Source organism: Ciconia boyciana, chromosome 3 (assembly GCF_034638445.1).
Source record: "Ciconia boyciana chromosome 3, ASM3463844v1, whole genome shotgun sequence".
NCBI classification, from domain to species: Eukaryota; Metazoa; Chordata; class Aves; order Ciconiiformes; family Ciconiidae; genus Ciconia; species Ciconia boyciana.
The window spans coordinates 111,489,115-111,633,293 of record NC_132936.1 but is presented as its reverse complement, the minus strand read 5'-3'; the positions used below and the strand labels follow the sequence as shown (position 1 = coordinate 111,633,293).

Genomic DNA, 144,179 nt, shown 5'->3' with positions numbered 1-144,179 from the left:
TGAAAAAACTTCAGACAAAATTATCCTGAGTAACAATTTTTTTTTTAAAAAACAAAATTGAATATTTCACTTTGTAGCCAAAGCTGCAGGTCTAGGTTATTTCATTCTTTTCTAGCTGGACCAGTTCCCTTCATCAGCTTCCCAGGCTGTTTTCAAGAGGATGGATACGCTTATTCGGCCTGTCTCCTGGAAAATGATAGCTGTTGTGAACACCTTGTAGTGCCCAGCAGATCTTCTCTCCAAGTGTTTCAGCTCTAGCCAGGGCTCATTTAGGAAAGGGCTCCTTGTCCTAATCCCAGTACCAACTGGCTCATAACAGGAGAAGACATTTCAGCAGACAGGGTAGTTAAATACAGGCCAAAAAGGAGTTGCACAAATAGCACAGCAGTGATTCAGGTAGTCAGACACTGTCTCTTCACAGAGCAATAGCCCCTTTGGAGGGGGCAGGATGCTTCAGCCAATGCTGACAGATACTGGTGGAGGAATGAAGATTAAGCCCAGTCATAAACCCATTGCTCTTAAAAGCTCACCCAAACTCAGTGCCGAGACCCTATAGGAGCCTACCCAATTTCTGAGCCCCTAGAACAACCACCCAGGAGAAATATTTATTACAGTGAAAATAAACTCCCATGGACTCTCTCGTTACTACTTCATCAGTGTGATTAAAACTAGAAGCAGTCTCCCCATTTGAGGGCTGTATAAATCCTCAAGCTTTTAATTAAATGTTTTAGGTGTTAGGAAAACCACAGTTATTGCTGGAGATGGTTAAAGCCCTGACTTGTAATATTAGCTCAGGTCACCATCTTTTCAGGCCTATAAGTACAGGCAAAAAGGATAGACTGCTTAAATTTGATAAAAACTAAAAATAAGTTAATTTAGCCTAAACCTTCAGGTTCTGAGGCAGCTTCCTGCCTGACCGGTTATCACACCTCTGCCTCAAGCCAAACCAAATCTACATTTAATAAGGAAAGACATGTTAAATTATACAGGTTCAGTCCACTATAAGATAGACATTCAATATAAGGCTGAACATAGCTGATAAAAATCAAGCAGAAGTAGCATTAGCACATCCTTTTCATGAAACATCAGTATGCACAAGCTATGGTAGTCCGTGATTTACAGTGTAGCTGAACATTACCTGTATTTGACAAACATGCGTTCAAGTCCATCAGCTCAAATGAATTTCAATGCCTTGAGAGGAACAACTCCATTTATTGTTCTTTTAATCTTTGAATATACATGTTCTTGTAAAGTCGGCTACACCAACAATATGCTGTTTCCTCATGATTGTATAGCAATAATTATTGCTATGGAGTAGAAGCATTTCTGAAAGATGTTTTGATGTTATAAGGTGCCGATTATAATTATGTGTTCCCAGCAGTTTAGCTAGAAAATGGGTACTTCACCCTGCCTTCGTCTTCCTTTGCCCCCTGCTCCCAGCCCCAATTCTCTAAACATGCACAGACACACTCGAATAAGCAGGAAACAAATCTTATTATGCTAGCAGGAGGTCTAGGGGGTTCTGATTTCTAGAGCTCTAAGAAGCTATTTAGGAACTGAAGTGATATGTGAAGAGAATTGCAAGTTGGAGTAGTAGTAGAAACTCCCAAAGGCATTCAAAGTCCCTTTTACAAGATAGGCTCTTTGAGCAAGGGCGGCATACTGCTTCCCTTTTTGACGTTTGCTCGTTTGTTTTCCTGTAAGGTATGCTGCACGTTTCGGTGCAGTCGAGTGCAACCTGAGCTCTTCCCCAGACCTGTTCAGAGCCATCATTGTCTCCCTTCAGTGGGGCTGCCGGTAGCATTGCCGGGATCACAGGGTACCAGAAAGTCCTTGGCCTCCCTGCCCTGTTCAAACATAGCCTTCTTGCTTTCTGCATTTTTCAGGGATGAGTGGAGAGGATGGGATACCAGAGGCTGTGTCACAGTTCAAGCTCTGTGGCAGAAATCACGGCATGAGTCAAGCTCTCCCACCACTCCTAGAATTACATCTGTGCTTGTAAAGATATGGCCAATAATATGCTTCCACTTCTCCCATATACCAGAAACATAAACTCAAGGAATCCAAAGCTAAATACAAATAAAATGCAGGCTTTGTGCACAGAGTGAATTATTTATAAAAAAATCATTCTTTGAAGGTTGCTGCTGCATTCAGCTTGAAATTCAGATAACCCAAGAATTTTTAAGCACGCTCATTCATATTCTTAAGAGGTATTCATTGCAGCCATGTTGATTTCCCACGATGTTTAATATTGGCTGCAACAAAGTTTTGTCTGCGCAGATTTGTGCAAAAGGATTGTTCTTCATGCAAGCATCCATTTATCCCCACAAAAAAAAATCAGCCTGCAAACAAGAGTATATGTGATTAATTATTTAGCAAATGCTATCTCCCAATCTCCCATTTAAGAATTTTAAATTACCCAAGCAGAAGCCAGAAACAACACCTTTTAAGGTAGCTATTCTGTTACACAAAGGTAACAGGAAACAGTGAGGCTGAACTGTCTGAAATCAACACAAAATCTACAGACGGTTGACTCAGACTGGCAAATATGTATAACTGAAGAATACATTCACAGAAAAACCCTCTCATTTCAGCAGTGTCATGGCTGCAAAACTCCAGGGACGCTAATGCCATGTAATTTGTTCTAACAATATGGGCACAACACACTTTTCAGCAAGTCTTGATGATAGAACAGGATTGTCACCCAAACATTTCTCCACCTATCTCTACCAAAGGTACGATGTCTCTTGTTTTTACACGCATATCCCCTGGCACTGACTGTGGCTTGAAATGTGCATGGAGTCACTTGACAAGCCCATCTGGAGCAGAAGACACTTATTTACTCATCATACAGGTGGGCTGGAACAACACGAGAAGAACCCCGTCTCTGCTCCAGCCACCGTGAGCTGCCAGCTGGGTACATTTCCAGACACTGCCTGCACTCACCACACTGGGGGGCCAGGTTGTTTTTACAGTCCGCACTACATCTGAACTAACATCTGTACCACAGGATCAACCCACTTTACCACGTCCTGCAGAAGATGGATTTTGCTGCCTCAAGGCTGAAACTCAATGGGATTTTCTTGGTGATGGGCTAGTCCTCAAATGCATCCCAGATTGAGCCACCTGGCAGAGCTCATCTTCATTAGTATTCCTCCCCTTTCCTTAATCTAATCAATCTTTCTGGATTGTAACTCACTAAATAAGTCATTAAAGATGAAAATCTTCCACAGTGAATCCATATTATTGCTGTGTAACTGTGTGTAAGTGCCCAGTTATTACCTTTGTGGTAGTAACCACCTCTACCGTCGAAAAACGAAACAGAGGAATTAGGTGCAGAACTCTTTTATACTCACAGGCAAAACACTGACAGTCTCAGGGTCTCGAAAATTGAGTTTTGATGTTTATTATTTCTGTTTTAGTAATAATTGTCTTTTACTGTTTGGTTGTCATCCCAGTGTCTATCTCCCCTACCCTTTTAACATATCAGATAATGATGTGTTCTTTTAGAAGCTGTCCCTGTTCACAAGTTTGGTCCAAATTTTTGTTGATAACTATAAAAATTAAATGTTTCTTGGGAGACCATCCATGCTTTACGGGGGCTTTCCCAGAAGGCAACTCACCAACCACTTGACTAATTTCTTTGTCACTAATAGAAACATCCGTTCCTTCCACTGGTTAGGATGAAAGCTTAGCAAAAGCCCATTCTTGGGGAAAAAAAAATGTGCTTGCCTCTTGAATAGATGTTATTCGAGACAGAGGTTCTCCTAATATTTTCAGAGCCACCAGTCAATTTCCTAAGGCACCTTAATCCCTCATCCCTCTTATTCCTTTGGAGAAGGGATGACCACAGAATTTTGTGGGGTTTTTAAATCCCCTTAGCAAGCAGTCTTGCCACCCTGTGCAAAATATTGCTGTCGAGGTAGTTTCCCCTGCTTCTTCTCAGCTGAGAAAATGACCTCCCTGCATAGGAGCGAGAGGTACTGCTAGCCAATGCCTGAGACCCATTGGCCGTGATAAAACTGATCTACTCCTGTGGTTTGATTCAGGACACTGGAGCACTTTTTAGACGTTTGAATATTATTTCTGCACGTCTCAGAATAATTCAGCCTTTTGCCTTTCCTCCTCTAAGATATATTTAATATATCCTCTGCATAAGGCGTTCAAAGCCTCCCAAAAATGACTTCAGAGCCTGCGGGAGGCTCACTGGGCTGCAGAAAGTGGCCTGAGGCCATCCCACCTGTTGCTGTGATTCTGCTTCCTTTTGCAGTCTGAAACCCAGGTTGGGTTGGCGGCTGGTGGGAATATGTGTCAGTGTATATGTGCAACAGCTGTCGAGGAAACTCCTGTAAGCAGCAGAATCTAGGAAAAAATTCATCTCTGATATGAACCTCATTTTCCTCACTTTTGTTCCGTAACACAACATTCAAAGTCTTCTCTAAGTTCTCGTGCAAATTTGTGTGAAGCTTGCAAAAATGGATCTTATGCTTTACAAATTTTATTATAGCAAGTCTTGAATAGCAAGTCTGATGGGGAGGTTTCTTCCAGAGGGGTATCAACCCCGGGAGAATCCAGTCTCTGGATTTTCTGCAGCCCATAGTCCTGTAATAACCATGTTAGTCTGTGGCTTTCTTTACAATTTCAGCAGCGTTCGGGCTGTTTATTTGGGAAAGGTTTTTGCAGTGGTTTTGAGGGAGCTAGCCATCAGGACATAATCACTGAGCGCTGAACACAGTATGACAAGAAGACACTTAGCAAGAGGCACTCTTGTCCTTCCAACATGCCGCTTCAAGAGAGCCGATCTATCAGCAAGATGTGCCTAATTATAGAAACTATTTACATGGTCCCCAAGGTCACATGCAGGTACCCTGATCCATGGCATGCCAAATGCAGACACTCCATGGGCCTGGTATATTAATTTCAATTCCTCTCAAATATTCTTAGATTATCCCAGCCTTATCTGGAGCTGGGCTCCAAAGCTGAGATTAAAACTGAGCGGCTACACAGTACTGCAATGTCAAGGCACCAAAGTAACGAGGGTCCCCACAGACAGTTATTCCCTCGCTCTCCTGCAGAAGGGACAGTGATTCATGAAGCTGTGAGACGATCTCCACCTACGTATTTCAGCTACGGCTGCATGCAGATGCACGGCATTTACACCTGCATCCCTCAGCTTAACCAACCCTGAGAGCTGCCGACAGAGGAATCTCCCTGTGCTTGTAGCACGGTTGTACAGACACAGCAGGATTGCTGGCACGGACCCTCGTCGCAGCTTAGTCCCTCAGAGGTGTTCAAAGCAATTTTGAACTCATGTCCTACTTGGAGAAATGTATTCAAAGCCACAAATCACATCCTACCATCCAAATAGCTGAGAGATCCAATTATTAATTAACAGCTCTTTTTATACCCAGAGGGTGCAAACTTGCTGCTTCTGTGCATCTGTGAGTCTTCAGGAACATCACAGCTAGTTGTATAGATTAATTGAGATAGTGTGAAGTGCTGCAAGGCAGTAAGCTGACTGTGTGCTATGGCAAGCAATGCTGTCCTGTGGAAAAAAGAGCTGGACTACCTTTGAACTGTGCCAGAAGTTGTGACTTGTGGCAGAAGTCATGGCCGGACTATACAAGCTCAAGGCAGCTCGACACCCAACTTCCAGATCCAGCAGCACTAGAGTCTCCCTGCCTCTGAAAAGCTGTACTCCCTCCCAAACCTCTGCCAAAGAGGACTGCAGTGGGGCTGGCAATGTGGACACCACCGGGTGCCTACCAAGGCACAGGAGTCGTGCTGGCAGTAGGCTGGAGCTTGTGCAGCTCCAGCTGAGAGCAATGTGCTGGGTAGTCCTGTGTGTGCTGAAAATCAAGTCCCCATGCCTCCATCTGGGTATGCAGACGGGGATATTTTTAACCTCTATCCCTGCATCATAGTTCCTGATCCGTAAAATGGAGTTGATACATGCCCAGGTGAATGGTATAAAAATAAGTGCATTAATATTTGTGAAGCATTTAGGTACTGCAGCAATGAGCATCAAAGGAGAGCACAGGAGGAAATTAATAATTGTTTTCCAAGTAAGGTTTGAATGGTGTGTGCAAATAAGTCATGGGGTTGCACAGGGAACAATGAGGAAAATGGGACTACCGAACGTCTGTTCCTTCTTTGAGCACCCCTCTTCTTTGCACTGAAGATGTGGAGAACCTGGTAGAAAAATAGCATGCAGGCATGCACATATTGCACAGAAAGGCAATTCACTAGATTTGGACAGGCAACTTAATTCTCTAACTTTTCCTTTTGCAGGAAGGGGACTTAAAAATAGTAAGATAAGCAGGTGAAAAGGGAGAAATTATATCAGACACATGATTCCATCACACCTAAAACTATTTGTGCCCATTCAAACCACAAATATGGCTTGGCAGCACTGTGGTCCCCAATCATATAGAACTAAGTTTGCTTCAGGTTCAGTTTTCTGGTACAACTGAATATTATTTAATCCTCAGACCAGCAGAAATGAGGAACAAAACAGACTTGATTCTAAAAAGACATATGCCAAGTTCTCTATGGCTGAAGGAGGATAGCCAGGGCCCAAAGACTTTTGGTAGAGTAATTCTATACACAGAAGAAATGGTTCAACATACATCAATATTTTTTTCTTTGCCTTTCTAACTGGGTACAGCATCTATTTGTAGAAAATGCTTGGTGCTCTGAAGTGCCAACTTTTTGTATTTGCTGATGAAATAATATAATTCTGTTGATCTACGCATCCTTAATTTAAGTAATTCCATTGAAAAATGTTGGATTTGCTCAAATATTTTACTATCAAGCATTTAATGTATGCTGCAGAAGGAAATCCAAACTAGATATTAGTGCAGGAGACAGACCTGAAGGACCAGGTGCTTGTGGCCTGTTCCAATTCATTAAAATCAGTGGAAGTGCTGGGACTGATTTCAACAGGAGCAGGCATGCACATTCATAGAGGAGGGATGGCTTTATGCAAAAGGGACTCATAGGCCTGTTCTCTATTTTTAGTCCTGACACAGAGTCTCATTGCAATCCTGATTTAAGTCACTTAATCTGTGGATAGGTGATATTAATCTTGTGCTTTATAAGCTCACCTGGCTCCTGCACAAATTGCTGTAAGTGCTTTTACTAGACTTAACATGTTTCTGGCTATCAGTGATCACACTCGAATCCACAGGCCAGGAAAAGAAACACATCAAAAAAGCTCAAATTCCAACTGGCGTGAGGAAAAAAACACGTTGCAGGAAGAAATGCCAACTGCAAATGCCTGTCAAGAGATGCGCTCAATTTTCCTTCTTTGGGACCTCTCTGCCTCCAAACTTTTCCTCCTCACTCACTCAGCACATCCTTTCCCATGCAGTTCCTGTTGGCCCAGGTCAGACACAGCACTCAGCGAGCCTGATCTCTTACCCACTATATTTTTGTAGAGCAAGGCAATAGCACAGCCCTGGAAGCATGGTGTGAGAAAAAGCACTCTCTGTGTGTGCACGACAGCCTGAAACGCCCAGCCCTAGATCAGCTTCACTGCCTTGAAAGTTAGTATTGAGATCAATGAAAGGAACACGTAATAACTGAAGTTCTCATTCAACATGCAAAGCCACAGCACCTCCCCATTTTGATTTCCTTTTTCCTGTTTGGTTTTTTTTTTAATAACACCACTTGATTTTACTGCATTTATTCACTGTTCCTCTTGCATGCAAGATCCTGGCCATGTAACTCTCTAACTCACAGGTAACTCAACCCACCCAAAGTCAAAGTATTTCCACAAAAGTCAGTGCTGAAAAATGATCCCACCCTTTGGTCCTTAGCATCAGAAGCAATGGGGTTGTACTAGCATGACACTTGGTCTGTATTTTGCATTATAGACATTACATTAAATTATTCCCTCCAAGACACTCCAAATTCTCCCATATTCCTGTACTCTCCCACCTTCCCGCTCTGAATTACTTAAATACAACTTTTTTAGGAACGTAAACCAGTTTGCTGGTTGCTACCCATTGCACAATACACTGTGCTTGGATTTTACTGGCAGGTTCGCAGCCACAGGACTCACCATCCTGCACACTGTCAGACACAATTCTTTGCTGAGGTTGATGAGGCTTATCCAATTTCCACCAAAAGAGATGGTTCCTAAACTGTATTTATTTGTTGTTCTGTTTATGAACAGTTTGAATGTAAATATTTTGCTAGCTAGGCAGTAGATATAAAATCTATTATTTCGTGCGCAGTAAAATTATAAAGACCTTATTTTAAACTTATAATGAAGGTGGTTGTGCTAAAGAGAAGTAGATTATTACATGAATGCAACAATAAATCTGTCAGAATAAACTGTAGAAACCATGGCCATAGGGTGGTAAAATGACTGTACACTGACTGTTGTTTTACTATAACAACTACCATTAAACTGCAGTTTTATCACCACCATTATTGATTTATTTTGCTGAAATTCCAGAACACAGCCCTGTTAAAATCTTAATTCAAAGTGTATTTCTTTTTTGCTGGTGCTGAAGGAAGAAGAATATTAGGCCTTTCCACTTGGATCAGAGGCAACTGTGTCAATCACGCTGGACTGCAAAGAGCCCACCAACATAATGTTTGAGCTTTCAAATGGAGGTGAAGCACCGGACAGGAACTACCCCCTCAGTCCACACAGAAAACGAGAGGAGCACACGCGGGCTGAGCAGGACTCGATTCGCAGGGGTGGCTTTCGCAGTAAGCAGGGCCTGGGCTGCGACTCCAAAGGGGCTCAGTCGCCGTAGATCGCCTGGCTGAGGAGCCCAGCCCGGACACCTCCTGGCCAGGCTGACCAGAAACTGATAACACCAGCCAGAATGATCCCCATCCACGACACCTGGACTTGTCCAAAAGGTGCAATGAGAAACACCCAGTCACCCTTCCAGCAAAGCCTTCTAACAGACTTGACACCTTGGGGGGGATTCTTGGAGGTTTTCTAGATTTAACTAGTCAGGTTGGATATGGATGTTGAGCTCCCAAGGTCGACAGGTGCTTAACTTATACAGAAACTCAGAGCTTCACAAAAAAGGTTAATTTTGGCTCTGGATTCCTAAGGCCTGTCACAGCTAAGCCTTGCATAGCTGTAGACCAAGCAATTAAATCAAAGCAGAGAAAACAGAAAAGTAACCAAATCTATCATAAGCCCTATTTTTATATAATCATTGAGGGGGGTGGGAGGAGTCTTGCTCTATTCATCCATGATCATCTTACAAAAACCTGTCTCATTTAAACGACCCTAAATTTTCTATTAATAATGGCAAGACCAACAGTGTACCTACACAAACAGAAAAATTTATGAGAAAAAAACCTAGCAGCAGGGTCATCTGATGATAGATCTCTGCTACTGCTGTAAAAGCAAAAAAGGTAGCTACCTAGGTAGGACAGAAGACTGCTTTGCCTTTGCTACTCTTTCTATTGCAATGCCCTTTATATATGCAGGCTGAGTGGAATGCATCATAAAAGGTGACATTTTATAACAGCAGTTTGTAAATTTTACAGAAGCTTACTGCCTGTAAATCACACAGCTTATTCCCTCACTGACTTTATTACTGCAAACCCGACCATGGATAAACTCCATGCCAGTTTACTTGAAATTTATCTTTTTTATTCAGACCAAACGGAGGTCTTTTAATATTCGTTTTCTTCCAATGATAAAGCCATCCTGATAATCTTATTTCCTTTACAGACATTTTGAAGGACTCTAATGTATCTTGAAAAAGCAATTCCTGGTTTTGGTAGTTCCTATCTTAACATGTACTTCTGCTGTCAAAAGATGTGCTTTTCCCCTTTATTTCAATTATGTGTATTTATTTTTATTCCAAATCCTCCCCAGGCACCTAACCCTTTTGAGATCTAAACTATCTCCCTTTGACTTGCTGTGCTGGTTTTGGCTGGGCTAGGGTTAATGTTCTTCACAGTAGCTAGTATGGGGCTATGTTTTGGATTTGTGCTGGAAACAGTGTGGATAACACAGGGATGTTTTCGTTACTGCTGAGCAGTGCTCACACAGAGTCAAGGCCTTTTCTGCTCCTCACCCCACCCCACCAGCGAGTGGGCTGGGGGTGCACAAGAAGCTGGGAGGGGACACGGCTGGGACAGCCGACCCCAACTGACCAAAGGGATATCCCATACCATATGGTGTCATGCTCAGCACATAAAGCTGGGGGAAGATGAAGGAAGGGAGGGGGACATTCGGAGTGATGGCGTTTGTCTTCCCAAGTGACCATTACGTGTGATGGAGGCCTGCTTTCCTGGAGATGGCTGAACACCTGCCTGCCCATGGGAAGGAGTGAATGAATTCCTTGCTTTGCTTTGCTTGCATGTGCGCCTTTGCTTTCCCTATTAAACTGTCTTTATCTCAACCCAGGAGTTTTCTCACTTTTACTCTTCCGATTCTCTCCCCCATCCCACCCAGGGGGAGTGAGCGAGTGGCTGGGTGGTGATCAGTTGCTGGCTGGGGTTAAACCACGACACTTGCCTTGCTGTGCTTTGACTTGCTTCACAGCCAGACATCACAGACTGGTTTTTACAGGATCTATGCACAAACCTGTTCTTTATTTGGTAACATCCACATTCATTTCATAGCAGAGCTACACAATTTATTCTCCCATCTGTGCAGAGGATATTTTCATGGTTAGCCTTCACAGGCATTAATGGAAACCGATGGCACAAATTCCTTGTGCATCAGTGAGAGTTTTGTGAACAAGGTGGTTAGTGAATTAACTCATTTTTCCAAAGAGCTTCATGGAGCAGAGTGCCCCAGCTAATGAGTTTCCCACTGTTTTCAGCAGTTCTTATTCTCTGCTTATGGCTCTGCTCATACTTCATTTTCAACCCTAATAGAAAGCAAGCCTAGATTCTGCTCAAAACCCTGTTTCAAGGGTAGAGAAGACCAAACTGTTTGGAGACCAATGTGGAAAGCTATTTCTTCAGAGTGGTTCTTAATGCAATTGTTGGAAAGTTCAGCATTATTTTCCTTGGCAAGCCAAGCAGGATTTGTAGTCAGGTTAGACTTAGTTCAAAACACTCGCATCTGGAGCTCAGGAAAGTGTTAGCTGTGCAAAGGTGTTGATTGCAGTGGAAATCTGCCAACATGGAGCAGGATATGACATGACCCTTCTTCAAACTCAGCTGATAGCTTCGTGCCTGTTTGGAGTTCACATCATTTTTAACAAGGATGGTATGAAGCTTCACCGATATACCCTGATTCACATCGGCGGCTTGGCACCAGAAGCTGGCCAGTGTCCAAAGTCCCTCAAGACTCTAAAGAGCAGCTTATAGCCCAGGCCCCTTTTGGGCTCATGAAATACTTCACTCCTTAGCTACAGAACATCTGCAGTGTGGGGAAGATGTTGTTTTACTGCATGGATGAAACAATCTCCCCTTGCAGCTGTTATAGCCAGCGACATCGTACTAACAATTAAATTCTGTAGTGCCTGATCATCTTCTCACTTATTTCCCGTGAACTGGGGGATAACTTGACCAAAATAAATGTTGAGCCACATTTTCTCCAAGAGAAAAGCAGCTTCAGCCTGTTGTGCTTTGTAGCTCCATGGCTCAGTAGAAATGGGGCTGCGAGACTGCCCAGACAAGAATAATTATTTGCTTAGATGCTTGAGAGGTCTGCTACAACTTTGGAGTATAATGGTTTAAAGTTACCTTAATGTGAGATTTAAGTGTTTTTAAAGGACTTTTTGTTCCTACATGTGGAGGGAAATGCTTACTGGGATATTGTAAAATCCCAGGAGTCAGGTTTTTCATATGCTAATAGGTTGGGACATGCAGATGGCTTGCTAGGTTAGTGTGGGAGTGACCTTTCACTCTATCATCACGTCCATTGACAAATAACCTCAATATCTGGAGAAGATGTCTAGCAAACACAACAGGGTCCATTTACTTAGTCCTCATCCACAGGGATGAACAGTCTCTATGAACATACCACAGAGGACTTTTTGTAGACATACACACGGGTGTCCTTGCTGCAGCCTTAAGCTGCCATGGAGATCATGAAGGTGTTCAGCTAATATTTACTGGTGATGCTGAAATGGAGATTTCATTTCCCAGAAGACTTCCTCAAAGTATCCACAAGCAAAATCCCTTTACTTCATCTTTGGTCCTCAGAGATGCATCAACATATAAAGGCATTTAATTGCTGCATTTTAAATGCTCTGCTCAGAGATTAAATATTGCATAGAAAAATGGATTCGATAAAATGGAGCACAAATCATTACCATTCCAAAACATAAATCTCTTTGTTACTTTACATTACTGCTCTTCTTGCTGCTGCTGCTGCTGCTGCTGCTAATTGTTGGAATGTTTTATTGGAGCTCTTTTTTGTCTGTTTTTCTTTTAAAGTGTGTATGGAGAAAAAAGGTTGCAAAATGCAGGTGGAGGGTGAGGGCATTTTTTCAGCTGGCCACAGTGAGAGGAGGAAATATGTTTGCTTTATAAAATCAGATTTTTCCACGGTCCCAGTTCCATATGGGAAATAGTAGGGGTTGGATCATTTGGAAAGGAGTTCCTAAAGATATTCCAAAAGAATGAACTTTGGAGATTATCCATACCATGTGCCAGGACATCTTTTTTTATATGAAATTTAATCAGCATTGTGTAATGACATTATATTTTATATTGCAAATTACATATTGTAATCACCTAATTACACATTGTAAATATATGATTACATGAATTTGCACCAAAATTCATAATTACATTTAATTACACTAATTGCATCAATCTAAACTAATCAATTACAAAATACAAGGAAAAGTAATGCAAACAAAACCTACACAAAAGAACATTTTGAGAGTGAGCCCACATTCCCAGATTATCCAGAGACACAACACTGCCTTATACTTGGAAAACAATTCATAAGTAGAGCTGTGTGGGAAGCAATTTCTCTGACCTAAAGGTGCTTTTATGTTCTCAAAAATCTGCTTCTGCTCTGCAGCGGGGCAAACACACCTCCATACCTTACAAAGTTTTTGGAAGGTTGTGGGGTTTTTTTCCTTTCTGCATGAAAATACAGGAGGCTTCTCATTCACCGTAGCAGACCGGTTAGTTGTACACCACTGCAGGACAGGAAAGAGAGAGAGAGGGAAACAAACCTCAGATCAGCCCTGCAGGTCAAATGGTCCCCTGAGATACAAGGCGACCAAACTTTTGGTCTGAACTACAGCAGAGCAGCCACTCGAAGCAGAGCTGATTATATCAGTGAGTGAGCCTGCAATGCTGGCCCTGCCTCCCGCCAAGTGTCATCCTTGCTGAAGGTCCTACGTCTGCTCCCAGGGAAGGATTTGACTTCAGTGAATTGCCCATTTCTACCAGAAAAGCAAACAAATTGTATGCCAGCTTCCCTGGGAGCAGCAGGTCTTCACATTTCTTAAAACCTAGCCCTAAATCTCCCACTTCAGCAACAGGGCAGGATTTAACTCTGCTCTGCTGAGGGCAATGGTCTGAGGAGCTGATTTAGCTCTGGAGCACAGCCTTGGTCATTTGAGGTTCATCTTGCAGCCCCAGTCCTTAACGCTTTTTCTTGAAAAATGAATACCGGCACTTTCTAACTCCATTAGAGTGGATATTGCCATGCATGATTATAATTTACTTGCTTTACTAATTAGTGGCCTATTTTTCTGTCGGATGCTTATCATGACTCCAGGAAAGGTTTCAATCATGGAAACATATAGTGCTTTTGATGCACTTTCAGTAATTAAATCTCATCTTACATATTTATATACATTTCCTTCCTTTGGGGAGCAATTCTGAGGAACCTGATGGAAGTCCTGCTGATCAGAAAGACAGGCAATTATGGAGTATCCCTTTCTTTCCTTCCCTTTTATCACTGCTGCATCGGTAATTAAAACTGTTGTACTGTAAATATAGCTTTACACATCTCAAATTAAAAGGAGCTGTTGCCAATAAAGCACACAGTGTGCACAGACAGTGTCATCGTGAAGGAAAGAGACAGAGAGATGCAGTGTATTTACCGGTGAATGCACTCTTGTAAGTCCCATTAATACTCATAATTTAATGATGGGGTGGGTAAGAGTAGGCTATTCCAAGGCATTTAGAAGTGACACAATTCAAGCAGGGTGTAGTAGATGTGCTTTAAAATGTTGCAGCCTTCTCCAGCACTCTGTTTCCCAGGAAAATAATCTCTCTGGCAGCTTTTCTTATTTTCCTAATAGATTTAAAAAAGAAAAGAGTCTTTCCTCTGCAAGCAGCCAGAGGTGAACATGCACCCTTTGTCACGAGTGTCCTTTTCTAAATGTCCCCTTCTTCTGAACCAAGATGGTGTTTCCTGGTAGATGTGTTGTGACCCTGGGAGTGTCCCAGATGGCAAGCGGGGGATTGGGAGGTGTTGGAAAACACCCTCTCAGTCTAAAGCAAAGAAAACCTCACGTTCCATACCCCCTATGCTATCTTTAAAGGCCTTTGTAAGACTCTTAAAACTCAGCAAGTTGTACAGTGTTATCCTTATTCTTAGTGATGTAATCGTACTCTCACATTTAATAAAAACATGAGGGAATGGCATAACGTTTGCTGTTCAACCAGGAGATCCTACCCCAAAAAGACTCGACTCATACAAAGTCATTACAATAAATATTGCTTATGTTCAAAAGCAGCAACATCTGTTTATCTACTGCCTTCTAAAATGGCATCAATCACACAAAATATTTTCAATATAGGTAAAATTTATGTTAATGTTTCTATTCAAGCACTTCAAATCTAGGCAGTCCTGCAGTTAAATTTATCCATGCAATCTCAGCTCTTGCTGTGTGTAACATAGTCTTTAAGCACCTAGTTACACATTATACTTTCCACCGGATTAATCTCCTTGGAGGCCTTCAGCAGGGCATCACTGTTTGCATCTTAGGTCTAGATCTGCAAAAGGACTTAGTCTCACAGAGCACAAAACCATGACATCTTCAAAATTCCTTCACTGATTCCACCTTGCTTGGGAGATGTTCCAGGTTCCCAGGACTTAATTATTCCACGTCTGTCAATAAGTATCCTTAAGGACTCGAAGCACCCTCTGAGGGATATGTGTCCTGGTAACATTGAGCAGCTTTGCATCTTGTTCATTCCCAGATCCCACTGGGGTGAGCAAACTCATCGCTTCCCTGCCTGCTTTCCCTGAAGATAGCTAGAGCACATTTATGGGGTCAATCTCCTCACAAAAGAGAAGCAGAAGAGAGGAATATTTCCCCATTTATGCAAGAGCTCAGGACTCAGAGGTCTCACCCAAGGTACACAAGATCCACACGCAGCTCTCCCCTCTGCCCAAAAACATTTGACTCTCTCTCTCCCCTCATACAAACGTCCAAAGCAGATGACACAGCTGCAGCTGGGTTTGCCTAGTCTGTTTTATTGGAGCTCTTCCACTGTTCGTAGTTTAATCCAACATATATCGAAGCAGACACAAAGCAACACCGAGTTTCAGCCTGTCTTGCAGTGACACCTCCAAACGGGAGCAGCAGCACCAGGTACTGCAACAGTACCGCAAGCCCTTCCCTGGCTCTAGCTGCCGTGTTTCCAGTCAGCTGAATTTTCTCACCGCTTGAATGGGGTGAAAGGACATTATTTCACTTTGCAAAGATGGGCAGCAAGTCATGGAGATTAAATTATCCAAAGTGTCAATCAAATTCGGGTGCCTGGTTTGCTCCTCTAAGTGTTGCCCTATTAAGTGCAACCTGGGTTAATTATTTTAGGTCTCTCAAACCAGCCCAAGCTAGAATTATCCACAAGTTACCAGAGAAAAAGAAGGAAACATTTCTAAAGGTGATTTACCCCACTTACTTACCCTGGGATGCTCTTTGCCTGTTCCACACACAACGCACCAGAGTGGACTTTCAAATATTGCTGGCAATGGCTTTGCACAGAAGTGAAAAACATGATCTTTGCTTTCCCTTCACCTGACGCTTTGTACAGTGTTAGCTTAAAGACCTCCTGAGTTCTGCCTCATATATCAAACTATTTTGTGAGGTCAGGAGCAAAGCTGATGACTATATTGCTGAAGAAATGGTTTCTGCAGTATTCTGCTCTCACAGCATCACATTTAAAGCTGGGTAAATACAAATCAATTTTCATTTTAATGTCTGTTCCTGAAGGAAACATATTTATATACTCAATCAAACAAAACCTCTCATTGTGATTTTCAGCTAACATAAACACTTTTATCACAAAGTTAAAGGTTTTTTTCCTAAACAAATAGCTATTTTATATTGAGAAATGGATACACTTCCACTGTTTTCTCAGGCTGCTTAAAAAAAAAATGAACAAAATGTAAAACTATTTCTCAAAAAAAAAAAAAAAAATCCATACAGAAATGTCTTTAACTGCACTGCTAATTGTGGTGAACCTTCAGACAGGTTTACAGTGCCTGTCACTCTCAGATCTGGGAGTGATGGTCTCCGATGTCTTTGCTCATTCACTTTGTGCGCTGGCCAGTCCATGTGCTTTAGTCTTCCTGACAAAATCACTGACAGAAAACTATGCGCTCAGAAAAATCTCAGCAGCCATTTCTGTGTACGATGCTGTACCGGGCTGATAATATTGTCATGAGATATATGAAGTTATGTACATGGAGAAAACAACTCCAGGGATGCATGTAAAACGACAGGATATTAGCTAATTCTGTTCTGCATTGTTCTCTGAAAACATCAACTCACTTGTCAGCAGGAATCAAAAAGGCAGGTATAATATTTGGAAAGAAAATTAGAAGAAAAAATACCAGCACTATGCCAAGTCATATTGCTTCATACCATGCCTGTATCTTGGATATCACGCAGTTCTTCTATCCTCTTTTGTCCCCAAAGGAAGAAGCATTGGGAACATAAAAGCTCATGGCTGTGCTCAAGTACAGAATGGCCCCACAAAGGAGATGTGAAATAGGTCAGACTTCTGCCTGGAAAAAGGATGACAGAGGGAGCATATATGGGAGGTTAAGCTTGGCAATCATGTTTGGCCATAGGAAAGCCAATCTGGAAAGATTAACGACTATTGCTCATAGTCCAGGAACTAGAGAGCACCTAATAAAATTATTAGACAGTGGGTTTAAAACACAGAGAAGGAAGTATTGTCTTCACACAACTTGTACTTAAAGCACAGACCTCATTGCCATAAGATGTTGAAAAAGCTGAAGGTATAAATGGATCTGACCAGACAAATCCGTGGTAGAAAGTTTATCTGAGAGTATTAAATCTGAGGATTGAGAGGCAGCCTATATCTCTGGCTTGCTGACTGCTGAAATTTGCGTAGGTATAGATTTATATTTTTTCTCAAATTGTTTTCTTAAGTATATCCTGTCGTCACTGGCACAGGAAGGGCACTGGACTGAACTGGTCTGAACATCTCCAAAAGGGGACATGTGGGGTGAGAGGCGGTGATAGAGACGGAGTGCACCCAGCACAGTGAGGGTCACGTTAATGGAGATGGTACGTCTTCACTAATGTCAAGGGCATACAATAGCGGCGTTGAGCTATGGCGTGGTTAAAGACCGTCTGAGAGCCCTTTGGCTCCACGAGAAGGCAGCCTGCTTTCACACATTCACATCCCCAGCCTGCCATCACACGTCCCCGGAGCCAGTCTTTCCAACCTCAGGGAGCTTTTATTCCTACAGCGAAGCTCACTCTCATTTTCTTTGTCACAACAAAGGCAGACGGCTTAATTTGCATCCAGGTGTAATAAACAATCTGCCTTTCGGGAGAGCCAGGAGAGGAAGCACCTTAATTCTTCCCAGCGAGCGCTGAAAACCCTGGCACTGAGGATGAAAGCCACAGGAACCAAAAAGCGCTCTCAGAACTTCATCCGATTAAACAGAGACATCCGTACACGCCGCTCTCCATAACAAGCAGCAAAAAATGATTAGCCTACCAGTTAATGGGAGTGCACATGGCTCAATTCTCTGGCTCAGCCACAAAGGAGGCAACAGCAATTGCCGTGTTTGAATGGTTGCTTTACAGGCACAGCTGGGCAATTAAACTCCTGCTTCATTTGACGGCTAAGTTAGGAAACTGGGGAAGGAGGCAAAAGGATTATTTTGGGGCAGGGGGAGCGTTTACTATGGTGTTTACTAAAGCCACATTTCTAAATGAAATGCTTAAAGAAATGTTCAAAATTATTTTTCTAACAGTTTTTTTTAAACAAATGCCCCCCTCCCCTGCTATTTCCTTTGCCCAGCCTATTTTTCAAATTCACCACATACTCATGAATAGTTTCAGTCACCCTAAAACTGTGAGTTTGGATGAACAAATTATTTTTACAAATTTTTTCATCTGAATTTTCTCTAAACCTCTTCACTCTCATTATTTCAGCATAGCTGGGTTGGGAATAGCATGTCCATGCTCTCATTCTTTAGATCTAAAAAAAAAAAAAAAAAAATTGAAAGTTCCTATATTCCTTTTAACCTACTGAAAAGTTGTGCCTTTTCACAGTGGCTTTGATCCAAAGCTGAGCGAAACAATGGGAATCCTTCCCTTGACTTCAATGGGCTGGGGACTCAGCCCTTATGCTTTTGCTGAAGAATAAGCAAAAGCTATTATTTTGGCACTGTGAGATAATTGTTTCTTTCTTCTATCGCGGTGCCCCAGGACACCAAGCCAACAAAGCTGAGCGCACATCTTGCTCAGCACAGCCTGAGATGCATTTCAGAGAGGCCTTTGCCAGGGCTTTCTCCAATCAAAGCGACACACGTGAGACAAATGTCATTACTATATTCAGCAATACCAAACTCCGCGTTATTAATACGTATTCATGGCTGAAAAAATGTCCAGGGGCTTGCAAGTCAGTGTCGGTTTGAATATACAGTGCAGTGCAGAAATCGTGAAGCTGCCACCAGCTGCACAATAGAAGCAGAAATGTTTTTTGGGGCTGCTGGGGAGCAAGCGGTGTGAGTGAGCACAGTAGGTTCGTTGTGGCTCAGGACCGGGAGGATGATGCCGCAGAAGCCAAACACTAGCGATGTGGGGGAACGCAATAAAAATTTGCATTGGAGCAGACAGCAGGTGCTGATACAGCGACCGGCACTCACAAGCCAGACATGGACTCCATTTTACAACTTCAGTTTGTTTTACTTACTCATGCAGCTCATTGTTTTAAAGAGGCTATCTGTTTGAGCAAGGCAGGGAGACTTAGGTCCGTATTTGCAGCAAAGTATTCCCATAGGAGGGGTAAGGGAAATAATAACACGTCAGTGAAACAGTTTCTTCCTGGGGGGAAAAAAAGAATCAGAAATTAAATCCTCATTTTAGAAAAAATTAAAAAAACACAAACAAATGTTTTTTGCAACAAACCCCTCATTATGAATATGTAAGTTTTGTGTGAGGCAACATACTGCTGTGTGATTGTGTGTTCCTGCTGCTTGCTGCTCACATCAGGGTCTAGGGAGGTTTGAACCCTGCTGTTGGAAAATGTTGGTTGTAGGTACCGTACAGAAACCAGGGGGTGTAAATCTGGAGTAAAATGTCAGTGAATCATACCCCTCCGTAAGTCTCCCACTAGACTGGGGCATAATATTATTTGCCAACAGAAATGCTCTAAATCAGTATAAATGTTACCTTTAGAAAAATGAATTTAAAGGAAACTTGGAAATGGGATGGTGAAAAGTAAATATGAAAGGTCTGATCTGGCTTCAGTGATGATTCCACTTCTCCCCAGGAAATTACCAGGAATTGTTACTGCATGTCAAGGGAAAGGTAGGGAAACTGGGCAGCTAGGGTGTGGTCTTTAATAAAGGGATCAAACAGAAATGAAACCATCTCTAGGCTTTTCAGTTCAGCTTTTTATGAGTTCTTTGACTCAAAAATTCTCCACAGATAGGTTTCTCAGTGGTGGTCATAGTATAGCGAGTTAGCTAGGAAAATCTGAAGAAAGCAGCCCTCTAAGAAATCAGTGCTTTGGTACATTAGAGGCCCTTCCTCATATTTTTTTATGTGATAGAATAGATAAAAATCTCCATGTATATACACAAAAAGCATATATAAGCACGTTTTCTTCAATAATAAACATGTCCATGTGCTTGTTGTGATAAGATCTTAAATATTCTGAGATTTTCCGTCAGACCTTGTGATCTAGAGGATTTGTTGAGGTCACAAGCACCACCTTTCCAGAATATTTCCACATCTCCTGGGATCAAGCTTAAGCAGGGCATTTTTCAGTTTCAGAAGGTCCTGTTCCCTTTCCCAGTTCCTCCTTCAGACAGATCCTGCCTTGAGGTAAAATAATTGCAACAGCTTGGGGTCATGGATTAGGAAGAAATTTCTAGCCTGCAGAGTTTATGCACACAGACAGATTTCATGCATCGTCTTCTAAAACATCAGTGACTGATCAGTGTCTGAAACGTTGTTTTGGACTACAGCCAGGTGATGACATCATACTTTGTCATTCATTAAGTGGAAGATAAGGATAGCCAGTAATTCCAGGAAGGTTCTCTCCCTCTTTGTTTAAAACAAGCAAAACCCAAAACAATACGTCTTTTCTCCCAGTGTGGCCCATTTCCTCTTGCAGCGAGGTTTGGAGCGGGTCACTAGGATGGCAGATGTGCAGAACGTGGGGCAACTTGCAAAGTGCAAAGGCTGCAATTGCCAAAGAAAACATGAGATAGAGGCAGCCAAGTGTCCACAGGGCAGGTAAAGTGATATCTACACTTCTGCACTGTCCTCAAAGGTGGAAAAAAAGACACTAGCACAAAGAATGAAAAAGGAGAAGAGCCTGTAAGGGCTACTACAACAAGTATTAATACTTGATAGTTCTGTAATACCATCTATTCAAGCTTCAATACTACACAAGTCTCAAACTGCCATTGGAGCTCTTTGAAGGGGACAACAAGCACATGGACACCACGGGTGATCCGCTGATATAATCTACTTTCCTAATGACTTTTAACAAAGTCACACTCCACAGGCTTTTAAGGAAACTAAGGTGCAATTGCATAAGAATGCAGACCCTTCTTTGAATTAATAATTGATTAAAGGACAGGAAACACAACTAGTGGTAAACCGTCAGCTCATGTACAGGGGACAAGTCACTAGGAGATCTCTCCAACAGACCCCAACTGACCAAAGGGATATCCCGTACCATATGACATCATGCTCAGCATATACAGCTGGGGGAAGAAGAAGGAAGGGGGGGACATTCGGAGTGATGGCGTTTGTCTTCCCAAGTAACTGTTACGCGTGATGGAGCCCTGCTTTCCTGGAGATGGCTGAACACCTGCCTGCCCATGGGAAGGAGTGAATGAATTCCTTGCTTTGCTTGTGTGCGCAGCTTTTGCTTTACCTATTAAACTGTCTTTATCTCAACCCATGAGTTTTATCACTTTTACCCTTCTGATTCTCTCCCCCATCCTACCGGGGCGAGGTGAGCAAGCAGCTGTGTGGTGCTTAGTTGCCAGCTGGGGTTAAGCCACGACAATGGCATAGGAGATGACGGAGGGGGAATGAGGGCCAAATGGACATCAGTCTGACCCAGTACAACCTTCCTACAAGCTCCATCTTGAAGGGGCAAATGAGGCATCACTGGCTCTTGCTTATCCTAAGAAGAAAGGAGACAGAGGGAAGAAGGACAGCAAAAAAGGAAGACTTCTGGTGAGGCTACCGAGAATTAATATCGTGTTAAAACTGAGATACTTCTATAACATATTCCATCCACATCTCAATCTGCTCAGCCTGAGGTACGTCCATGACAGGTATTGTAGTTGCCACGGTACAGAAGGAAAAACTGATACACAGACATTTAGTAATTGGCCCAAGGTTACATGGGAATTCTGAGGCGGAAACAGGTCTACACTCAGATCTTCAACTTCTATCGACAAAACCCAACATGAAATGCTGAGACAAGGAAAATCTTCCCGGAGTTGTACAAATTAGGGGATGGCACATACAGTGTGCCTCGTGTAAGCCTGTAAATTAATGTTAAACATGGATTTTGAATGCAATTATTCTGCCCTAGTCACAGAATATATTTGAAAAGGCTAACTGGCCCATGTCAGCTTTCATCACTGAGGACCTCTGTAATCAGCTCACAAATCCAGGGCTCCACTTCGCTGCTTAAAGCTGACCTGTGGAAAAAAAAAAAAAAAAAAAGAAAGAAAAACTTAAAAATTCTACTCTTGGTCTCTCATAGGGCTCACCATTAAACAGAGGACTTTCACAATTTGAGGAATGTGGGCCAGAAAGAATAAGCAGGAAAAGATTGCAGATTGCAGGACAAATCCTGCACTGTCACACACAAGAGGGACTGCATTGAAATTGATGGGATTGTACTGGTGAAGCCACAGGGAAAAAAAATGACCTGACATCTCTACAAAAGCCTCTTTTTCTTGCAAAATACCAAGATATCCATATAGCTTAGGGATGAGGAATAAACACACAAACAAAATATTGCTATGAGTTTTTCACTATTACACCAGAAGTACTTAATCTATCTATCCATAGTATTCAAAATGTCTTCTTGTGTAGCAGTTTCAAAGTGGGAAGTGGGTACTCAAGTTGAAAAAAAAAATGCAGGTATCATCATTGTTCATTTCAATTAGGCTGAAAGATCAGCTGTAATGTTTGCAAAAAGGCTGCTGTGGAATATCCTGATCCTTAACTCCACCCAGCAAAAGCCCTGCAGAGATTGCTCTAAAGTGCTTCCTATGGAGATCGTGAGGTTTTGCAGAGGATAAACACAGTTTGGCAAATAGATTTGAAATGACTGATTTACTCAGATTTCCATGTTTACTGGTTTGCCACTGCTATAATTTGTACTTGTTGTCATATCTCATCTGGCCACATTCTGCACATTTTGTAAGAGTGGGTCTGGGAGGATTCATCTTTTGTAACTTTAGCACCACCACATGGTTTGCTGTGTTTAAAACTCCTGTTAAGAAACAGTGATTTTTTTTTTCCTTTTCTCTTTTTTCCCTTTTTTTTTTCTTTTCAGTATTTTGCACAGACATTAAATAAATACTTGAAACCATTTCCTACTTGGAACAGGTGCAAGATAAAACACCTCATTCCTGAGCAATCAAAATCTGAATTATCTCTTAGGGTTGTAGGGTTCCCATTATTCCCTTCAAAGCCCCTAAAAGCAAATGCCATTCTGTGCTTAAATGTACTGGCCAAAAACATTTGTAATCCAACAGCAAGAACACTCAGTTCCCTACTGCTTTGCCTATTTCTCGCAGAGCATTTTCAAAAAAGGCGAGCTAATACTGTAATAAATAACAACTCCCCTCTTCTAAAGAAAAGGAGAAAGAAGGTGCCCATGCTGATGGCAGCAGTGGATGCCAAAGGGAAGAGATATAGAGTTCTTGTCTCTAAACACACTGAAGAATTACCTTCCCTCCCGTCCCCCTTGCCAGGTATGTGTGTGCATGATGAGAGAGTGAACACCCAGTTTTTCCTAACGCGAACAAATATGATGGAGTTTTTTCAATGTTCACGTTGATGAGGCTATTTAACTGCTACGTTATTTTTTTAGATACATGCCTGTAGCACTGGAAAGTGTGTATGTTCCTCTCCTTGCTCGTTACATGAATAGACTGATCAATCTGCTCTGAGTTAGCTGATGAGAAAACCTCTCAATGTAGCTGAATTCTGTTGCATCTCAAACATCTAAAAAAAATTTTCAAAAGAAAGAAAAAAAATGAGGTGAAAATCAGAGAGGCTATACCAGGGAAATATTGGTATAGTGGTCACAGGAAAATTTACAGAGCGGATTTGCTTTTGGGGAAGAAACAAAGATAGATGCGACTTACATTCTGCCTCTTTTGAATAATTAAAAGTCATCTCAAGCTGCAGAGTAAATGCAAATGGCAAAGTCAATGTACCATTTATCTCCAAAGTTTATTCCTTACTGGAGTTATCATTCCCAAGGACTTTTTATCAGTCTTTAAAGGCAAAATGGGCGATTGTGCTACAGAACCAACCCTACATTGTAAGGGGTATTTACAGGTGCTAAGTGCCATGGGATGCTCTAAATCTGGCCAAGTTGCCATCCTCTACAGACAGGAAATGAGGTGTCTTTATGGGTCAAGTGGAGCTCCACCCTCAAAAGAAAAGATGCTGACTGGAGTCTCCAGTCTGAAATTACCTGTGAAGTTTAATTTACCACCCTGTTGTGTTTATTTCTGTTACATGATCCAAAAATAAAATGTCAATGTCTGCACTCACCCGAGAAAGACCAGAAAGACTAGGACCAAGGACTACACAAAGGAGACTGAAATATGAAAAAAAACCCATATCATTTGAGGTTAAGGGGGTTTTTTTCTGAAAATGTATGAAAAGCTACTATGCCAGTGTGTAGTAGGAATCTAAACCCCCAGCTGTACTGGTGTGTCCAGAACCACAAAGTGCTATTGAAATTAAAGGGGTTCAGGCTGACAGAAAGGTCTGCCCAGAGGGATTCGAATTAAAGATCAAGACCTTGTATTTTAAGCTGACATCTCTCAGGAGAAAACTCCTTTTACTGAGGACCATAATGACTAACAGTGGTGTTTAGACCACATTTTAGCATATCAGGTTAGCACAGGAGGTCACGTCCGCTGTTTCACAACCTGTACTTCTTTTATCGGAGTATTTTTCCCTCTATTCCTGGCAGAGCAGAGATGAGGGGCAACTTACATCTTATTCCACACTGTAATATTACAAGACTTAGCCAAAATCCTGTTGTCTTTACTCTTTCTGCCAGCACAATTTGGACAAGCAAGGCAGCTTTGATTGACGTCCTACTCGTCACACAACATTCCTTCAGGTTTCATTTTCTTTCTTTCTCCTCCACGTTTAATTTAGCATGGATCCATCCTCTCCACTGAGGCAGCCGGAGAGAGGCACTGCGGTCCAGCAGATGCAGGACCAGCTCCCACGAGAAGCTGTGCCCCCGGCTGAGACAAAGGGTCTGCAGAAGAACCAGCACCTGCAACACACCAAATTGCTGGTAGCTTGGAGCCCCTGTTTCTAATCTTTCTGATTTCAGACTCTTCAAGAGACTACAGACCCAACTCTCTTACCCAGGGGAAGCCACTTCAGTGTTTCCACATCCAGTTCATGACATGATGCTGCATCGATTTATGAAAAGACAAGAACAAAGACATCATCCCAAGCATTTACTGTGCTGGAGCATGGGGCATACCTGATATCTATCTTCTAGCTCATACTGAATCAGTACCATGCTGGAGTAAACACACCTTTCCTTCTCATTTTTTCACTTGAACCAAAAAAAAAAATTTGCCCATATTAAATATGCCATAATTTTCTGCTAAAAGCAGAAACAAGAGCATCTGGGCAATTACATCCAATATTTATTCCAAAGGTTTTTCTAATATCTAATGAAGAGTGCAGGATTGAGTGCTTCTTTCAAAGAGGGAGGTGTTATCACTAAGGAAATTAGCGTGCCTACAAGTCCAGCATTTCTTTGGCTTAGATGTTCAGAAGTAACTAAGAACCTTTCACATTTGATTTCTTGAATGCTCAGTTGGAGACAGGATAAAGGGCTTTGCTCCTTAGAGACTGGGTGATAAAACACATGCCAAAAACACTGCTCCTCTAACACGTCTCTTTACCCGCACTCCAAAAATCAGCTCCTGCTCTTCCAAAAGCTTGGGCTCTGTGTCTCATACGATAACCACGAATTCCCAGTTACGCTACTATTGCATCTCTGCCTGTAGATCCGAACATCTGTGTTGATGTGTATGCCTACACACAAATGCTGGCCGCTTTGGTGCTCTGCAGAAGGGGTCCCTTCGGTCCCCTGTCCTCCCAGCACGCACACAGAGGAGCTGCCCATCCCAGCCTGCATCTACCTAATCCATCCTGGAGGCCAAATGTGCCGCTTAGAAACACTTATTCTAACTTCCCTGCGATTTTCCACAAAGCCTCCCAGAAGCTGTAATTCACCCTATGAACCCACTATAATAGAGAAGCTATAGGGAGCAGGTTGAGGCACATAAATACTGTCCCTGCAACACACATAGTAAATGAGTCAGTCCATCAGGAAACAGGCTGTGGGAAGTCAGAGGCTATCACCGGCATACAAAACCAGAGACAACAGCAGCAAACTGAAGGACCAACTACAAAAAGTGAGGAAAGAATAACTTCCCAGTACTTCAAAGCGTGCTTCAGTTCATTTCAAGGAGAGAAGTCTGAAAAAAAGAAGAAAAAAAAAAAAGCACCCAAAAAACCCCTAACGGGTTTACCCCTTTCAACTAAACAGTATAGTGATTTAAATAAAATTCTATAACTCATTACTGAAACTATTATTTCTCTGCAAAGCTGCACCGTGAGATGGGCCTAAAAGCCATCTGCTTGATTTTCCTTTCAGATCATTTATCAAAAGACATTTTTAATGTTTTAGCTTAACTAGTAAAGACTTTTGAGTTTCAGCCAATCGGCGAACCCAGCCAAGTAATAAGGTGTCAGTGCCATGCATAAGCCTTCCTCATGCAAAAAACGCTTTTAAAGTTAATAGCAGCTGAAAATAGAGCGAGGAAATGAAAGTTTGGGAATTAAACCCTGGGGGCATCCCAGCAGTAGCACAGCTGATCCAGGCGTACCTCTCTACCTGTATAGGAGGCATTGGCTGGATAATGATCATCTTATTGCCGTCAACATATGTACACTGAGGTCCGTCCTCGGCAGGCTATGCAAATAAGGCAAAACCAATTCTTTCAGTTTAAGACTTCCACGGAAGCATACAGGCACGCTTTATGGGCCTTCTGTTCAAATCAGAGAAGAAATAATTAAATTCAAGTAGCACACGGAATGTCTGGCAAATATTTTCTTGTTATGTATTACTACAGAAAAGCTAATGGAGGGAAAGCTTTGGGGAACTGCAGTACTATATTTTGCAGCCCACAGAGACCAAGATTGCTGGACATTCGAGTTGTGTGCTGTTTGGTCATCTAACAAGCACCAGCATTGTCTTTCAATTAAATGGAACAGGCTTTGAGCCCTCAAATGATTAATCTAATCATACCAGGGCACGATACTGTGTATCAACAGAGGGATTAGCATGTAGCTCTTCCGCACTGCTTTCCGCAGGAGCCTCTCAAAGCATATACATAAACATCTAATTAAGCATTGCAGTGCCCACCCAAAGTAAATAGATATAATTAAACCAACGCAAAGCTTCATACTTGAACCCAGATGCAAAGGGCACAGCTAAATGTTTTCTCCTGCAGATGGAATGGGGAACACCGAAGATGCTGCCACTCCTCCCAGCTCCCAGTCCTTCGCTGACAACCATCCTTCCCCGGCCAAAACATCCAGATGGCATCGTGAGCGTGAGCACTGACACCTCTAACAACTCACGCTGTCCAGAGACCGTGCCTCGCTGCATCCATGTTCAGCATAAAACAGCAACCGCATGGCCAATAGAGAGAGGAAAGAGCAAATAATTTTATATCAGCACCCAAAGTCCCATTGGCTGCGTTTCTCGGATCACAAGTGAAATGCCTGCGACCAGCCTAACACTGCACATTTATCAACTAAATTGAAAGAAAGGTGTATCAGCCAGATAAAAAGTCACTTCACTGTAACTAATCACATTTTACACTTAAATAGGGCCTCAAATCCCAAGCAGTTCTGAAGAATTTAGCAAACCTCACAAAATGTGCAGCAGGCCAAAGTGCCAGCTTTTGTAACTTGGCAAAGCAAGAGTGAAATCAGCAGACCCGGAACAGTTTACGCCAAGTTTATATGCATTTATATATGTATAGGTGCATGCACCTGTATGAACTGCATTCAGCTGCTGTTTACCAAGGCACTGCAACATGCAGCCACGGTTTAAGGCAAAAAGAGTAGAACAAACCCACACAAAACCCCCATCCCCACCCAGGGATTTAGGGACACAACTCCAGAAGGGATCTGGCCGCCATGCCCGGCTCTCTGCTGCGCCTTGGAGCAGACACACGCAAAACCTCAGCTTCTTCTGTCACCAGCAATCTTGAAGGATCAGTTGCATGCAACTATTCAGTTCCCACCTTGGAAAAAGCTTTTTAGCTGAAATATTTTCCTAAAATACACATTTTGTTCAGTGCCTGGGAATGACTAGCAAAAATGGCCTGCAACTTTTTTTTTTGGCATGTGATTACCAGGTTTCTCACTGAGTGGAAGCTGGCTAAGGTCTTGAACCTCTCAGACAGTTCAGCCATCCAAGGACTTTGGCACCGTGATTTTTTTTTCCAGTCTGCCTGATTACCACTTAATGTAAATGCTAGTGGTGGAGACTGTGTCGTGTTTAGTCAAAAAACCAGACAGTTGGTTATTTGAAGCTGTAATTTCAGCCTTCAAGGATGCCCTTTTGTACCCTTGCAGGATTGCAGGGATCCTACTGTCCGAGGAAGATACTCCGCTCCCTCTGACCTGACAGTTAATTAATCTTTGAAGAAAGCTACCCCCTCACATGCTGAAGAAGAGCCAAGAGTTGATGAGAGGAAAGCTTTGAAACAGGGGCCTCCTGGTGGGTGAGGAAATGCAAATGAGTCCTAGGTGATGGGTATAGGAATGAGGCACAGTTTTTATATGGTGCTTGAGTCAAAGTAACACATTTTATTATTGGACAAAATACAAACCATTTATCTCATTCATCATTTACCTTTAGAGGGGGGAAGATTTGTGCCTGTTCAATTTAAAAAAAAAAACAACACCATAGTTTGATAAGAGTATGTGCAGCCCCGCCACAGTGAGTCTTGCAGTCATTTTGTACATTGAATAAAATATCAGCCTTTTATTAAGTCTATTACATTTCTTAATTTATTTTAGACTGTGTTCACTTCCTTGTTATTGTTTTAAATTCACAAGGGATAATTTTAAACTAATCTTCTCATCTTTTGCAGCAAACCCTCATCAATAAGCACTGAAAGGATGATTAAAATATCACTCCATGTAGAACAAACTAAGTCAAAATTACTGTGGGGAGTAAACTACCCTAACAGAGATGTAATGACAATGCCTTAATTTTATGAAAGATTTATTATTTAAAAAAAAAAAAAAAGAAAATGTACTCCTAGTGCTGTAAGCAGGTCTTTGTCAAAACAGCTTTTTTAAACAGATAAATGACATGCTTTGGTCTAATATACTTCTTCATCCACAGTGAAGGAATAACTCAGTGGAGAAAAACGGTAATAGCCTTATCAGCATACTAGGGATATACGTCCACGTGTCCCTAACACCTGTATTTGTCTCCCCTGGCCAGTCGCTTGCTCTCCAGGCATCCACAGGGCCTGGAGGACCTTCTTGCTGCCCACCTTTGACTTTCACCTTGAGACATGAAGCTGCAGCGCTGCCCATGAAGGAAAGAGCTCTGGTGGCTGAGACACGGGTGGGTTCCCCCCATCACCCGAGCGGCCGTGGGGTGCAGGTACGTGCAAGGCAACCTGAGCACTTGGTGAGGCTGAAGCTCACTTTCTCAGTGGGATGAACCAGAGGAGCGCTACCAGGACCAGAAGAGCATTTCATCCCAATCGCAGCTGCCTCGCCTGGCCTTGCGGCCAGAGCTGCTGTCCATATCAGCTGCAGAAGCGGACTGCGGGTCCAGAGCTTCATGTGGGGCTTGGGTCCTCCTGTATTTGGAAGGCACATTTCAAATGGACAGATGGACAGAGCTTAGCATGCCTGCTTGAATCAGAGTCCCAGGTTACAAACGCAAATAACTGCCCCTCTCTGTACTTCTTAATTACATCTTAGTAAGCGAGATAAAACTTTACCCTAAATTGACAAGCTTTCTAATTACTACATAGACTTTTAAGTTGAATTTCCCTAGCTCTTTTACTATTTGTCATGGGTTTTTTGGGGGTGGGGTGGATTGTAAGCACTGGGATGGCAGCAGCTGAATTAAATGCAAAGCAAATAACAAACTGCAAGAGGCAGCTGCCTTTTTTCTCGGGTTCATTTCTACCCAAAGTTGGATTACAGACAGTGCCATTAGTAACTACACAAGATTAAAACGCTAAGAGTAGGCTAAAATCAGCACTGGCATTTAGAATTGCCTCCCTTAGGAAGGCATGAAGTGGCAGTAAAAGGTGATCAAACCAGGCTTGTGTTTATGTACTCAAATCCAGCCTGCAGTGATGTGGTGGTACTGGCTCCTTTCATCCTTTTATCTCACGTCGAGCGCTTTGCGATCTCCGGAGCTGATGTCTCTGTCCAGCAGCGTCCCCATCCCCACAGTCAGCCGAGCCGCTCTGGGGGGCTCAATCCCACCCGTCTAATGGGAGCCACAGCATCTCGGGTGCGTCACACTCGGCATGCCTGGCTTCCCCGGCTTGAGCCAGAACTGCTCCCTCTTCAGCCGCTGTGAGACGGGGTTGGCTTGTAAGTCAAACTTCTCACATTATTTTAACACAGATGAAAAAGAGAGGATAATGTGGTCCTAAAATATTCTGGCAACAAGGCTTTAGAGCTGAACGGTTCCTGGGCTCATCCTCCATTAATATCCATGCACTGTGCTTTCCCTCCAGCTACAAGCAGGAGCCTGTAAGGCTTGGATTTTTCCTATTCTGTTTGGGTTTTTTTGTTTTTTGTCTTTCTTTTCATTCCCTCCCAACAAATGTTCATTTTTTCTCTTGAAACACTTCCAGTATTGCCTGCCTAGTTATTTACCTTTGATTTATGTGGAATCAGAGATACTCCATTTGTACGCTTGTCAAATAAATTTTTGGAATTTGCTGTATTAACCTATAAGCTTTAGGGATATTTTTAAATCTTTAATCTAGATATGAATATTTGAATTCTGCAGCTATTACCTCATATTGTTCTTAGCTAAATTCTTTAAAGATGCCTCACATTTTCACATTTCTTCCTAGTCCTAACTAGGTGGCAAAAAGAAGAAGGACCACGTTTAGCAGTCCTTGACTGATACAAAATAGCACACCTTGAAGTTTAGGATTACAGCCTCTTTGAATTAAATTGTTTTACCCATTCAGATCTGATTCATCTTTCTTTATTCTACTGCACTTAATGTGTATTCATAACAAGAGAAAGCCAAATGACCAATATATTTCCAAATCCTGCCAGCCACTGTGTTCATAAACTGACCAAGTGCTAATTTAGCCCATTAAAGCAATTGTCAGCAGACCTTTCTTTTGCTATTATACAATCAAACGGATTCCTGTGATGGACACTTGATAGACATCTAGGGCTGGACTGACTCAAACACTGTCAGACATCTATTGTGGCAAATTATTCTACAGGATAAAAGCAAAAGTTATGGCTGCCAATTTTTTTTTTTTTTGGTCTAAATTTCCTGCCCTTTAATTTATTCTTGCAGTGCAGGAATGATAGTTGTCTGACAGCTTCTTGGTGGTGAACAGCAACTGCAGACCTGCAGGAGCAGAACAGGTCCTCAGGCAGGTCCTGCCTCCCACCAAACTGCTGGACAAAAAGGACAAACCTTGTCCCAGGAGACCACCACCACCCTGGCTAAAGCACAGAGAGATAAGCAAACCAGTTACATATCACAGAGCAAATCCCCAGGAGAACCAGAAAGGGAGCCACGGTGCCCAGCGCTTGTGCCTCAGTGGTGGGCTTACTCCTGTTCTCCCCACCTTGCTCCTGATGGATGTCCCTCGCCCTGCCCCAGGAACGTTCTTGTTTCTGATATATTGAATTTCTCCCATTCTCCTCTGTGAAAACAGGCACAAAATTCATTTATTTATTCAACAACGTCTGCTGCTTCTGTTACAAAATTACCCTTTCCATTTTGCAGAATCCCCATTGCCTCATTCACTTCTTATTCTTTATCCACTTGAAGTCTCTCTTATTTATTTTTACCTCTTGTCCAATTTTCATTTTACCTTCTATCTTTGCTACTCCTATGCCTCCTTTAACATTTTCTAGTTTATTCTGTAATCTTTTCAGATCCCCTTTGAGTTTGATCTTTCATAATTCATGTGTCCTTTGCTGCTCCTCTTCCCACTTGAAAGTACCTGTTAGCTGCATCTGCCTTATTTTACTTTTACAGCAAAGTCCTGTTCTCATCCCAGTACAATGGCAAAACTCCTATTGATTTCAGTGGAAGTGGGGCTCTTGGAGTATTTATGGCTTTGCACAACACACATAAGCCCTGGGTGGGGGGAGACAATGTAATTAAGCAATGCAGCATGACAGACCGTGTCGCACTGCCGATTAATGGGTGCGTGGTGTGTGTAATAAACGTGAGCCTCCGGCACACCTGAAGTGCACATTAATCAGCCCTATTGTACAACCTGAAAACTCTGATCATTATGAAACAGGTATTTAAAACATTAAAATGCCCTTTTTTAGTGATAGAAACCATTAATCAGAGTGGAGATCTACTGTTGGGTCCATGACTCCATCAGGCTGCAGTGACTTTCCATCACTGTTCCTCTTCATGTTGCAGAAAGAAAGACAGGATCCTGTATTTAGTTTAAATGGACAATCTGCCTATTTACCTCTATGCCTTTGTCACCATGGGGGGGGTGGGTAACATGTCACCGTGGAGATCAGGTAACATGGGCCTCGATGGGGCACATCCCTGTGCCACCATCCTCTTTGGTGATGAGTATCACAAGTGAGGGAAGACATTCAAAGGAGCCTCCACAGCCAGTATGCTATAAGTTTTGGGAAACACCACGCACGACAACACCTTCCTGCAGGCCACCCTCCACCTGCCTTGAAGTAAAAGGGGACCTTGCTGCTATGGCAGTGCAGTCAAGGGGGTCTGTATGGTGTGGCATCCTGGGAGGCTTGTATCAGAAGATGGTAACCTTCCCATTGGTTGCAATACTGAGCAAATAAGGCCCGTTTGCTCTCGTTTTTTGCTTCTCCTGACAACCTTAGTCATAGCTCCTCAGTTTCTTGTGGCCACAAGAAACAGATAACGTACGAGCTGCTTGCCCACCTCACCTGAGAAGGGGCCTGTCTGAACCCGGGGTGGGCTGATTCATCCAGTTAGCATCCCCCCGAGAGCTAAAGGAGCTCCTGCCTTGTACCACCATTCAAAGCAAACGTGGTCATGTCGTACCTATAAGGTGCTCCGGTCACGGTGGGGTGCATTCAGGAAGGTGCACTGAGTGTGACCACGTTGCAGCTCAGGCACTGCCTCCACTGGTTTTTGCGCAGGAGAGAATTGATAGCTACTTTCAGAGTCAATCACTGTGGGTCTTAGATCCGTCTTAAATCCATTAATCTGGAAATCACAACCCTGCTGAAACAGTATCAAGCATGTTTTGCACTAAGGATTATGTGGGGTAGCTCACCCCACTTGCAAACCCCAGCACTGCATGCTCCTGCTGACACCCCACTCTTTCCCCACATAGTTCTGGTCTCACACATAGCCTCTGGTGCTTTTCTGAGCAGATGCCTTCTGATTCACAATTTAATATAATTTTCCTGTAGCCTTAGCCTCCCAGATGCCTTTTGATGGCCAGACCTCCTACCGCCTGCGTGCTCTCCTGCAGCGATCTGCGGAGGGGGTGAGGAGGAGGGAATCCAATAACGGGTAACGGTGAGACTGCAGGCATAGCACCTGCCATAACAGTCCCCCACTGCTGGCTGCACTCCGTAATACTTTACGACAAACCCTCTCCCACCTTTCTTCCATCTCCCACCAGACAGGCTGCGCTCGGACGGTAAGAGAGGCTGAAACCCGCGCCCCCTCATTGGGGGCTGCATTGCACTCACTGATGTCCCAGATAATTCTGCTTTAAGTTATCAGACCTCCTCCTGTGAATCAGCCTTTGAGTACTGAACAAGATAAATAAGAAACAAGTGATAATGGTAACATCAGAAATGAGTCGAGAAGCAGATCCCACTCAACAGAGGCTGAAGTTTTCTGTTGTCCACTGCTTCTCCCCAGCACAGAGAGCAATGGAAAAGACGCAGTCCTCCAAATTCCGCACTTTACCAAATAGTTTCTTTCTCTCCACTCCATTGAGAAGGGCAGCTCGATGCTATGTTTGTTTTCCAATTTAGGGCCCACGCCAACATGTTCCAAAAGTGTTGGCATTTTCATTTTGTTCAACTTAATGGAGGGTGACTCAAACCTTAAGCTGTTTGATTTTGGAAAGCAAATCAAATATACAGTGCAGCAGAGGGTGAGGCATGCTGCAGCTCTATACCAGATACATATTTAAAAGCAAATTTCTATGTTTCCTTTCCAGAACAACCCAATCCCTGTTCGGTTGTGTTGTATCTGCCCATTTCCTTTCTGAAGAGACATACCATACACTCCAGATATCCAATAGCTTCACATGCCTTCTATTTCTTTCTTTTTTCTTCTTTTTTTCTTTTTTTAATCACTGCTACTTTCTTCAAGCTCCCTCAAAGCCAAACTGGCATAGGTCTCTATATACTTTCTATGACTGCTGCGTAAGCATAGTCAGAACGGCCGCAGAGCGCAATGGGAGGTCTACGGCTCTCACACATCCAGAGGTGTTCCTCCTCGGTGCTGCAAAAGGAGCACAAAACCTCACTTGGGCCCCGAGACCTTCTGCATACACAGCAGGTTTTCTGCAAGTCCCACTCCATCAGTCCCTTTGCTGTCACACCGTAGGGTGTAGGCACGTGGGTAAGTTGCAGGTGGTGGTGATTTTTATTTTTGTCATTAATTGGCTCTGCAGATCTGTAGCACATTTAACCATGCTGGATCCCAGCAAAGGTTTTTGGGTTTATCTTTTTTCCCCATGTGCAGACTGCAATGTTCAGGGGAAGCAGTGGAACACCAGAGACAGGCATCAGACATTTTGTAGCTAAATCAAAGCTTTCATCAGGAGGAGGAATATTCTAGAAGAAGAGTATGTGCCGCAATCAGAAGCAGGAATCTAAGCATTTGCTTGTTAGAGCTGAATTTAGCAATATAGAAGAAAATAAAATAGTGTATTTCATACAAAATACAACCTGAAATAGCGAGTTTCTAAGACTCAGCAGAACTTTATAATTTCTAAATTGTGTAACCAGCTGGTAGCTCTGTAGCTGTGCAATGCAAGAGGGGCGAAATTTACTGCAGTGCATATGGGCAGCATGATTTTGAAACCTTTGGAGACTGCTCTCAGCACAAAGGGAGCTGCACACCCTAGGCACAACCATGGGTGCTAGTGCAAATCAGAGCTAACACTAATGAAACCGCTGCAACAGACACTTGATGAATATAAATCATCAGAGGTCCGTAATTTAAATGGCAGCACAGGAGCAAATAAAGGCTGAGGCAAGTGACTTCAGGTAGAATTAGATCTGGGGGGATTAAAGGAGAAGCCCTGCTGCAATTTGTGCAAATGCACAATTTCTAAGTGTCTCTGTTGAGCCGCTACCCATCTAATCTGAAATATTCCAAGCTTTTTCAAAGTATTCAATTTTGGTTTTATTTTTTTAAAACATAAGTGAATCACTCTTCTGGCTGTGACTTTCTGCTCTCCAGCTAGTAAGAACATTTCAGAAGTTTTTGTAGTAAATAGCTTCCAGCAGAGAATGATTAGCATGAAGATTGATTGTGTGATTTGCCATAGTATATGGTAAATGTTTTCTGCAACTAAATAAGAAGAGCATGATCCTACTCTGTGGGAGGGCTGGTTTAACTGCTCAGAACATCCCAGGGAAAAAAGATGCTGTTAAGAAACTATAAAAGAAGTACTAAATAGCGGGGTTTTTTTCCACCGCAGAAGGTCAGAATGACCTAGCACTGTTGCAGTAACATTTTTAAGTTAGACAATGATAATTACAGGTACACTACATTTCCACCTTTAATACTGAGAGAAAATACCACACTTGATATTAATCACACCTTCAGTACCAAACAGTCGCACATAGCTATCAGTGCCCTTCAGCCGCCCATGGGACCAGCTGATGAGGCACAGCGTCTCCGCCTGACCTGCGGCAGCGGTGAAGACAGCTCTTTTCCTCAGCTCTCAGCCCTGTACAGCCAGGTTGTGCTTCCAGGTCCACCAGAGCTACAAGAGGTTTATCTTGGAAAAATGCAGATATCCTCAAAATGCACAATAAACTGTTAATTACGTTCCAGGCCGTACTCCTCACACTTGAATCCTTTCACCAAAATGATAAAAAGCCTTCCTTCTGCTTACCAAATGCACAGCTAGAAACCACCATCATATGTCTGCTCAGCGTGTTTGCTTTAAAAAAAGAGAAGACATTTTAGAGGAATGGCTCCCATATTGTCATTCAGAACAAATACGCAATTAACAGCATATTTCAAGATCTTTGCAGACACGATCCCATTTTCTGTGATGGAAAGAGCCTATTTCAGAGGAAAGCAAACACAGCACTTGTCCGGGACCCCAGGGAAATGTGCAAGCTCTCCAGACTGTCCCTGAGAGAAGGAAAGGACCCATCTGCCTCAGGTCTCCAGTTCTCACAGTGCACAAATAACATGGTTTTAGCCACTCCTGTGAGCAGCCTTGAATGATTTCTCCTTCACCGATACCGCAGCATTGCCAAGGAGAGAAGAGGGGCAAGGCAGAGCCCTCCATAACTGAGCACCTTCCCATCAGGAAAAAAGGCTGGATAAAGAGCCCTTGACCTTCTCCTCCATCTCCCTGCCACACAAAAGGGAAGGGAAGGGGGTCCTCAGACCTGGGAGAGGAGAGGAGATGGGATGTGGGCAGATGCTGGAATTTAAGACTGTTGTTTGGCATCAGGCATCTTTTCATAAAATACTCCATGATTCAGTCTCATCTGGGGCTTTGCAAGCAGAGTTCCAGCCAGCAATGAGCTGGTGATACCATAATTTCCTTGCCCATGAAGCAGGCATGAGGAGGGGGAGGGAAGTACTCAAGGGTCCCTGCAAACTGAGAAAATACAGCACGTGCACAGACATCCCCATGCCTGAAAGGAGGGGAGAAGAAGTAAATCTCATCACACATTATCTTTTAAAGTTGGGACAGATGAGCTCAGCAGCATGTCTTTTTGGTTGGCCATGCAAACTTCAGCCCGTTTTGGTATGCTGTAAGACATGCAATAGGAACAAGATTTTTGGCACGCAGATGAGAAGACAGCAGTGCTTGCTGAGAGACCTTCAGCGCACACACAAATCATCGCACACATCTGTATACTTTTAAACACACTACTACATTGCCCTCACAGAGGGCTAACTTTGCAGTAAGCTTGTACACTACTTTGCTGTAGTGGGGTACTTGCTCAGAATGGCGTTATCTGAGCCAAATTCCCTGTCTCAGGGTCCATACACCAAAGAGGGGTGCCATTTACTTACTGCATAGGCAATCATTTACCTGGAAAGGTCATGAAAAGCTCCAATTTAATTAGCAAAAGCCAAACTGGAAAGAGCACTTCAATCATTACTTCAGTCCCACTGACTTTCAGACAGATTTTCCATATGTGTTCAAAAAAAGAAGAAAAAAATCATAATCAGTGCTGCAGAGACCCCATGGGAAATCCTGGGTATGATTTCCCTGCCTGGTTTTTCATTTCACTTACCCTTCTGTAGCTAGTGGTACCTATGCACTAACATTATTCTCCTTTCTGCTTTAATTTGGGCTTGGAGCCTTCTTAAACTGATTTTATGCTTACTTAAGAAACTGTGTTACTTCCAGCAAGAGATGGCTTTTAGTGAGAGCATTCCCCCCAATGACTTTTTAATCTTCCTACCCTTGACCTTTCAGTTCAAAATATTAAACAAATCGCAAGCTATTACTTGTATTTATTAGATCATTAAAAGCCAAACCCACCTTGTCCCAAAAGTTATGTAGGAAAAGGGGAGCCCAAAGCAAGAAGGACTAGATAATTATAGTACAAAAGACTGAGCATAAGTGAATTATTCTTGTGACATTTTCCATTCTTGTTACCATCTTCGTAATGAAAATGAGGTGTCAGAAGCTTCATTCCTCATACCCAAACTTTATGTGATTTCAGTTACGTGCTACATTACTTTGAGGTTTTTCAATATTTGGAAGCTGGGCCAGCTAGCCATTCCCCTAAATTTCTGATTACAGACTCAACAACCCGTGGGAGAGGAATAGAAAGCCCAGCTAATTGATGCATATTTCTTACGCAGAGCTGATGCGATACCTGGCTGCTGAGGAATGCATTTTAAGACCCAAGTCCGAGTCCTCAGCCTTCATAAACATAGAGATACAGGAAATCTCACAGCACAGCTCTTCCGTGCACCGTCCCCATTAAAAAGCAGCACACAGAGAGAAGCAACGGGTCAGGGGGTCTAGAAAGAATTTTTAGTGAAAGAGAAATTCTCAGTTTAAAAAAAACATTCTTCCAGGAGCAAGAGGTTTAAGAACAGCACCACAACTGCAAGATTTGGCAGTGCTGATGGTATTTAAAATGAAAAAGTTATTAGGAGAACAGGACAGTTTAAGGCAATAGATATCACAGTAGTTTCCTTGCATTTCAGACAAAAAAAACCCATTACTTTACCTCGCCATCACCTGTTTTTAAGTTCAAGTAGGCTGTGGAGAATTTGAAAGGGCCTATCAGTGTACTATCAGAAATACCTCCACATTCAACACTGCCGAATCACAGCATTTGTTCATGTTCCACCCCATTCCCTATATGAGGAGCTGCAGCAAATTAACTTGAAAGGCTAAATTTTGAGCTGTTGTCCGAAAGGGCAAAAAGCACGTAGCAGTGAGGAAGCAGAAGATGTTCAGGTGCAAGCCAAATATTTTTAAGTGTTTGACTTACAAGTATCGAGTCAAAAGAAGGTGATAATAAAAAGTATATTTGAGGTAGGTCTTCACTAGTTATTTTTCTTTGTGCTGGAAGAACCATGAACTTTCTCAGAGCTCCTGCAACAGCCCGAGGTAATGAAGAGCAGATGCACGGGCAGTGGCTGGGTGTTTCACCCTTCCTCAGCAGAGGAAGGTCAGCTAGCATCCTGGTACAGCTTATGTTACAGCAGGAAAGTGAAAATTATTCTTCTGGCATGACTCTCAGCCCAAAGAAAGTTTTATGATGAGGTTTGCTACTACTGCTTGTGTTATTGCTGCCAGTATCTGGACAAAGACATTAAAAGACATAACGAAAGGGCTTGCGTGCTCACAAGCAGGGAGCTTCCAAGCGACACTTTCACCTGACCGTTGGCTGTGTGCAACCCCTTCTTCTTAGGAGACCTATTGGCATTTCCAGGTTACCAAGTTTTACAGCCCACGCCCGGTAATAAGGTGAGGACGACAAACATTTTGCTTCTAAAATAGCAAACTCGGTATTACTTTCACACCACTCCGTTAAGCACACATTACAGCGCTGTCTTGGTCTCTGTTAACAATCATAAAGAGATATCAGACATTTCCTAAGAATCAGGTTACAAAAATGTAGCTGAGAGACATGCAAGGACATAAAAATTCCAATGAGATAAAAGCATCCCTGTTTACATAGCAATTCTGCTTCATTAGACTCAATGTTGTTTCATTATATTCAATGCCATTTAGTTTTGATGTTCGTTTCAAGGCTGCTTATTTATACCGAGGCAGAGCGGGAGAAACACAGTAGAAACTCTGTGTTGAATTCAGTGTTGAAATGGGTTTCAATATGCAATAAAATGTATATATCGTGTTCTAGTTAAGAAAGCGTCACTGTCTGCTTACATATGTTACTATACAAACTATATCCTAAAATCAAATTGGACTTCGGATATCAGACACTAAATCCCGCAAGCAGAGAGACTCTTGATTGAGACTGCTCAGAGACTATTCAGAATAGAGAGCTATTTTTCCCCTATTTATGCATACTTTCTGCTAGGTGAGATTCACTCCTATTTGGGGCTTTAAAGAAGGCTTTTTTTTCTCAGGGATGAATTGCACTTTTTAGTATTAATGCATACATCCATTTGGGGTCTTTTGCTGGTGGCAAAAATCCAGGGAACATGGTCTGGTACCTTTGAGGCAGAACAGACTACTTGCTCCACTGCAAAATTGCCTACTTTCTTGAAATGCTTTTTATCAAATTTCTTATATGCAGCAGCTCAAACCCACTAAGGGCTTAATTTTTCTTTTTATTGTATGCTATTTTGCACATCTTGCTATAGGTTTTCCCCGGAAGTGCATAAACTTATTTTAATTGTTCCCAGTGCTGACACCCATTTAATTAAACAGTAGTACTATACCAAGATTTATTATACAGAAACAGAGACTTTTTAAAGCAGTAATGGAACATATAATAGATGTGTCACATTTTAAAAGCCTAATTAAATCTATTGTTTCTCTGTGTCCTCAGCATGTCTCTCTCAAGTGTAAGATATAATTTTAAATGGCTGAGATGTTTATTTCAATGATCATATGAGTTGGATCCACATTTAGGATGGTTGCTCCTGGCAAAGTTAAAGGACTATTCGGCGAGAGCGTGTGTGGTATGGGGCACTGAATATAACTCAGATAAGCGAAAGGAGTGAAAACAAGGGGATGTGTTTTGCTCTTTGCAGTTCTCATCTGATGTCCTTGGACAGGAAAGGGAGCTGAGTCAGGCTCAGGGAGGCAGGTGGAAATCCCGTTCCTTTCCCTCCCAGCAGACACAGCTTTTTGGGGTTCCCCCCCCCAAACTGAGCCTGACCCCTGCAGAGATGAACAGTGGGGAGCTGGCGGAGCAGGGAGCCTTCCCACCTCACCGAAGAGCCTTTACAAAACAGGAAAACACATCACTAGGGTGGTGCAGGGACTGAGCTCTACCTGCCTGCAGGCAGGGAGCAGGGGTGGCTCTCAAATCGGAGAGGAGGACAGCAACGGGTGCAACAACACCAGGGTTAGCAGGGGAGCAAGAGCAGGCACACTCACGCTTGCCTTCAGGGATGCTGTTCTGCGCTGCCCCTTGCCCTGGGACGTGCCTCGTAAATAAAAGTAATTTATCTGGAGCTGGCTGGGATAGCAGCTCTGCATGAGCTTCCCTCCCAGCTTAGGGCTTTTGGTGTTTTGGTTTTTTGAACCACCTCACGTGCTAGCTTTCAGATGCTAAGAGGAAAAAAATTACAGTGATTATTAGGACAGAGGCAGATAGGATTTTCCAAAATGCTCAGCATTAAGCCAACTCTGCTCCCAAAATGGAAGCTCCCAGCATTTGCAGGGGTAATTAGGCTACAGCCTGCCATTCTTAGAGAAATTCTCCCTTTGTCCGTAATCTCGAAATAGAAGAGATGGGAAACATTTCAGAGACAAGCTGAACTCCAGCCGAGAGGAAGGATTTCTGCCCATGAGGCCAAACTCCTCTGCCTCAGCAGCATTTCAGCAAGGGAGCAAACCGCAGGGCTTAGCTCAGAGTTACTACTGCCGTGATCAGAATCATTGCGCTTCATCCCTTCTGCGCAGTTAATACAATCACGGCTGATTTTAAGGGCAATCAAATACTGCAAGTCCCTAAAAATGAGAATAATGAGAGGCACCGAGGGAGGCAAATTCCCTTAGAGATCATTGGAGATTATCCTAAAGAAGAAAATTCAGTACAAGCTAGATATCAAATGTAATAACTCATGCAAAATACCCTTTTATGGAGAATCAGAAGCATAGTGGTTATTTAGTCTTTGGCATCTATAACCTTTTATAGTGAAGAATACATTGTAATTATTTAGTCTTAAATAAGTAATCACTTTTTTCCTGCTTTAATATTCTGAAAATAATTATATTACTTAAGGTTCATTAACTGTTTCCAGCAGAATAACCAGCTTTATTTAATTAGCTAGATGAAGCTTTAGTTACTTTCTTTCCATCACTGATTAAACATTAGTTTCAGAAGATTAGCAGCTATTTTCTTCCAGTCAATATGCTCTCTAGTTTATAATCTTTTCAGAAAAAAAAAAAAGGTAAATCAAACTGAAATGCTATGATTACTTAGAAAAGACATCAACGAGAAATAGAGTTTGCTGAACTCTTTCATCCACTATCCTGCCCTTAGCAGTAGAAATGGTAAAATGCTCAAAAGCGAAGTGAATACCACTTGTAAGGGACCAGGTGCTCTTGCTGCTCCCTTTGTTATTGAGCAAGAACTGTGCTCTGGATACCCTCAAATGGACACTGGCATGAAAGAAGCATAAACCTGATGTAATACAGCAACCATGTATTCTACTCTCTAGCTTCCCTGTTACTCTCCCAATCCAATTCCAGCATGTGGAAACGAACATCACATTACGGGCATCAAATATTCAGGATTTATTCTTTTTCTTAAATCTGAATTCAGGCAATTCCTGCAGCAGTGAATTCCACAGGTCTTCTGTACAGCAAGTGGTAAGTAAACCTCACCCCTGCATGCTTCAGCTGCCCAAAAAGGACAAAATATGTAAGTCCTGTACATGTGAGACCATTTTTGCAAAGCACAGCTCCATGTATGCTACCCTGGAAGAAAAGGGTGGTGAATGGGAAGGAAATGGTGAAAGTAAGGCAGAAAGCAGCTTGGAAACAGATGCTCTCTGTGTCTTTACCAAAAGCACCCTCCAGGAAGAAAATAGCCCTGCCACCCTTCATCCTACCCAGTGGAGGGGGAGGAGGGGGGAGGGCTGCAGTCCTTGGGCAGGAGCTGGGGGCACTGGGAAGCCAGCGCAGGCAAGCACCCTGCTCGCCCGGCAGGCGAGGAATATTTTTATCGACAATTTACAGTCCTACCTGACCAGTCACTGCGCTCATTAGCCACCTTCCCTCACTGAAAACCATTTAACCTGTACAAGGCCAAAGATCTGGACTACCAAAAATGAATGACCACGGGATGATAACATAACTTCTACTGCATTAAGCAAATCAACAACTTTGTAGAAACAAGATCCAACCACATCAGCTCTCAACTACTATCTTACCTTTCTTAAATTTTAGCAAACAAAACCTCCACATCCACAAAGCATACAAACACAAGCATGAATTTCACAGTCCCCCATTCAGTAGGGAAAGAAACAGTGTCTCAGCCTGCTTTGCCAGCTAATTTTTGTGCCCTTTGCAAATTGTATTTGCCTGCAGCAGGAAAACCAGAACTTTCTCATCTGTCCCTGAAGCACATTCCCTTGGAAGCAAGCACAGCCAAGCAAAGGCACGTGCCTCCTGCAGACTTCCAAATGATGCACTGTTTTGACATGCCATGGATTTCAGGTAGTGGGTATTAGCCGGGGGTTCATGATTGGAACATGGATCTTTAGTAAGGGCATAAATCTATCTATTTCGTTATGAATAATAAACATCCGAAATGAAAATCCAATTGATTTTAACTGAAAATTACAAACGTTCTATAGATTGCAATTTTAAATTATTATTTATTGTTACCTATTCTGTGCTCAAGGCCTTTTTTTGCACATATCATACAAACACAGATATAAACTGTCATGTCACGTCAAAGATCTCTTTACCTTTGGCAGCATAAAACGACTTTACTGTGAACTACAGCTACACTTCTTAGGAGGTGTTTTATGACTCGGGTATAAGGAGTCAAGTTTTAGGGTAGACCTCTGCCTGTCCCCATTTTGATGATAATACACTTGACTTGCAAGAAAGCTGCAGATGCGCCAAATAGCCAAAAGCAAACCAGGGAGTAAAATTATAGCTACTAACATTTCTGCTTTCACGTTGTTGCCATGCTATTTTTTGCTTGTTTTCTGAGTGCTGGTATGCTACCAGCTAATGTAAAGGCCACCTCTGATTTGTTCTGGTGCTCAGACGGATGAGGGCAAGCCGCGCTCATAGCATCCAAGTAAAACAACTCACTCCTAACACAAAACCAGCTGTACACCTTCATATAAATAAGGAAAACAAATGTGATAGGAATATCTGGTCTGAACTCCTACGCAGCACGTGCAACGGATGTCCACGTAATGACCCCTGCAGCAGAGGGAACTGTGCTCTATAGGCGACTGCCAGGCAGGCTTTGCAAAGAGCCTTCTGTTTATTTACACAGTCAATACTCAACCAGCTGACAGTCGGAATTCAGGCACCATTTAACACAGCTGCCAGTATAGTTGTTTACATGATCTCTTTGAGCATTATATACATTTTCACAGTGGGTAAAATCCGTCCAGAATTCAACAAAACATGCCCATCTATTGTCTGGGTATTGCAAGAAGAAGGATGAAAGAGAGACACTGAACCATTTTTCTTTCTTTTTAGGCAAGTGATGGTGTCACGAAGCAAGAAAAGATTTCAGCCTCTCATTTCCTCCCTGCATAAGCAGTTACTAAGTTAGAGACAAGCCTTTACAAAGGAAGGACTCAATGTGGGCTTGTATAAAGGATGAGGGAAAACTGATAGCAGGTGGCACTTCAGTTCCTATATTCCCAGAGCAAAATCAAAACTGGAAGGTAACTGTTTAAGTCCACCTGTGAAGCAAAGTTTCTCCTTTAAACATAACACATCTAGGCAGGCTATTGCAATTCCCTGCGAGAGCAACACTATTGGGGTGGCTTCAGTGCTTAATAGGCAAAATAGTAAAAACACAAATTCTTCAGGATTAAGGACAAAGACATTTTTATTTTTTTCAACCTTGTTGTGTTAAGCATGTTGTTCCATTTCCCTGTCCCTCAAAATCTGGCTTGCAACAAAACTGGAGGATGAAGCCAACAGCTCTGAGTCAGATATGGCACTGATTTTAGACACCAACTTCATTGACTCCGGTGAGTTACTCCTGGCTACCACAATAAACTTGCACCAAGAGCAAGTTCACTGCTGCAGTTTAGCCAGTCTATAAGAAGAGCTCCTCATTAAGCAAAGGGACTCCTAATTAAGGAGTACAACTAAGATCTTGAGCCAGCATTAACTGGCAAAACTTTACTGACTGTAACACTCTCCAGACTTCCAAAAATTTCTTTCGAAAACTTGTGGGTTTGACAGCCATTTCGCAGATGCTCCTTCCCTCCAGCTCCGAGCCTCTCTGCTGGCTCTGCCCTGCTTTTCTGTTGGCATATCAGAGCTCTGAAAACTATCACTTGCTCTAAATTTCCTAGTCCATGTTCTTTGCCAGCGACTTTTGTTGTTGTTCCTTTTCAATTTAGCGTTGTCATCTTGATTGACTAAATGGCAAATCTTTCAATAGCTGATGTGTTTTTCAACTCGCCATTTACAAAATAAGCCTCTAGTCCTCATGGTCACAGAGATGAGTTGGGAGAGCAGGGAGAAAGCAAACCCTGAAGGCTAAAGAATATGAAACAAATTTAAAAATCCTGACATTTACTCCTTTTCATGGTGGAGTGATTTGCAGGAAAGCTTCACGTGATTTTTAACTGCTTAGGACTATCAGAACACACGCTCCTCAATCTGCAAATCTATGTCAGGTTTTGGCAACAAAAAACATCATTACAGTCAGTCCCCATTCGCTGTCCACCCAAACGTAACCACACCAGCTTCCGAAGCTGGCCCGCTGGGGACATGTGGTCTGGGAAGCTTTTTAAAATAGCTGGTCACCAAGCCCAGTTTCCATCTGTTCTTTTAAAGAATCAGTTGCATTTTTTTTCCAAGACATTTGTATGGTACCCTGCAACAGGATTTCATTGCATCTTGATAATTTAGGATTTTCTTTCTCTGCTGTCTGTAGTTATGGACTACTTTTTTAAATCTGTTCCATCTGTGAAGTGCAATGAATTTCTGTTAGACTTTATAGTAACAGTCCTCCAAGTTTAAATCTTCGCAGAGAACCTGTTTACCTGTGCTTACTATCCAGGCTGTGGTGTAATAAATCATTTAAATGGACTTACAATTTGGTTGTAAAACTTCAAGAGATGCTGACCAAGTATACTATTACATTATAAGCAGGAAACTCTCATGTTATAAACATTGTTCTCTTGCATTAAACACAGTGTAAGGTTATATCTTTTAGGCAGTAATGTAGGCAATGCACGGGCTTTTTTGCAATAACATTATCAGTATATAGAGTGATCCTGAATATGACAATATCTTGAACCTGGCAATGAGCTTGATTCTGCCCTGAATTAAACAGATTTCATTATGGTTCCTCTTGATTTTTACCAAACAAATAAAATTCGAATATCCCTTGGGAGATAAATACATGTGTGTACATGTAGATTATATATCAGGATCGCATGTGGACGATACTGCGAATACAATATCCTTCCATGGAGCTGGGTTACCCTCTGTGGTACCTCTCCAGGGCTCACATGTGCCTGCCTGGTGCCCCCTTCTCCCCAGCCCTCCCCATAGCCCTCAGTGAAGCCCCTGGACATAGAGAAGCTGGTGGGACTTGTGACACGATGTATGAAAGCCACGTTATTTTATTACAGCAGCATCTAGAATATTCAAGCGGAGGCCAGGCTGGCATCGCAGTAGCTACTTTAAAAAACATAACATAAAAATCCTGAAATGGATGGTATGAAGGAAGAGGTATTACCCTAATTTGACAAAGAGGAAGAATTCAGATGACAGATTCAAAGATGACCACACCGAAGCATCTGGCAGAGCCATGCAACATGTCCAAGCAATCTGGGTCATCTGCCTTCATGCCAGGATGCAACTCCTTCTCCTTATTCAGCTACAAATCACTCTTCACTTACATAAAAAAATGCAGCAAACAGAAACATCAGATTCTGAAACATCCCATGAATGCATTCACATTATCTGGGAAGATAGTGCTGTCACCTCTAAAGGATGATATAAGGAGCAAGAAGCATATCTATATGATATGGAAGGGACCGGAGCTCCTGCTAAGTTACAGAGATGACAGAGCTGCATAACATTACTGTTGAGTCTAGAAAACCCATGTTTATGCTGTTTACCTACTGGCAGCCATGGATCCCAGTGAATTATGGGGAAATAGGGATGCTATCCTATACAGAAGGGCTCCCGAGATATCGGAAGGAGTGGCAGCACACTGCGGTATTGTGCAAGAATGGTTGCTCAGGGTTTAATTAAATTTAGCCTTTTTCTTGTGGCTATCAAGGGACTTCAAGAGCCATAACAGAGATAGGATTATAACCCACAGGCATTGCAAAACTTCGTGTTAAGGAGTCAAAAAGAGAGAATTAGGTCAAAATGATCTGAAGCAAAACCTAGTGATATGAAGGGAGGAGAGAAAAAAAAAAGAAAAAATCATCCACACCACACCCATCTCCAGACAGAGGGAAGGCAAGAGTCATGGCTGGATGAGACCCAGACACTAAAGCATTAAGGAGACACAACAAGGAGATGTAATGGTACATGAAGCAGGTAGTTTAGCAGCAGAGAAACATATGGACAGTGCAAATGGCTACCATGTTTGTATCACCACGTGCTTGTTATTACCCTTCTGCTGCAGGTTTCCACCTCACCTTCTGAAGTATAGCCTGCAAAAAAGATCATATGAGCATTGGTTTTTCTTTGGCCACGTAGGTAAAGTTTACCACAGACTTCACAATGAAGTGGATGAGGAAAGTTCACATGTTCTTTTACACTGTCTGACCAGCATGAGCTGTAGACTCCAGCACGTTGGCCACAGCAGTCAGGTGGCCAAAGCTAGCATCTTTATCAGACCCAGAAGAGGACACCTGCCTTCCCCCAATGTTGTCTTTCTTGTTTATAAGCTCTGTAGACTCTCCATCCAGAGAAACAGTCTGAGAAAACTCGCACAGAAAAGCAGCTCCTACTTACAAGGCTTCAGACAACACAATCCCAGGCCTCTTCTTGATGGATGAAAAGTTGATTTGATGTATACTTCTTTTCCTAATTTATAGACAAAACATAAGAGCGTGCCAATGTGGAGTCAACTGATGATTCTCTGGGTCAAATTCTGCTCACAGCTGTATGAAAACAAATTTGTACATTCATTTAATTGGTATTTACGTTAGTGTAACCGAGTGAAGAAATTGCCTAGTCAACTCTGATCTGACTCTCACACTATGAAAATTCAAAGCGCAAAAAAAACCCTGTTGAAATAGGTGATTTTACTCAATAAACAGCGCTATAAAGTAAGAACCTAAAGATCAGATTTACAGTCAGAATTTTACCCTTTTTACATGCTGTGAAACCTATTTATTTGGAGATAGAAATCAGATTTACGGGTTGAGGTTAGACTCAGACATGCAGAAACCTAAGGGCCAGACTCTTCCTTCCGCCTTTGCCCCCCTTACCCCGTGCCCACAGACCCAGGCCAGCCTGCCACACCAGGGCAGGAGGGTACGTGTGGCTCAGGGAGTCCCCGGATTGTGCCAGGACAGGCAGCTGTGCCCCGCCGTCCCCAGCACCATCCGGCGGGATGCGCTGGCTGAGCCCAGAATGCCACCACAGAGCTGCGGTGGCTCCGAACTTCAGAGAAAACCCAAGACAACCAAAAAAAAATATATTGTATAATGCAGATGATCCCTTAGCTGTCTTCAGTTACTCTAGAGACTGACTGAGCCTCCAGACAACGGGATAAGAACAGGTACTTTATTAGGGTACCACTCTATCCTATCAAACGCTAACCACTTGTCTTTGCTTTCCAGGCCCTTTGTTTCCTATGCCAAGGTTATTTATCTGCTACCTTTTTTACGTTACTGACCGGCAAGCTCTGCATCCTTACAAGTGAGTGATACCAGCTCTTAGCACCACGGCCACTTCATTTTTAAGCACGCACTTTCATGCTTTCTCCGATAGAGCCCCTATCTTAAAGGGGAGTTTCCTACACATCTCCACAAGTCACTACATGGTCCTCCTTGCAACCCTATCTTAAAACTTTGCTTCAAGGCTTGCAGAACTAAAAAACAAAAAATAAAAAGGAAAATAGTCGCAGTTACGGTCGAGCTGCTGGTGAACCAAGGTCCCCGCTGTCCGTGCACACGGGCACTGACCCACAGACGATCTCCTCTTCCCTGCCCGGTGATGCCTCTGATCTCCTCTTCCCTGCCCGGTGATGCCTCTGCCCGTTAGTTCCCATCCACACTTCCAGGAGCTCACCAAGATCTGTTTGTACAGCACTTGGGAACACCAGGTCCGTGGCCCATACTGACTGTTCCCAGGCACAAAGAAATCATTAGCAAATCAAAGGGATGTTAAAAAGAAGCAGCTTTTCACCCCCTTTCAGCAGACAAGGGGGAACTTGTGCTTTTCCCACACTTCTTAACTTCTACTTGTACAATTAACACTCCTTGATTTCACTTTATCATCATGGGGCATTTTCCTATTTGAAATTGTTTATTAACGTGAACCAATTTTTTTACTATGTATTTACATTTAATCATCTAGCAAGCCTGATTATCTTGAGTACTAATAATAATCAACACATTACTAACATCACTTTAGTTTTAAGCCATATGACTAAACATTGCAAATTAATTCTAAGTTAATCAGTTTCATTAACTATGCAAATATTTCTTTGACTTAAAGCATTAAATCAGATTTAATTTGCTAAGACAATATTCATTGGGAGTTTATGCAATCCATTCTTGCTTTCCATTAATTAAGGCATGTTACACTGTGAGGTCTCTATGCAAAAAAAATCTAAAAAGACAAAACTGTTAAATTTGTGCCTTCATTTGCAACTTTCGTATTATGACAAGATCTGAAGGCAAAAGAAAAAAATCAAGTAAGTCAAGGAGACACAAGAAATCACAACTTCCCCCTTCGCAGAATTTAGAATGGATTTAGATGTATTTAAATTTAGATACATCATAAATGTTGTCTTACAAGATCACTGTGTTGAATTTTTCTTACTGCAAGAGTAGTAACACTACGGCATAGCGTGTAAGCGTGATCTCACTTGTGCCTTAACTCCGAAGTATTTCAGTTGAAAGCGCGAAGCAAACTCACTTAAGAGAGCTGAGGATGCTAAGGTGCAGAATCATCCCTTACAGAATATGCAGAGGTACAGACAGAAGATAGTTTGCAAGAAATTACTCCTGTAGACAAAAATTCAGAGTTGGCCACTCCTTTAAACTTATTTGGGCACATTTCCTTTGTGTCAGTGGATGTTTCGCCTGTGCAAAAACACAAATATCAATGTCATTGAGTAGGGATTTAAGAACCTGTCCTACTGGGCAGGAAATTATTAGAGATTATCTAAACACCAGGTTCTTAATCCAAAAAGCAAACTGGAAGTTGAGTACATGAGAACCGGATGAATCAATGGACTGCTCTGAAGACTTGAATGGACTGCAGCAAGTTCAGCTGTTGACGTGCTCCTTGTTGCATCGTATCTGGACCTGCAGGTGCTGAGCACTCAAAGTACCAGCTCACCCAGAAATCGCTATTCACCCCTGTAAAAGAAGGATGGACCAGTGATTAAATCATCATAACTTGAACTCCCCGTGTGCCTTTGACGAGTGAGTTGGCTTTCAGATGCCTCAGCTCTTAATTCTCAATAACACTGTCCCACAAAGAGGGATGCTTTAAGGACTGGAAAGTACTAGAAATGCTAAATGTACAAGCACTATGTAAAAGTTTGCTATTGTTTTTCCATCTCGTTAGGCATTAGTGATGTTGGATTTACCCCAATAGCATCATGGAAACAGTAGATCCACATTCGGAAGATCTGTTTTCAGGAACGCCTTGCTGTTCTAGCTATGGAAATGGGATCCTCACTGTCAGTTCTGTGACCGCCAATTTGAATGGCAACAGGATCACAAATATAATTCAGAGACAGTGAATGGTGTAAATTATTACAAGTTAGTTATTCGTATTTTACATCATGTCTTCACATTTCTGCTCTGTGCATTTCTCACTCTTTGAAAAGCTAAACATATCTAAAGACTGGCCCCAAGCCACAGCGTTTGTACCTTATTGTACAACTTTAGTGTTGATGAGCAGAGAAAGGACAGAGGAAATTAGGTATTGAATTTAGACCAAGTTTTCATTGATACGTACTATAACTGCCATGGGACTTTAAAAAATTCTTCCATTTCAGATAAACCTATATCGGGCTATCAAGTGCTGTTGATTTCAGTGAGAATGACTACGCTTGGCATTTTTTCAGGTGCCTCTCAGCACTCACCACAGCCAGACCATGAGCTCTGTACGAGGAGTTACATCCTCCAGTCAGCCCACAGATTTGACCATATTGCCATCTGTAATTACGTGTCATCTACGCTAACGATGCTCTCATATGAAATGGTCCTTTGGGAAATGGATCAGGTTAGGTCCACATTACCTGAATTTGAGAGATGACAGAGGGGTCTTCCCTTTGCACCTTCGGTATGTGGAACATGTGAAATAATACCACATTTGGGTCCCCTGTGTGGAGGCGCAGCTCTCCCATAACATCCCAAGGCATTAGGCAGAGTGAACGAGAGACTCTCAGCCCTATCTTCCTCTCCCAAAGCAGCTTGTGCTTCTCTTCTGGAACACAGTTTCTGAAGCAAGACTAAGCCTTTCCAAACCAGTGAAAATTTCCTGCTGTTCTTTTCCATTCCTGCAAGCCGTTTCTCACAAGCCATCTGCCTTGACTTTGGCATGTCTTTGGCACGAGGACAATCTGGTTAGATGTGGGTTGGCACCAACCTTGTTGATTAAACCAGTGCTCTCTGAAAAAGTAACTGCTCAAAAGGAAGTGTCTTTGACCACCCATAATTCAAACAGGTTTCTTTTACACATCTAAATTGCACCAGTTATTATATAGTAGTAAAAACACATCTAAAGAGTGATGTACGACTACACCCTGGGACAAGTTCCACCCTGCCACTGCTACATGAACTTGGAGTAACTGAACTTAGAGAAATGGACTGAGTTATAAAAGTTGGATCTGACTTTTGTCTGGGGAGAAGTGAATGACAGAAGATGAGAGATACACCCATCTTGTGTAGCAGCTTCAGCAACTATTTTTTTCTTTAGCAGATCTTTGCAAAACAGGAGCTATTACTCCATAGATCCACAGGCACACAAGCAGCTGTACTTGCACCATTCATCCCTTTAAACCTAGTGGGATTAATACATACAACTAAATTCAGTCCTATGAGCACGCTCAACTTGGTTTTTGTGAGATTGCTCAGATCCATGCAATTTCAGTAACTGAAAGACATTCCGGACATCAGGGATGAATAAAAAAGGCAATCACTTCTTGTTGTTATAGTAGTCCTCTCTTAGCAAATACTCCTAAATTTAAATCGTTTAGAATTGAAATCACTCCTCTCCTTTAGTTTTTATTCATCACAAATTAAAATATTTGCATTTATTTTCATTCTGAGCCCCCTACTCACTTTAGCAGAATATAAACTGTACAAAGGACTCATGGATACATAAGGAGTATCGAATGTTTTCTCATTCTTTTAGGATTTGGTCAATCAATCATTTATTTACTTATTAAATAAAGATCAAAGCACCAAAGCTTTTTCTTTTTAAGAGACTACTTTTTTTTTTTTTTCCCTTTTCTCAGTTACTCATCTAAACAACACGCAACTCAAAAATAATGAGGAAAGGTGTGGAAAGGGACTATCTTGACCTCTACATTTTTCACAAACAAGATATGTGTTGAATGAATTTCATCTGCGGGGCTGCAGCAATTACATACGAATTCACAAACAGTGCACCCTGTTCCTGTTTATTTTAACCCAAAGCAGCCAAAGTATAGGCTTAAAGCAACCAGCATCCCACACTGATATCACCTGGCCCCATATTCAGCAGCCACAACAAGAAGTGCCCTCATGACAGCAAAGAAAGACTGGGATCCTGTGGCCAGCCTGCTCTTTGGAGAGTGCATAACACACCCGAGAAAGTGAGGAGAAAAAGGAAAGTAGGGGAAGCTCCATGAAATGTCTTTCTGATATTTCTCTCATCCATATTCTTCTGCTTCATTTTTTATCTGGAAAACACTCTCCTCTCTGGCAGCCACGTGTACGGTCCAACACTTATTCTGAGCCAAAAGGAATGAGGTAGAGATGGGAGAGTTGAGCCAAAGGGCGCTCGCTGTGCGATCTGGGCATGCAGCAACGGCTGGCTGGCTAAGCCAGAGCTCTTTCCAGTTCCCCTTCACACCCACACATGCTTCATCCGTGCAAGGGTGAGCCAGCAAGAGGCACGGCAGGACTGCATCAGACCTACAGCTGGTGCTGCCTCTGGCTTCTTGGACCTGCGTGTGAAGGTAGAGGAAGGTAGGTGAGCATGGGCAGAGGAAGCTAGTGCTGAAAGGAGTAAGAAAGGAGGCTGTGCAGGGCCTGGAAATAGTAAGAAAAAAACACCTACGGATGCCAGGGACGTGGGGTAGCAGTGCTTGCTTGCAGTCGGGGACAGGATCTGGGGCACATCAGAGAAGGTGCACCTGAGAGGTTGTACATGTGAGAAGAGAGATCAAGAAGGGCAGTGGGACATCCCAAATTAATATATAAAAGTAGACAATGAGGCCCAATCCAAACAAATAAATAAATCATCAGAAATGCTGCACCGAGATGTCATCTGTGGTCCTTCCCCACTTCATTGGGCTTTGGTGATGTGAGCCATTACCCAAGGACTTGCTTTTACCCTCCTTTGGCTGGTATTCAAAAAAGACTTTGGCCCTGATGAGCCTGAAAAAAAATTCCTTTCATCCCCAGTAGGCTAAACGTAGTGGAAGAACAAGTAAGAATGTAGCCCGATGAGAAAATAAGTAGTCAAGCGCCTTGTGACAGAGGTGACTCCCACGGCCCGAGCACGCTCCAGTGGCACCCACTGCCCTTCCAGCCCAGCACCCGCCACCACCCCCTTCAAACACCAGCATCGAGCAGTTTGCCCTAGCTTTCTAACAGGTATCTAGTAAACACAAATATTTTGGGAATAGTACCAATGCCAGTAAAGAGGTAATTAAAGAGCTGTAGCCATATTACTCTATGGCTATAGCAAGCTTGTCCCAGGAAAGTTTTGCCATTGCCTTCCACAGGGCTGAGAATCAAAACCCTTTGGATGTGCATGCAGCACCTACCCTGCACACCATCTCCCTACTAATTAGGGGAGACAATTATGTGAGGGCCGTTCACAGAACATAGCGCTGGAGCAAGTGATCATGCTATCATTTGGCACTAACCCAGAGGAAGGAAGGAAAGAAGGTCCATACCAGAAGTCCTGACTTCCAAGTGTGCAAACTGAGAAACTAAATGAAACAGTGAAGTCAGCTGGAGAAGAGAGTGCAGGGATTTAAGTGGAAGCTTTTTTCATCCTTGAATCAACAAATATCTGGAATTCCCATTTCAGCCACACAAAAAAAACTTGCAGGGAAGTGTTCCAGGCATAACTGGATGAATACACATCTTAGAAGGACATTAGCAATAATTAATACAGGGAATGGTAATAATGCCACTTCAGCAAAGACTCCTCAGCTAATCTGAGGCAGAAATTATAGAGAAAAATAAAAGCAGCCAAAAGTTATAGCAACTTAAACCACAGAAGAAAAATTACCTCTTACCTGCCTTTCTGCAAGGCAGCAGCTTTCTGGTGCTCAAGCCCCAACCAGGAGGTGCACCACTCATCTGGAAGGTGGGAGGCACAAATCCAAAATCCCCTTAGAGCAGGAAAGGGGCCAAACCCAGGCTCCCTTCCCCTTATAGGCAGTAGCACTTCTTCCCCCTGTGGAAAATCTTTAAAAAATAAGAACAAGCTTGCAAGGGTTTCTTCCTCCCAAGTGACAGATGTAAGGATTTCCAACTCTGGATCCTGAATGGATGCAGCTGTTTGCCTCCAGCAACCCTGCTCTAGTGTGAGCTGGGCTTCATACTCACGCCGCTGCCCAGAGCTGCCTGTATGGCTCTTTATACAGTTTGCATAATTTGGGATCGCTTCTTCTGTGGTGTGGAATTCCTTCCATGAACTTTACAAGAAGCTTACACACCAAACTTTGGAGATGGATGCTGCTGCAGAGGTCGGGTAGGTAAAAGCTAGGCGGAGAAGTTTAGTATTGGCTCCAGCTCTTCACCCTCGGGTGGTACTACTGACTTTTGCAAAAACAAATCACAGCTGAACCCAGGTAAGACTTGGAAGTGGCGTCAGTCACCTTCTGGACCTGTTCCCAAGCATTACGCTAACTCCTTATCCACACCAGTGAAGCACTACTGAAAAAAAAAGAAAAAGGAGTATGAGGTTAATCACAAATAAACTGACAGTGCCTGTCATTTAGAACTTGATTCTGATCTCACTTCATGTTGGTGTAAATCAAAATGTCTTTCATTGGTTTTGTATTTCTGCCAGTAATCATTAAAAGGTTTTGCAAAATAATCTTTCTTTAAGGCTACTAGGCACTGTATATTCAGGGAGGTAGTCTGGTTGTCAAGATGGTTGAAAACATTCATCTTTCTGGATTTTGGCCGCACAATGCAACACACATACATCTCCTCCTAAAACATAATGTCTGCTCTAGCTTATTACCTAAACAGCTGACAAACTCCATTAATTTGACATTGAGTTGGGGAAAAAAAAAAAGCTGTATACTTTGTAAGTCATATAAGGACAAGCAGAAAACATTCCTACATGCTTTACCAGTATTAGAGCATTTTCTGATCGATGGCCAATTACACAATGTCCTGCACCCTTGGAGAGAATCACCCTTGGAAATACTGACCTTGAAATAATGTAACCCTACTGGATGTCAGTGGAAGAGGTAAGAAAGTGAACAAGCTGAGGATGGCTAACACTATTGCTTTTTGAAATGAACACTAAGATTTGGAATTATTTTTCCCTTATAAGTCTACATATATTTGTCTAATTCAAGAACTTCTACTTTAATGAACTCAGAAAAAAATGTATTAACTGCTTTCCAATGCACTTCATAATGTTTACCAAAAAATAGTATTTTTTTAATCAATACAGTATGGACAGTTCTGATTTTTTATCATCAAGTTGTGAGCTATCATTTTTATATAATGAACTTGTATTAACTATTAAACCAATATTTAATTATTGAAATTACTGCAATCTTTTTAGACTCTCTCCTATTCATCTCTGTGTTGTCAGAATCACACAAGCTGGCCTGCGTTATGTAGCAAGTGAAACTCGATGTAATTGCAGCCCTTTTGAACCTGAAAGTCCATGAAATACTTGAACCAGAATCTCAGGATCTAGGCAGCATGCCATTATTTTTTTCACGCAGTATTCAAATATCATGGGAATGGCAAAGTGTAGAAACCCCAGTGGAATTTTACCAATCTGGCCACATCTAGCATTAGAATCAAAAATACCCATTCTGACTAGGACCATTAAAAAGGGATCAAATGTGCCACAGGTATTTTTTGCCCAGGGTGACGTGCCAAAGCACAGAGTCAGTAAGAGCATACACATGGATAAAATGAACAGGGTTGGGTGCAAAACTGCTTCTTACCTTATGAACTTCTGAAGTCACATTTTGATCTCATTTGCAGCAATGTTAATCCAGAGTTCAATCAAATTCAAATTTATGCCATTATAAACGACAGCAGAATTTGGCTCTTAAATTACAGCAGCTAAGCACAACAGATTTGGTTTCCCTTGGAGCATTTTTAAGCTCCTGATAAAGAGACAGCTTTTATGTCTTTAATAATCCCTTCTTCCTGAATTCAACAAGGTAAGCATCAAACACACACTCAGAAATGCAGGGCTTCCTTCATTCCTCATGATGGCTTTAATGTATTTTAAAATAGTTTCTAAATCAGTGCATAATACATGCTAAAAGTGACAGAGGAATCAGGCTCAGACCTGATTGTGAATGGCTGTACCACCCTCTTTTGATATTTTGGGACAACAGACAAAAGATAAATAAGAATGTGAAAGAAAGTCTTTGGAAGAGGGACTGAAAAACTACATTGTACTTAATTATTGGATTTAGGATCCAGCTGACATACAGATTACTGGATCAAAGACCACGGGTTTTGCCATCTAGTGAATAAAGCTTACAACTCATCCTACTTCAAACCTTATCCAGCCTTTAGGCTTTTGCTGTATAACGTGTACATGTATAAACTCACGGCCTGGCTTTTCAGCTCAGTGCCCCTTCCAGGCACTCAGATGTTCTTGCAAACAAGGAGCCCTGCTAGCCTCATTTAACACCTGCAAGTGTATACTCACGTACAGTTATAAGTAAGTAAGACTTAACTGATGCATCAGTCAGAGAACTAATACTCTGGCCCGAGCGAGAAAAATCACCACTCCCCCAATTCCTCTAATTTACTTTTACCCTCCACGGCAGCCCTGGTCCCACCACTGAGACCCCAGGGTTAACTCCCCATTGCACTCACAGCCTCCACATAAGGACACGTAACGCTCACAAGATGGTCACAGTCCTCTAATTCATAAAGACGCGTGCACTAACCATATGACATCATATTCACAAAGAACCGACGGCTCTAGCACTACGTTGAAAGCATGCACAGTAAAGTGCTGGGGCAGAGTCACACTCGTACAAACACCCGACCAGAGCCAGGCTCTTTTCCAACTGCTTACGGAGGAGCCGCGGGTTTCTTTTTCTCTCAGCATCCTTCCTCTGGGCTTTACTGGAGGTAAATCACAGGTTTATATGCCCTGGCCAAATCCCTTCCCAAAAATGTAATAATTATTTTTGTGTCAGGAGCTGCCCCAGATCATAGTGCAAGACTGCCAAACAAACTGGGAAGAAAGAATTGATAATTAAGTAATTGGCTAAATAACAGAGACCCGCTTTCTATAAACAAACTCTCCTATTAATCAGTACTTAGGAGGATGGATGTGGTCCAAAGTTAGTTACTACTTGCTGCTTTGCGACTATAGTGACATATTTTTTAATAATGTCTTTACAAACACATTTCTTTTTGGAGTTCTGGGCCTGGTTAAGGCCAAAGACAGTGAAACATTTAAAATGTTATAAAAAAAGGAGTAGAAAGGAGCAGAAGGTTTGGGTTAAATTTGAAGCAGTATTTGACTAAGCTGGCTCAATCATTGTCAGCTCTAATTCAACTGTAATTACCATAGATCAGCACATTGAGCTGTATATTAGCAGGACTGCAACAACTATTCTGGGATGTTTTGGACAAGGCAAAGCTAATCTATAGGATAGAAAATAATGAGCCATTTTAGGTTTAGTTCACTAAACAGTACACAGAAGAGCACTTCAGCTTTCCAATACCACAGTGACAAAAAAACCCACGCAGAAAGAAGCCGTTCATCTGTTTTATATGGTAATTCAGTGAACAATGGGAAGCACCTCAGAGCTGAGCACAAACTCATGCAGTGCCATACTGCCTGTTACCTCTACACCGTTCTTGGTACGACACCTACCCTTAGGATGAAGTATGCACTCAGGACGATGGGATATGAATTACCATTGCATCATTATAAGGCTGTCTGCATGAAGGAGTCGGAAGCCAAGAAAGCATAATTCATCATGACAGATGTATGCGGCATCAGACATTTCTAAAAGAGTTTGGGTGGAAGAAATACTGGAGCATCTGCAGGCTGCTCTGCTCTTCAGGCAGAAAGCACAATCCATGGCAGCGTACATGCCCACTGTTATCTTCTGGAAACTAGAAAAGCATATGGTATAGCAGATGCTGCACTATGATTTCCCCCCTCGGACTCTGTTAAGGGCATTCAGCTAATTGTAACGCCGTAATTAGCTGTGTTCTGTATCTTAAAAGCAATTTTTTCTACACATGAGTATTCCACTGGCACTACTTCTCCGAGGAACTGCAAAAAGGCATGTTAAGGTTAACAAATGGAGAAAGAGAGGGAAAGATAGTAAATTAGAATAATTGGCCTAAACTGGGTCTGCCATGAGTGCAAGTTACTCCAGAGCAAAGCGGGCCGGCAGGTTCCAGCCCTGCTGTTAAATGTCAAAGTGAGAAACCTTGTACCAGCTCCTTTGAGCCAAATCTCTCAGTCCTTGCTCTGTCAACCCCACATTTCAGATCAGTGGGAGATCGATGGAGCCAGGACTGTGGGTTTTTCCTGTTTACATTTTTCACCCGTGCAGAGCAAACCTACAACCTACAGCTGCAGCCCTGGCGGCTGTTATCGCTCCTGCAATTTCTGCCTGCAGAAGGGCTCCCGTACAAGCGGCCTTGAGGCAAGGATTCAGGCAAGCACTCCAACACGTGTAAAGCAATCCCTGCGTATGCCAGCGCTTGAGCAGAAGAACAACATCAGGCGTATCTTTAATTCCCTGTGACTTCAGTCAAACTTCAACACATCAAAGTTAAGCTCCTGCTTAACTGCCAGAATAAAGGTGGTTCCCTGAATTGTAAAATACATGTAGTGCCACTCATTATTATTATATACCCATGTATGAATGTAGGTGTAAATCTATTTGTACGTGTAGTTACAGAGCCCTGTAAGCCTCCTCCATATATGAACTGCTGTTACTCCTGCACGTGAATTTAGGTTAACACCATGTGCATATATGCCTATACTTAGGCATAATTACCACTTCATTTTGGATAGATATTAACTGACGACCAGATGTGCAAGACTTCCTAATGACCGTGTCTCTCCATCTGAAATAAAGCTTTTTGCTTACAATTCTAATTGAGGTATGTTAAAAATCATAGGGCATCAAGACCTTTGTAGATATATGGCTAACATCTCTTAATGATAGTTCCTGGGGAGGGAGTGTCAGGGATAGGTACACTTGGGGGGTGTAAATTTGCTTTTCCCTACAACATGTACAAGATTTCCTGTGACAGCTTAGGTGAATTAGTGGGCTGAATGCAATTAAGGATGTATGATTGTCACAGATTATCAAATGGCTTTTGCAGTTGATCGCAAGATATATACTCTGTACACACATGGGCAGAAAGATGCATAAATAACAAACTGCTTTATAATTACACGGCTAAGTGCGATGCTCTCCTGTCCTCTGACAAACTTGCTGCAAGGGGGAAGGGAAGGCTCAGAGATCTGATACGTCTTGTCATCGGCACAAATCTAGCCCTCGCTGAGCCTTAAGTCATAAAACACCTCACGGCCACTGGCACTTTACTTTGAGGACAAAATACTGAAGGTAAGGAAAGAGAATTGCCCCTACAGCCTGCGGTATATTGGCATTACTGCCAAAGAGGTAACTGCAGCTCATACCCAAACCAGCCTCAAGCTAGCCAGCTCTGGTACAACGGCAGCACCCACCTCAGCCCCCAGGCGTGACCAGCCACTTGTGTGTGACACAGGCACAGCAGTGCCACCGCCCCGATGCTCCGGGCAGACAAGGCACTGAGAAGAGTAGTCATGTCCTCAAACACCACACGCTGCTCTAACACCCTTGTTAACAATATCCTCGAAGGCATCTGAGCATCAGCAAAATCCTGCAAACTACCAAATGCTGCAGATAACGCGGGCAACCCACAGCACCTGCCAGGCAAAGAGTGACAGCAGGTGTCACTTGGCGGTGCTGCTCCCCATGCTCTTTCAAGATGGCTTGTCAAACAAGTTTTTTTTTTTTAAAGAAGCACTCTTTTGCCTGACTTTGGGAGTACAGGCAGCTTCGTGGACAGACAAGCTATCTGGCAGCAGGGAGTTTGCTTCCTCACATAAAGTCTGCACGCAGGCAATTCAGGAACTGAACTGCTCCTCGGGAACCATTGGCTTGGCAGGAGGAGTCTCGAGAAGGGACTTTCTTGCTTGCCCTCTGGCTGTCTCCTGCCCAAATCAATGTATATGAGCACATGTAAATAACACAAGAATACACCCAGATATGTCCTCACTGATTGCTCCTCCCATAGGAAACCCAGCTGCAGGATCCCAGGCACCTGCTACTGCTCATGACCCTGGCAGCTGAGTGTCGGGAAAGGGTCAGCAGTACCATACAGACAGACCTCAAGGAAACTGCTCTTCACGTGAACAGGTCCTCCCAAGGGCACAATGTTCTCCTACGTTTGTCAGCTGGCATGGTTCAGTCGGTCCCTTGCTTTCATAACCCCACCACTTTCCTTGATTTCAGAGGTGATGGGGAGGTGAGGAGGACAGATCAATATAAAGGCACATGTTAGCTGGAATTAGGTAGACCATCCATCAGAATAACCCTGCTGTAGCGGTAGAGAAGAAGGGTATGCCAAGCATAGCAGAATAAAGTGATGGAGCACACCTCATAACCATTGCAAGGTCAGAATAAAAGCTAACATCACTCTCAGTTAAAGTGGAGCAGATGATGCTGAAGGAAGAGGGCTGAGCGGATGGCAGCGCTCTCGAGAGAGACAACAAAGCAGGGCTTTGCCACCCTACCCTCCTGCGCGAGACTTGGTTCCAGTTCCCGATCCGGATGGACGCAGGTCATGCTGTTGATGCCAGACCAGGGGAGTTGCTTAGTGCTTGCTATCTCCACCTCCAAGCCCCCATTGAGAATACACAGATGCCCCTGGACCCCGCACGTCTCACAGGCCTCATTCCTGTCTCACATTTTAGTCCTAAACACTGAAACCTGTAAAAGGCTTTATTATTTGATGCCATGATTTTAAAGCAACAACTGGAAGAATCATCTCAGGCAAAACCCATGTTGTTCTGGGTCATTCCCTCCTCTACTCTTTGACTTTTTCCTGGATACACTTGAAGACAGCTTTTGATAGCTTTTGGTAGCTTTTGATGACGTACCCATATCCCCATACTTAGTTTGCAAATCCTACTCTGGGGAGCAATTATCTTTTTTGGTGGTTTGCTCCATCACTTGCCATAAATAGGGTGCTGATTTCTAACTATAGCTTCTAGAAGCTATAGTTGTAGTAATAAGTAATAATAGCAACGACAGCAATAACAATAGTTACGTGGAAAACAGTCCTTCACAAAACGAATGCACCTTTGTGAAGATAAGTAGGCCTGAGAACATGATTACTCCTTCCACGCAAAGGGTATAACTGATTATGAAGTAACAAGTCACGCACCCTGAAATGCCTCTCTTTGGTCACTCAGCAGGCAAATTATAACCCTTCATCAGCAATACAGCAACTGCGCGTGGAGCCATAAGAGAGCGTTTGACAGGGACATTTGTAACCCAACCATTCCCATCCACTAACGAGGCTGCTGCATCTGCACAATAAGCGTTTACCCCATTAAGGGAAATGCGACGCAAACTCTGAAAGCACTTAATAGCCAGACAAATGGGAGTTTCCAGGGCCCACACCTCCACCATCTCCGCTTTCACACAGCGCAGGCTGATGCAGAGGTGAGCGCGTCCTTTGCACCGACACCACTGGCCAAGTAACCCCTCTAGGGAGAGCGTCGCTTGTGCTCCCCTAAGTGGGGCTGCGGGCACTGAGCTGCCTACAGAGCTCGGGAAAACCAAAGGAAAGGTTCCGCTTGCCACCTGTTGGCTTCGCAGCCAACTTTACCGCTAACAGCGCGCTGAGGAAAGCTGTTCCTCCCGAAAGCCCCGGGGGCCGGGATGCGGCTCCCCCGCGCTGGAGGGCGGAGGGCGGCGAGCCCGCCCCGGGGCGGGGGCGGGAGGAGCCGGGGGCGCCGGCCGCGTCCCGCGGGCTGCGGGCGGCCAGAGGCGAGAGGCGAGGGGAGGCGTGAGGCGAGGGGAGGCGAGAGGCGAGGGGAGGCGAGAGGCGAGGGGAGGCGTGAGGCGGGAGGCGAGGCCCGGCCGGCCATGGTGCCCGCGCTGCTGCCCCTCCTGCTGCTGCCGCCGCTCCTGCCCGCCGCGCCCGGCGGCCGCTGCCCGCACCGCTGCGCCTGCAGCCAGGGCGCCCTGCGCTGCCCGCCGCCGCCGCAGGGGGCGCTCCCCGCGCCCGCCCGCGCGTAAGTACCGCGGGGCGCGGTAGCCAGCGCGGGGGGGGGCGGGGTACATGCGAGGGGGAGCGGGCGGGTGCCGGGGCGCGGGGGATCTCCGCGGCGGGGGTGAGCGCCTGCCCCGCGCCTGCCCCGCGGGTGCGGCGGGAGTACGCGCACGGCGGGACAGCGGTGCCTTTTTCCCGGCGCCCCTGCGCGTTGAGGAGCGGCGGCCGTGCGCTCTCCCGGCGGGGCGGCAGTTTTGGAGCGCCCGCCCATCCCGCGGAGGTGAGCAGATTCGGTGGCGCGGCGGGGGCCGAGGCGTCGCTCGGGTCTTGGAGCCCGCCGTGCGCTGCCGGAGCACTGAGAGCCGGGCAAGAACCCGGCGGCAGCGGTTTGCTCCTTAGGAAGAAGCGGCGCATCCTGTCGGGACGTCTTCTCAATGGGCAAAGTGTCGCACTCTCAAACCCGCCTGCCGTCTGCCACCGGCCTCGGTGACAGAGAAGTGGCCCGGTTGTCTGAACTTTCTGCTGTGGCAGGAGGCGAAAGCTGCCTCTCCTGTTCCAAAAACAGCACCCTGGAGTGGCCTAGATAACTTGAAAGAAACCCAATTAAAAGGCTGATTTGGTCTTAAACCTCCTGTCAGTTCTGGGGTTGGTTTGTTTTTTCTTTCACAAACCTGACTGACTTCGCACAACCTCTTCTCCCAAAGCTTGTGCAATTTAGTGCCCCCTAAATTAAAGCATCCAAATCCTCCTGGCAGTGCTCGTTGCCTCTTTTCGAGGTCCAACTCATTGACAAGTTAGTGGCTAATCTTTTTTCCCTCTCTGGTAGTAAAAAAAGCTGCTGTGAGTGTTGACAGCTGTTTGGATCTCTGTGGGGTGGTCCATCATATCTTTCTGCCTAATGCTCCTCTGGGATTTAGGATTAAATTACAACAACAGGGAATCACAGGCATTCCCTTACCTGCTCCCACACCATACTCCAAGCTCATGATCTAGTAGACCACGCCAAATACTTGATATACGTAGGTATTCAAGTGGTGGTGTGTTGCTTACAGGCTCAATTACAGCACTGATCTAAACAATCATGGCATAAAATACAGGATTAGATGGCCAACGGATAGCATAGTTGCCGTTTCCAGGATCCCTTGGTTATCTGTGCATGAATTGAGCTGGGGTTTTCTTATTACGCCCCTTTTGGTAACAAAGCCTGTGTTCCCCATTTTCATCTGATTTGTTTGTAAATTTAACATGCTCTTGAAATTCCCCAGGGATGATACTATCCCTGATCTCCTCTTTCCTTTCTCCCTAGCTCGAGCATTGATGGGAGCAAGAAATACTAATTTGTATTAATTTAGAGCCATGTGAATCATTCCTCCAGAGTCAGTTTTTAGAAAAATCTCTGTCCTGAATTTGTTTCCTCCCCATTTCCCTGTGTTACGTTAGCGTCAGAGAAAGCAGAGCCTGTGGATGCTGGGGAGACCCTCCATAGTTATTGCAACAAGCACGTTTCTTCCCCAGTGTTCGTACCACACGCAGAGCAGGCAGTGGGTCAGTCACATCGAGGATCCCTGCAGCAGCAGAAACAAATGGGGAGGTTAGTTTTTGCAGGGATCTAGCATGTTTATTAGGATGACGCACATCACAGCCCAGAGAGGTTATCAAAAGCTCTAAACTTATGTGGCTTTTTTCTTTCTTTTTTGGTTTTCTGTGTTATTTTTCCTTTTTCCATCCATCACCCCAAGAAGAAACCACATCCCAACCTCAGTGATCAGGTTAAGACAGATAATGGGCTTATGGCTGCTGCCAGTTATGCTTCACTTAGATCAACAGGGCTAGATGATGGGCAAAACTAAGAGAATAATTTTTCCCTTCAACCTCTAATATAACATTTAATCTTTATGATTGATTGTACACAAAGTCCAGCTATTAGGCTGTCTGTAGAAACCAACTTTACAGTCAGAAAAGAGTTCGGCTCAATACTCCTACAGAGAAAATATTTATGCTTAGATGTCAAAAAAATCCCTGTCTCTCACTCTGCATTTGCAGACATGTCCAGCTCCTTTACTTCCAGGCCACATCCAACCTGATTTATATTGAACCTGGAACTATACTACTAAATTTCCATTTCTTTGTATTTTTTGTTTTTTTTAGTAGAAAGCTTACACTCATCATACAATTACAAAGCTGTACCGATTAATGTAGTCTCTAGCCTTACAGGCGTACGTGTATTCTTGCTCTTTATTTTAGTTCTTATTCATCCTCTTTTACTTTCCTTTCATCTCTTCCTTTGATTTTCATACTGGTGTCGTCTTATCTGCTTAGCTGTTGTCTTCCCCTCTCTCTTACTCTTTCCCTTCTCTCTTACTCATACAGCTTTTCCAACTTCCTTAGTATTGACTCCCTCTCTTTCCATACTTTATCAATCTTTTTAGCTCTCTTCTCCCCCTGCACAGCTCTGTATGGGAGACGAAGCCAGAGAAAGTTACTTTTGTCCCCTCATAGTCAGGTCTGTACCTGTGTGCACCAGGGGAATTGCAGTGTAGAGCTTGCAAGTGCACTAATAATTTGGGAAAAAGGTGCTGCTCCAGGTTATTTCAACACAGTTCCTGGGGTGTCCATGTCCTTCCATTGGTACCTCTATAACACAGAAACCAGACCTCAGAAAAGTCCTTCTTGCTAGTGTGGTCAGTCAAGAAAATAAACGCCAATATGTAACTCCAGCTATACCTGACTAATTCAAGCCCTGATGCTGTAATGAGCTGTGCTTCCAAATGTACTTTTGATAATTTGTTATATCGCAAGTATATATCCTGTAGGGAAATTTCAGCCATTTTTCTTTACCTGAGTTATTCTTGCCATGTCATATTATTGCTGGGAGAGTTTTCAAAATGATTAGACTGCTAACAGGTTGCAGAATGATGTGTTTTATACAGCCCTGAATTGACCATATTTTTCTCAGGCTCCTGTTTTTAATTTGGACATTATGCAAACACTGTAGAAACTCCATTATCCAGACACCTTTGTATGCCATTTTGGCTATAGCAGCTATGCGTCTTCTTAGTCTCAACAGAAAAATAATCTTTAAAACACCATTATATTTTGAAACAAAACATGATTTTCCTTCTTTTGAAGTCTCGTATGTACTTTGGGTTTTTTTAGCAAAGTCTAAATGGATAGGCACCCAACTCCAGCTGCACGGTAATGGGCATGGGATACCTGATGCCCTTCTGCCCCTTCAAAAACCTCATTTCATAGTGAGGTTCACTTTGCTGTGCCTGAATGGGTGCCCCTGTATGCAGGGCTTCTGCAGTAGGGTGAGTGGCACGTGATTAGGCACCAAATTACCAGGCACCAAATCCAAAACTTTGTGGTAAAAGCCTGAACAAGTAGACAGTTCTACCATGTCTTCACTAAGGGCATGTTTGGCTCTTTTGGACTGACAGAGGAATTCAGTTTCAGGGCCAAAGTAATTTTCATAGGAGATAATGTATCATCCATCATCACCTAGCGGAAAGTACTCTTTGGCTGCTTGTGTGATATATCCAGCATTATAGTTCACATTTCAGGTAGATAATGCTCGATATACAGGGCATTAAAAAAAAAAAAGCCAACACTTTACATTGCCCCCAGAAGCTGTTAAAAATCCTAGGAAAATGGTGGGGTTTCAGTCTTTGTTTCAATCAATATTCCAGATCCTTCTGAGTTAAGTCCAAGGATGCCACAGAATAAAATGTTTGCCACTCCCAGCAAGAGTCTACTTTATGCATTCACCTTTTTCGTCATTAGAAATATGAGTAATCGTATAAAATAGAGACTCTAAAATATAACAGCCAACCCAGCTACAGTAACACATTCATACCTATTGCTATACAGCCTGTGTTCTTTTTTTTTATTTATTATCAGGTCAACTAATCACTTTTTGCAAAAGGTGAATTCTGTAATACAGAGATTTTCTCCAGCAGTGTGAGTGGGCTTGGGCTTTGATTCCTCATCAATAGGACTGCAAGTGGTCCTGACGTTTCTGGGCATCTTGACCTCGCAAAAGCTTCTCTTGGAACTTGAGTATGTGGTAGCACAGAAGCAGAAGCTTATCTTTTAGCAGATAAAAATTGTTGTCAAGTTGAGTCAAGTTGCCTCTGCTATATCCCAGAAGCAGAAAAAGGACAATAGTGGTTTTATGCCACTGTATCCTTGGAATAGACCACCCCATGAATGTTTTCTGAAGAGCTCTTACTGCTCCATCTATACATTCACAGCAGGGGAAGCAGAAGGTGGTTTGCTTTTGTGGTCCCTACTGGCCCCAGTATTCCTAGTAACAGGAAGATAACCATCCCTGTGAAAAATCCACTCTAAATTTATGATTTCAAAACAAAAATACAGGAAACGAATCCTAGCTGAAGAGAGAAGGACAGTATTTTAGCTACCAGGCAAGGACAGGATTTGGTCAGTCTAGGTGCTATTCTTGTCTCTCCCAATGTTCTTGGATAGTCTTACACGTATTTAGCCTGGCCATTTCAAACGTTACTGGCTAGAATGATGTACCTTGAAAAGCAAGCTTGATTTACAGAACCGCTAAGGGCTGGTGACTGCCAAGAAGGCTGGCTGGCTCCCCACTCCTTTCTGCCCGTCCTTTCTCCAAGGATGACAACTCCCGCAATTATCTGGAGCCGCAGTCTTGTCAGCTGCTGAATGGCAGGAGTGATGTATTAACTATGAAAGAAACATTAGTTTTTCTTAAAAGTGCAAGAGTTCATCCTTTAACTAACAACACTCTTTCAAACTGGTGTTGGTATCTTGTATTAAAGATGGATGCGTCCCTCCTTTCATGAGCTATAGAAGTCAGGCTAGTCGCATGGGCAAGTTAGATGTATAAAAGCTTTGTAGCTTTGTAAAACCCAGCTGGTTCTTTTTTTTGTCAAAAGCTTCCTCAGCTCTGAGAGATGAATAACTGGTCACATCTGAGTGTCACAATCTGAGTGCTATCAGAAAGAAATCAATATTTAATTCCTGCCGGTACCTGCTTGAGTTTCATTGTGTGCGATCAAAGATATCAGTCATGTTCCATAGCAGAGACTTCAACACATGAGATAAGGCCTCGCTTTACTCTGCGCTTTGGAAAGAATTAAGCCTGCAACAAGCAGTTCAAAACTCTATTAACCCAAATGCTTATACATACACACAGGCTGGATTGTGCTCAGCAAGCTAAAGGATCTTCTTCAAAATGTTGTGAGTGTAGAAAGAGACATCTAAATGAACATGTTTCCCTTTAACACAGGCAGGGTTTGAGATACAAACCACAAAGGTAAAGTGAACAAGAATAAGGATGGGAACATTCACCTTTTTGGTGAATTTAAGATGTCTTTATTGATGTGGAAGAGTCTATGCATGCTACACCAGGATTTCAAGGATTAAGAGAGAAGGCTGATTATGAATTGCCTTTTTCCTTTGTTCTTGCTGTTTTGTGAGATGCTTAATGGGACGAGGTAATGTCAATGCAGATGAGTTCACAGTTCCAGCTAGCAAGGTGAACTCATGAGAATTAAAAACCAAAACCCAATGAAGTTGAAATACAAAATGGATTAAGTGCCGTCATGCAGTTTAACTACAGTACATATTAAAAGTGCTGGGTCATCCCACTTAAATTTAATCACATAGCTGAGGTGGCTAAGCTTGGAGCACCGTTGCCAAAGGCTTTCTGCAGGCAGGGGGAGCGGGTCACTCCGAGCTGCGGGTTACGGGAATTTACAGCCACCACGCTGCTCACCAGCACGTCGCAGCTCTGGAGGCAGGAGGCTCTTGGGCTGAAGATTTTGATGTAATTAAGAGCCAAGACCTGGTTTTATTTTTTGCGCTTTCAGTCACATTTCTGTTTACTTTGTGAATGACAACATTTCTATTTATTTCTATTTATTTTGTGAATGACAGCATTTTTTTGCAAAGTTTCACAAAAGGTATGTTTTATTTTGCAAGCAGCCCCAGCTGATGGTGCAGTTATGAAGAGGTTCCTGGTGCCGGGGTTATAGAGCAGTAATTTCTCAGCTTCTACTTTTTACTTCTTCCTGAAGTTGTTTTCCTTTTGGCTGAGAGTATGAAGCCCTACTACAGGATTGTCTCTACCTGTCTGTCCCCTCAGGGGCAAATACGTTTTTCAAGACACATGACAGTTTCATTTCTGATTTAACCAAACCTCACACGCAACACAACATGCCAGCGTCCATCTTGAGACAGGTATGACCCAATCACAGTGGCGTCAAAAACATACATATCCTTACAGCATCCCTATTAGGTAGGGAAGCGTTGTTATTCCCAGTTTACTGACAGAGAGTCAAGGTGCAAGGAAACTAAGTTATTTGCCCCAAATCATACAGACTATTTGGAACGTAGCTAGGAATTGACTGCCAGGCTCCTTAGTACATCTAGATTTGTAACTCCAAGACATATGTATGTCTGACAGCCTGCCATTGTATTGTGTGGGCATGACATATGTGTATATATATAAAATATACAAACATATATATTAAAAAGTTCATAAACATTTTTAATTGTCTTCATAGAAAGGATTATGACAACAAAGAAAAAAAAGCAGGTTATATGAATAGCATGGAAACATTTCAGTCAAAAACCTTGAGTGGGGTTTTTAAGGATAGGAAACAAATGTCTCTGATTAGATATTTGTAATTATAAAGCAAAATGGAGCAATTATCTGTTTGCACAGAGAGAACGTCTTGAAATATGTTAAATATTTTCCTACGGACATTATCAAGGAGAGTGTGGTCATGGCTAGATAAATTGGCTGGTAAAAGTACTGTGATTCGGATTTGGAGTAGAATGGTAAAATGCAGATCTGTCTCCCACATCATTAACAACTTCTCAGTCAGACTAATTAAAAAATTAAGAAGGAAAATACACACTTGCTTTTAATCGACTAACCACACTGATGCCATTATAAAAAAAAAAAAAAACAAAACCAAAAAACAAAAAACCCACCAAAAAACCACACACACACACACAAAAACCCCAAAATCCCCCACATCAGGCCTCATTTGGATCTCTTCTACGGTTGTACATAGCCAGAGCATTGCCAGTGAATTCAGAGTGCCACACTGCAACATTACAGGGATACTGCTGAGAGAAGAACATGGTCCAGAGAATGCGAAGATACTGTTTTATAGAGAAAAAGCTTTATGTGAAAGCCACTTTTTCTGAGAAACTAACTTTAAATAGCCGATAGCTTCCTTTGACTGTGAATGTAGCAGACCACTTCCATCAGGCTATTAATTTACTTAATAGGTTATTATTATTAGTGATTTGACGGTGATGAGTCTCAAATTTATGCTGTTGAGGAACTGACCCAGTATCCTTTGAATTCTGTTTAGCTGAGGTCAATGGTAAATGGATCAGGCCCCAGAGGTACAGAGAACTGCAGGCAAAATAAAGGGACTTTAGGCTTTATTGTTTTTCTGCCCACCGTAATGCTACAATCTGTAAACAAGGAAACCCCATGCCTTACAATCCTTTTCTCCCTCTCTTCTTTTTTCAGATCATTTACTCACCTGCCTGTAAAAGTAATCCCATCACACGCGTTTGAAGGACTTAGAGATGCCTTCATCATGTAAGTTGACAACATTTTCCATAGGCTTTTCCTTAATTTCTTGCTAGAAATGCTATCATAAACCTTCATCCCAAATAACATCTTTTTACAGTTACGTGAAAATGTGTTGCTAAAACATGCTATTGGTGAAAAAAAAAAAACCACTGGGGAAGGATAAACATAACATTTCTTTTCTTAAAAGTAGTATATAAAATATTCTTTGAAAAGGTATGATTTTCAACGGTTGTTTAACAGATCACATAATGAAATATTAATCATGTTGGAGACGGCTGGATACAGCTTGATAACTGATGACAGGTGCTTTTGATTGGTAGAGGAGAGAGATTGCTATCATAAAACGTTATCACTCCCGTGATAGCTACAGCATTCTGTGATTATACATTTATGTAGTACCCAAATAAGATATTTCTTTGGCGTTTTGCACCAAGAGATAAGCTTGGCAGGGGATCGGTAGGACTGAACCCCTTCTGGGATCTTTTGGCTTACAAGTGCTGTAATTTTGCACACCAGGTCTGTGTTGCTTCCCCTCCCTTGGCTTTGTACCTATTTTATATCAAGGACTCAGACAATAAGGCTCGTCTGACCACTCTTGTCCTATTTCTGTTGTTATTCCAGCTGAAAGATGGCAGGCTTGAGTCTCCATTGTTTATTATTTTTTGTTTTTTCTGCATTGAGTGGTCTCTAAAGGACAAAGTTAATGACACACCAGTGCAATGCAGGACAGGGGAATGACCTGTCCCAGAACCTAAGCAGTGTCACAAATGATGCCACTTTCTTTTCAAGGTGCACTTTTTATACGTCTCTTCACCTATGAAAAGCACATAATGCATCAGATATTAAAATATATATTAGATGTTACATAATTTGTTTTAGAGGAAACAAAAAGAGAAAGTAGGAAACCCTTTCGTGGTGCATTCTTGAAGGCAAAGACTGGAAGGATGAGGGTAATGCAAATGCCTGAATAAACTCAACTAGATTAGTTTAGCTTTTAGTGCTCATTGGTTAAACAATTTTGGCCAGATTATAAACTTACATGTTCCTGTAGCTCTGGCAAGTAGAAAATAAGCTAAACTCTGCTGTATGTATTCCACTGCAATAAAGGACTATAGTACAATCCAATGGCACTGTATTCTTGCATTCACTTGCATCTGAATGATTAATGAGAACTTAATCATTTTCAGATGGGAGACCAACTTAAATCTACAAAGTTTCTCCTACCTGTATGACTTGAGGCTAAACTTTCCCAAACCCTATGCATATCCTATTCTTCACAGAGAATGTTTTGTTCATTGACGTTTTCCCTTCCATAAAGAGAATTTAATTGATTTCTTTGTGTCCTTTTAATGTATCTCTCTAAATTAACAGCTTAGAAATTGATGTATTTGTCTGAAGTAGATCTATAGAACACTTCATAATTTTATTGAGATTTAGTGTTACTTTGAAAAATGCATATTTTAAAATTATAAATCTCTAAATCATGTATTTGACAACTCATCACCATCTGCAAATCAGATGATAAATTATTCTCACTGTCATAAGTCATTCCAACATATGTAAATAGTGAGCCAGTGGCAGACAGGAGGGATTCCACGGAAGGACCATGTTTCAGACCCCAGACCTTAAAGAGTCTTTAAGTTCTGCAAGCAGGCACTGATCCCTCCCAGCCCATGAGTCTCAGAGGATCAGGCACCCAGCAGGCTACTTGTTCTACATCCATCTTTCATTTATGAGTAACTAGTGCAATACCAAAAATAACAATCTCACGGAATTTTGATTATGGAAAAAATCATGAATATTTCTGTAGGAAATACATACATGTTTAATATATGATTTCTAGTGTGCATCCCCTTTTGCCACTACAAATGAAAAAAACAATTCATTCTGGTCTAAGGGGTTTTATAACAACACCAATAGGAATTGTTTTCTCATAAGTATAATTGAAATAAGATAACTCTCAGGACTGTGACAGCACTGACTCTGATTTTGTAGATGCATTCCAGTTGTTTAGAAAATGTTTTTTTTCTTGACAGTGTATAATCTTAGGGTTAGTTTGTGTGCCCTTCCACTCAATTCTGTTGAGAGAAAACACTGTTTTGAAGACCATTCTCCTATATACGCATCAATATATACTATTTACCTTCAGGAGTCAATTTTGTGTAGCCCCATAAATCTTAATCTAGCAGGCATTTAGCAAGCATCAAAAAAGTGGATTTTTTTTTTCTCTATATTCAGCATTGGTTATTATTAACTACGTGCACGGAATAGGAGCAGCAGTACATCAAAATCCAACAGTTCCTACAAAAACAGTCATGGTGGTCAGTGTAATGATGAGAAAGAGCCACTTTCTTTCAGTTTGCATGCCTGTAATGAAAATGGCATTTAAATCCAAAAATTATTCATAAAGTGCACTGAATGCATATCTGTGTATTTCTACATCTGTGGATTAGATGACCATCACCCTGACTTAAATAATAGTGTATGAACATTATCTACATCCTTGCCCATGCAAATAAATTGATTGAGCAGGACCGATGATAGGAGCAAAAGGCTCACAGGCTCGGGGTCACTCTGTTCACATTAGTTCTAGCCCTGAGTCGCTACCTTACTGTAGAGTTTATGGAGAAAATGGGGATTGGGTGTTATGGAGATAGTTATTCAAAGGGTTGCCATACCCCTTTGCCAAGACAGCAAAAGTCTGGTCTCTCTCAAACCCTACTGGCACTCGCCCTCAGGATGTCTAAGGTGAGGCACAGACACTGCTGCCAAACGAGAATTGGTTCAGGGGGTTGAACAACTATGTATAAAAGAAGGAAATACAACGTGGAAAGCTGATTTCTGGCATCTTTTCCGTTAATGTGTTGCTTTGTGTCTGCCTTTTTCATTATAGTGAAATCTCTCAGAGCGACTCCCTGGAGAGAATAGAAGCGAGCGCATTCGACAGCCTTCCCACTCTGTCTGAAATGTAAGCATCAGTTAAAAAAAGGCATCCATGTCATGATTTAGGATCATAAAGGAGTAAACAGTCTGCAGAGAAATATTCTTGGACCAAATCTTCCTCTGTTACTTCGGCTGGCTATGGATTAGATCTATGACGAGAAACATTTCTCTCCAAAGTACCATATAAATTAGTGAGCGCTCTGTAAGGTCTAGCCTTGGAGATCTAAATCATGCAAAGACATCCATGTGTAGAAAGTCCCACTGCTTTCAGTGAGCTCAGTGACAGGAGTGGAGCTCTGTGTCTACTTCTGCCGGCACTGTCGAGCTTTCTAAGTGGGGAAATAATTCGAGATGACAACAGATGAGAAAAATCTTCCTTTTTGAAGATGCGGTTTTCAAAGCCCTACAGTATTTAAATACAGCTGCTTAGTATGCACAGCTCTTCTTTGAGCACTAAAATATTACTCAAACAGAACATGTACTGATTTTAAACTTGACCTGCATAGCAAAGGCATCTGAGAGAGAGAGAGTGACTTAAAGCAATGAGTAGGAGAATGCTCTGAAATATTTAGTGAAATTGGAAACTATAAATCTGATTCAATATCTCATTACTGCCTTTTTCACACAGCATGATCAGCAAGTGGCTTAAAAATGGTGCAACTGAGGACAAATAAGTCTTTTTTTTTTTTCCTGATATGTGAACTCCATTGAAGCCAGTTACTTGCTCACACAAGCAAGAGATACAGAGTTATCCACCTCCAACTGGGTCCAACTTCTGCTAGACTCAATGGTGGGTTTAGGGAAGGAATAAAGGATTTGCTTATGGATAGGTTGTCATTTGCCCGCCATTTGCCGAAACCAAAAAGCTAAGCAAGACCATTAAAGAGCTACATGAGACTAGCAAGGAAACCTGTTTACATCTCGAATGCTCCACATGCCTCACATTGCATGATGTCCCAAGCTGCACTCACAGCCATTTTCAATGGATGATCAAGGTAGCTGGGTTCGATGTACTTGGATTTGAACTCTTGTTGCAATTTCATATGCTAAAAGCTTTGAATTTTGTAAGTCATGCATAGGGAGGGAGCTGGGCTAGAGCTATTGGGCTTTTATGCAAACATACAGGCTTAGCAGATAGTATAGCTGCAGAAAGTACTCCTGCAGAGGGTCTGTCCCATTTTTTGAGCGACCACTAGCAAACAGTATTTCTCACACGCTTATCTCCATCTCCCAGTTTCTACAGATCTAAGCAGGCATTCTGGTGCTGCTCGCCACTGCTCTAATAAAGACCATGGTGCTCTAAGAGGTTAAACCATCTGCGGAACTGCCTTTCCTGGCTAGGCAGAGCATCAGTAATATGATGGAAACAAGGGATGATGCAAAGGGATCTGATTGCGGGGCAAGGAGCAGGCATGCACACACATGCGCAGAGCTCAGGCTCCTTCCTCAGCCCCACCTCCAAGACCACCTGTTGGAGGCACAGTCATGGTGATGGTACCATGCTCGTGCCTCGGAGCCCCTGTGGTAAAGCAGAAACTCAGCGCGTTAGGCTTAGCACGAGCCCAGAACGCACATCCCAAAGAACTATCAGACGACAGTAAAATCCTGACTCCCACCAGTGACCAGGATATCCAGACCAGGTATCTCAGCTCAGTGAACCATGAGAATCCAGGAGCTGTTATCTTTTGTCGGCTACCTAACAGTTACAGGCCATTTTTATTACCAATAGTCCTTTGAAATGCGCCCGTGGTATATTTTTAGAAAATTTGTTCACAGCAGGAGAGCCTTCTGCCATATTCTGCACTTCACTCTTTTCTGACCAGGCCAATCAATCACTAGCAAAATTCAGGACCCTCACAAATGTATAACAATTATAATACTATTTTTTTCCCTCATTACAGATTAATCCTGAACACGAAAAATCTGTTGCACATTGAGGACGGAGCGTTCAGAAACCTTCCAAGGCTAAAATACTTGTAAGAAAGTTCTGTTTCTTTTCTGTTTGCCCTTTATTTTTTTTTCCTCGAAAGAGTGGACAAATTACAGAAAGGAGTATAAGGAAAAAAGTTTTTCATGCATTACAGTAAACTAAAAGTACATACATCATTTACAATAGCTTTAATGTGCAGTTAACCAATAGTGAGGTCTTTCAATAGGCAAGAAAATAAAGTAACCCAGGGCAGGGCAGTAATGGACAAAACAGTAGTAAAGTCTGCAAATTAGTTCTGCTAAGTGCTTTTTTCTAGAATAAAGCTTTCAGATAGACAAGGTACTATACAAAAGGGGTAACTAAAATCTCTTCCTTGTGCTTAATGTAGAGAGAACATATGCTGCTTCTCCAGGACACTGCTTGATGATGCTACAAAACAATTTTTACAGGTCTTACAAACACAATTGGAGCCTAATTAAAAAATATTATATTTGTCACTCACCTTTTAATACATTGTTAAATTCGTACCTACCGAGTTGGCTTCTTGTTGCATCCACTCTGGTAATCTTTTCTCCTGTAAATAGGAATTGTGCTTTTCTCTAGGAGCATTTGTAACACTGGAATAAGACAATTTCCAGATCTGACACAGATCTTCTCATTAGAAGCTCATTTTATTTTGTGAGTAGAGACCCAACCTAACCCAGCTGTGAGTCTTTTCCATCTTGTTCCTGGATCACTGACAAAAATACCTTTTTTTTTTTTTTTGTCCCAAAGGGAGCTCTGTGATAACTTGCGTATGACAACTATACCACAAAATGCTTTCCAGGGAATGAACAATGAATCACTGACACTGTGAGTAAAATAATCCTAGTTCCAGTTCCTTCTGCTTGAGGAAAGCAGGTTGACTTTGTAAAAATCTTGCAATTAAGCCCCTTACAATATATGTCTGTATTGTGAGTTAAATTTGAAATGCTTAGGAAATAGAAGAGTGTTCTTCAAGCTGAAGAGCAGGGTTTTATCCAAAAGCTAACTTCACTTAGGAAAGAAAATAGGAGGAGGAATCCAAATCCTCATCTTCCATGCAACGTTGTTTTTAAAAATACCATCAACAGGACATAAAGTCCAAAAGCTGTGCTGGAGGCCAGAGTCTCTCTTTCCCTCAGGGATGAGGTTTCTTGAACTAGTGCTTTCAGGGACTGACCACGCTGATGCTACTGATCAAACACTGCACAGGGTCCCTCTGGAGAGGAGGAAGGGAGAGAACAAATTGGTACAAAGTACCAAGGCTTGTTCTTACCCTGATTTCTCTTGACTCAGCTTACACTGATTCCCACAAGTCTCCACACCAAGACTTGCCCTTTAACAAACTGGATTCATTGCTACAGCCACCTGTGAGATGGGTGGGCTTGATGCTAAGTGAGATGCCCCACCCGAGGAACACAAAAAGCAGCAGAAGGCCAAGGTGAGGTGTCATCTGCCAGCACAGCAAGAACCGTGTATGGATTTTGCAGCACCCTTGTCCTCACAAAAACTTCCAAAAAGAAGTGCTGAAATAGGGAAACTCACAGACTGAGCCTTTCTGCAGGATGTGGCTGAAATTGAGGTCTCCCGAGGAAGGACCAGCTGAGCCACAGAGGGCAGCAGCAGGCCACCTACTTTGTGCTGTAGCCACAGACACCGATCTGGATGCCAGTAAAGCCAGCCTTTGTGGACCAGACTGATATTTAAAAGGCAGTACACATCCAGATGGGGAGCCTTGTCTTGAGACAAGTGTGTACCAAAACCCCCGCACAAAAATCCATGCATATTTGCACCCACAAATGAGCTGTGCACACGAGCAAGTACTGCAGTTGACTGGATGGGGCCTTCGTCAGGCTGATGTGCTGGCATGACAGTAATTTCGACACAGATTTTTATGCATTGACTGTTGTGGTTTAACCCAGCAGGCAACTAAACACCACACAGCCGTTCGCTCACCTACCCCCACCCCCCAGTAGGATGGGGGAGAGAATTGGGGAAAAAAAATGTAAAATTCATGGGTTGACATAAAGACAGTTTAATACGACAGAAAAGGAAGGGAAGATAATAATGATAAAAGAATATACAAAATAAGTGATGCACAACGCAGTTGCTCACCACCTACTGACCGATGCCCAGCCAGTTCCCGAGCAGTGGTCACTGCCCCCCAGTATATACTGAGCATGATGCCATATGGTATGGAACGGCCCTCTGGCCAGCTGGGGTCAGCTGTCCTGGCTGTGCCCCCTCCCAGCTTCTCACTGGCAGGGCATGGGAAGCTGAAAAGTCCTTGACTAATGTAAGCACTCCTTAGCAATAACTAAAACATCAGTGTGTTATCAACATTGTTCTCATACTAAATCCAAAACAGAGCACTTTACCAGCTACTAGGAAAACAAAAAAATTAACTCCATCCCAGCTGAAACCAAGACAGTATCCACCCCTTATTCTATGTCATGTCATAGAATAGAATCCTTCCACCATCTATGTCATGCCCAGGTTCTACCCTTTCTAATACATTCCAATTAATCACCACCACTTTCCCTGTCTTTTGGTACATACACACAGATATCATTCCCTTGGTCTATGGGCCATCCCTATACAATTTCCGCTGAGTTCATTTAGTCCGTGACTTTGGGCTTCATCTGTCTTAACAGTCCTTCAGGGCAGTAGAGATGGTGTGGGGTGTTGGATTGTTGCGTGCTGAAGCCAGTTCTGGTTCCATCACTGCTGCACTTTGCTCGGTTTCATCAAAGTTCATTCTTCATTAATCTGGGTGATTCTTACTGTAATACCATTGATATGGCATATAGCCACCATAGAAGTGACGACATACAGTATTATATAGCAATTAACATCATATCATTCAGTTCATTGGCTATTCTCACCCAAAATCAAATCCCCTTGAGGTACACAGTGGACTTCCCCATCCTCCTGCATCACGCACCAAGCGCACCCAGGTTCTTGAGCAAAAGCAATCCCATGAATGGGTTTTCCTTTGCCTGAGGCAGAAATAACCCAGACTATCTTCCCCAGCATATTTTTTATGTGCACTGCAGGGACTTTATCCCCTTCTACAGTACATAAAAGTTTTGACTGGGCAGGGCCAGCTCGATTGACAGATCCCCTAGTGTTGACTACCCAGGTGGCTTTTCCTAAATGTGTATCCCAATGTTTGCATGTCCCACCACCCATTGCTCGCAGTGTAGTCTTTAACAGCCCATTGTATCATTTGCTTTTCCCGGAGGCTGGTGCATGATAGGGGATGTGATATACCCACTCCATGCCGTGCTCTTTGGCCCAGGTGTCTATGAGGTTGTTTCGGAAATGAGTCCCATTGTCTGACTCAATTCTTTCTGGGGTGCCATATTGCCGTAAGACTTGCTTTTCAAGGCCCAGGATCATGTTCCAGGTGGTGGCTTGGGGCATAGGATATGTTTCCAGCCATCCGGTGGTTGCTTCCACCATTGTAAGCACATGGTGCTTGCCTTGGCGGGTTTGTGGGAGTGTGGTATGATCGATCTGCCAAGCCTCCCCATATTTATATTTCAGCCATTGCCCTCCATACCAGAGAGGCTTTAACCGCTTGGCTTGTTTGATTGCAGCACATACATATTGCAACCTGTGCAGTAATGTCCATGGTCAAGTCCACCCCTTGATCACAAGCCCATCTATATGTTGCATCTCTTCCTTGATGGCCTGAGGTGTCATGGGCCCACCGAGCTATAAATAATTCACCCTTATGTTGCCAGTCCAGATCCACCTGAGCCACTTCAGTCTTAGCAGCCTGATCCACCTGCTGTTGTTTTGATGTTCCTCAGTGGCCCGACTCTTGGGTACGTGAGCATCTACGTGACGTACTTTTACAGCCAGGTTCCCTACCCAGGCAGCAATATCTTGCCACAGTGCAGCAGCCCAGCTGGGTTTGCCTCTGCGCTGCCAGTTGCTCTGCTTCCATTGCTGGAACCACCCCCACAGGGCATTTGCCACCATCCATGAGTCAGTATAGAGATAGAGCACTGGCCACTTCTCTCATTCAGCAATATCTAAAGCCCGTTGGATTGCTTTCATCTCTGCAAACTGACTCGATTCACTGTCTTCTTCAGTGGTTTCTGCAACTTGTCGTATAGGACTCCATACAGCAGCTTTCCCACCAGACGACAGGACCCATCAGTGAACAGGGCATATTGCTTCTCATTTTCTGGTAGTTTGTTATACAGTGGGGCCTCCTCAGCACGCGTCACCTCCTCCTCTGGTGATATCCCAAAGTCTTTGCTTTCTGGCCAGTCCATCATCACTTCCAAGATTCCTGGGTGATTGGGGTTTCCTATCCGAGCCCGTTGTGTGATCAGTGCGACCCACTTACTCCACGGAGCATCAGTTGCATGATGTGTAGAGGGGACCCTCCCTTTGAACATCCAGCCCAGCACCGGCAGTCGGGGTGCCAAGAGGAGTTGTGCTTCAGTACCAACCACTTCTGAAGCAGCTCGAACCCCTTCATATGCTGCTAATATCTCTTTCTCAGTTGGAGTATAGCGGGCCTCGGATCCTCTGTATCCCCGACTCCAAAACCCTAAGGGTCGACCTCAAGTCTCCCCTGGTGCTTTCTGCCAGAGGCTCCAGGTAGGACCGTTCTCCCCGGCTGTGGTTGAAAGCACGTTTTTTACATTTTATCCTGCCCGGACTGGCCCAAGGGCTACTGCATGAACTATCTCCCATTTAATTTGTTCAAAGGCTTGTCGTTGCTCAGGGCCCCATTTGAAATTGTTCTTCTTCCAGGTCACTTGATAGAGAGGACTTACGATCAGACCGTAATTTGGAATATGCATTCTCCAAAAACCCACAATGCCTAAGAAAGCTTGTGTTTCCTTTTCGCTAGTTGGTGGGGACACGGCTGTTATTTTGTTATCACATCCGTTAGGATCTGACAACATCCATCTTGCCATTTTATTCCTATAAACTGGATCTCCTGTGTGGGTCCCTTGACCTTACTTTGTTTTATGGCAAAACCAGCCTTCAGAAGGATTTGGACTATTTTCTTCCCTTTCTCAAAAACCTCTTCTGCTGTGTTGCCTCACATGATGATGTCATCAATGTATTGCACGTATCCTGGAGCCTCACCCTGTTCTAGTGCCGTCTGGATCAGTCCATGGCCAATGGTGGGGCGGTGTTTCCACCCCTGGGGCAATCAATTCCAGGTGTACTGGATGCCCTTCAAGTGAAAGCAAACTGTGGCCTGCACTGTGCCACCAAAGGGATTGAGCAAAGCACATTAGCAATATCAGTTGTGGCATACCGCTTGGCTGCCTTTGACTCCAGTCCATATGGAAGTTCTAGCATGTCCAGCACGGCAGCACTCAGCAGCGGCATGACTTCGTTCAGGCCACAATAGTCTGCTGTTAGTCTCCACTCTCCATTACACTTTCGCACAGGCCATATGGGACTATTAAAGGGTGAGCAAGTCTTGCTGATCACTCCTTGGCTCTCCAGTCAACGACTCAGCTTATGGAGGGGAATCAGGGAGTCTCAGTTGGGGTGATATTGCTGCCGGTGCACCGTTGTGGTAGCGATCGGCATCTGTTGTTCTTCGACCCTCAGCAACCCCACAATAGAAGGGTCCTCTGAGAGACCAGTGAGCATAAATGTGACTGAAGACTGCTCCTATGCGACGTTAAGGAGGAGCAATTGCTTAGATTAGGGCATCATTTCATCTTATGAGCCTCTTTCCTACCAGCAAGTTCTCAAAATAACTTCAGCAAAGTTATGATTCTGTTAATGGTGCAAGAAAATGAACATACAAGAGATGGAGAAAGGTGCTTACGATTTTTACTGTAACCCCGAAGTGTATTAAATGAGAGGGAGTCTAACTCAGTCAGGAAGCAGCCAATGATCATTTTTCTCTTATCCTTTTGTGATAGGGAGCTCACCACAAGAATAAAAGAATTACCTTATTGTAGAGCTACACGTTAACTCCACCCCATGCAGTTAACTGTAATTCCAATTGCTGCAGCATGGTGAAACACAAGTAATCTACCAAGGTGTAAAGTCAGCCTGCAGTAATGTTTTGCACTACAAATAGCTAATTCAGTCTTTCCAACAGTTCGTGTTTCATGTAGATGGGGAAATCGATCCTACATATCATGGTGGTTTTTAAGGAAATCGCTGATTTCAGCATTGTGCTGAGATAGACCCCTTCTTGTATCAATTGTAGCCAGGCGCTCCCCACACTTCCAGCTTTTCTTGGGAGCAGGTTGCATAGCCCCAGTTTCTGCTCTCCCAAAAACAAGTGGAAAAGCAACAACAGACATTTTGTTTAATTTATAAACGGCACCAAATTTTCTATTGGGGCTTAATATTAAAGAAAAAATACTATATACAAATTATTATATTGAAATTATATTGGAAACATGAACTTAATATCACAAATGGATTTTTCTCAGTGAAATCAGATCCATAGGTTAGATTTCCTAATGAAGGAAAAGAGCTGGACTGCAGGTGCAGCAGAGCCCAGCCTTTAGGTATCTGGCCTCAGGCTGGGGAATCAAGAACCCAGGGTGGCACCAAGCGTCCCTGTGCAGTGCAGGGGACAGCGAGGTTTCCACGGCACAAATCAAGCTTGGCAGGATTTGAGAGGACCTGATAGCTCACTGACTGCTGGATGATGCACGACTCACCCCTCCCTCCCTGCAAAGCTGTCTCTTGGGCTGCTGGAAGATTTGTCTGTCTGCAGAGGATCTGCAGTCTAGCAGCACCCTCTGGGCTTCAGAGTTGCTTTACATCTGACACTTCTCTAGCCCTTGCAGTCTTCCATTTACACATTCTGACACCACAAAATCCAGGTCTTCTGCCTCCAGGTTGTTGTCTGCATGCCAGGAGCTTACCTGGAATAATGTCTTGTTTCTGGATCTCAGCCCAAGGTAGGCACAGGTGAGCCCCTTGGAGGAGGGAGAATCTGTACGTAAGCAGAAGTTCTCTTCAGCAGCTAACCAGGAAGGTGCTTAGGGAATTTAAGCTGTAATTTTACTTTAATTTTAGAGTTAACATAAGTCATGCAATAGTTCTTTATGTTCTTTACCTGTGTTCTTTATAAGCCGGACCCTCTCATCATTAAAATGAATGCAGCATTAAGATTTTAAACCTGTAGTACATAAAAATCTTGTCTTTTCTAAATCTTTCTCCCCTACACTTTTTAATCCCCAGCAAATTATATAAAAATGGATTTGAAGATATCCATAGCCATGCCTTCAATGGGACAAAGCTGAATCAATTGTGAGTATGTTTCCCCTCCTCAGTGTTTTTTTTAAACAGTAAATAATAGTTCACGTACAGTCAAAGGCTCTTCCTTCAGCTTAACTGGCTGTGTCTTGCGTTTCCTGATACCCATTAGAAAACTGCATGTTTCAGCGTCATTGCAACTCAGTTGTTAATCCTGCAGCACTTGCTGCTTTTCCTGAAACACCATCCCTTAGAACGCTGCAGTTTTCGTGAGAAAAGCTCATCATTTTTAATAAAATTTAATAAATTCTTAAACTTAGCTGCAACAGTGGAAAGCTTGAAACCATAGCCCAAACTGAGGAACCTACATTTTACATCTGGAAATGTCAACGGTTTTTAAATCACTCTCACACGCACTGGAACTAGCCTCTTGGTTTGGGCAAAACTGCTCCATTTTTGTACGCTGCTACTGCAGTGAAGGAACCAGACTGGCTGGTCCTGGTTTAAGTTAGAAGAAATGGAAATTATCAGAATTAAGTGTAGATGATGATGGTCTGATGGCATCAGCAGGGGGAAAGGTCGCATGAGAAGTATGAGCACTTTCAGGCCAGACATTGCAACAGCAGCTGCTGTGGTGGGAGAGACGATCGAGAGGAAATAGACAGGAAGAAGAAAGCAAAAAAGGGTTGTTTTAAAGTAGAGATGTAAAGAGTTAACATTTGATTCCACAGAATCCTGAAGGACAATAAGAACCTCAGGTGGATACACAACGATGCCCTGAGAGGGGCCACAGGGCCAGACGTCCTGTAAGTATCCACCGCTCCATTACCTGGGTTTATAGCCGTCCCACGGGAACCGCGCTGTGCTACGTCGGCTGCGTCATCTCAGCCAACACGGGCCTTGAGTCTGGAAGGGACTTGATCTCTTACCCTCTGCTTGTAAAATGGAAACACGTCAACGAGATGCCATGAAATTACAGGGTGGAAGGCTCAGTTTGCACCATGACAAATGCCCGTCAGCCAGTTGTAGCATTGGCCTTGACCTCCGCCCCTTAGATATTTCGGCCTTTGCTTTATTTGTGTCAGATCCTCCTGATCCTATCCCTGTGCCTTATATTCTGACATTGCCAAGTAACTTGCCTTTTGGTAGGATGACTATGTTTTTACAATATATTATTTTAGAATTTGGTTATAAAAGTGAACTAGTTGATAGCGTGCTATAAGCCTGTGCTGAATAGAACACATTACTAGCCTCCTCAGGCTTTATTAATCAAGTTCTTACTGGAGGGCTGCACTGGCTGTAAGTCCACGCAATGCGTAGTTCTGTAAAGAGCACTCTGTGCCGCACGTGCCGTTTTGATCCTTTTATTGGTGCTTTACAGTACATAGCATTACTAATATGACTTTCAAAATTGTAGCCTTTTGTCCCCTGTTTAATGGCCTGACTCTGAAAATCCTTGGCCATGCCAATGGCCTTTCCTCACACAAACAGCCCCTCTGAAGTTAGTCTAAGCTAAACTGATGGATTCTTTTATGTGTTTTAATTAATAACCATTTAATTACAACACCTAGAACAGCCCTTCAGAGCCAAGCCCAGGAGGGTGTCCTACCTGTTAGCTGGCTGGAGAGTCACATTCGCCCACTTTCTCTCCCTTTCTCTGGCCTAAAGAGCCATCCCTCGCTCCGTGCATGGTGGCTTTCAAACAGAGAAGTCGGGGCACAGCCCCTGGCACGGTGGGTTTCAGTGTCCCCAGGACAAAATTAGCTCCTTGCTTCGCTGGGGCTCCAGGGCTGTGGGGATGCTTTTACCCTGCTGCTCTGTAATTTCACAGACCATGTTTCTGAGCTGGGTATCAGGTGCTGAAGCGGCTTTGCAGATTTAGACCTTTGTGAAAAAACAAGTCACCGTTACCTACCGTCATGCTTTGGTGGTATTTTTATACGTATGAAAAGAAAAAGAGAATGCTCTCTTTATTTTGCAGGGATATTTCTTCAACAGCGCTGGAGTCCCTGCCTAGTTATGGGCTTGAGGCCATTCAAGTCTTAAATGCAATGTCATCTTACTCGTTAAAGAGACTGCCACCGCTGGATAAATTCAGCAGTCTTCTGGAAGCTGTTCTAACGTATCCCAGCCACTGCTGTGCTTTTCGAAATCTAAGGACAGAAAAGTAAGTCCAAATGGCACATTATTGTATTGCAGTTCTTCAGAAGCTCCGAAATGGCAATTCTGCTTTATTCAGCTCACAAGGTTTGATTATCCTTATTCCACTTACAAGGAAGCTGTGGTACATAGCGAGGCCTCACACGAAACAACAGATCTCTGCTAAAGCCAGGAAAATTACCTCAATTTATTTTAGAACAGAAATGGATCCCATCCTGTGCCCAGGATCTGCCAGCAGGAACATTATTCTAAGTTTGCTTAAAGCTTATATTTTTCTTGGTATCTCAATTAAAAAGCCTACTGGCACAAGGAAGATAGATCTCTATCAATAGCATGTTGCCCCCCCCAAAAAAAAAAAGAACCCGCTGTAGCCTTTAGCTATGTAGCTTATTTAATGCAGGTGATATGATGACCTAGTAGAAAAGGCAGGCTTTCAATTACCCACAGAAATTAGGCCTGACACAAGCCTACAGAAAGAGGTTACTCAGTTTCCTTCCAGTCATTTCAGATAACAATAGACAGTATTGTCCTCTCCACAACTGGAAACCGTGGCACAGAGAGAGCTTTGCATCTGCTAATTCAGGGCAGTCTATCCGAGACAACTGGAGCTAATTTTTCAGCATTTTTTTTTTTCCCCCAAAGAAATCAACCCTCAGTTGGCTTTAGGCAGCCAAAGCAACTCCAAATGAGTTTAGCTGAAGCTACGAGGACACCTCCCTTCTCATCTGTCTCAAATGAAGGCTACAGAAAAGACATACTGAGCAGTCATTTGTGGGAAGCCTGATCTGTGCAGCTTGCATGCCATCACATCAGGACTGCATTGCAAAGGCAGGAGTAGAATCCAATTCTTTAGGTAAAATTAGAGGTGACGCTATGCTTTCTCTGCCTACCTCATTTTACTAAGTGGTTCCTAATTCTGCAAGAGCAGAGCAAAGATCCTACAGTCAAGGGTTTCCATTGCTACCAAACTCTGATTCAGTCCCAGATCAAGTATCTGAGTGTATTAAATGCAGAAGCAACTCTGGTACAAAAAAAAAAAAGCTTTATTCATTCTGATGAAGATAACTCCATTTCTGATACTAATTTTCAAGTGCTTGACTTTGCAACATGATCATGCTGTATAAAAACAGGGGTGCTTTAGTAAGTCACTTTCTTATATTTAGCGAGTGTTTTCTTAGTAAACTGGGAGAAAAAAAACCCTGCAGATCAGGAAGCTTAGGCTGCCCTCCTAACTGGGACATCAGCAGGGTTCAGAGCAGCGCTGATGCGTTACCTATCTGCACAGCCCTGGCCGCTGGAAAAACCTGTACAAGCAACAGGCTGTTCCCTTCTACGTGACCAGCTACTACAAAGGAACGAGAGGCGGATCTCTGGCTGTTTTCCTTGTCATCTACTGATGACAGCAGAAGACCACAGAGACTGAGACCTCCCAAGACCTTCCCAGGTTACACAGGGAAGAGTCTTCATGTGGTTAGGTATTCTCATGGTCACGCAGCTGCAGCCTGTTTCTGTCTCCTTCTACCCCCTTCTGTTGCCCTGTACTCTACATACAGTCAATTCCACATAGTTTTTACTACCCCTGCACCGTATCCCATTCCTCAGCACCTATGGACAGCACTCCCTGATCAGTGAGATACGGTGACAAGGTCACATACATCTGACTGGGCAAGCAGGTTCACTTAAGTCAGCACCACAAACATTAGGGAAATGAAGTATTTTATAAAGAAATGAAGTCAAATATTCTTGAGATTTCTGGGGTACAATTGTGGTGTGCTCATTCCCTGAGCCATGCAAGAGAGGTGGAAGGTACCATTCAGTTCCCAAGACTTTCTTCCACTGGCCTGAAGGTGCGGGGAAAGCAGGTTATACCAGATCTTCAAAAAATTACAAGAAAAAACAACTCCTGTTGCCATCCCATTATTTCTAAGCATCACATAGGGGCTTAGATTGGTATCTTAAAATCTTATTTCTCTCATCATACATAAAACTTTCTATAAGCTTCCAGGTGTCTGATTCTCTTAAGAGTACACAAAAGAGCTTAGTGGTTTTGCCAGCTCTTTCTACTGTCGCAGCAATGAGGTCAGACAAAGCCATTTCCATTCACACTGGTAGAGTACCTGGCTCATACTTTCAAAGCCTCAAAACCAGAGATTTTGCCAAATACGTCGTCTTTCAACCTGTACTTTTCAAATTGCTTTACTTCCAGCATGTAAAGTCTACCTCTAGATCCCAAACAGTTTTCAAAAGAGAGTATCAGGCCAACTTCCCAGCATTTGTTAACATGCACTTCTCTAAAAGCCAGCATAACTGCTACCATTCATACTGGTGGAGAATCTGGCCCACTTCAATACAATATTTCATAAGGCAAAACATACCTTTTAATTCCAGCTCAAGTTATTTCACTACAAAAAATACATCATAAACAATAACCGAGCTGAAAGACCATCCTTACACCCCCCATGAGGTACTGCCTACTGTCGCAGTATTTGAAGCCTTCTCCTCCCCGCTTCCAGAGGTCTACATGAATGTTCACACTGCCGTGAGGCCAACTCTAGCTTACCTTATGTGTCTGTGAAGATGACTTGCAGAGAAGATGACAATTTGGCCAAAATCCGACTGAAACTCAACTTTCTTTTCATCCTTCTTTCAGACAAAATTCCTTGCTTTCCATTTTTGACAGCTTCTCCAAAGAGTGTGAAAGCACCATGAAGAAACCAACTAATGAAATATTGTAAGTACCTCTCTGCATACAGATGGTGGAAGTAGCAAATATGGACCTCACCCTCCTGCTGTTCATGTGTTTTTTCTAGAACAGCATGTCTTTTGCTGCCGATGCAGTCACCCTTACAAGTTGCACAGTGGTAATTTTACTATCATTAAACCAAGATTTGCAATTTTGATGTTCAAAAGGAAAGGAAAAAAACCCATAATTTCATGAGCTTTACTCACTCCAGTTTCTCTTCTGAATTCTTGAAAGACTTTCAAAACAGTGATTAAATATTTAAAGAAAGTTAATGGCCTACATGGAGACTTGTCATGCCCTGAGATAATTGCAGTTGTTTGTGTGATTCAAAGACGAGCTGCTACTGTTAATATTTTTTTGCCTATAGAAAGGATAATTAGAAGTCTGTATGTCAGTAGTTGTCCATGGTAGAAACAGAGTCCCTGAGTTAGAAGTTTGATGACCCCATGCAATTGGTTTGCCTCTTCTAAATGTGTCTTTCCGTATCATCACAGTTCTGTGGGACAATGAGAAAGGCTAACATCAAAACTGTTGTGTTGGCCATGCTGGATGACACAGGCTCTAAACCAGTATTTAATGGAAAAGTTTAAGGATTTGCTACTATCCATCCCTCTACAGCTAAATGGGAGACCTTGGGTCTTCTCTTCAGCCCTGAGGTGGGGTCAGAGCATTGCAAAGTCTAGAAAAACAAGGTTATGGTCACAAAATTCCAAAAGCTAAATACAGCTAAAACGTGATTGATCCATTGGGATACTGACTTCCTTGGACATTATCTCATTTGCTGGTTGGTGAGGCCTCCTACACTTGCCATTTGGTTTTATTAGGCCTGTCGTAAACAACAGCTGCCTTGATTCTCTTGTCACCGCTTCGCATTTGCTGCCTGCCTGCAGCATCTTTGAGTGCCTCGCTTAGTCAAACTCCTAACTGCAAAACTGAAGCACTTCAGGACTACAAAAAGGCGAAGCCCAGGCAGTCAACAAGACCAAGAATATATTGCCTCTATCAAGGGTGGCTCTGGGGAGAAGCAAGGTGAGGCAAGGAGGTAAACACAGAGCATTAGATCACATTATAAAGGCAAGTGAAGTGACACCCCAGTGAGGAATATGATCACACAAATCACCAGTGCCTATGCCAGAGTAATCCCCCTGCTTCGGACTAGCATCTGTTGCACTCCTACTGGGCATTAAATAGTCTGCCCAGTCTGTTGGCTCCTGAAGCTTTTTGCTTTGGTAAGTCCCAATCCCAGCAATTCTCTGAGCAGACGTTGTATTAAGCAAATGGAGGTAAGGTCATAATTCATGTGCTGAAAGGCTGCAAGTTGTAAAGTTTGGGAACCACGGCAGAAATAGGCTGAAAGTCCCAAGCTCTTACTAGAAAAAAAACCAGCTTGCACATGGCAGCATGTTTACATGGCCTCTCAGAAAATCACAATCATTTTTAATTAATAAATAGTGTCAAACATATTCCCTGCTCTTCCAGTTTAACCCCAGCAAGTAAAAGCAAGACATTAGGCAGTTTTTGATGTAAGGAGAGAAGAGTTAGGATAACAAGACTGGGAAGTTATTTGCCCAATAGCTGAAATAGCTAGGAATAGCTGAAAAGCAGCTCAGCTTCATTTGCTAGTTAAGACCCTGCTCCAGAAAAATAGTTTAATGTACATGCTTCAGTAGATGTGGAAGTTTAAGCATGTATTTAAGTTATCCCAAAGCTACCAGGTTTTGGAAGAGTTGTCCTCCACAGAGATGCTTTCCAGGTCTCACACTGCAGATTGTTTGCCCACCAAACACTCACAGTTGGGATGACTGGATAGTTGTGCAATAGGTACCTGCTCTGGCAGGAATCAGAAGAGACAGCGTTTGCTTTTAAAATGTTTCTTCTTTGGGAGGCTTATCCCCACACTACTGATGACCTAGAGATTAAAGAGATCTATTTTAAACATCTAAAAACATTTATAATTAGGCATTGAGTCCAGTCTAAACTTAATATATTCCTACCCATCAACATTATCTAGTTAACCACGCACTTTACTCCTTGCTTTATAATACTGGGAACATCAAACTCCTCAGCACTTCAAGTCATACGTAGTCTCAGGACTTTGTTCGGTAAGTGCACTTCCTAAGGGGGTAAGGGTGCACAGTTAGAATCTTTAGGTTATTTTAGTTTGGCTTCTATAACTGTCTGATAAACCTATATGCATCAAGCCTATAATCCGTCAATTTGAGTCTTACTGTAGTTTGAACTGCAATCCACTGGCAGCATGAGAAAGATGGCTCACCTACAAAGCAATCAAGATAATAAGTTGTATAAAAAAGCATTCCTGTGGATGTGACTATGACTTCTGCTGTTCTCCAAGGCTGCTACCCAAACAAAAGGCATCCTTACAAGGCTTCATTATATGTAAACACCCTGTAGAAACACACGTAGGAAGTAACTGTTTTAAAACAACTGTTATCTTTTGTATTTTACAAAACAGTGCGAGCAGCATGTAACGAATAGTTCACTTCTATTTGTGGGGGGTTGTTTTTAATAGTTACAGAGATGACTCTTACAACACATCGCCACGGTCAGTAGAAAAGAACACGTACCTGTTCGCAAAGGATGAAGAAACTTCTCCATACAGCTACTCGGCCGTTTTCGATGACAGCGAAATGACTGGCTTCGACTTTGAGTATGACTTTTGTCAGCCTAAAATACTCACGTGCACTCCGGAACCAGATGCATTTAATCCCTGCGAAGACATCCTGGGATACAGCTTTCTCAGAGTCCTAATCTGGTTTATAAACATCCTTGCCATTGCTGGCAATTTCACTGTACTCCTCGTTCTCATAACTAGCCATTACAAGCTCACCGTTCCTCGCTTCCTCATGTGCAACCTCTCCTTTGCTGATTTTTGCATGGGACTTTACCTGCTGCTCATTGCTTCTGTTGACGCCCAGACAAGCGGTCAGTACTACAACCACGCAATAGACTGGCAAACAGGCAGCGGCTGTAGTACCGCTGGCTTTTTCACCGTGTTTGCAAGCGAGCTCTCAGTGTACACGCTAACGGTGATCACCATAGAAAGGTGGCATACGATCACCTACGCCATGCAGCTGGATCGAAAGCTACGACTGAGGCATGCCGTGCCGATCATGCTCGGTGGCTGGATATTCTCCATTTTAATAGCGGTGCTGCCTCTCCTAGGGGTCAGCAGCTACATGAAGGTCAGCATTTGTTTACCCATGGATATTGAAACGGGTCTTTCCCAAGCCTACATACTGCTGATCTTGGTGCTAAATGTTGTTGCCTTCATTGTCATTTGTGCTTGCTACATTAAGATTTACATAGCTGTTCAGAATCCAGAGCTGGTAGCTGCCAATAAAGATACCAAGGTCGCCAAGAGAATGGCGATACTGATCTTCACGGATTTTACCTGCATGGCCCCCATCTCCTTTTTTGCCATATCCGCCGCCTTTAAAGTACCTCTCATCACAGTGACAAACTCCAAGATTTTGCTGGTTTTGTTTTACCCTGTCAACTCCTGTGCAAACCCATTTCTCTACGCAATTTTCACCAAAGCATTTCGAAGGGATTTCTTTCTGCTGATGAGCAAGCTTGGTTGCTGTAAGAGCCGAGCAGAGCTTTACAGGATGAACTATTTCTCTGCTTATACCTCCAATGCCAAGAACGGCAGCTCAGCCCCAGGCCCCAGCAAAGCCTCGCAAGCGCTGCTGCTCTTGTCGGCATTAGAGAAGCCGTATCCTGCAGTACAAGACAAGATGTCTTGCAACGAAAATTAAACCGGAGCGCCAACAGGTGTGGCACTTTGCAAGGCCAGCTGTAATTATTCTAGTGACTAGGGATTATTTTATAATATCTTGAACATTCACAATAAATAAAAATGCCAATCAATAATTCTTATGCAACTTAGGTAACTGTTCTGACGTTCAAAGTGATATTTTCCCTTTCCTTCTTTTGTAACGATAGGCATGGAAGGTGACTATCAGGCAAAACTCTTCTTTGGGGGGAACCAGGGGAGCCCAGGAGTAGTCAAAGTGCTTTTGAAGTTAACAGGTACTGCAGTGACTGCAGTCTGGCTCCTTTTTCTCCAGATCTGCTTCCCTGGGGTATTTGAGGCCTGTCTGCTACCTTTCATGCCTTCTTTTTCCATTCCTATCAGCTGTACTGGCATTGCTGGGTTAAAGAAAGGGGCACTAAACTAGATGCCTCCCTTCATTTCATCAACAGAAACTTCCAATTACAAAGCCACCTACACCCAGTTAAAGAACAGCGTTCAAGCGGTAGGTTGTCGAGATGTCACCAAGGAGAAAAGTTGACCTGCTGAACCTTTGTTACTAGCAGTTTCACAGTTTACATTAGATCTCGGTCTGAGCTGGTAGGTAATTTACTTAAAAAAAAAATTAACCCATACACAACCATGTATGATCTGGAAATTACAAGAGATGCAATAGCTGTAAAACCCTACCTGCTTCACACAGGACTGTATTTTGTATATCATACGTGCACACACACAAATCACAAACTGTAGAGGCTCACTCTCAGCAGCAGGACTGCTGCTGCCTGAACAAGCAAGTAAGTTCTGCCTTGTTTTCTCTCCAGGGACAGTCTCATGAATTATTTTCATCTGCCCACTCTCCAGCATCACCAGAGCCACTGGCAGTCGGGATGCACTGGGGACTCCTCAGCACTCACAGTCCAACTCCATTCCCAGCTGATGAAGCAGAGTAGTTACTTTTTAGTGACTGTGTTTTCCCATAAAAATCTATCTTTTCTTTCACCATGCATTGCCTAATGCTAAGGAGATATAGATTTGTGGCTGCATTCCTAATTTAAGTAAGAATTGAGCGTTCCTTTTTTATTGCAGCATATTTACTCTGTCCACAGAAAATGAGCTGTTACCCTTAGGCAGTTCAGTTGCTGTGAGCCAACACCACACTGTATTGAGGTTGGAGATTCAGATGTGTAAGCTCCTACCTGCCTTGTATGGGCCAAACAATCTGTACTGGGTGACAAGCTGCAGATTTTGCATTAAATGTGAGGCAGGATCCCTGGGGGAGTCCACCCCAGGCACATCCTAAGGAGGCCATGTTCTGCACTGCCTGGTCTTCTGAAAATGAGGGGCTTAGTTATTGGAAAGTTCACAGTCTTGTGGGCAAAAACAGATGCAAAAGTTGTGGCCTGCAGATGAAGACTCTTCTTAGGTTGGTTACATCGCCTCTGATGGGAGGAACAGGTGAGTGCTTACATTTCATCAAAACAATATGGTAGCATGAGACCTACACGTGGCAGTTTATGGTTCACAGAAGGTAAAGCAAATGCATTTTATTTGGGCTTGTAGTCAAAGTTTTAGCATCTTAGATCACATTCTGTAGATGATACTCACGGTATCTGAAGACAGATCCTCAGCTAGTATAATACGCACCTCCCCTGCAGTCAGCGGAGCACTGCAGCTGTGTAAGATCTGTGCTTACTCCAGAACAGCCACAGCCTAACAGTTCTTGATGGCCACCAAAAGTGCCCGCTCCGATACATGAGAAAGTGGTACTATTGCAATCACTTTAAACCTCTTACATTTTCCTTCTCAACTGAGTCCTTTGCTTTCAAGTCTGTGACAGTAACAGAGTAAAAATCTGTGTTCCAAAGCACACCTCTTGTTGCCAAAACACTGCACTGCAAATTAAATTTGCTTCACATTAATGAAACTGAGTCTTTGTACTAGTGACTGGTTCATCATTAGCTTACAGTTGTGTTAATTAGAAATAACATCTCTTGACCCTCTCTTACCTTCAGCTTAATGCCATGTTTTCAGTCAGTATGAAAGCTCTGTCTGCAAGCGTAGCAGTACTCACGAGCAGTTCACACACACGCGGGGAACGAAGCAAGATCAAGAACAGAGGAGACTGTTAAGACTCTACAGCTTAGCAATGAGTAAGAATTCCATATGATGCACCTCTTCATACACACCAGCTCCCGAGCTTAGCAGATAAGCAAACGGGACTACTAGAGGATATTTAACTAGAATAGAAACTAAAGACACTGGTGGAAAAAAAAAACCTAAGGCTTGGTGAAAGGCTTGAAACCTAAGGCTTGGTGAAAAAGCCTAAGGCTTCTCTGTCAACTATCTCAAAACTGATTTTTGAGACTTACTTCTTCAGATGGCCCATGGAAGAGTCCTGCACACAATTTAGGACATGGCAAAACAATGTCTTGAGTGGGCAATAACTGATTTACTTATATTATGTTTCAACAGGACAAGAGCTTGCAAGCACACCCTTCCTGTCCACCTACCACATAACATTATCAGGACAGTACAAGCAAGAGAAATCAGTTAGAAACAGCGACAACTGATAGTAGTACCTGCCTTACAACGCTGCTTAGGTAACAGCAAAGAAGTATGAGAGCTGTGAGCATTCTTCTTTTTGTACCTGCTGGTACCTGCTGTAAGTTAAGTGAAATCTACCATTTAGAAAATAATTGCTGGTTTAAAAGAAACAAACAAAAACACACCAAGAAAAAACAACCCACAAACAACAAGTAATTCATATACATCAAATTTTTCTACACACAAAAGTGAGCAAATAAGTAAAAGCAACACATTATTCAAGATTTAATTCATGCTAAAGCTTCTCATAGAAGTTACATTTTTTATTCTAGCTCATTATTTTTTGTAAACTTACCTTCTTCCTGGTGTAAAGTTTTACACAGCCATTTACTGAAGTATCTTCAATGGCCATAACTGGTATTACACACCTCTTCCCATCACATCTGCAGCAACGTGTAAGTAGTGGCAATCAAAAGCATTAATACAGTAAACTATTCAGAATAAAAATTCTGATCTGATTACTGCCCAAGTCATAGGCTACAGTAATTAGCTAACTGAACTTACATTTTAATAAGAAACATATTTTTCCAGTATAAAAATTCCTGACTCAGATATTTTTAGTTGTAAATGTCTTATTCAAAGACAGGTAAGTCTTAGACAGTGTTCATTCAAGAACACTGGAAACAAAATGTAGGGCAATTCTTCTATGCTTAGACAGAAGAAAATGGAAGTCAGTCCTACTGCAGGAGTCCAAACAGACAGTCCATAGCTCTGGACTAGGAAAACCACTGCAAGCACTCCCAAGGAATATCTGCAGCGTAGTTTGGAGGGAGCCAGATGATCTGCAGTGTTATGAATTCAGTAGCCATTTTCTCAAATATGGGAAGGGTTGAGATAGCGAGAGCTAAACCCTACTCTAATCCCTAACGCTTCTATATCTGATAGCTCAGGAAGGAACTGAATGGACCCCACATTAAGGTTCTTTCATATCAAGGTGGTGCTGGGTTAGAAAATGCAACTAAATGAAAACCCAGGGGATGCTTGATGGCATAGCAAAGCCATTTTCAGCATCCCTTTTGATGCAGGTCAGCTTTGACCAGGAGTAACGGCCAGCTATGTATACTGTCAGCAAAGCTTCAGGAGGAAAGATGGCAAACAGTCCTTTGAGATTTTAGTTGCTGATAGTATACATGATTTCTGAAAAAGCAAAAGAGGATTAAAAATATCACCAATGCCCAACACATAAAACTTACTTAAAAGTTTGGGAAGTAAGAGACCAGTGTTTAAAAAATACTTCCAATCTCAGATGTACAGTCTATATAATCAATATCATACTTGGACTGCACAGAGGTTGCAGCAAGCTGTCATAAAAATTAACTTGCAAAACTTCAAAGTATAAGAAGTGTTCAAGAATGGAATAAACAAGCAGGTGAAGCTAACAGAAGGTATGTCATAAGTATGAATTGGTAAAGCTTGAGAGGGGGTAGGGGCAGAATTCCTGCTCTAGTACTTTTATCCCACACATCTCAGCAGCCATTCGCGGAGGAACACGGTCTGAAAAGGGACAGGGAGAGAGGAGATGGGCAGTCATAAGGATGCTCAGAGCTCCGACTCTTCACCTCCACGTAGAGGGAGTCTTTAACACCATAAGCAGAACAATGCAACAGAGGAAAAAGATGCCCATCTTTAAAACTAGCTAAAAATTAGGTACTCTTTAGCCACTTCATTTTATAGTGACTAGTGAAAACAGATCCTATTCTCAGAAGCAACATCCAGAGACCACGTGGTACTTAGTGAATGGTGCATATTCAGTCGTGTCCCATGGATTCCTGTGCCGCACTACCTCTGCTTCCAGTCTTTTCTGAAGCATCACTATGCTGCCGAAGTTGCAGATGGTCCCACAGTTCATAACGGACACATTTACGGAGCATGAACACCTCAGAGCCTGCAAGAGAGCGCTGAAATCTAAAAGCATCTATCACGAGGCAACAGCTGCATTTCCTGTGCATTTATGGGTCTGAAGTGTAGCATCAGTGCAGCTACAAGTCAGCTGAATGGGGAAAAAGAAATCATAAACTGTAATATTTTAACTATCTCTGAATACACAATTCTTCACATCCCAGCAGCAGTATCTACAAAAGACAAAAGAAATGCCACATGCAGTTCAGGCCTTCTAGTTCAGTGTCCTGTCTTAGATACTGGACAGCAGCAGGTATGTCAAAAAGAGCATGCAAGAAACTCAAGAAGTAGTTAAAAACCTGCCTCCTGAAGGAAGCATCTCTATTGTTTATGCCATCAACACAAGGGTTTGTACCATTATGAACAAGGGTCGGTTTCCCCCCCCCATTTCTTCTATATATTCCTTCTCTCCAACTCTCCCCTTTATTTTCCTTTTATTCTCAAGGCCTTTGTGTCCTCCCAGGGAGTAGAGGTAATCAAAATGTCTCATGTCTTCTTCTTTCAGCAGATGTAAAGGAAGCAGCCAGGAGGGAGGGGTGCCATACCCTTATGTGTAGCACTGCCCTTCTAGCAGGATTATCCTGTTCTGAGTCAGCCTGGCTGAGGCTTTACCATTTAGTTCCAATATTGCCCTACAAGGAACAGGAGCTAGCAGGGGAAAGCTGCAGCTCTGAAGGGCTAGGGCCCAGACCTATGGGCGCAGAACTTTTCTACCTCTATTTCTAGAGGAACAAACAAAAAGGTAATGTCGAGGACTGCTGGGAATGCAGTTCTCATGGCAGGGTGAGCTACTGTCACATGCATGGCTAGTACACATTTCTCTAAGTAAAGTTTATATTTAGGGAACACAAAAACAACTCTCTGCTAGAAATGTATATGAGATGACATTTTATTATTATGCACAATTTCTATCATTCACAGCTTACTGGTCTGTAGTCCTAGAATGTAGTGGATATGTACAGAAGCAAACTTAAATGACTTTGCATTGACAGTGAAAATAAATCACATTTTAATGTTAAATCACACTATTCATTGCATCTCAGTAGACATAGAGGGTATAGAATAAACAACAATAATTCTCATATATTGAGAGCTCAAGGGTCTTCCACCCACATTTCCTGACTTACATCTAAAGTGCCTGCCTTTAAGCTGAAGCCAAAAACCCATAAACAAAGCAACAACAAAAAAGCAAAGGAGGAAGGAAAGGGGAGAGAGAAGTACACAGCTGAAACAGCCACAGGTTTCAGACCTGCACAGATGTTGCCTTTTTTTTTTAATTTTATTTTTTAAGCTCAGCAGCCTTTGAAAAGAAATAAATAGTATCACCAACAACTGTGTAGTTTTATATTTCAAGTCATACTTTAGCTCTTATTTAAAAAAAGTGGAAAGAAAACTAACAGAACTGAAATTTACTTAAATATAGCCACTTAGTATTCCAGTACTTTCCTGAATTACTAACAGATTCAACATTTTAGCCTTTAAAGCTATTCATTCCAGTGATCTTTCTTGGGTGGAAAAGTAATGAAATAATCAGAAAAGAACAGCAAAGACAGCTGAGTAGCTAACAATACAGTGTTTTAATTTGCATGTATTAACAACACAGATTTTGCGTATTTTTATCACAGTTTTGTTGTTGCATTTTGGGGTTTTTTTTTCTTTTATGGCAAAAAAATAGAAAGTCTAGTACTTTCACAGAAAGTTCATAAGGGAATAATGCCACAGTCTTAAAGTACATACTTCAGTGAGGTTTCACCACTCCGCATCTCCAATGGCTTTTGCAAAAACGTGGTCTTTACCCTCAAAGGACATCACTCCATCTTTTAAGTAGAACTTCCATTTGTTCTTACTTCGATGTATCTGATAAAAGAAATAAATCAATGCCCCTCCCCCCAAATACATACTAGACCATCCATTAAAAGAAGGCATTTTTAAGCACAACTAGGTTTACAAAACTTGTTTTTCTTTTAAAATCCTGATAGCCCAAAACATGTGAAACACTTCCACTGAACACAGCACAAATAATCAAAGGAGGCAGTAGATTTCCAGTAGATTTCAGTTGTTTATAATTAATTCCCTGCCCTCTCAAGGCAACAACCTCCTGAATCTTAGCGCACACAGCCCCCACCCCCCCCAAAAAAAAAAAAAAAGATGGCAAAAAGTAGCTGTGTGAAAGCTCAACACTGGCAGGAAAACAAGACAACAATGGAGCAATTTCATTAGTGTATCAGTCCCAAACTATACTGCACCTTAAAAACAAGTATGGCTTAACTGAAATGCAGCGGTTTTCTTTTCCCATACACATGGCAAAGCAAGCACAGGGACATTAGGATAAGGCTAAAAGCAGGAAAACTTCGCTCAAAAGCAAATACTGCCATATAAAAGAAAGAATTTGCATATTGTTTCTTTTTAAAGGCCTGCAAAACAATCTATACTGCAGAAAGTTTGTGTCTAATACTAAAAGAAGGAATTTTAAACAACTTTAGAAAATTCCTTGGATTTTTAAGCATCAGTCTATTTTCAAGTTCAGAAAGAAAAAGCAGGGAAGACCCCAAACGGGACAGTCATTTTGCCTATAGCACTCTTTTATACATAACAAGGTAATTTAATAGATAACTGTTTCCATCTACTTTCTGCTCAACCTATTATGTTCTATTAAATCTATATAGGAAAGGGGGAAGTTGTCAACATCTCCCCCTAACTTCTGTAACTGGTAATTTCTACTAACATCTGATCTTAGATTTCCTATAGACATGTCCATGCTGAACATCATAGCAGTTTTAAAAAATTTTCAACCACTTTTTCAACTCAGTACAGACAACAGTTGCTATAGATAACAATGTCTACTACCTATAGCATCTGTAACAAACTAAGTTATGAAGATTCAAAACTTTGTGTACCTTTTCAATACAATACAGACACTGTGGCTCAATTTCAGATACATTTTCGCATATATCCCTATAAGTACATTTTCCAAAATAACTAGTTTCGGAAACACTCAATCTGTTACACTTTAGTAAAGACAGTTTTCTTAGAAGCTGTTTCCTAAAACATAGACACCATTAAAGCAGGCCTAGTAGAACACACACAAAAAATTATCATTAGTCTCTTTTGAAAGAATAAACGCCAAAGCACACTCTTAAGCAAACTATAAATGTATTTTTCCATATTTGTTTCAAAATAAGATATGCACTTTGTTTTGTCAACTTTTAAACTACTGACATATAAGTGTCCAAAATCATACTAGGGTTAGAAGTTCTTAATTTGATCTCAAAGAGTTCAAAATAAGGTTGAATTTTAAACATTAAAATTAAGGACAAAATTGCCCTTAACAACTGTTTTGCTTTTCAGACACAACAGAATTCTAGTAGGAAAATCTCTCAGAAAGCACTTCAAAGACAAAAAATATAAAAGAAAGTACACCACACTCCTCTTTCTGTTACCCATTTCAAAAGTCTTACTTCATAGCTGAAAATGCATACATACATCCATGGAGCTGTTGACATTACTTAAAAGTTAAGGAAATGGGTAAGCTTTTGCAGCTTTACAAATCTTAATTTTGCAAGATTTGGTCCCCTTTCCTTTTCCTGTAATAGGCCATTATGAACCCATTGATTACTCTCATTTCAGAAAACAGCAGGTAAGTCTTCAGACTATTGTCAGCTAAACACGTAGTTTAAACACTCAATCATTACTCCATTAGATTTTCTTTAAAAGGTACTGACAGTAGACCAGACATGGATTTGCTGAAGATACTTAGAATGATTAAGGAACAAAGATAAAACTATATACTGTACCTTCTCATACTGACAAACTATCACATTGTCAGTGTCAAACAAGTCTGGAGTGTCCTGTTCACTGACATCATCACCAGAATTTAAGGGCTCCTAGAGATTAAAATTGTATTTTATACATTCTTTCAGAATAGCATTGGATATACTTGACATTAAACACATCTAGAACAATAAAGGTTACCAGTGCAAAAATCAAGACCGAGAGGCTATGACGACCATGTTGCACAAAGCTCATTTATAAGCATCTTTACATACTTACATTCTCAAAAACAAAAACACCCTAAAAAATACAGGTAAAAAAGCAAGACTGCTAACTGACAAAGCTGACCTCAGTAACTGCAATACTAATCAACTGGTATTTATTTAAAGCCCAGATGCTACAAGTTGATTCTCCTGAGAATCTCTAGGATCCAAATTTGCACATCTTTAAGAAAAGCCTTTTCCTAGGAAACATACATACTTGTATCACATTGTTCTCTTCCCTGTCTAATTTCCTGTGGTCCTTCAAAAGGAAAAGAAACCTAGATTTGTATCCTGATCTTACTTAAATAAAAAGCAGAATTCCAGTCCACTGAGCCCAGCATTTCACCACAGAACTTTAATTCCAGTAATTAAGTATTTTAAGTCATCCAATAAACAAATAACTTCTCAACATCTCTTTCATTTGTTCACACTCCTCATAATGAGCTCTCAAGTAATTTCTCAGTAGTACCTCCTATCTCAAGAGGTATGTAACTTAACTATGCATTCTCTGCATTAAACTTACCAGGTATTGTTCTGGATACAACAATTCAACAGTCAAGACAGATAAAACTATTGTAATGTGCTTCACAAGGCTTAAAAGTAAATTACCTCCTCAACTATATCTATTTGGGGCTCTTCATTATCACCACCACTGCTGCTAGACTCCGTGTTTGAAATACTGTCACATTCTTCATCATCGTCTTCCTCATCCTCATCCTCCAGAACTTTTAGATCCTCTGATTCAATAATGCCAATGGATTCATTCTCTTCCCTATCTTTTGTATGTGGTATTTCTTCCTTGGGAGAAACATCACCAGTTCCATCTAGCTGAATTATGCCTTCGATGTCACTGCAGATATCCTTCTCTGATTGTAAATTAGATTCCATCTGCTCAGTAGGTTCCATCTGACAGAGACCAGATACAGCTTGTGAATTAACACCACATAGCTTGCATTGTTCAGTACAAAGCCTGAGATTTTTGTTTAATAAAGCAACAAGATTGGGTCACTAAAATGAGAGTTTCAAGTCCTGGCCTCCTTGTAAACCCTGAGTACATTTGCAAATCTTGCTCTTATACATAACCTTAAATGGAATCCATGCCAAATATTCCTCCCTCAACAATACAGAAAGACATTCTCTCAGACTTTTCTTTAAGCACTATTGTACTCAAACAACTTCTTAAGAAAATGATGATTGAGCTGGCCTTTAGAATTTCTATTGCAAAGAAAAAAAAAAAGAAAAAATGAAACAAGCTACTCGCCCACCCCCAAAAATAGCATTTTTCATTTTTTAAATAAAACTCAAGATTAACTCATCCCTCTCTCTCAACTCAATCAAAATGCTTTGTTTAAATAAGATATAAAAAGCTGAGAGAGACAGTAAATACTTCAGTACTTCAAGTTACTGTTCATAAAAGTGCTAGAATTCCTAAACTGAGCATTCACAGGAGCATAAAAGGGCTTTAAGCTTTCAGCCATCTTTGGTTTCTCATTAAATCTTTATTGTAGCACTTAATTCACATCCACATACACTTTCTAGTTCAAGAAAATAAACCTTTGTTTTGACCTTCCATTCTTACTACAGGCAGTCTTCACCATCCTGCCATCAAAGTTCAGATGAGCAAGATAAATGACTGTAAATAGAAAGCATGTTGTCATTACTGTCATTAAATTTGCATTTAATAAATTTCCCTCGATCACATATAAGCACTACAACTCAAAGTCAGCAAGCCAGCCTGAACTTAAAACATCTGCAAATAATTTCTGGAACAAAAATTAGATGAGGTCAGGAAAGTGGTTTGTTAATTAAAATCATTCAGGTTTTCCACACAGCTCTAGCTGAATTCTAGTTTTGTTCAAGATTTTTTCCCAAGGAAATACATTTCCTTCCACCTGATTTTCACTTATCAAATCTGACTTTTCATACTTAATATGCATTCTCAATGCAAGTTAAATGCTCTTCACACATTACAAGTTAAAACTAATCCCATCTGACATTGCAAAAGCAGTTGCCCACAACTGACCAGTATCCACATGCACATTCAGTGTCAGAATGACATGGAAGTTCTCAAAGGGTCATTCATGTCTACTCAGTCACAAAAAAAAAAAACCTATTATCCCCAAAAATAGTCAATAAGTTTAAGAATACATTATATCTAGCTGTTACACTTTTAGCATTTTTTAGATTGACATTCTCTTCAGTCCTAGTATTTCAGCAATATTTGTAACAAGTTCTTAATGTAAAAATAAGCAGTTAGCTACTGCTATTCCAAACAAGCTCAAAAATGAACTTTAAAATTATAATAATTTTTATTATTATAATTTAGAGGTGCTACTTGTCACTTACTGATGTGTTTGATCACATCTCTCATGATACTTCAAACAACCATCTCCAACAGATGTATTTTCACCAGCTGAGAAACAAAATGCCTTACCTTGTCAGAGAAAGAAATGCTGTCCTGAACCTTCAGAACAGCATACTCATCCAAACTTTTGCCTGTGATAATCAGGTCAATGATATCATCAGACACCTGCTGTTGCACCGACTCCTGAGGCTCAATGTCTAACTGCCCCTCCACATCCAGCAGTACACTGCTCGAGTCGTTTGCCAAGGACTCAGCAGGAGAAAACCCTTCAGAGGATTCTGGAGTAAACACAGCTGTATAAAGATTGCTGTGCTGGGATTTTTCTGTTGCGTCTGCATGCTGATTCAACACTGCATTAGTTGCAAGTTGCTGCTGACTCACAGAAGGCTGCTGGACCAATGTAGTACTGGCAGAGCTCTCCAGGTGTTTTTTTTCCATGATATTTGGTTGAAATACCATGCTCTGTTGGACAGCAGTCTCCTGGGGTTGCAACGTTTCAGCAGCTGCCTGGGCAGAAGATGCATTCACCTGTGCAGCACTGGCAATGTTGGCTTGCAGAACTGAAGGTTGCCCAAGGGACTGAAATATCTGCTGAACAGGATGATGTAGAACACTTGCATCTCCTGGGGCCTGTGTAACCATAACAGGCACATTTACCTTATAAAGGTGCCCTACAAAGAGAAGGGTTAAAAACTGCTTCAGCAGGTTAAACTACAGATTCATCCAGGCCACTGTCCTGTTACCACTAATAACCAATAGCAAATACTCAGGCAAACTATGAGAAACAGGGTATTTACATAGCAGCACTTTCCCCAAGCACAATTTCAGCCTTTGAAAATTAAGCGTTCAGAGGCTTTTTGAGTCAGAGCTTCCATTCATCATGTTTCATACCCACTTTTGGTTTTGAATTTAAAAAAAAAAAAGGAAAATCCTGTTTTAAATCTGTTTCCATGTCATTTCAGAAACTTAAGGAACACAAGATGAAACAGTAAACTATTCCATATCTACAGGGACAGTTCACTCCTTTAAGGACATTTAGGTATCCCCTCTAAAAAAACCTCCTAGTTTAGTTAAAAAAAAAAACACAACTCCTAGTTTATCAATCCTCTCATTGTATGAAAACCATTAAAGTTATTATTATCAGTGTTAGAATTAAGATGCCAGATCTAAGTTTCCAATTTCATTTAATTATTCTTCTCCCCACACACATGCTTACACACACAGTCACTGATACCAGCCTATAGGTCTCAAAACCTTAGGAATTACACCTGAAATAGATATCTAGTGGCATTAGTTTGCAAAGAAGAACAGCTGTTTGAGGAAAGAGTCAATCTATGACTGAAATAAGCCTTCCACTCATCACACCCTAAGCAATACAAGCACATTTCTGTACACACAGTACAGGCAGTTTTATCAGCAAAAGAGCGTGAGCAAAAAGGTTAATGGATGGTTGGATTTTATTTGAATAAGAAATCAGTTTGATTCTGAAACACCAGAATGTCTTTAACTTTTCAAAACATGGAAGATTGTCCCTCATATAGGAGGAGATACCTATGTCTGGACTGACAAAGGAACATATTTGCAAGCAGTTATAAAACACAAAAATGGCATCACCTGGCAGCCCATGTTAACTATCTTGCAAGTGTACACAACTGACACACTAACTAATCAATGTAATTACTTCCCCCATGCAGCAATTACAAACACAAACTACAAAGGAAGAGGAGGATAACTAGCTCTACCCACCTACAATTTAACTTCACATTTGTTTTATCTACTGTACTCAGGACCATCTTTCAATATCCACATACAGTCAATGCACTGTAACATTTTACATCTCCTCTTTAATCTTACCAGATGCTGTCTGTAGCGTCACTCCAGCTGGTACATGTATAGGATAAGCAATACCCGAAGGGAGAGTAAGAGTTGCACCCATTCGTGATGCACCCTAGATAGACAAGAGCTTTATTAAGAAATAGTGCATACTTTATCTCCTAGGGCCCTAAATGTCACACATAACATACCCAGAAGAAACATGAATGAGGGCCTTTTTGTGATCATCTTTACTGAAGAGTTGCTTCAGACTTTCAAGATTTAGACAGATAGAGTATTCTGTATTGACAGGATAATGACGTTCCCTAAGTGTTTCCTATTTTGCAGTTATCACATTCCCTTTTTGTTAACAGAACACTTTTCTGTACCCCTTATATGTACACACCATCCAGAAAGGCATTTTTCCACTCAGAGCCACTTTTACTTAAGCTTATGTATAACTCGACACAGCATAGACTCCTTGTCTAGGCCTATGAAGTCACTTCACATTCTCTTTTTCTCCTGGAAAGCAAAGAGCTGGCTATAAGGCTCCCTTTCAAACTAGCTGTTCCGGGGAAATCCACATTTTAAATCAGGAAACTTGCATGTTACACAAACACCTTCCCAATATTATATTTCAGCTTGGCGAGCTAGTTAGCTTGAGGCTCAGGAGGCACTCAGTAAGTTCATCAAGCTCTGACAATTAATATCCCCTCCCTTCGCCAAACAAATTTTGCCATGCCTAGAGTTCAGAACCTGTCAACTTCAAAAACACTTTCTTGGGGATGATTTCTATGCCTTGCAGATAATGCTGCTCCCAACTTCACTAGTGCTAGCATTCCCCAACCATGCATTATTTTAACATGCAGTAATAATAATAAAAATAAATAAAATTACAAAATAATTAAACAAAGGCCTAGAAGAAACAACACTGAGTTTCTTCAGCTGTTAATTTTCTCTCAGCAGAACTCCTACTCCCTTGCCTACTATACCATATTGGACAGATGAAACTGTCATGAGAAATGCTACTTCTTTGGTCTCTAAATGCTGTCCTAAAGCATATATACATGGAAAATTTTTAATAGTTGCCTCCCCTTAAGCCTATTAACAACTGACAAACTTAATAATTTAGAATTCAAAATAATCAAAATGGAAATAAAATGTCACTACAGCTACATACCAGGTCTGCTGCTGTGAAATGCTGAAAACCTCTGCCAGCTGGGATGACTACAGAAGCTATTAAAAAAAAAAGAGCCACTTTACAAAAATCACTAATTTCTCGGACACAGTAGATCTTTCAGTAATTTACAGCAAGCACTGCTGAAACTAAAGCAATCTAACTTCAGTTCATACTTATTAGATCAAACAAACAAGTGAGCATATCTAGATAAGGATCTTGAATATACTTCCCTTTATGTTGCTTCAAGCTTATGCTGTACTCAGGGGGGAGGGGTTATACCCTGAATTTATAAAATTTGCATTTTGCTAAAAGCTGGTCTTGGAGATTTTTTGTTTGTTTTAAAAATATTTCCATTTAACTATTTGATCTGTTTAAGTTGCACTGTAAAAATTAAGCATGTCATTTCTATTTATTACATCAACTAGAAGGACAGATGTGCAATGCTACCATTTTAACATGACCAAGAACATACAGGTAAAATGCACTGCCTTGTCAACATGAGGAAAACGTGCAAGTATCTTTCTGCACCAGAGAAAATCCAGTGGTGCTGATGGGATTTTCAAAAGCACTCAATACTGACTTCAGTGGGAGAAGATAAGCCACAGGAAAAACTTTCACAGGCTTCAAGAAGCAAACAATTTTGGCAGCCCTAACTACTTTGAAAATCTCTAGCCATAGTACAATTCAAATCCCATTTAAAAAAACAAGAGAGTTCACTGGCTTCGACAAATAGTTTTGCCTTAGTATCACCCTTGCAAAAATTAGGAGTAACAAGGTAAAGCTCATTAAATATAAGCCTCCAATAGCAAACAAACCCAAAAGTATATTCCCTTTAATCACATGGAATAAATAAAACATCTGTCTCCAAAACCAGTCCCTTCAACTATGAAGATTGTAAAAAAACAGATGAAGAGTGCCTGCCCAACCCTGAAGTGCACTACAACACAGATTTTCATTAAATCATCTCATAGGTTTTTTGTCCTTTGTGGGGAAAGGTCCTAACGGCCTCTCACACTGGGAGAAGCCTCAGCTGAGCATTACACTCTACCATAACATTACCACAGTGGTCAGCTGGATTTAATTAAGAATAGGTCCTGATGTCAGAGTCTGTGTGAAAATCAAGTACTTCTGTGCAACAGGAATACTGCTTTTAAGAAAACTAACTGACAGACAAACAAAAAAACTCCCCCAAAGCTCCCACTCTTCTGTTTGAGCATTTTACAAGTGCGGAACCAGATTAAACTCCAACATGACAGTAGAGCTGCATGGCACCAATATGCCATATAACCTCAGCACACATCATGCCGTACATTAAAAGGGGAAGTGAAAGCTTAACCCTACTGGTAAATTTGCAATTGAAGGGCTACATTTCTGGACTACAGGGAAGAAGGCTGAAATTCTCTTCAGGTTTTGCTACTGGAAATAAGCAGCAGATCAAGAGCATGTAGACATAACTGCATTAGTTTATCAAAGTTTAATTCGTCATTTATTGGTGAAATTCTGCTTTCAAATAATTACTGTTCCGCGTCATGCTAGATATATACATAAGCATCACAAACCAAGATTACTGCAGCACCTTCAAGTCTTCCAAAAAGCTCTTGAATCCCTGAGCTATTCTTAAATTGCATCTGTTGTGTTCAACAACATCTGACCTGCTGAAGCCTGCAGAACGCGGTGAAAATTGTGCGGCAACTGCAGGGTAAACTGTGGAGTATGGTGGCTATGTCTGAAGAAGCCTTCTGTTGCTTTAGACTGCATCACCTTGGTTTCCCAAAGCTGCAGAAAGATTATTAAGGTCAACAGATATCAGTTTTAAAAATAAACCACATCTAAAATGACAATCAGGTATTCCTAGTTTTTCCAAGAGTAAAGTGACTGATTCTATCCAATGAACATGATAACAATCACTACTGAATTTTGACTTCCAGCAGCCCACTATATCATTCGCAGGATGTCTGTAACTCTACGTTAGGGCAAAAGTTTGCATGTTTTGGAGGGCAAAGAAACAGACAGGTACATCATCTCAAAAGAAAAAAAATACACAACTTCTATTAATGCAGGGGAACGCAACAAACCTGCTTCAAGTCTTTTAGAACTTGTTCCTCTAAACCCTCTTCTGCAAAGAGTTCCCGCACACCTTCAACAACATCTTCGATAACGGACTTGTATAGTTTAGGCTACATAAAAAAACCCAAAATATTTTCAAGTTAAGAAGAACATTAAGTCATTTGAAATGATAGCACAAAGTCTAATCTCACTGCATAAACTACTGTAACAAACTGAACAGCATGAAGATATCAGTGTAATAAACTGAATATTCTGTCACGTGCAAAGGTCCGCAAGTCCACTCATTCTTTTAAATCTGACATCCCTGGGAATGGACATCCCTGGAAAAATGATGGATTTGAGCCTCAAATTATTGGTTTCTACGAGCTACAGAAATGCTTAAGAAAATCCTAGAGACATTCCAAAAACAATTGCTGTGCTGAAATTTTCAAACAAGCATGTCTAAAATGTCAGTTTAAAACTGACATTTACCACTTAGTATTATTCTAGTGTTATTGCCCCTAACTTAAAGACCAACCAACAATACAAGCTACTAAAAATGAGATGTGCCAATTCTATTGGAAGCATAATATAAGTAATCTGCAAGAAATAACAGAGATTTTTTTTCTCTCCTTTGTGGTAATAGTCTGATGCTGTATAGTAGTTTAGCTATGGAAATTTTAACACTACAGTTATCAATGCATATTATTCATCTTATATTACAATAGGACTCCAACACAACATTTTATTTCTTCTTCTGTCCATGTCAGTGATTAAATGCTAATCCTACCGTCAGACCTGGACAACAGATACATAAGCTTCAAGATGCATCCATTCAGATGCAGATGTAAGGTAATAAGCTTTTAGCAATTTAAAGTTTATTAATCTTGACTATCACCACAACCAGAATAGCCTACACAAGGTGAAAGATGAAGTTGAGATTTTTAGGAAACCTTAGAAGTTAAGTTCCAGGATATTAATTTACATTTTTCTAACTTAACATCAAATTAATTATTTTACTGCTCTAAAGTTGTTCAAAGCTGCAGAAAATAAACAAATTTTTAAAAACCCTAGAAGTTATTAAGAAGTAACAAATTACACTTTTTGCAAAAAGCTATCAGCACAACATAGCACTACTTTAAAATAACCATACTTATGTATGATTTCTTATGGGAGGTTAGAGATCTCCAAGAATTCCCCCAGAACATTTCAGGATACTAGGAAGATGAGAAGAAAAAAAAAAAATTTACTCTCGTACCACTATGCTAAAAGATGTTGTCTAGCCCATATGTCAAATGCTTTGCCTTCATTGTTAAGCCAGAAGAGAAAATGAATTTAAATCTTTCAGTGGGCCTATTCCTCTCCCCAGGATTGCCAAGCTACATTGCATTAAGTAGAGTTTTACAACAAGTACAAATATTTATTATGCTATGTAAAAACTGTACATAGCAACTGTAAAATTCAAGCACTACATGCCTCCAAATTAGAGAAAAACGGTTACAGTGCAGACATTACTGTACTGCAGTTTTATCCCTTTGCACCCAGGCACTCCTTTGCCAGAACCAGCCCATCCGTATCAGGGACACCCAGCGCCATGAACGAAGAAACTCCGGGTTTTTTTCGTATGCAGTGGGGCGGGAGGGAGGGACTGATCAACACCCCATTCCAGCAAAACCAAAAGCACGTTTTGAAGTGAAGCCTCCGGGGCTCCCCTGGGATTACTGTCATCTGAAGGACCATCTGAAGTCCCACGTAAGGAGAGGCAGCAGCAGATGAAACCCAGAGGGGAGTGAAAGCCGCCGCTTTCCTCCCTGGCACCGCTAAGCTTGCACAGCCTCCCTCCGCACCCTGCAGCTACCCAGTGGCTCACCCCAATTCCTGCCACGATGCTTTTGCCCACAAAACGCTTTTTTTTTTTAAACACCCCCCCAAAAAAATAATGACTTTCGAAGTCACCCCCGGGCTTCCCGCGCCAGGGAACGGCCGGCGGCTGCCCGGGATCCTCCCGGGGACTCCGCGGGGCGGCACCGCCTCCCGCCGGGCCGGAGGAGGGGGAGGCGATTTCCCCAGCCCTCGCCCGGCCCCATGCCCTCCCTCCCGCGTGGAGGGGCAGCCAGACCCCGCCAAGCCGCTCGCAGCCCCCAAGCCCGGCTGCGGGCCGCGGGGTCGGGACCGGACCGGACCCGACCCGGCCTCGCCACCGCCCCTCACCACGGGGTTAGCGTGAGCCATGGCGGCGGCCGCCACTAGCCCGCCCTCCCGCCTTAAGGCGCCGTTGCCATGGCGACGCGGCCTGCCCGCCGCCGGCCCCGCCCGGGCCCTAGGCCGCCTTCCTCTGGTGGGCGCCCTGATCTCTTCCCGTCCCTGCAACGCGCCAGGCAGCCGGGGCCGCCAAGGGGCCCGGTTTGCGGTTCGGAGCCTGAGCTCTAGCCTGAAACTTCAGCTTGTGAGCACGGGGGAAAGGAGGCTTTGTCTGGAGAACCGCAGTTGCCCCGTAGTGCGAAAATATACCTAGGAAAGCTGCTGGAAAAGCGTATTATTTTGCTCTAGTAAACTCTGAAGTCATTACTGCCTCATAAACAGGGAGATAGCTGAAGCTACCCGTTAAGTAGCAGCAATCTGGTACAACTACTCAAATTATTGCTTACATTTGCAGCAATCTGTTCATATGTTAATACAGAGATTTACCAATTTAGCAGTTACTCATCTGGAAAAATGTTCATTAATCTCATATATGTAGCAGAATATATACTTTCATCTTTATACACCTTCTGTCCATACATGGATTGGCGTTACTCTGATGATCCTGAGAACCTAGAAACACCATCTTCTCTTTTTCCTTTCCTTTCTTTTTCCTTTCTTTTTCCATTTTAGGTAGCTGTGTAGTTACAGTGCTATTTGGCTTGTGAAGAGGAGACTCACCCGTTAAGCTTTAATTTTTAAGGCTGACTTACACATCCTGAAAAATGAAAAGATTTTAATGAAAATACTGACAGACCCTTAATTATATAGCTAGACTAACACCTACAACAGAAAAAAGAAGCAACATCCACAATAATATTGTAAGTTGCATTTTCACAAGTAAGACAAATGCAATTTGCTATTGAAGTAATTTTGCTCTGCAACAAAATATGGTTTATGACACTGTCTGGGTCTTGAATTAAACATCAGTTGCATATTCAGCTGTTCTGTATGCCCTGCATCATCAGGAGGAAAAGGCGAGCCGTGTTGCTTTGCTTATAGAATAATTTAAATAATGAAATGACTTTTTTTTAAAGCACAGTGCTCATTTGAAACTGTCTGGCATAGTGCATACCCAGAGCATCATTATTCTTCTCCCGTCTGGTTAGTTCTGTCGTGTTAGCAGAGATAGCAGGAAGAAGTTGCAGCCTTTAGGATCTCACTGGGCCCTGAAGGTTGCAGATGGAGATCCTGCGGCTGGCTGCGACTTACTCATGAGACGGATAAACCTGGTGCAGAGCCATCTATCTGCCAGCACGCTGTACAGCAGCTTTAGAAAGGTGGAAGTGCAGAAGGATTTATAAATGAGTTCCCTGCTTTCTACCAGCCTTTGTTTACCTAGGGATTACAAAGTGCCTTGAAATTGGAACAATTTCTATGCCTAACTTCAAAAAGAAAGAGAGGTTGGGGAGCTTGATACCAAAGGACTCCTCAGCTGTCTCAGATAGTGGTCAGGTTACTTTGGCTATGTCCACATGAAAATTTGCACACCAAAGCAAATGATCTGTACCTGCACTTCAGGTTGACAGTGTGTCTCTGTATTTGCGTATACCTAGCACATCCCACCAGCACAAGGCACTGTGGGCATACTCCGTGTGCTGTAAATTAAACCCTTTGTATTGCCAGGGAATACCAAAGCTCCGCCACCAAGGTCAACGTGTCAGCTCCCTTCATGCAAGGCACAGCAGACTAAGCCTACTGATGGTACACAGCTATTGCTGGGGAGAAAGTGAAAACTGGGAATGGGAATACAACTTTCCAAGCTGCACAGGGAGGTTGCAGCAGGCGCTTCCTGCTAACCAGGGCACTTACACTTTCACCTGAAGTCTTTTACAAATCCCTAGAGAAGGTGTCTTTTCATCCAAGCACTGCGAGCAGTGTGTCCCCTAAACAGCACGAGAAAGCCTGGTATACACTGAAAAAATTAAATCATCTCTGAGCAAGAAAAAAATATAAAAATACCTGTGAATAGCATTACTCATACTGACTGGCTAGCTTTGATATTGGTGATCTTAACCTAGTATCAGTGTCCTGCAGTATAAAGTACAACCCTGTAGTGATTTTTATGCTTATGGATTTTGTTAACATTTAACCCCACTTTTAAGAGAAGAAACTGAGGCACAGACACACCAAATATCTTGCCCAAGCTCACAAATGGCAGTCGGGAACAGCATTCAGGTTTCATCAGTCTTGGTTCAGCTTCCATCCAGCTCTCCCCGTTGCAGTCTCTTTAACAGCTCACAAGAGTTTTAGAAGTCAGGCTATGGAAAAGATTAGCATGCTGTTCAAACGCTCCTGATTTTTCAGGGTTTTGTCAGCATTTGGGATAGTGCTGCTTAAGGGCACCTCAAACATTCGTTTACTGGACAGGTTTTAATTTGTAATTATTTATAGTCCTCTTGGTACATGATGTCTAGAAAAGATTTATTTTTGGATGATGAACCTTTATTAATCATTTAAAAAAAAATTACCATTTTCGAATGCCTTCCCTCTAGAAACGGAGAGCCCTCAGCAAATTCAGATGCTTGGTAATGAATGCCCTCTTCTGTTTAAACCCAGCATTGCTGCTGTAGAGGAACACAGCTAGTCAACCACAGGACTGCAGAATTCTTTCTCAAGCCATATTTTATAAATACCATCTTGCCCTTCTTTCCAAGTGAAAGTAATTATTCTTAGGAGGAACAGGTTGCAGAATCTGGGCAGTCCTCATGGAGATTCCTTGACACTGGCAGAAGTGTAATTTCATTTTAAAGATATTCTCTAGCATGCTCCCTTTGTTTTCAGCTGTTGCAGCATAGATACACAGCACTCTAGTCTCATAACCAATTTTACTAACAGCATGATTTTGTTATAAGTTCCACCATTTCTGTCGGAGTTCTGAGACAGATAACACTGGGACCTGTGATTTGTTCCTCTCTCATTTATCGTGCAAGACTCCTGTTTCTTCAAGGGCCTCTCCTTTTTTACCTGATTTAAACTACTTTATCAGAGGAACCATAGAAAGAGCTGTCCCTTAATTCAATTTATTGACAAATTTTCAGGACATTGGGCGGCATAAGAAGGGACCTGTACAAACTGCTGTATAAAAATGGCAGTCCTGATGGACTGAATACACTGAATAGTACTGTGTATCTCAGCTCCTTGATAAGCGCAGAGACTTCTGTAGTACGAGTAAGCCTAATTAAGGTTGGAATAAGCCTTGCCTCTCCTAAATACTCACCCTGATACGTATGCCTTATGTGGAGAGAAAGCCTCAAAGGGAAATAGCAGCCACCAGCCACTTCACTGTCCTTATTCTTGTCCCTGCTTTCTACCATGCTCCTGCTGGTGCCCAGCCCAGCGCTCAGCTCCTGTTCCCTCATCTCCTTTGCTGTCTGCCCTGTTTCCCTGGGTATGACGTACAGATGTTTATAGCACTCTCTTTCCCCAGAGAGACCCCAACCTCCCGCCCTGTGTCCCCAAGAAAAGCCCCAGTCCAGCTCCCTCCTCTTTTGTCTACTGCCTTTGCCTTCATCGCTCTCTAAGCCCCTTCCCTGCCATCTGTTTTACACCCCTTCATCAGTGGGTGAAATCCCACCCCCTCCTCGCCTGTCCGTAATTGCCACTTACCTGCTGCTGGGCTCCCTGGCTCCCGTGGAGAGGGACTAGCTACAGGGGCGTGCAGAACCACGCAGAAGCAGGGTGCAGCGGGAGGGTAAATGCCAGAAACATCATTCCTCCTTAGTTGAATTAGCTGCTGGAAGTTCATAGTCGAGCAGACGATTGCCGAAGTCCAGCAGTTTTAGTGCGAAGTTAAATAAGAGCAGAGCAGCATGTTTTGGTCAAGGCCAATTTGCTCTGTCTAACTGTGCATTTGGTAATTTGGAGAGGAGTAAAGCTGAGCAACCACAGTAGCCCCTTTCACCAGCAGTGGGTTTCGCAGCACCAACCATACTGCTAAAACCATCCGGCAAGTGACTTTGAGAGACAGGCTGAAGCATCGCTTAGCAGTCAGGTTCTCCTTTTTACTGCTTAACTGATACCAGTTTAACTCTACTAGCGAATGACTCGGATGCATGGAGACTAACCTGCATTGCCATATTGGGTCTTGGAAGCATTTATGTGAGGACCCCAATATTTGCGCAAGGTCATCTTCCTTAGCTCCCCTTTCAGAGCAAACATGGTTGGGCTCCCACTATCCTAATACTTGACGGTACACACCTTTTCGCTCTTTTTTTTTTTTTCCCCAACTCTACTTTTGAGTAGATCTACTCCATAACCTTTTTGACAATATTAACCACACAATTAGCAGCAAAAATATTCAGTAACTTGTTCCCATGGCTCTGTGGAAACAGTTTCAATTAGCATGCTGTGGCTTGACACGAAGGGAACTAAAACAGCCTTTCACCTTTTCTCTCCAGGCAGTGGATGGCTCCCTCCATTTCAGATGAACCGTCATCTAAATCCTGGTGCCAGTACTTATATTTAGACAGTAAAATCTACTCAACATTACAGATGACTTGACAGACGAAGGTCCCTCCCTAGAGAGCGGTCCAACAAGGTAGCAGTAGCTAGTAGCTACTTATCTGCTAGCTAGTAGCTAGTAGATACATCTGGGTATCATCAGCACAATACCTACGTTCTTGCTTTAAATCCTCCCTGTTCCCCTGCTGGGTTTTATTTGATATTTTCATTGCATCTCCTATAGCATGACTGTGTCATTAGTCCTTTACATGAGCAAGATCTTCCTGCCTAGGAAGATAGGCTACCATTACTGACAGCTGTACCGATGTGACGCAGGGATCCTCAAGACAGACTGAGCGAATTCTTCTGCTTGGCGCGTAATGGCAGCACGTACTATATGAAAGCAGGGCCAGCTGCACGGCCTGGTGCTGCCCTGAGCTGTGGCACACCACAAGCAGGCACCAGCTTGGCTTGTTCGGGTAGGGCACCTCTCACTGTGTCCCATCAGTCTCACAGCCACCTTGCTGTGTCTCTGGTGGCTCTGCCTGCGTTCCCCCTTCTTCAGCTGCTCCCAACTCCTCCTCCTCCCCACGCAAGGAGAGCATTCAGTTCATTCCCTCCCCCGCAGCTACTCGCAACTTTGTTCTCAATACCTTCCCTTGAAGGCACTTCTCTGCATGGGTTGCTCACCGCTTTTCTATTTCAGTCCCTTTTATAGGTAAACTTTTCCCCTTGACGTAGAGAGGCAGCAGTTCTCTTTAGCCCTTGCAAACAAGCTCTGCCCACTGCCCTTTCCTTCTGCCAACTCCCTGCTCACTCCCTGCCTCCTCCCTCTTACCTCCCCCACCGGTCACTCATCCTGGGTCTCTTCCGCTCCTAGCACATCCCCACTTCTGATTTTTTCCCCTCGGACTTTTATTGTTGCATATGGAAATGGAAGTGAAAGTTATTCTATATTAAACTGAAAAGGCAATCACAATGCAATGTAATGCTAGACTGTACCTACCCACAACCAGAAATACCTAATCACACTGGGTTTTGTGGGATGGCAAAGCAGAATTTGAGCCGATGCTTTTTCTTTTATTTCTATCAGTGAGGCTTCAGCAGGGAGCGTGAACATCACTTACAACATGTTATGATTGTTATTGTAAAAAATTACAGGTTGTTTTTACTAAGGAAAGAACAGGGCTATAAAACAGCACATACTAGGCATAGCACATACAAGGAAACTGTCCCAAAAATAAATGTTTTCGTATTTTTACTTGTGTTCTAGCAATTTACCATCCCACTTTTTCATGTACCTGAATCATATTGTTCACTGATACTTTTAAACATTGCAAACTGTTTAAGCTCTGGAAGGGCACTATACTTCTGGTAGATACCTGCTTTCCATTTGCAGGTGCTCACTGAAGGACAGAACATCAATGAAGTGAAAATGGATGTTAACTCTGTTTCCCAGAATAGCCGACTGGCTTGCTACAGACACAGCAGCATAGGACAAGTGGCATGGTGATTTTATACTTTAAGCCCATTCTTTGAATGCCACCCCACAAACCTCTGCCTTATTCCCATATTTCCCCACAAACCTCTGCCATATTCCCAATAGAGGTTTCACTATTTCCCTCATAACAGCTCAAGAACAAACTTTGAAATTTGTGAAAGTCTTAAATAATTGTCGCTACATTATATTCAAATATCCCAGAGAGATCGGAGGAAGTACTCGATAGGAAAAAATATGGTATTCTTTGGCTTACTATTGTTATGCAAATAACGCAGGAAAAGGGCCTGCCATAAATGATCATTAATGGAACATAGTGCATCATTCAGCTTTCTGCAACTAGCTTTATCTAAGACGAGGAGTGATGTCCCCCACTCACACACAGAGTAGAACTGCTCTTTCTAATAAACTGCAATACTCGATGATACAAGATCAACCAGTTAATTATAGTAAACGTAAAACAAGCTTGATAAATTTCTAGTGAGGGGACAAGAAACTGCTAGTTTGAAATACAACTTTATTTTTTTAATCAATATGCAATCTACAAAACGTTATTACAAGATTATCAGCATGATCTGTTTATACTTACACTGACAAAAGGCCCAAATAAAATTCTATTTTCCATTAAGAATAACAGCACTGCTTCAGAGTTATCAAAATTATAGCTAAGAACTACTAACTGCAGCAGTTAGTTACTGTGTTTTGTCAACAAAGAGACAAATAAATGTAAAACAGAGGTGTGGACACCAGAACTGCAGCTAAGAAGTCCATCAAGTAAAATAAATGCAACTAAAAGCCACATGTGAAAACACATTTTCAGATGTGAAGTACTTTTGGACAATTAATAAGGAATCTGGAGGAAAAAAAGCAAGGAGCATAAGGATGACAGCAGCTTGGCATCATGTTCAATGGAGTGCACCATCATCCTCATTTCTCGAGAGCTGCTACACAGGGGCAGCCGGACCATCATTCCCAATCACTGCAAAGCTTCAGCTTTGACACCCAATAACACCTCTTTTCCTCTCTTTCGTGCTCTTTTCTGGTTGGAATAAGCAAGCATTGCAGGTTGCTTACTTCCTAGCATCAAGAATTTTGTACAGTGTTTTTTTTTCTGCCCATTACCACTATTCCTTTCTTCTTTTTTTTGCCTCTCCTTTATTCTTAGAGACTTTGATGCAGATCCCATTTTGTCAGTTAAAAGACTTCCATTGATTTCAATGGGTGTTTGAATCCAAAATTACATCAAGTACCATTTACCTACAGTAATACAATTAGTATGAGAAAGATGAATGCAAAGATAAAGTTTGTGAGTTTCAGCAAATACAACACTTTGTAAATAATGCAAACACACTATAAAAATAGCTGTTCTCATTGATTTCTGTTTAAAATATAAAATATCCCAAACCCTGCTGGTCCTTTGTGAAGGAAACACAGATAATATCTAAATACTGCCCTGTAGTAAATGTTAGCCAAGTGTCAGCATCTTAAGTGACCCACACAGTTGGAAGCATTTCAGGGACTGCAGGCGCTAGCTGTGGGCAAGCAGAGATCAGATACGTGTGAAACCTGGTTCCTCGCACAATGCCAGTGCACCTCATGGGTTATTTAAAGCTCCAGTCCTTCTGCTAGCTGGACACTGAGCATCACAACAGCTTATAGCAAGTGTTCCTTGCCTCCATTCCCCTCCCAAAATACAGTTAGACTACTTATAGCCCAGATTTCTAAAGAAACAAAACCAGTATGCTTACTCGCTATCGCCTGCTGTAACCTTCACAGAAAATGTTAGCAAATGAGTCTCAAACATTGAGAATATTTGTTCAGTAGGTTATACTCAAAGGACATCAGGCAATGCAGAAGAAATGTTAGAAAGGGGAAGCCAGGGTATTTCTGCTTTGGCATGTTGCAATAGAATAGGAAGTTAGAATTTGATGGGTGGAAAAAGAAAGTCAGACAACCCAAACTTTCTTTCATTAAACTGCAGCCTATTTTTAAATATTCTGACAGCAAGGCATACAAACATCCGTTTGAGACTGAACAGGGTAATTATTCAGCCTTAGGCTGCACTAATTGTCAGGTTTAAACTGAAAGCCATGCATTAAACAGAGTAACTTTCTTTCAGTGTGGCAATATTTCTGTGGAATTAATTCCCTGTGATCCTGATCCCATTCCGATTTAAGTTAATGGCGAGTCTTGCAGGCCTCAGATGGAAATCCAACAGTCTGCAACACAAATAAAGCTGTAGCTTGACCTTTTTATGTTAACAAGTTCAGTAAGGCTGAATGATCATTTGCACGGTACCAGCTACAATACAGACTCACTAGCAGGAAAGATGACTTGTAATGTGGCTGTTCATCACTTAGGCCATTCAAAACAATAGCTCATATCTTGAAGGGTCAACGCTACATGGGCTTCTTAAACATATCCCGAGATACAGCAGACACCTGACAGAAGAAAAGCAGACGTTGCTTCTGCAGGACCCGTAACACCACCACATATGGTTGGACTCGATGATCTTAAAGGTCTTTTCCAACCTATACGATTCTGTGATTCTGTGATACCGAATGCCCAGGAGATGAGTGCTGCGAATGGGGATCCTAAGGTGAAAGAGTCCCAGAACAGCCCAGCTCTCCCTCCTTAAAAACAGAAAACTAGGGGCCAGCTCAGCAAGACAGGCTTTGGACAATAAGCACTGCTAACAGATTTACTGAATTAGCTGTATTAATGCCAATCAAAACAAGTCAGCCTCAGAGAAAGGTTAGTGCAAGTATCTGCAACACATATTTTGCTTCCTCTACCTTACCAAGCAAAGAGGTTAATAGGTACTGTAGCTTTAGTATAACCATGGACTTCAGCGAACTGCAGAGCTCTGCCGTGATGCTAAGTATAAACACTTTGCCCTAGCGCACACTGTGTCCCTTAGTTCAGCTGAGAAGTACATAAACCAAAATTAAATATGAATAAAACAAACCAAACATGACTTGAAGGTGCTAATGGCTTCTCAAGTCAAAACATGGATGGAGGATGCAACAGCTGAGACATATTTGGATCACTACTACACTCAAACGCTTGCTTAGATTTATAATAACATAATCTGCTAATAAAAAGGGATATATAGAGAAGCCAAAATGCCATAATAGTCTATTTGGGGCTTTGGCAGTGTAATACCCATAAAAAACCTGCCCTCAGGACTTACTATAGAATCTATTACCCATTTCATTCTCAGCTTCCAAATGGGGGGAAAAGTTTATTGTGATGAACTAGGTTCATATTATGGCCTTCTGTTTCCTCAGACTGGTAATTTTCTCAGTGCATATCCCACATATTTCTACTTTTGGGGAATAACATTTATCTGTATTTTTACACAGTGTTCATATAAACAGTTACAAGCTGTGACAAAATATAAAGTGAGACTTAGTGCATTACTATATTTTTGTTCTCCACTAATTTCAGTTTGAAGTAAGGATAATTTTAGGAAAACTGCAGCAAGGGGAAAAAAAAAAAAAAGTATCTGGAGCATGTTTTTAATTTATTAGATTTTTTCAGACCTGAGTTACAGCCTGCAGAAAATGGCAAAGGGGATAATGCCTGAGGGGAAGCATTAAAACTTTTCCCTAAATGCCAATAATTTGTTCAAAATACAGTTAACACCTTGATATGGGGTTAGCAGCTCAAGCTGCCTGCTGAAGCATCACAGCTTCACTTCTCTTGCGATAGTCCATTCCTGCATTGCCTCCCCACAGAAAACGCCTTCAGAGCCAGCAGCATGAAAACATCTCTCTTTTATACATGCGAAGACATGCTCTCTGTCTTAAAAGTTATGCAAAGCAACAGCTCCTGCAGTTTCCAAACCAACATCTGGCACTTGCATCCTAAAGGAGACCCACAGCAAACGGCAGCAACCAGCCATCTCTTCAGTTTGTGGGGAAAACCTTCTGCTGGTGTAAATTCTCAAAGCTTCATCACATGAAATGGGCCTGGACTGATTTACGCTTGCTGAGGATCCGCCCCTTGTCTCACTTGCTGCAGTAGTGAAAAAGATTTGTCCAATGCTGGCACAGAAACTTCAATCACATCTGCCATATGTTTTTTTGCCCAAGAGATTACTTTGAGTGAACCTATAAAGTGCTGGGGAGGAAATGCTCACAGCCACAGAAAAATGAAGAATATTATTGTGGAGGAACTTTTCCCATTTTACCAATGAAATCACCCAGTTTCCAACTCATTAATTGAGGCTCTTGTCGAGAATAATATTACGATTTGTTCTGTTCACATATATCGAGGGGAGCAGAAACATGGGGGACTTTGGTTTTCAAACACCACTAAAAAATGTAATTGCTCCTGCTGGACCTTACACAGATGCTGGTCTGCACATAAGCGCTCTAGCAGATTTTATTGCTGAATATTATATGTCCAAGTGACATGAACTCTTTGAGCAGTACCATTAGGTTTCAATATGGAGTATGAGATCATTCCCAAGTCATAGATACGCAACAGGAAAATAATATATTACAATCAGTCGATTAAGTGCTCACATCCTGCAACTCTTTACAAGGAGATCTTACTCATACCACTATTCCCATGACAGGAAGTTTACTTGAATGCAGGCCAGTCAAACCAGTACTGATTTGCAGAATCAAACCCAAAAGCACTAAAAAAAAAGAAAAATTCAATGACCGTGTTTATTCTAAACTAGGTCACTGCGCTTCTTCTAACAATAGAATTTCCTATGTAAATTGATTCCTACTAATATCCTATGATGTGCCTCCTGTCCTCTTTTACTGCATTAGGCAGTTGCCAGCCTTATCTGGATCTTCTCCATCAAGCCTAATCCACTTCTTTTCAATTTCAACCTGTGGTTAGAAAACAAAAAAAAAACAGGTAGAATTAACAAGTAATTGGGCACTGAAAGTGTGAACTGCAGCAATGGCCCGAATAAAAGCCTTGACACAGAATCAAAACATTTCCAGACCCAACAGATTTCAAAACCACTACTCCCAAAAATAGCTCAACTGAGGAAAAACAACGCTGCATTTGCAGTTCTGTTTTTCAGCATCATCTTTGATCAGACAAGGAATTATTTTTTAATGATTCTTTTGCTCAAAGTCATTCTCAAAAGTGCATGCAAGATATGTTTAGAATACAAATCACATTCGCCTTGCAAATACTGTATGGAGGAGTGGGGAGGAAGAAGAGGAGGAAAACACTGAAAACATAGCCCTGAAAATACCTGGCAATTGTAAAAAGCTTTCTGAACCACGTGTTTCTGGGGCTGCACATCGCTCTCTATGCCCAGTGACTTGACTTCTGTTCCTGAGGCACAGGTATCATGAATGACAAACTGGACAGTAGCAAACGGATACCAGTCAGACGGGATTTCCTGGTCTGATCCGAGTTCCAGTTTGTAAGACAGGCTGTGTGGATGATCTGAACCTTGGAAAAGGAAAAAAAAAAAAAAAACAAAACCCACACCATCAGTTAATTATCTTTTCTTTGTGTACAGTGCAAGGTGAATCTGCTAGCAAGAAAGCACAGCTCTTTTATTAATGCATAACTGTTACGATACAAGATTATTCTCTCTATAATCTTTTGCTACTTGGGTATAAGGTGGCCCCTTACTAATTTTTTCCTCTGCTTCAGCACGCTTTTCACAATCATTGCAGTTTTACAAATTAATTTGCACAAGATCTACCAGATCCTCCCAGCTTCTGATTAAGAGAAGAGTATTAAAAACTTAGGGATTGGTTGCTAAATTCAGACTATTAGGGAAGAATCTCCATTTTCACTTAAAAATACTCTTTCTTACTCTTGTAGGAAAATAAAAGTTGGTAGACCCCAGCTTAGCCAAGGCAGAGATGCCTCCCTGTGTCCAACAACCACCCCTTCCAGAGCTCTCTGCCGTAGGAATTTTACTGGAATGTTTATTTCAAGTACTACAGCTATCTTGTGTAACATCATTTCTTACAGTATGTCTGTGGCAGGAAGATAAAGGTGCAGCTCAGAGTGCTGCTCAAACAGGATATATCCCAGCTGCCAGGATAAGGGCTACCTGGACTCCCTTTCTAGCTTGGTTTGTTATGGGAAAAGAACATACCCCATTTCTTCCAAACAAAAGTATTACTAAAGTAACTGGCATGTTATAAAGCAGAGTCCTGAGGGACTGCCCATGTACTGTAGCATATCCCAAATTACTTTAATCCAGCCTTAGGTCCTAGGGATCACTTGCTTTAGCATTTTTTATATGTGCCAATGGTAAGGGAAAGCATTTCTCGTCCTCCTGGCACACAGGAACACCAGGGTGGAAAGCCTGCTTTCCAAAGAAACCGAGGTCAGCAGGCTCACTATGTGCATAAAAGCAGTATAATATAATATAATGAAAAGAATAATTTATGTCGCAGTTGCCTCTCCAAATTCTTCAAGGCAAAAAGCAGTAATTCTCCGTTTCCCCTCCTCTCCAGGATTTTAAGCATCAGCATAGACAACTAACTACTATTTGGCTGCAGGCAAAATAAAAGCAGAGAAAGGACTGGCCATATTTTGTCAAAGGCAAGCCTGGCAGTGTGTATTTGGGTTTCATCCATTATACTGAACAGCATCTCAAAGTTCAGGCAAAAATGTCCATTCTTTATGCACTCACTTTCTCCAGTGGCAGGAATCAATTTTGTATCAGAATGAAGGAAATGCTGAAGATGGAGTTAACTAACATACACTGAGCTTTATCCATCCCGTGGGAAAAATCGCTATAACACGCCACATCCACAGGCTCACGGGCATTTCATAAGGCAAAAATAAATTTAAAAAGCTACGTCTCCATTGCTCCTGGGAGCCTTGGGCTGGGTGCATCCTCTGGTCGGTGCTGCAGGTTTTCCCTGCAACCTGCTGCACAGCCTGCCCAAGCCAGTTCTGATTTTACAAGATAATTTACGTTTGAGCAGTTTGATGGGCAGACTTCTGTCAAACACAGACGTCTCAGACTTCACCAGAACAAAGTCTAATTCAATAAACCGTCCTCCAGATTTCATTCCACGTCCGGCATAAAGCCAATGGGTCCCCAAAAATCAAGGCTTAAAGAGCATGAAATTCATGCTTGTCTTAATCATACTCACTAAAAAATTTAACATTTTGTTTTCCTTTTGACTCATTATATAATTAGTATAATTAACAATTCCCTCCCTCTTCCTTGCTGATATACCCAACAGCACAGTTATAACTTGACTGCCTGAAAGAAAAGGTGAGGGAAGGGGAGAAAGGCATAGGAAGTGTCCTTTGAATTATCAGCCCCTAAACTCCACATGGGGGAGGTCTCCAACTCTTTTTCTCCCCCCTTTTTTCCATGTTTAATAACACCACCACTAACCAGTAGCTTAAAAAGCTGTTAGCTGACTGCAAGTGTTCCCCTCCCTGTTCGGTCGACCCCAAAGGCATGCGCACAGGAACACAGCAGCATTTACAGCCACCACTTCGGACAAGGGGCACGCCACTGGACAAGTGCAGTCCTTCGCCATCTGGACTCTGTATGTGGCTGAGTTACAAGCATCCCCTGCAGGCTTGCTTCCAGCAGTACATCGCATTCAATCCTTATCCTAAATGCTGCCTTTTTACATAACTACTTGTAATGTTCAAAGAAAACCTGAACTGGATTTCAGAAAATAATGCTATATACACACCCGCTAGAGTCCTGCACCATGGAAGAGTATCAGCCACAGGCCATGAAGTCTCCCAGGCGTCTTTAAGGAAACATGTATCATGATGGAGAGCCAGCAACCATTCCCCAAATGGGACTAGCTGCTTCCTTCTACCAAAGCACGGCTCTAATACATGCTCATAAACTGGTTACAGAAATTGTAAGAAGAGGTAATACAACTTGCACTCATAAATGTAAGGGCAGATCCATAAAAGGGACTGGTAGGGATGACTGCAACAAAAAATGTGTAGGTCCTGAGTTTGGGGAATGAAGCTCCCCTAAATATGTCCAGTACGATAGCACCTTTAAGGTGAGTGGGGAGAAGTAGGTGCCCAGCAATGGCCACCACCAAAGCCAGCACAGAGGGAAGGAAACCTAACTGAGCAGGACAGGCTGGAGAGATCAGATGGAAAAACCTCACCCTTCCTTGCAGACTTTGCAACCTACCTGCCGCACCAGTCAAGGTACAATGCTTTAAAACCCATGCACAGTTAAAAAAAATGACAACCACCACTCAAACCATGGCCTATGACCAAAAGCAGCAGTACTGTCAGCTACTTTTAATGTAAAAGCCTACTGCTTAGTTCACTTGCGCATGAATCCGGCTCAGTCACCCCCGCAGCTATATGGCAAGACTGGTATGGGGGTGGAGGAGGAGGTACGGACTGCGATTTGTGCTAAATCAGCGCTACCGGTGTGTGCGAGACATTACTCTCACCTCGGAGCACACTACAGGACAGGGTCCTTCAAGGCACTAAAGCACAAAGATACCCAGCTTGCAAGCTCTTAAAGGTCTTAGGCAAAGGAGTGCAATGCCAGGGGCATGCAGCATGTGGCTAAAGTCTCAGGACAATAATACAATACACAGAGACAGGTAAAACTGTAACATTAGGGACTTTATTACTGAAATAGAGGGGGGAACAAAGTCAGAAACAAATATTACAACCACCTGCCAGCTCCTTGAGAAGGAAGTTGGAGGAGGACTAAACAAGTGTGAGGAGGAGATGGCGCTTCGTCACTCACGTACACAGTGACAGGCAGATGTGTATACCTCTGTGATGTGGGCCTTGTCCACAATCCGCTGCTGGTCATCTCTTGCTGTGTCCAAGCCCATTTCTCCTGCACTAACACCCTCTTGGTCCACGGTCCCTCTTCCAGACTGCCTGGACATGGTGGAACGAACCCCCTGTTGGGGTGGGCCTCTCCATCCTTGAATCTGCCATCGTCCCAGCAACAACTGTGGTGAGAGCAACACCAGCGGTGAAGGAGACCAGAAGCAGCACCCCATTCCACAGCCAAACTGTGAGTTGTCATCCCATCTGTGGTGCCACAACCCACCCAAGCTGTGCTCCTCTTGGCTCCCAGGACCTGCTCCACTCTCCAGTGGTGGTGCTGGGACGCAGCTTGGCAACACACACTTACTTGACCTGCTCTTTGTGCTGTTTGCTGGGCTGGGATGTGCAGACTGCACAACGTCGGCCACAAGTGAAGGGTCCTTCATAGCAGCAGCTGCAACACTAAGATGGCACATGACGCCCTGGCCAGGAAAGCGGCACGCTCTGCCTCTGGGGCTATGGTTGACCAAGGATCTGAGGAGAAAGGGTTTGTCCAAGAGCAGCAGCATCTTGTTTGGAGTCCATTTGTGGTAGTAGGAAAAGGGCGTATATCTAAGGGCTTTTGGAGATCAAATTCAGCATCTTCCTGTTGTGCGAGGGAGGCCTATGGAGAAACGAGTAGCAATGGGAATTGTCTGGAAAATTATTTTGGCTTCTGAGAAAGGGAATCCAGAAATAAGCACTGCTTGGAATTTTCCTGGACAGGTGTGGTAAGTGTCAGATGGCAGATGTCCACTTGAGCTCAGGCATAAACGGGCCATTCCTCTTGGTCTGCTGCTAAAGGCTCCTGTGTTAGACATGGCACAGTTGTGGTTCAGTACCATATAGCACTGAAAAAAAATCCCTGGGCTTATATTCCAGATAACCCACACCCATGAGGTGGTTTCGGTGTTGCGATCTGATGAGTTCTGGGGTCCTTTCTCTCCCCTAGGTGGTAACCTGCAAAGGCAGAGATGATAGTTTAGGGATCTGGGTAAGGCTAGTGCCCTGGGTCCTCTGGAGCAGCGTCCACTGGACCCTTCTGCCTACTCCCAAAACACAGGGTTCCCCCCAGCCCATCCGTCTCGTGTACCAACGTCAATGTCAGAAGGAGGTACTCACCACTTCACTTGCGGAGAAGTTCCTCTGCCCACTGCTAGGCTGTGGTAGGAGCACGGAGCAACTTCTTCCCATCAGCTGTCAGACAACAAAGCAATCAACCAACACTTTGGAAGACGGTGAGCATTGCCTTAGTTTTCACCTAAAACTGGCCAGTCCTTGTCATGTCTACTCCATGAAACTATTGTTTCCCAGGCCTTGTATTACACTGGAGTTAGAAGAAGAAAGAGAGGCTGCATGTACAAGATTCTTTTGCAAAAAAACCTGTAATGCTGAATAAGCAAGATGTCGGCCAGAAAAGAGAAAAGGTAGTGGTGTGGAAAGACAAGTTGGATGAAGTAGGCGTGGTGCAGACCTGTACAGTTGCCCAGTGGAAGCTAAGACGACGTATTCAGATGCGAGCCCAGCTATCCAAAATGTGGCCCATCAGGCATCGTGGAGACATGACCATCTGGCCTGATGGAATCAAATCACCCCTGAAGGGCAACCAGATAATTTGGGGAAATAACTGAGCTCTTACTAGCTCACTTAGGAGACAGAAGCCCTGGGGTTTAGGTGTCTAGGCAACTTGTTAAGACTTTTGTGAATTCAGAGACCTAAGTCTTTCCTGTCTTACATCTGAAAATTTGGCTCTTATTTCCTAAAAATGTTCCAAGTTCTTGCTCTCTTTCGCTGAAGAATAACAAGAAAAAAGCCAAAACAAACAAACAAATCAGTAAAACTATGAAACTAGATTCAAACCATCATTTAGCATTCGTATAGCACTTCACAAACAATTAATAATCTAACTTTGCTGCATTTACTCACACTATTTATCCCTTATTAACCTGTATGAGCAGCATTCAAGCAACCTTGATCTGAGAAAGGTTCATGAAGCCAAGCAATTTAGGCCAAAAAAATGTGCTGGTTATTTTAGTTAAGTAGTAATTCTATTTTTTCCAAAATAGGTCCAGTTCTAAAAGTCTTATTTTGAAAATGAAAACATCAACAATTACTAAGAATGGATTTACATTAGGATTGTTAGAAGTTAACAACTCCTGCAGCTATGTCTAAATGGGTGCATTTATCTAGCCTTCTGGGAGAAATGCATAGGAAACAGGGGAGTGGGGAGGCTGGGCAGGGATGGAGCCCACCTACCAAAGTCATGGCTTGGAGTTTCCACCTAGGCAGTTTAGAAAACAAAAAAGTGGCAGCTGAAGGTTGCTGGGAGCCACATCACCTCCCACACTTGAGTCCATGCTCAGATGCTAAATGCTGCCAGCAGCCACAGGCTCCCCTGGCTCCATTTCTCTGTGTTGCTTAATCACTGCTTCCTCAGTGTGGCTCCATGATGCAGAAGAAAAGGAGAAATAGTCAGCTGAAGAACTGTTGCTTTTCACAACAGCCCGAGGATGGAGGTGTCCTAGCAGGAAACATCGCAGGGCACAAATTTACACAGCAAGAGATTAAAACACAGCGTTCTGAAGTCTAATCTCTCCCCAGCTCCCTGGGCAACACAGGTGCATGCAGCTTCTCCAGTGCAAAGCCTGGCCCCAGTACTGTGCTGAAATCATAAAATGTTCTACATTTCCTTAGACAGTGCCCCGATTTCACAAATGTAGACTCAATTTGCAGAAATTTCATTGGATCAGCTCTTCAAAGTCTACAGCTTTTTAACCTTTTTTTTTTTTTTTTAAATAATGCTAACACTCTGGCTCCAAACTCTCCATTTATATATCTGAATAAGCATAGGCAGCTTTTAAAAATCTGGGGTATCTCGCAGCTCACATCGACTTCACTTGGCCAGCACTCTTCCAAGTAGAGTAGTGCACTCTTCCAGCACTTTAGTAGAATCCACTGGATACTAACATATTTCAATGTCTATAAACGGAGTCACAATATAACTGTAGGCAACCTTTCCTCTTTTTTTCTTTTTTTTTTAGAAGCCTTGGACAAAGGCTTTTTGAAAGCAAAAGCCTCGGCCTATTTTTCTCCCTGCAGTAAACGTATTATGAAATTTTACATATTTCTATTAGTTTGACTGCCTCCAGATTTTTGGCATGCCTTGGGACAACTCTACTTTTAAACTCTTAACTGTGTACAGAAAACTTGATAGAGAGGTTTAAAATTTGACCAGGAAGTATTACTACCAAAACGTGGTTTCAAACACATGAACATTTCAAGGATAAAAATGATTTTGCAGATCTCAGCCAGAGGAATTATTCAAATGTCAAAAGTTTAAGCTACTGGTAGAAAATAATGTGAAGCTGTAGAATGCCACAAAAAACAGTTGTTACTTTCAAATAATATAAATCTGAAGTGAATTGTGCACATCAAATCTTAAGGTGAATGAACTGCAGGGAATTAAAGACTTTGGAAGACTTAAAATGTTCTTTAAAATTGCCTGACTGAATTGCTGACTTGATTTTGCAGAAGCAAACCTACATGAAATAGCAAAGAATACTAACAGCTACCCGAACAGTCAGTCCCATAAGCATTGGGAAAACACACGGGCCACAGCAGTACAGTGCAAATCCTTGAAGCCTGGAGTGCAAGACACCCATATCTACAGATTTTGAAGACCTGAAGAATCTTCTGCCCACTGGTTCTCCTACATCTCTCCATCAACTCCTCTGCCCCCCCTGTCCATTTTCCAGTCGCCCCAACCCCTCCCTTACTGCCTCCCCTCATCTTCCCTCTCTCTGTCATTTCTCTCCCCTCACCATTAATTCTGGCTTGGCTCCCTGCCTTGTGCTAGCCCGTCTGCCAATGCTGCATCTCCTCTGCTCTCCTGCTGCCCATTGCTTGGCAGCCACCGGCATCCTCTTCGAGCAGAGCGTGAGATACCCAGGTAACAAGCAGCATGTAAAAGGGAGGGCTCAGCCAATTCAGGAGGAACCATATGGCATTAGCCACAGGTCCAAGCCAACCACAGCTTCTTCCAAAGCAAAAGAAGGGGAAAAACAGAGATGGTGTTAACACGACATCATTTCTGAATCTGACCACAGCAGCGTTTGTGCTGTTCCTCCCGCAGTGCGCATCAACAGAAATCAAAAGGCACAATCGCTCGAGGTTTGAGAGACCTCATCGCCTAAGCAAGACCCAGTCTGCACGCAAAAGGGACCGGTATTTCCATGCAGCATCATTAGCAAAAATACGAGCTCTCATCTGCCAGTAGCCATGCAATAATTCATACTCTCACAACTGCCACATTAGCATGTTGATGTAGGATGCTTTCAAATGCTGTTTTAATACCAAAACCAGTCTAGTTCATATGTACACTCAGGATAATATTCCCTTTTCATTTGCTCCCGCCTCAGTTTTTCTGTCGGTCTGTTATTTCCGTCACTGAAATATCAATCAGAATTCAAATATCAAATATCAAACTGTAAAAAAATAAAATAAAATAAACATCATAATTACCTAAACAACAGGTCAGATTAAATATAATTTACAATTAGTTTAAAATGAGGAGAAAAAAATATCCTCAGGAGTTTTTTTCCTTTACTTTTTTTTTAATAGTTTTGAATGTACCTGCACCTGTACACACATCTAGCTGTCAGAACCTGGGAGTGGATATGTCAACTTAGTACTAGCATATCTGAAACCAAGATTTAAGAAGATTAAATCTTTTCCGGACATCTTAAAGAGGTAGTTAGTCCAGACAGGTCGGATACTACAAGACTAGGCCAATCCATTTGTTAATACTACACACTTACCCCCTTCTTAAAAGTACAGATTTTACAGATACTTTAGGCGAAATGCTTTAATAGATGCCCTTGTCTTACACAGATTCCCAAAGTCTCAAATACACATAATGCATATCCAAGCAAAGGATCAAATGCCTTCACTCTACAGAACTTGAAGCAGAATACTGTATTCCTCAAGAATTTTTATGCCTTTAGAAAAGTACTATACAGGGCTATTAATCTGGTAACATGAGTAAAAATTGTAATTTTAAAACTGTGTATTTATATTTTCCTTCTCCAAAAAGTTGTATTTTCTCCACTAAATTAAGGTAAATTAACTGTTTTACTTAGTGGAAAATTAACAACTTCCACAGGCACGACTATAAACTTAGCTGGTTTTATTGCTTTCAAGTTTTTAGTGAGGTACCACCACCAGAGAGAAACGGGAATAAAGTGGGAAGCATTTTTTGTCAGTGCAGTTGTTGCCATGAACACACAATCTCAATGCACAAACCCATAAAAGAGGTAATATAAATTAGCCTTTGCAAAAGCACAGTCAACTTCCTACAGCAAGTTTGACCACAGTACCTTCTAGTTATGTATCATACCTACCATTTCTTAAATAATGCTAGAAAGCCAAGACCCAACAGTTACAATACCACCTTTTCTATTAACTGTGTGATACTGGGGGGGCAAATCATTTTACCTACTGGCGTTTGCTTCCCATCCCGTCATCGCCCAGCTGCTATATGTGAAGCATAAACCTTTCCCTCTTTCTTACTACAGACTTGAGGTTTACATGGAATGATGAGATCCACTTCCACGATACTGCACACTTATAATTACTGACAATAACACATCTGCCTCCATTGAATAAATTAGGAAAATGTCCTTTAAAAAAAAAAAAAATAAGGCGATATTCTCTTTTTCCTAAAAGGTTACTCCAGCTTCTACCAATACCACCGCACAGATAAAAACCCAAACTATGGAAGCTGATGGAGGTACACAAGCATAAAAACAGTGAAGACGTGCACCCAAGCCCATCATTTTATAGAACAAATTATTTACTTGAGTTTTTATCTGGAAGCCTGTCTATCTTCCACACAACAGCCCTGTAGGCACTCTCGTATTTTGCTGTTCCAACCGAGACTTGTATTACGGGATCAGATTCAACCTCGTGTAAAGCACCAAGGCATGCTCTCCTATTCATTTTTGCTTTTAGGGACTTCTGCCTTTGGAGGTTCATGGTCCAAAGTGCTTTGACCCACTGTGTGGGAACGGGAAAGCGTATCATAATGTTTTCACAGTGTTTCACAGAGGACAAACGTGTTGGAATTGGAGCAGTTGAAGACATGTTTATAAAAGCCTGAAGTTCAACGTATGCCCCCTGAACGGCTACCACAGCCTTCACAGAAAAGGGAAGGTCTTGCCCATTATACCGTGTCCTGAAACGCATCAGTTCCAGCCTACAGGCATCCGGGGGCATAAACTTAATAATTCGTGATTGCTCGAATTCCTGCGCTTTGACACAGTTATGGAAATGGCAATCGAGAATATTGATCCATTTCTTCTCCTCCTCCTTCTCGAAGTAACACTCGTCCTTCTTCCGGAGCTCCAGGTCATTCAGGGTTAGAAAGCAGTCGGCACTTCTGTTCACAAAACACAAGCAGTAAATGTGTGTGATGACGGCACTTTCTACGAGTTTTCCTTCTGCCTTAGTGACTTTCCCCCAAAAGTTATCCACTATTTCCAGAGTCATTTCTTGCTCTTCATAATTCCTCTTTTGTCTAGAAACGGTAGGAAGTTTCATAAGCTCTTCCTCGACCGTTACGAGGAAATCGGTGAAGTCGTTATAATCTGTGGTGCCCAGCTTTAACATCTGCTCAACCTCTGGCTCATGGATCACTTCTACTTTGGGATGATACCTCCTTTTCTCTGTGTAAGACACACACTCAATCTTCACGGTATGGATTTTTCCCGAGACATTATAGCTCTCTAATTTGGGTTCGGACAGCTTACAGTGTGGCTGCAGCTGGAATTCCCTAAAAGGTTTCTCCAGACCCTTTTCATAATACATCTGCAGTACACCTCCAGCTAGGACACGAAGGTAAATAGGGCCCCATTGCCGAGACGACATCATGTTCTTCTTTTCGGGAATCCTCAGCATGAACGGCCACCCATCCGCTTTCCGGCTCGTGAAGAGGCTGCATGGGACGGCAGGGGAGAGCTTGTGCCAGGCGTGAGCACCGGGGACGGGCGGGCTTCCCGCAGCATCGCAGCTATCAGCTTGCAGGTGTTCAAGCCTCTCGCAGATGTAGCTGAAGGAGCCCTGGTTAAGGCTTTTCTGAGTGTGGCAGGTTTCTTTCTCTTTAGGATGACAGACGCTCCTGTCGAGCGCTTTGTCCTTCCTGTGCATGCTAACATTAGCCAGTGATGTGCTGAGCGAGCATCCTTCCTTCCAAAAGGGACTGGAAAAAGCACAGTCGCTCTGGAAGTACGGGAAGTGCCCTGGTGCCGACGACAACTCTCCTAACTCCTCGCAGCTTCCTGGCGGATTAGGGCTTCCTTCATCTGATGATTTGGAGACCGAAGTCTTAACTGGATGGTCATTAGGCAAGGTGTTCAAAGGAAGGCTGCTCAGGTTCTGCGAGGTTAGGGATGAGCAAATCCCAGGTGATGGAAGAAGGTTAACGTTTGATGGCCATTCAGGGATGGGATAAAGGATGTGAATCCCAGGCTTTGGGATGCACGGACTTCCTGGGTAGTCTCTGGTAGGTGTAGTAAGTGGAGAGTTGCTGGGGGGCCCAGGACTTAGGTAGAAGTCAACTACAGGAGACGAGAGTGGAGTGCTGCCTGTAGAAGATGATCTGCTTGAAGACTCATGCACACTAGACAGATTCAGTTTAAGGCCGTTTGCTTTACAACTACTCTGATTATCAACCGATTTCTGAGGCGACTGGAAGAGCGGCTCATCATCGAAGGTGACCCAATTTGCTGGATTTGTGGAACACATCTTGTAGGAGAAACTTGAGGCACTTGCACACGTATCACCCGCAAACCATCTACGAAGAAACAACAGACATGAATTGAAATAAATTCTCGTGAAAGACAAGACAAAGAAACCCAACCCTTATAAAAGTCAAACCACACAAAGCTTAAAATGTGCGTGCAGTTCACAAATCCAGTGTACTTTGTGGTTTACGTGTATAATCTGAGACAGCCGTGTAGAAACAGATAAACTCCCCATGAATCCCCACTGCTTTCCCAGGTCGGGGATCTAAGGGAGATCTAAGCTTTATGGGCTCTTCAGAGTATGCAGCCTCTAGATCAGAGGGACCAGAAAGTCCCACAGCTGTACAAGATCGCTTGTATAATACTTTCTACTGTACCGCTTATCTGTAGCTTGTAATACGGACAGAGATTTTCCATACTAGGCCTCTGCTCCAGGTGAGGTTTCCCCTCCATCCCACCGTTAAACAAACCAGTGTTTTACTAAGAATGGTGCAGCTGTTTCCAAGAACAAAATTAGTAGGATGAGGGGGGATATTGTTTTCGCTGTTGAAAAGCTGCTGTTGGCAAAGTTACAGATACTACAGCCATCAGGGCAAAACCAGCCCACCAAGGTAACACATGCAATGAATGGCCAGTTCCTGAGGTCTCTGCAAGGCGGACGTTCCCCTCGCGCGATGGGCAGAGGCAGCGGGGCAGCTGCATGAGCATCCCCGGACGAGAGGCAGCAGGGAGCGTATTGCAGGCACCAGAACCAGCCTGCGACTCATCACCCACTCCATGCTGTTACCTGAGGTGCCTCCTGCCAGGAGCGGGATGCGCAGATTGGTCCCAGACGCTTTCCAGACCTGGGCAGGAATCGCTTCACGTCAGTTCCTTCAACCCTGACTTACGCTCTTAGAGACTGGACATGTCAGAGTCAAGTTAGAGGGTGAGGGGGATGGAAAAGGATTAGACTCATAAACAAGAAAGAGTCAGCCCTAAGGATGAGTGATACATCTCTGTTGAAGGGTAGACGACAAGCACCCACTGGAGATAAAACACTGCTGAAACACAAGTCAAGGCCAAGTAGCAACATACACATCCGCTAAGCACTGAATTGGCTGGCAGCCTGGAAAAAGTACAGGTCTTTAAACCAATTAATAAACTACACTTCATCAAAAAAAGTATCTTGGGTAAAGGGCTTGGCTAGATGTCCTCGGAGCAGGACTGCAACCAGTAAATAATTAATCTTGCCTTCGTGGTTTTAAATCATGCACTGAAACGTAAATGCTCGCTGTATCTTTATGCAGGATATGTCGTCCCCAAAGTTTTTCCTCCCCACTGCTCCTGACTGATGAAGAAGCGAGCAATAAATTGCTAATGACTGAGGAATCGAGTACAATGAAGCACCACAGGGCACAGATAAACATCGTTCATTTGAAAAAAAGTTATTCTTGTTATGTCAGAACATATTCACGTTTGCCTGAAAGCACAAGGCAGGCAGAGTTCATATAGACAAAACCACCTGCACATACGTTACTCCATTAATTAAGGTTAGATAACGATGACTTAAAGCCATGCCCCTTCGTGCACACACAGCCATAGTTAGTTAGGCCATTTATTAATTGCACAGCACTACAGCGTATAATCATGTAACCACAAAAGCCATTCTTTATCTGTAGCGCTTAGAGAACAGTTCATTTCTAGAGATGCCAAAGTTCAGCCAAGTGAAATCTTACGCTACGAGTCATTATTTTTACCATTTCCCCATTATTTCTTGGCTGGTTTATAGCCTTTAAGAAAGCACCATAACCTGTGGCACAGCCTGCTCACTCCACGGTCGAGCAAACAAGGGCTTGCAATGGAGAAGGACTCTGGTCCTTCATTATTTTTTGAACTCTCAACCTTTTTGTTCAGTAAAAATATTTGCACTATGCTAGTTATTTTATAAGCACTCTCCTCTCTGCTTACAGAGAGAGAGAGAGAGAATAGGAGCAAACAAGTTACAAATGACTATCATAGCTCAGACACACACAACTACCAGTGTATCCTTCACCCACACAATCACTTCATCAAAATAAAGTGTAGCAATGGAAAGAAAAATCACAGCTATTTGGTCTCCGACTTGGTCATCATTTTTTCCTCCCGTTCCACACCCTTCTCCTCCATTCCCTCTGGTTGCCGGCGCTGCTTGTTCAGCAGTATATATTGATTATTTCTAGATTGGGAAGTTTCAAAGTTTTCAGACCTTCCTTCATCTTAACAAACCTCGTTTGTTAACGACGGCTTACATGATGCTAACTCGGAGCGTGGCTTTTTTCTCTAACAGCCAGGGCTGTGGGGCACGCTGGTAAAGAGAGAGCATTAGGAAGCAGCCTCAAAGGCTGCCATTAAAAACTCCTCCGGCATTTACGAGAGATAAGGGACCGCCAGCAAGAGACAAAACCACGCTGAGCGAGGGGAGAGAAGGCCGTTCCCTCCGGAGGGACTCCGGGATGATGCAGGGGTACAGCGTGAAGCTCAGCGGAAACGATGGCGAGTTCAGCAGCCTGACGAGGCACGGCTAGTCGGTGTGACCGCAGCCACGCTGAAGGGGCAAATCACAAAACACCGAGATGTGCGAGTGAAAAAGAAAACACAAAATCGCAATGGAAGTAAATAAAAATATTGTTTACAGTAGAGAACACATTCTGCAGCCTGTTTCCCTTTCTCATTAGAAATGAAGTTTTTCAGCGTCCTTTATTATTTCCAGATGTTGATTTTTTTTTCCCCCAACGTCTGTTGCTATTCACTTTTTAAAATGTGATGTTGCAGTTTATTCGGCAGGTTTTTTTCCTGTTACAAACCAAAAAGATGTTTGAAATTCACCTGCCAAATACTTAACTTCGGTCAATAAATGTCTATGAAGCAAATCACTTTGGCAGATGGAGCTCTCATCTGCAGTTACAATACCCTTCACATACCTGTCAGAGGCTGTAGCTTTCACCTTTCATTACTCTTCCAGAAATGTGTTTTTCAAAAAAAAAAAAAGATACTGATGTTAACAAAAACACACATGCAAGAAGTTAAGTGTTGAAATAGATAGCAGTTCCCCTACTATCGCTCACTGATCCCCAAAACCAACTACTAGGAATGGAGGAAAAAAATCCAAATGGATCTTTAAAAGCTGTTTTTATAATGTCATGCTAATAAAAGGAAATGCACCTTCTCATGTGTTACAGGCAGCACCATTCACCTAGTATTTAAAAGAAAAAAAAAACATTTACAGTCTCATGCTACTTTATGTAGCTTGTCCTCTGATGCTTTTACATCTGCACAACACCGTAAATTAATCTTTTCTCACAAGTTCTTTTTTGTTCTAAAAAGCGCTCCAAATTCCTGATTAAGAATTAGGACATTCTTCCTTGAAATGGCAGTAAACTCAGACTTTAGGATAGATGTGCTTTGACTCCAAAAAGCTCCCATGGGACCCACGTAAATGTAACCCAAACGTTTTGGGGAAGAGGAAGTGATACAAGATGCTATTGATCTCTATTACCACATATGTTACGCAGCCCATAACATTTAAATTACAAGCACGTGTGGGATCTCATTCAGATGTGTGACAGGAAATACCATTTTTAGAATATTGAAACTGCAAACAAAAAAGCTGGCTGAAATAACAGTTGATCCTAAATGCATCAGTTCCAGTGAACCCAAAAGCTGCGGCTCGTCTCAATTCATCCTCTTCTGCCTGAAAACAATCTTCCTACTTATCAGATTAACTCAGTCCCTCAGCATTTAATGAACGGTAGTTGCGGCTTAATCTTCATTTTAATACCTCGAGGATGTAAGGAAGAGAAATCCTACCCTGTTATTCAGAGATTTTATAGGCTGTAGCTATTACGGGGTCCTTTGTTGCTACAAAAATCCCAGATCAAATCTGCAGCGAAAATACTGCTCAACCTCTGTGCCTTGCTGGGGGATACTCTTACCTCTTCCTATGGTGAAACAGTAACAACAACGTCCTGCTCGCTCCAAGGTGCAATTCAAGGCATTGACTTCGGTACTTTTAAGCCAGACAGGGCTTGGTCCTCAGCTAGCTGAGGATGCTGACTTGTCATCCAGCAATGGATGTGGATGACACCCTGATGGAGTGGCCCTGCGTCGCCTCCTCCGCCGCAGGGAAGCAGCAGGATCTGAACCAGCACAGTGCACGAGTGAACCCCTGGGCACCTCACTCCCAGGGACTTCCCTAACGTTTGGCAGCAGTTAAAAACCTCAAGTTTAAACCCTGCGGATTTAAACACAAAGGTCCTTTTTTTAAATATTGGAGGAGCACGGGGTCATCTCAGGGGGAATGGCAGGGAAACGCCTCCCTTCTGCAAAGCATAAGGCAAGTAAATGCAATGCTCTTACTTGCACTAGACAAGTAAGAGCAACTAGATTCTTACTTGTATTAGACAGCACTCACATTCCAAAATACACAGAAAAGCATAGTTTTATAAATACATTCCTTATTGCCTCTAGCTCCAAAGGCCATGGTGGCTTCAAAAACATTCTCTAAATAAAGTCCCTTTGTAACACCCGAGCATGTATCGTACGTGTGCCGCTTCCATGGTGAGGTCTTACTGGGCAAATATCAACCTCACAGATTACTTCAAGCTCAAAAAAGCAGATTTGCCTACACACAGTGTGACAAAACAGTTAAATAATCCCTTCAAAACAAGCTAAGCAATTTGCACGAGCTATTCCATTTGTGGACAACGCCTGGTCGTTATATTTCCACCCTTCCAGAATGACTATGGACCCCATACGCTACTACATGTCAATTATATTTCCAGGAACAACATCGTCCATTGCACATAAGCTATATAGAAATTCGACGCAAAACTCTGCATACTGTGCGCGCTGTGGTGAAGCTGTCCCGTAACGATACCATATGAGTTGTTACTGTTTCTTGTACAAATATGTAGACAATTCTTCAAGCGTTTTGCCATAAAGTGTAATAGTCTCGCAGGAAAGTACAAATTCTCTGCAGTTTAAGCAATAAAGCACATATGGTATATAAAATACCCTAAACGTTTGTAAACCCTTTTGATATCCAAGTAAAATATGGCAGATTTATCTCTGTATTTTACAGTCATATTCTTTGTATCACCATTTTGTTTATTACTTAACTATGCAAAAAACTTCAAGAATACCTTCTACGTAAAATACTGCTTGATTTATGTTGATTTGCCTCAAATTTCTTTTTGAGACTACATATGCTGCACTTCTATTTAACTCTGCTCGATGTCTCCTAGACCAAAAAAAAAAAGTTCTCCAACCTATACCTCTGAAATAAACATAAGCAAAAGGCAAAACTGACGGGAAATAGGAATTTCTTGGCTTTTGCTTGTATTTGGGATATATACATGGATTAAGTCTCCCACTGCATTACTCATTTCATTACTTTTGGAAAATAAGGAACTGGTGTAACAGTCGAAAATATACACTGACTTCAAAGTGTAACGTGAACTTGTATTTACATTGCTCGCTCTCTGGGGCATAGGCACAGCTGGGGGAAGTTCGGAGCTCACAGCTAATCTGTTTAATTTGGAATTCCTTACTCTTGGCCCCGAGAGCTGGAGGAATTAAAGCTTTCAGCTTTTGACAGCATGCACGTCCCCAGAGCAAAGGCAGGCGTAACTCATGCAAACGCCTCTTGCTATTACTTGCTTCTGCTTTGAGTCAAAGGGGAGTTTACAAATAAGGTGGCTGGCACTTGCACATGCAGGCATGAAAAAAATTAACGTTTTTAAGGGCATCAACACAACATATCACAGTATATGCCCAAGCAGAGACAATGCTTACTTTCCTTGCTGGGGAAAAGGGTATGGCAAAGGCTGAAACAGCCTCTAGAGAGGATGGTGTCACTCGGTTTGGGACATGGGGGACTCACCACAAGGGCAAGTACCGATGGCTACAGCAGCGATGCTCTCTGCGTGCCGGGAGGGCATCCAGCGCTCAGAAGGGATGCTACACAGAGGCGCCTGACAAAACACCTGCTCCTCTGCCTCTGAGTCACATCTCATCCTTTAAAGGTTGTAAACAGATACGAGATTCACACGCGAGGGAAAACCTCCAGGAAGCTCTCAAAAGAAAATTAAAAAAAAGCAGCAGTGCTGCCAGATTCACATCTCTAATAACTATTCTAGCCTGCTGGGCTGTGGTTTAAGTGGGTCTTCCTCAAAGAAGTAGCTCCTCTTCTTGCTCTCAACAGAATGAGATTAGATGGTGAGGACTTCCCAGTTTATATGAAAATCTAGGGTGGCTATTCAAAACAAATCCCATCTTTGCCATGAAATAATCACCCAAACCTCAGCTGCTATGCACTGCAAAGAAACTCCTTTTCATGTCTAGATCCATTCTAGGAGACCTTCCCTAACACTCAGATGTGAAGTCATTTCAAAGCTGCCCCCAAAAGACAACAAAACAGCATGCATGACCGGTCTTGTGTGTAACACGATCAGCTTCAACCGACCTCCCCATATACTGTAAGCCCCGATTCCCACACTCTTCTTCACCCCGCTCCAGTGGTCACACCACCGCCGGTGAGTCAGACCAGCTTGTTCCTTCAGTATTTTCTTAGTTGGGAATAGATATCAAGGCGAGAAAGCCTAGAGACAACGTTTTACTGGAAGTGCCTGTAAGATTTTACAGGGACACGCCAAAGACGCTTTCTACAGGAACTGAGAGATTTTCATAAATCACTGCAACACAGTCACCTGGGATCTGCGCCACCATTCCTCTCAAGGCTTTTTTGCAGAGTTTATTATCACGAACGTATATTTAAGGATGGGATAAAATAAACTACATCGAATAAACTAAAAATAAATAAACTAAATAAACTAAACATAAAATAAACTAAAACAGAAAGATAATTTAACTGTCATTGGGAAAGATACCGGAATGGAAACCTAAAGCCGCTCTTGGAAGTTACTCAAGAGACTCTCCAGCAGTGCACGCAGCCAAGCACTGAGCTGCAAAAAACAACAGTAGTCCTCTTACCCTAAGGCCACCTCGCTCGCCTGAAGGGAACCATAAAGTTACCTGCAGCAATTCCTATACTGCTTGCTGTGACTTAGCCGGTATGCAGACACATTACAAAACACATGAACCGATGAATGCAACAGCACAGAGAAGTCAATCAAAAGCCAATCTCCAGCTACAAAACATTTAAGGATCACAGGCTTGCAATGAGCACTTCCTAACATTAAAAAAAAAAAAAAAAAAAAATTTCCCAATCCACAGCTACATGCAACTATTTTGTTTCAAGGAAATGCAATCACATCTTCCATCACACCACCAGCTCTGGATAATTCTGGTATATAAGAAAGAGCCAGAAACAGGTACGCTTGTAACCTGTTATTTTTTTTTTAATGTAACAAAACGAACAAAAAAGGCGCTTATCTCTGGTATAACGTCAGGTCTAACCACAAGAATGGCAAACATCAGTACTTAACACAAGTCTAAGCATCTTTCTTGGGTCCATCAGTTCTAACTTCTTGCTTGGTTCCTCCAGAAGACACTCAGAGAAGAGTCCCACCTCACATGTCCAGCGTTCTCCTGTTCAGGGGGTGGATTTCCTATCTCGGAAGGTGACGGACTGTGCCAGGTCTAAGTAACCTATGTCTGGTAGCACGTGTTTCTGTGCATCTTTGGACTCCCGGTTGGTAACTGAGAAGGCAGGACAGGGCGTACCCATGCTCGTGCCCCATTTGCTAGCAAACGGAATGGTCAGGAAAAACCTCAAGAGGACACAATCTGCTATCAAAGGCAGTAGAAGCATTTTTACTAACTTGAATGAGAACAGGATTAAACCCTAAGAACCACAAAACGGTTCTTCAGGTTATACTGAACATCTTTAACGGAAGAAAACTCTTTTCCTAGACGAAATAATAAAAAAGCATGATCAAATCAATATTAACTACTCAGTGTTTTTATTCTCTTCCTGGATATCACAGTGCCTTCTAAGACACATCACTTGTTTTCTTTCTTCCTATTATCTGGTTAGACAAGGTATGTAAATAATTTTTAATTCACTTCACCGTGCATATGCGTGTTTCTCTGGTGTATACAACACACCTCTCCACGGGGCCTTTCTTCTTCCCACAAATGAAACCCCCCAATTAGAAGATGGATGGGGAAGAGGGGGAGGTTGCTGGGCTGTCGAGCTGTGGGGAGCAGCGCCGGTGCACCCCTGAAAGGTGCTTCTGTTCCCACTCCCATTCCGTTCACTCAGCCAGTCCTGCTTTATCCTCTCTGAATCGCGCTCCTCTTCAGCATCACCACAGCGACTGCGTAACTTACGCTCTGTAGGCAGATTTCAGAGAGCCAATGGACAGTTGCAGAAGAGTCTCATGTAAACTGTTTATTGACGCTAGCTGACATTTTACTGTACAGAAGGTCTGGGGTTTTTTTAGTTAAAAAAAAAAAGCCAACAAGCTCTCAGCATAGTGCTCTGGCCTAGAAGAGACAGGAAAATAAATCTATTTTTATTTACAGTACTTCTGCAGGTCACTAAGTTAATGGAATGTGACTGCATCTACTGAAGCAATTTTTAACTCTGTTTAGGAAACATGTTATTATTAGGAACGCACAAACATGCCACAAAAGTACTCTGGTCACGGCAGCGCTGCAGAGGGCTCTGGCAAGGATTTTAACATCCCAAACCCCTCCCTCTCCCCTCCCCCTGAGCAGAGGCAGAGATTTACAATATGCCACCAAGCAGCAGTTACGGGTGGCTGTTCCACTTCTGTAAAATCAACAGCCTTTGGGATTTTTTGTTTTTTAGGATTAAGCGGCCCTCTAGATGGGGGGGGGGGGGGAGGGAGGACGTGGGGAAAGGCTGCGTGAACGCTTTGGCATACGAATCACATCAAAATATTAAACTGGTCGTGGTCAGAAACAAATTTAAACCTGGTCCTCTGCTAGTGTTTGCAGTGTCCAAGGGAAGCAATGGATGAAATGCCACAAAGAATACATGATGCAAAAGTACATTTCAAAAACCCTTGCCACTAATCTCAGCAGTGAATAATAAGAAGTAGGGATACTAATGGAAATACTATATTTAGCATATTCACTGTACAACATAATACACTTTTTTTTTTTTGGTTCAGAGTCAGTTTTTAAATCCGCATTTAAATCTACCTCATGCTTTAGTGCCCAGTACCTTCCTGGAGACTGGCACATGACGTAAGATTTGCAGAGCTCTTCTAAACATGAAAAGTACTGCCTGACAGCTCTTAATAACATTTTCTGACAGACCAGCTCTCTCCTCAACTGCGGGATACTCCCCTTCTCCCTGCCTTACAGCCTTATAAGAATACCAGCACCAACGAGAAGGAGGATCACAATTGAATCCTTCTTTGTTTATTCGGATAGAGGTATTTTTAATAGCAACTGATGACAGACACGCTAGAAAGTATAATTCATAACGCAGTCACCCAGAAAAGCCTCATTTGGGTTCCTCACCAAAAGCTTTTTAAGATAGACGTATGGGCAGCCTGGCTTTCTGAAGCAAAAGACTTCAGCTCATATTTATACCAATCAAAAACGTAAGAAAAGGAGCGGTGGACTAGAGGAATTTTGTTTACCAAAACATGAAGTAAAGCACTGTGCGTGACAGTGCATCACTATTCATGTAATTGGGTGTATTTCACGTTGGAGTTAACATTCACACACAGAAAAACTTAAAAGTTTACATTAATTTGCTATTTAGAGATCTGGATTTGGGCAGCAATGTCAAAAAGCTGGGCCATTAAGCTTGCAAATCCCAATAATTTTTACAGTGAGAGAAAATAACATTCTTTATCTGTGCAGAAGGAGACGGGGAGAAGGAGAATAATCAAATCTAAGCATGAAACAAGGACCTCATACCTGCCTTTGGGCAGAATTTCCTGGTGGTCTGATTTACAGCTCCAACATCAGTTAAGTATAATCTCCAGCCACGCTCTCCGTTGTACAAACTACTTCTGTGCTCAACTACAACTAGTTACAGAGTGCAGTGCTAAGCTCTCCTCTGCTCATACATATAGTCAAGAAAGCAGCTAATCCTTCCTCATAACATTTTCTCGCTGCAGGTGTGCTTTCAGTGCACTAAACCAGGCAACTCAGTGTTTTGTCTTCGGCTATCTTTTTTTCCTCTTCTCTTACAGATGTAGAAGAGTCTCAGCCTCCAGACAGGGAAAAGTGAGTTAACAGCAAAACGAACAGTTCATATTTAAGAGCCTCAGGCTCCAAAACTTCTGTTCCCTCCTCCCCAGACAGTCATTAGCACTCTCCCAAGTCCTGTTTGCAGAGAAATCAGTGCAGGTTTCTAGTGTGCTCCACCTCAGAGAAAAAACATCCCTCTTGGGGAAGGCAAGTGTAGGCTTTTGTAACTTAACTTTTGCTGGGCTCCTACAAAATACCCTAGTCAGCATTTTTCCCAGCATGTTTCACAAGTGCTCTTATCTGCCAGAAGTATCAGAACACGTACATCTTTTAAAAAAAAAACCAACTTACTGAAAGTCACCCCTTCGGTGACTACTTTTTTAAAACCAGAAAGTGAAAACTTTCAATATTCTTTCTCCTCTACAACATGCTTGAAATACCATCTCTAGGGTTTCCACAAAGGGTATATACGGTAAGTGCAGTCGAATCATTTCAGCCCCGCGAGGCACATCCTTCTGCATCCGCTCCGGTTGTTTTCCCAAAGCCCTGCGCCCTACTGCATCTACGGGAGGGATTTCTGCAGCATGACTGCAAACACCGTGAGCCTACATGCATAGTTTAACATCATCAGCTGAGCCACTAGCAAATATGAGAAAGGCTCCAGGAATTCATTTCAAGTATTAAATAAAAAGACTTCTCGCTCACCCCAGTCTCCTCCCTAACAAGGCAAAAGTCATGGGAACTTGATCCTGCGGGATGCCTGTCACCCAAACCCCACCGATTTCCGCAGCGGTTCAAAGCTCCGGGTGCCCCACGCAAAGCCATCCCCTTTTTACCACTTCTACTTTAAAATTAAAAAAAAAAAAGAGAAAGAAAAAACAAGAAAAAGAAAAAAAGAGAAAAAGGAAAAAAAAGAAAAAGAATAAAAAAGAGAAAGAAAAAAGAAGAAAAAGAAAAAAAGAAAAAATAAAGTAGTGGGAAAGAGAGAGAGAAAGAGAGAAAGAAAGAACAAGAAAGAGAGAAAAAGAAAGAAGAGAGAAAAAGAAAAAAGACGAAAAAGAAAAAAGACGAAAAAGAGGAAAAGAAAAGAAAATAAAGAGAAAAAAGAGGAAAAGAAAAAGAAAGCAGAAAAGAAAAAAGCGGAAAAGAGGAAAAGAAAAAAAGAGGAAAAAGAGGAAAAGAAAAAGAAAGCAGAAAAGAAAAAAGCGGAAAAGAGGAAAAGAAAAAAAGAGGAAAAGAAAAAGAGGAAAAGAAAAAGAGGAAATAAAAAAGAGGAAAAGAAAAAAGAGGAAAACAAGAGGAGAAGAGGAAAAGAAAAAAGAGGAAAAGGAAAACAAGAGGAACAGAGGAAAAGAAAAAAAGAGGAAAAGAAGAGCGAGCCAATTTTTTTTTTACTCCTGCTCCTAAACCAAAACAAAGCCGCCCCATCCACCGGCCCGTTTCACGCCGGGACCTCTGGGCTGCGCCCCAACTCCCGGGAAAATTCCACTCCTGACGGAGCGCGGAGCCCCCCCTCCGCCTCCCGCCGCGCCGCTCCCCGCGAGCAGCCTCCCCCCGGGGCAGAACCGGCGGCCCCTCCGCCCCGTTCCCGACCCCCGGGCCTCTCCTTACCCGCCAGTCACCGTCTCGGCGCCGCTATGGGGACCGCCCGCCGGCGGGGGAGGCAGCAGCCGGCACCGGGCGGGCGGCGGCGGGGCGGGGCGGGGCGGGGCGGTGGGGCGAAGCCCCGCCCCGCCCACTTTCCCCTCGCTGTGGTAAGTGCTGCGACACCGTATAGCATCTCCGGGGCTGATTCTCACCCACTTGTAATAACCAGCGAGACACGTACAAATCGCGATAGGTGCGGTAAAGACTACCGAGCTCTCTCGAACCGCTTCGCAGCCTTCATTTAGAGCGGCGCTGAGGAGCGCTTCCAGCGTATTCGGTTTAAGCTGCACGTAAATGAGAAGTAAGGGAGTTACCCAAGCGGCTACGAAGCCGACGAAATGCAGAAAGCAGGGGAGAAAATGCCTGATGAAAAGGAGGTTTCAGTGTGGTGGTCATGGGAGCTACTGCAGCAGAGGGAAGTTTCTTACTAGTAAGTATAGTCAAGGCAACTTTGTGTCTGCGTTTGGTCGTGACTATGTCCATAGGGTACCAATAGGCCTGTCCTGCCTCTCCTGAAGATGGGAAAGGGCAGAGCTCATCCCGCAACCAGCCAAGAGGTGAGGAAACAAAGGTCGACAAGAGTGGGGATAGACGTCTTTGACGGCCCAAAGGACAGAGCTCAAAGGACAACACTTCCTGGGAAGAGCTTCAATTCGTTCCTTCCTAAGCCGACTTCTCCAAAAGAGTTTCCTCTGGAGGAGCCTCACGCCTCTAACGAGGACAAGGACTCCAGGATCACTCTCTGCAGTCACGTACCCTTCCTAGATGTCTCTCTGGTAGCACTGTGCTGGCTGGAAAGCCTGGGCAGAACTCCACAGCCATTTAGCTTATATCAGATATATAAACTTGCTGGTTTCTTAGAAGATCTTAAGCCAGGGTGATTTTCTA

The 144,179-nt window shown here is 42.6% G+C and overlaps 3 protein-coding genes across 13 annotated transcripts; 1 reads left to right on the top strand and 2 right to left on the bottom strand.

The window, feature by feature from the left end:
- Nucleotides 1-62,273: 62,273 nt before the first annotated feature.
- Nucleotides 62,274-90,791, top strand: LHCGR (luteinizing hormone/choriogonadotropin receptor). Its single transcript, XM_072858456.1, has 11 exons — nt 62,274-62,422; nt 69,938-70,009; nt 72,897-72,971; nt 74,848-74,922; nt 75,480-75,554; nt 75,651-75,728; nt 82,095-82,163; nt 82,841-82,915; nt 84,091-84,276; nt 86,920-87,000; nt 89,543-90,791. The coding sequence occupies exons 1-11, from the start codon at nt 62,274-62,276 to the stop codon at nt 90,789-90,791; spliced, it is 2,184 nt and encodes a 727-aa protein (XP_072714557.1).
- Nucleotides 90,792-97,042: 6,251 nt separating this feature from the next.
- GTF2A1L (general transcription factor IIA subunit 1 like) lies at nt 97,043-108,971 on the bottom strand. Its single transcript, XM_072857116.1, has 9 exons — nt 108,942-108,971; nt 106,760-106,861; nt 106,337-106,460; nt 104,685-104,740; nt 103,547-103,640; nt 101,762-102,363; nt 99,937-100,233; nt 99,088-99,177; nt 97,043-97,150 (listed from the first exon to the last, which is right to left on the bottom strand). The coding sequence occupies exons 1-9, from the start codon at nt 108,960-108,962 to the stop codon at nt 97,043-97,045; spliced, it is 1,494 nt and encodes a 497-aa protein (XP_072713217.1). The 5' UTR covers nt 108,963-108,971.
- Nucleotides 108,972-118,419: 9,448 nt separating this feature from the next.
- STON1 (stonin 1) lies at nt 118,420-143,337 on the bottom strand. Of its 11 annotated transcripts, none has more exons than XM_072857112.1 (5): nt 143,256-143,337; nt 139,575-139,802; nt 129,543-131,536; nt 120,140-120,342; nt 118,420-119,762 (listed from the first exon to the last, which is right to left on the bottom strand). In XM_072857112.1, exons 3-5 carry the CDS (start codon nt 131,485-131,487, stop codon nt 119,688-119,690), a joined length of 2,223 nt encoding a protein of 740 aa, XP_072713213.1. In that variant the 5' UTR covers nt 131,488-131,536; nt 139,575-139,802; nt 143,256-143,337; the 3' UTR covers nt 118,420-119,687. The 11 variants fall into 11 exon arrangements, 5 of the variants coding, with proteins under 5 accessions (XP_072713213.1, XP_072713215.1, XP_072713212.1 ...); XM_072857114.1 differs by lacking the exon at nt 139,575-139,802 and having other exon boundaries at nt 118,420-119,560; nt 119,657-119,762; nt 143,256-143,336; XR_012041694.1 differs by lacking the exons at nt 118,420-119,762; nt 120,140-120,342; nt 139,575-139,802 and adding exons at nt 123,188-124,647; nt 124,810-125,014; nt 125,944-126,129 and having other exon boundaries at nt 127,509-131,536; nt 143,256-143,336.
- Between the last annotated feature and the right edge of the window lie 842 nt (nt 143,338-144,179).

Coding starts and splice junctions, on each gene's coding strand:
- LHCGR (XM_072858456.1), top strand. CDS start 62,274: ATGGTGCCCGCGCTGCTGCCCCTCCTGCTGCTGCCGCCGCTCCTGCCC. Junction 82,164..82,840: donor GGGACAAAGCTGAATCAATT/GTGAGTATGTTT, acceptor TTGATTCCACAG/AATCCTGAAGGACAATAAGA. Junction 87,001..89,542: donor AAACCAACTAATGAAATATT/GTAAGTACCTCT, acceptor TGTTTTTAATAG/TTACAGAGATGACTCTTACA.
- GTF2A1L (XM_072857116.1), bottom strand. CDS start 108,962: ATGGCTCACGCTAACCCCGTG. Junction 104,741..106,336: donor CGTTCTGCAGGCTTCAGCAG/GTCAGATGTTGT, acceptor TTTTTTTAATAG/CTTCTGTAGTCATCCCAGCT. Junction 100,234..101,761: donor GCATTTCTTTCTCTGACAAG/GTAAGGCATTTT, acceptor GGTCTCTGTCAG/ATGGAACCTACTGAGCAGAT.
- STON1 (XM_072857112.1), bottom strand. CDS start 131,487: ATGTGTTCCACAAATCCAGCAAATTGGGTCACCTTCGATGATGAGCCG. Junction 120,343..129,542: donor GCTTCCAGATAAAAACTCAA/GTAAATAATTTG, acceptor TCCTTTTCCAAG/GTTCAGATCATCCACACAGC. Junction 119,763..120,139: donor AAGCTTTTTACAATTGCCAG/GTATTTTCAGGG, acceptor TTCTAACCACAG/GTTGAAATTGAAAAGAAGTG.